This window comes from Oratosquilla oratoria, chromosome 18 (genome assembly GCF_046742065.1).
Source record: "Oratosquilla oratoria isolate Oo_2021 chromosome 18, ASM4674206v1, whole genome shotgun sequence".
Lineage (NCBI taxonomy): Eukaryota > Metazoa > Arthropoda > Malacostraca > Stomatopoda > Squillidae > Oratosquilla > Oratosquilla oratoria.
The window spans coordinates 32,260,243-32,392,020 of record NC_134794.1 but is presented as its reverse complement, the minus strand read 5'-3'; the positions used below and the strand labels follow the sequence as shown (position 1 = coordinate 32,392,020).

At 39.4% G+C, this 131,778-nt stretch overlaps 4 protein-coding genes across 11 annotated transcripts in view; 2 read left to right on the top strand and 2 right to left on the bottom strand.

Moving 5' to 3' along the window:
* The first annotated feature begins 13,685 nt into the window (after positions 1-13,685).
* Positions 13,686-28,702, top strand: LOC143035150 (oxaloacetate tautomerase FAHD1, mitochondrial-like). Of its 2 annotated transcripts, none has more exons than XM_076201778.1 (4): positions 13,686-13,844; positions 23,924-24,023; positions 26,571-26,843; positions 27,901-28,702. In XM_076201778.1, exons 1-4 carry the CDS (start codon positions 13,774-13,776, stop codon positions 28,117-28,119), a joined length of 663 nt encoding a protein of 220 aa, XP_076057893.1. In that variant the 5' UTR covers positions 13,686-13,773; the 3' UTR covers positions 28,120-28,702. The 2 variants fall into 2 exon arrangements, with proteins under 2 accessions (XP_076057893.1, XP_076057894.1); XM_076201779.1 differs by lacking the exon at positions 13,686-13,844 and adding an exon at positions 13,912-14,037.
* A 10,973-nt stretch (positions 28,703-39,675) lies between these two features.
* LOC143035148 (endoplasmic reticulum mannosyl-oligosaccharide 1,2-alpha-mannosidase-like) lies at positions 39,676-105,651 on the bottom strand. Of its 2 annotated transcripts, none has more exons than XM_076201774.1 (11): positions 105,401-105,651; positions 69,359-69,481; positions 68,092-68,351; positions 62,917-62,990; positions 61,741-61,920; positions 61,138-61,286; positions 58,997-59,185; positions 58,175-58,362; positions 56,482-56,773; positions 55,225-55,365; positions 39,676-46,545 (listed from the first exon to the last, which is right to left on the bottom strand). In XM_076201774.1, the coding sequence occupies exons 1-11, from the start codon at positions 105,500-105,502 to the stop codon at positions 46,327-46,329; spliced, it is 1,917 nt and encodes a 638-aa protein (XP_076057889.1). In that variant the 5' UTR covers positions 105,503-105,651; the 3' UTR covers positions 39,676-46,326. The 2 variants fall into 2 exon arrangements, with proteins under 2 accessions (XP_076057889.1, XP_076057890.1); XM_076201775.1 differs by lacking the exon at positions 105,401-105,651 and adding an exon at positions 72,911-72,979.
* Positions 105,535-117,724, top strand: Dcps (Decapping enzyme, scavenger). Of its 2 annotated transcripts, none has more exons than XM_076201777.1 (14): positions 105,535-105,668; positions 105,832-105,913; positions 106,084-106,265; positions 106,395-106,585; positions 106,715-106,819; positions 106,993-107,142; positions 108,173-108,278; positions 109,822-109,973; positions 110,648-110,768; positions 112,159-112,304; positions 112,886-113,110; positions 113,321-113,438; positions 116,973-117,110; positions 117,367-117,724. In XM_076201777.1, the coding sequence occupies exons 3-14, from the start codon at positions 106,124-106,126 to the stop codon at positions 117,390-117,392; spliced, it is 1,620 nt and encodes a 539-aa protein (XP_076057892.1). In that variant the 5' UTR covers positions 105,535-105,668; positions 105,832-105,913; positions 106,084-106,123; the 3' UTR covers positions 117,393-117,724. The 2 variants fall into 2 exon arrangements, with proteins under 2 accessions (XP_076057892.1, XP_076057891.1); XM_076201776.1 differs by having other exon boundaries at positions 105,579-105,709.
* Positions 117,725-130,004: 12,280 nt separating this feature from the next.
* Positions 130,005-131,778, bottom strand: part of LOC143035147 (calcium-binding mitochondrial carrier protein SCaMC-2-B-like) — a 194,337-nt gene continuing 192,563 nt past the window's right edge. For all 5 annotated transcript variants that reach the window (XM_076201769.1, XM_076201770.1, XM_076201773.1 and 2 more), the window contains one exon: positions 130,005-131,778. This exon is cut by the window's right edge and continues 4,646 nt beyond it. The gene's annotated coding sequence lies outside the window, so the exon portion shown is untranslated.

Here is a 131,778-nt window from a genome sequence, read left to right as displayed (position 1 = left end):
CCTTATATTGATATGCTAAAAATGTCCTTTAGCAATCAGATCACATATCAGATAGTAAATCCACAATATTTAAAATCTATTAAAAATATATTTAAATCAAATCAATCTGATTTAAATAAATCTATTTTTATATTTATTAAAAAGATAAAAAAAAAAAACATGGCCAACCCTGGTGTCCACTAACCTCATACAATAATACCTGTTAAGTCCGGCTAAAATTGGCATTTCAAAGCATAACAGTGCCTTAAAAATAGTTTCTTATTTCACTATAAAAGTTTATATTAACTTATACTGCATTGAATAAGTCAATAGTTGATATATTTGCCCTATATACAATGTTAGGTTTCTAGTTTTGATATATTTGCCCAATATAAAATGTTAGGTTACAAAGAAAGCAATGGCCTCCGCTAGCGGACCCAGGGATCTGGGTGCGCACGTCCTGTGTAATAGTAGTCCTTGATATATATATGTATATATATATATATATATATATATATATATATATATATATATATATATATATGTATATATATATATATATATGCATAAATATATATATACATGTGTGTGTGCGTGTGCGTGTGTGTGTGTGTGTGTGTGTATGTATATGTGTATGTAATATGTATGCGTCTATGTGTGTTTGTGTGTGCATATGTGTGGGTGTGATGGGCTAGTTTTTGTGAATGTATGTTACATGTGTTAATAAATACAAAGAGAAATATATATATACATATATATTTATTATGAACGTAAATATGATGGACATAAATAATCATGATATTTTTTAAAATCCTACTCACATTTTGCTTCTACTGTTGTTCCCTGTCAGGAAGCATAGCCTAGAATTCGTCTATATGTGAAATGAAAGCATTCTGCAGGATGGGATTCTGTCTATGTATATCATATTTACGTTACATATTGTAGATATAAGGTGATATTGTTTCATTGTTAATCCTGTTAACTTAGAGTTTTATATTTGAAAAAAGTCTATTGTAGTTTGTAAAGGTAGATTCCTTTACTATTTATGACATAAGTGAAAGAATAATATGAATTTTAATAAGTTATAATGAAACTATTAACAATAATGAATACACTATCATTGAATAGAGTAAATATTGTAGTACTAGTACTTTGTGAGTTGAGTTTGGAATTTTGATGTGCATTGTTTTGTATTCCAGACTTTTTAAATGTTTACAGAGGAGTCTGGATGATTTAAACTGTCTTGTTCCAGGTGTTATTGCAAAAAGCAAAAACATCACGCAGAGTTTTATTCACGGGGAAGTCATCTTGTAATCAAGAAATCTTTGGCATCCTCGAATGTTGCAAGGGTAGCATTCAAGAATGCGGAATATTCGCCTTCAGTATGCATAGTCATATGCGCTTTATGTACAGTAGACTGGCATTATGACGTGCTGTTGCTTGTTAGGTTCCAATACTGCACTCGAGCGAGTCGACGAATGGACCTGTTTTTTCAAACCAACAGAGATGTGTTTTGCACATAGGAAAATGTGTTGAATTTGCTTTATACTTAGAGATGCTGAAGTTGTTTTGTATCAAAGGAGGTGATAACTTGTTTTATAAAAGAGATCGTGTTTATCATCATCATCATAACCTCACTGATTGCAAATGATTGATTCATACAGTCAATGGTCGTTGTTTTAATATTACTATTATTTTTATCCATCGACGGAGGCCGAAGACGGTGAATCTTTTTATACAGTTGAAGGTAGGTGGTACCTGGTTTGCATATATCGTCGATCGTCGGTACTCGTGTTGTTTCCACACCAACGGAGATCGGAGTTGTCAAGCATATTTTATACAGTCATTGGTTGTTCGTTTATACCAAATATGTGGCAGGATAATCAATCAGTATACGGTAATATCCTGTCCGTATTCTTTTTCAATGACTGTCTACAGTGTTGGTGAGAAAATATTGATTTCCATATTGTAAAAGCTTGTTGAAGATTTGGCTGTGCCGTGTCTTGTTGAAGAAGTTAGATAAAGAAACTGTGTCTTTTGACGGGTCAGGACTTTGACCACGGCCGGAGGTGTGAATGTCAACGATGGAAATGTACCATAGCGGATAATGTGTGTTATGGCAGTGATGCCCCCATGATACATCATACTGCAAATGAATGCCATAGCTGTGTTGCAGCAAAATGGTGACTACTCCGCACAACAGATGGCGTTGTGGTCACATCACTTTCCGTTGTTTGTGCATACCTGAGACTGACGTCTGTACGGTCGCTTATCGAACCACAATGCCATTTTTTGTTTGTTTGGGGGTCGCGTTATGGTATTGCTCCAATGGGTAAGATGACGTCTCTGAATTGTTTGGTGTCAGCCAGAAGAAAATATATAGTCATCATAATGATAAGGGGGAAAACACGCGTGACATTTCCTACAAGTTGGCGTGGCTGGCGTCGTCCTATTTGTAAATGCATTCTGTAAATTACCGCATAGCAGCAGAAACACGAAAACAAGCATTCACATTTGCATACATTTATGCGCAGATGCATATATATGTGTTTTTATATACTGAAGAAACCTACAGACTCTGCATTCGTGATATTATGGATACTTTCTTCTTTCCAGATTTGGATTTCCGAGTAATTATACCTGGTCGTACCGTATCCAGTCTATCAGGGAGTACTAAATGCCGTAGATTGTTTTTCGCGTTTTGCGTACTATTAATTTAATGTGATAGGATGTAATATCGGTATAAATTGTACAAAAAGGTTGAGAGATTCAAAGGTTATGAAAACAGTAGTCATGATCTTATGAACATATAGTGGAAAGGATCTCAAAGAACGGCAAATACCTCTCGCTTAAGGTTAAAAAAGAGGATTTACTTTCTGTATTTATTTGTTTATTTATATATTTATTGATTATTTATTCCATTTTTCTTAATTTGTCTATTCATTTACTTTATTTACTTACTTTATTTTAAGAGGGTTTCATGTACTGTATGTGGAGATGCTTTAATGTTGAGATTTGACATCGTGTGTAACTCTACTTGTGACAAACGTATTCCAATGGTAAACTCAGCAGTGTACTGAAGAAAGTGGAAAGTGCCAGGGGTATCATAAATCAGAAACATCTGTGGTTTTCACTCAAATATGACCATATGAAGACATGTTGCCTAAATATATATTCATGTATATACATAAGTATATATATATATATATATATATATATATATATATATATATATATATATATATATACATTGTGTGTGTGTGCGTGTGTGTGTGTGCCAGGCTCATAACGAAAGGTGGTGCTGACACAAGTTTGATCGCTTTACTTCAGCTCCATTTCCTCCACCTCTTCATTCAAAGAAAACAAACAACTGATGACTACTCTCCTGCTCCTTCAGCCAGAATCACATTATCCATCATCATACAAGAAAGACAACAGTCCATAGATATCTATAAGAAAGCCCGAGGGAAGTTGCCAGCCATTGGTGGGCTACGTGTTTCCGATCAGTGAAAGTCAAGGCATCAATTTTTACTAACGAATACACAACTGAGAGTTTCTCTGGCATTTTTGCCCATTATTAATACCTTGAATTTCTTAGCATTAAAATTGGTTTTATACATCTGTACCCAATTGCAAATTCTGTGTAAATCATTTTGCTGCAATGTACATTCTTTTTCCCTTTCTACCCTCATGATTTTTGCATCGTTTATAGATAGATCAGTGCAATTTGTTTTTTATTTCATCATGTTTATATAAACGAAGAGCACTGTATATTATAAACATGCAATACAAACACTAGAAAGGTGTGTTAGCAAATGCTCGATTAGCCACCAAGGAAGATAAACTAACGAAGCAAAGCGCTTTTGTATATTAAATACACTGAAGCGGTCTGTTTCGTTAGTTTATCTTTCCTGGTGGTTACTCTCGCATTAAAAGTATGTACTGACCCTTGTAGTATTCCGTTAGTTACTCTCCTTCATCTGAGCATTCCTTTATTACTGTTCTCATATATCAGTCTTTCAGGAAGTCTTCATTCAAGTAGGCTTCCTTCAAGTCTGCCAATATGCTCCAATTTATACGAAGGTCGTTTGTGTGGTATCTTGCCAAAGGCTTTCTCTAGATCTAAGAAAACAAAGTCCACTCATTTTTCTCTTGTTGCATATCGAATACTCATCAAAGTGTAATAGATTTGAGAGAAATTACTCCATTCCTAATCCGAAATTGGTATCCACCAAAATATCTGTCTCTTCTAGAGTCCACCAGTCTTTCACAATCCTTTCGCACAATTTAACTGTCATGTTGGTCAGAGACACTGGACTGTTATTCAGGAGTAATTCCCTCTTACTTTACAGAATGGTACAACATTAGCCCTCCTCCAGTCGTGAAGCACTATTCCTTCTTCTGATGAACGCACAATTAGGCTGTGAATATTGTCCGCCAGTTGTCCTCTACTCTTTTTCGTATCCAGGTGGAGATCTCATGAGACACAGGGGCTTTCTTTGCATCTAGTGTCTCGAGTAGTACATACTTCACTTCCATGTTTGAACCCAACATTTCTTTTCCTTCTCCTTTATCATCCATAAATTCATTTTCAATACTGGAAACTGGAAACCTTTTGTTCATTATTTCAGCTGGTGTTGATGATTTTTTCCTAAAAAAAAATCTAGTTAGTTTAGTGATACGTTTCCTAAGTATCAGTTTACCCTTGACAATTCTGCGAAATAGTTTAGGTTGGTTTTTACATTTGTTGATAAGGTCTTTTTCGTGGTTTCTTCTCTTTTCAGATTCTCATGTCTTCATTTTTTCCTGTGTCATGTTTTTTCTTCTCCATCTTTTGCCATATTTCTTTCAACTTATTGCTGCCTCTCACCCTTTAATCAAGTTCTTATTCCATCAAAAAATAAATCCATACCCAGGTTGTACAAGTATAGGAAGCTTTTCCATTTCTGTTTCTCTTGTGAATTCCCTCCAATCTACTTGAAAAAAATCTTCGAATTTGTACAATTTATTTTCCGAGATTATATATAACGTACCTATACAATTCATCTCTTCATTGTGTACGTCCTATCAACTGAAATCCTAATATTCTGTTGTCACTTTTTTCAATGGGGCATACATTCTTTGAAAAAATAAGTTACATCGGGTCCTTTTGTAAACGATAAATTAAGTTTTGTTGGTGTGTTATCTCCCCTTGTTCATGTTGCATTAACCCACTGGGTCATTGCATTTTCCATCATCATATCTAAGAGTATTACCCCCATGAGTCTGCACCTGCACTAACTTTCCACTCCTCCCAAATTTACATTTTTACAATTAAAGTCATCTATCATGATGATATTGTTACATTGCTCAATCTTTTCCCGTAAGGGAATAGTTCAGTCTGGTAACATTTCATAACATTTCTGGATATTCAGCTTCGTCTCATGGTCTTGTCTTAAGGGAAACATATGCTACCTCGAAGCCTCAACTGTCTGTTCTCATAATCTTCAAATTTATAGCCTCAGCCAGAATCACATTATCAACTGTTATGCTATTCTTCATCGTTATCATCACACCACCTTTCCTATTTCCAAATTTGATGTCAACATTATTGTGTGTGTGTGTGTGTGTGTGTGTGTGTGTGTGTGTGTGTGTGTGTGTGATTCACCATGGTCTTGGATCATGTGCTGAAGTTCCAATCGACGCCGAATGCTTTCCTGGATGAGAGATCATTTAGTCCAATCTATGAATACTGAAACCTTACATCACATACCCATTCCCTTATACAAGGGGGCAGTAATGGCTCTTTGTATCAGTGGTGTGTGTGTGTGTGTGTGTGTATTGGGTGTAAGTATATATATATATACATGTATTTATATATGTATATATTTGTACATGTATAAACGCGTACATATATATGAATACATATATATAAAATTGTAATATATATATATATATATATATATATGCATGTATGTATATGTGTATGTATATACATATATATATATATATACATATATACAGTATACACACATATATATACAGTGTATGTACATATGTATGTATATATATATATGTAATATATATATATATATATATAATATATATGTGTGTGTGTGTGTGTGTGTGTGTGTGTGTGTGTGTGTGTGTGTGTGCGTGCGTGTGTGTGACACAATATATATTTAGGTATTTCTGTGGTCATGGTTATATATATATATATATATATATATATATATATATATATATATATATATATATATGTGCGCATATCTATGCATATCCATGAATGTATACTCATAATTATGTACATATGTATACATATGTATGTTTACAGTCACACACACATAGATATACATCCATTTGTACAGATAATTCATTGATATTTTGAGAAATATAAAAAGGCAACAGGGCTTTGAATAAAATTTCCCGTTTGCCTCCAAGATGCCTTGATGGTGGCCTCGTGAGGGCCGCCTGCTGACACGTGCGGCCTTTGTGCAAGTGTAGAAGAACCTACACGACCCTTGTGTGGCCCTCGTGCACATGTACACATGCACGAGTCTCGTGCACATGTACACATGCACGAGTTTCGTGCACATGTACACATGCACGAGTTTCGTGCACATGTACACATGCACGAGTTTCGTGCACATGTACACATGTACGAGTCTCGTGCACGCGTACATATGCATGACACTACTAAACACAACGTTGCTGCCGGCAACAAAACAAGAATTGTAAAAAATGTGTCTCTGGGTCTCTTTGGATTTTGCACCGTTGGGAGAATACGTCCTCTGCTGGAGGAGGGTGGCTGAAGAAGCACTACGGAAAAAATGGACCCTCCTTCACCTTAGGAGCTCGAACTTACCTACGAAATATATTTACATGAGACGAGGGTCTCTCCTGGCGCTGTGGCAGGAGCTCAATTTGCCTAATCAACATCACAGATTCCTTTCGCTTCCCGCGTTGTCTTGGTCCTGGTTTTGTCTGTCAAATCAACGCCCTGCTGGTGTCCCAGGACCAACCTTGTCCCAAATACACATTGTAAAATAAAAACATGTAAAGGATCTTTGGATTGCCAAATACATTTTTTTTTTTTTTTAAGTGGGTTCTGTAAGATATCACCCTAACGCAATGCACTGTATGGGTGTCAAACTATACCTTGTTCAGCTCGGACTAAATGTTCGTAGTTCTGGCTAAGCTGCCAAAGATACCTACGGCCATTTTTATTATTATTATTATTATTATTTCGCCACAGCTAACAAGGAGCGCCATTTTTTGGAAATGGGTTGCGCCATTTTGGGGAGGGAGGGAATAGGGGACAAGTTACGGGTTCTTTCTAGTAGATGGCTCTCGGAGGAGCACCAGCGTTCCTCTTGAGCGCCACGAAAACAGCTTCGACCTAGGGTCCTAGAGACAACAAACAGGAGCATACGCTGAAGCAGTGTCAGCGTTTACAGTACACGTTTCATTTCACACTATAACATACTACGCTCTGCTACATAATTTCATTACGTATACTTCACTCTAGCCATGATAACATAGCCCTCTCTCGAGCTATGTATTGCATGTGGGACTTAATTATTACCATTATACTGTGCAGGAACAAATGTCATGGACTATTTATATCAATGTAGGTGCTTTGTAGAGTAAAGGAGAAGACGACATCTATCATTCTTTTTATTATCACCTTAATAAACAAATTGCCGATTCGTGAGACCTACGCCATATTTCTTGTTTCCTTTCTTCCACTTCCACCTACGCTACTTCTTTGTGTACTCTTGTATGCTACCTCATAATTTCTTACTAGCTGGATGAGGTTGCTCCTGTCCTCGTATTTAATATTGAACAACATTGTGGAAATAATCCACATCCCACTAGTGCAATGTTACACAAAAGAAGAAATAATGGGAATGTCACCTCTGGTCCCTACGACCTCCTATAATCAATGCTGAACCTAAAATTCTGCCCTTCCTTTGAAGTTTCCCATATACAAGCGTCCATCACGCCAGCCTCTACAGTACAATGGCACTGCAACGTCAGAACAGCTGAGAAGGGAGGCGAGGTTTGGAAAAAAAATATTAGCTTCCAAGAAATGCCAAGAAAAATATTATGAAAATTATGATAACTAACAACAGTAATATAAATAACAGTGTTGATGATAATAATAATAATACATGTATATACCAAGGGCTTTTTCCCCTTTACAAGAGAGGTAACCAAAGTCAAAGGCATAAATCCACTCCCACCCATTTCATCCCCACATACTCCACCCCCATTCCCCACCCCTCCCTCCATCTTTTCTTGGCTTCTCCTGGATGACGGGTCATCCCTGCATCTCATCCACTGCCCTGGGTCAGAAGTAATGCAGCAAAGACACAGCACATCCACAGCAAGGCCGCTTCATTAATTCGGCGACCCCCCCTCTCCATCCCCTCGTGCAGAAAAAAAGAAGACTGGGAGAAATCCCTTCGGGCTGCGTCAAAATATTCAAACATACTATCTCACCCCCCCCCTCCACTCCCTTCCATGCATCACATCATCATTCATACACAACCATTCTCCACTCACCCCTATCCTCTTTCTCCTTCCTTCCTCATCAGACATCCCCCTCTTTCCCAATGCCCCTTTCATCCCTTCCATCTATCTCATCCTGGGTCGCCCCCTCATGTTCACTCCTTCAACCTCTGCCTTCCACACCTCTTTTACTGATCTTTCTTCCCTCATTGTTTCCATGTGTCCTGACTATCCCAATACTCTTTCATCTACCCTTATCTCCCAACTCCCTTTCCACCCCCACTCTTTTCCTCACCGCGTTTCTCACTCTTTCCAGCCTAGTAACACCTTCCATACTTCTCAGGCATCTCATCTCAAACACATAAACTCTTCCTCTCTTATGTTCCATGTTTCTGCCGCATACAGTGCTGTCAGCACAATCACCCCTTCATACAGTCTCCTCTTAACATCCATTCCCAAATTTCTCATAATAATAATAGTAATCATAGAAAACATCCATTCCCAAATTTCTCGTAATAATGATAGTAATAATAGTAATAGTAACAATAATAATAATGATAGTGATGGTAATAATAATTATGATAATACTAATGATAACCCAACAATTTTGATTATTCATAATGAAAATTATAAGAAATATTATCAGACATTATATTCTATACTCTCATACTTTGCATAACATTACTTATTTCATTAAAAAGTCATACAAGATGTTCTAGTAGAAATATTCGTAGAAAGTAAATTATAAAAAATAGAAAATTTCCAAAATGTCAAGTACTTGCTACAGGCCTGGACATTTTCGGAGTCAATGAAGATTTTAGAATAATATCTAAGAATTTGTCTGGGGTATTGGTTGTATGTTGTTGTGGCAAAGTAGCATGCAGTTGATACTTTAGGGTTTATATGGGGTACCCCTACGGACCAGAGCCATACATAATTTTGTCTGTGATAGAGGAGGACTCTGCTCACAGAGAAATTATGAAACTTTTATTATACTTCTACTGTCCCTCCGTTATGCTGTCCCCCAACCCTTTGTTGCTGTCCAGTACCATTTCTCTGAATTTCATTTCCTTGTTTCGCCTACCCTGTGGTGAGGGGAAAAGAATGCTGCCACCAAGTGGATAGTAAGAGGCGAGAAAAACGGGACGGGGATTGGGACTAGGCATCCTTCTCCCTGTAGCCCCACAGGGGACATTCCTAAAAAAAAAGTAAAGGCATAAGAGGGTCTGGGAGTTTTCCAGCCAGCACCCTAAGGTTTGGGTCTTTTAATGTGCGTGTATGTGGTACAGATGAGATTAAAAGGGAAGAGATAGGTAGTATGTTTGTGAGAAGAAAAGTGGATTTGGTGGCTTTGAGTGAAACTAAGTTGAGAGGGAAGGACGAGTGTGAGTTTGGGAGTGTAGTTGGGAGGTTCTAAGGAGTGAAGAGAGGGCGAGGGAGGGAAGGGGTGGCTATACTAGTAAGTGAAGAGATAGGTAAACGTGTAGTGGAGTGGAAGGAGGTTTCTTCAAGGATAATGTGGATGAAGGTGAAACTGGAAAAGGAGATGTGGGTTTTTGTAAGTGCATATGGCCCTGGTAGTGAGAAGAGTGTAGAAGAAAGGTAGGCTTTTTGGATAGATTTAAATGAGTGCATAGAGGGATTAGGGAGGGACAACAATTTAGTAGTAATGGGAGACCATAATGCTAGGGTAGGAAAAGAACCAATTGAAGGAGTGGTTGGGAAATGCGGAGTTCCAGGAAAGAATAGTAGTGGAGAGTTGATGGTGGAGATGTGTCTAGAAAGAGTTGATGATAGCAAATACAGAGTTTCGGAAGAGAGTTATGGGAGAGGGTGGTGGATGGAAGGGTGGTAGATAGAGCGCTAATGGACTATGTAGTGGTAGATAGGTGTATAATAGGAAGAGTTAAGGATGTACATGTGCTAAGGGGAAAGAGTGGGGCAATATCAGATCCTTTTTTGGTGGAAGGTAAGTTGAGAGTGGAGGATAGATGGAGAAAGAGGAAAGGAACAAAAGGTAGAGAGGTGCTTAGAGTGAACTCTTTAAATGAAGAGGAAAAGGAGCTGAGAGAGGAGTGGGAAGGAGTGAAGGATAGAGTAGTGCTAGGAGTGCAGGAGGAATGGGGTTGGTTCAAGGAGGGAGTCACAAAGTGTGCAAAGATGGTGTGTGGAACAAGAAGGATGGGAGGAAATAGAAGGAAGGGTAGTGAATGGTGGGATGAGGAAACAAAGAAGGTTGTAGAAGAGAAGAACCAAGCTTTCACAGATTGGCTACAAAATAGGACGAGGGAGTCATATGAGAGATACAAAGAAAAGAAAAGAGAAGTAAAGCACAATGTAAAGGAGGCAAAGAGGAGAGCAGATGTGAAATGGGATAAGAGTATGACAGAAAAGTTTGAAGGTAATAAAGAAATGTTTTAGAAAGAAATTGAGAGTGGAAGAGGAGGCGAATCAAGTAGAGAAGAAAAGGTAAAAGGTGCAGATGGAGAGATGATAATGGAAGAGAAGGCAGTAAGGGGAAGATGGGCAGAGTATTTTAGGGAGTTGCTAAATGTGAAGGAGGATAGGGAGGGAAAGATAGTTGCAGTGGGAAGTGCTAAGAAAATGAGAATGATGAGTGAGGAAAATGTAGGAGAAATAAGGAAGGATGAAGTGAAGGCAGTTGTTAAGATGATGAGAGCAGGTAAAGCACCTGGTCTGGATGGATGCCATGCAGAATGATTAAAAAAAATGAGGTACAGTGATGGTGGACTGGCTGGTGAGGTTATTTAATGTTTGCTGGAGAGAGGGTAGAGTGCCGGAGGACTGGAGGAGTGTCTGTATAGTTCCACTCTACAAGGGAAAGGGGGACAAGTGTGAGTGTAGTAGTCTCAGAGGGATTAGCTTGTTAAGTGTAGTTGGGAAGGCTTATGGGAGGATCTTGATTGAGAGGATTAGGAGAGGAACAGAGGGAGTAATTGGTGAGGAAGACTATGGATTTAGGACAGATAGAGGTTGCGTAGATCAGATTTTTGTGGTAAGACAGATATGTGAGAAAGCTATAGGAAAAGGTAAGGATATTTTTTGGGGTTTTATGAATCTGGAAAAGGCTTAAGACATGGTAGACAGAAAAGGCACTGTGGGAGGTTATGCAGATATACGGGATAGAAGGAAATCTTCTAGGAGCTTCAAGAGTTATTATGAGAGTAGTAGAGCATGTGTCAGGATTAGAAATGGAGAGAGTGAGTGGTTTGAGGTAAAGGTGGGACTTCGTCAGGGATGTGTTATGTCGCTCTGGCTGTTCAATCTATACATGGATGGGGTGGTGCGAGAGGTAAATGCAAGGGTGGTAGGTCAGGGATTGGAAACGTTTAAAGAAAATGGAGAAAAGTGGGAGGTGAGCCAGCTGTTGTTTGCTGACGACACTGCGCTTGTAGCAGGATCAGAGGAGGGACTGAGGAAGTTGGTGACAGAGTTTGGGAGAGTGTGTAAAAGAAGAAAGTTGAAGATAAATGTGGGTAAAAGTAAGGTGGTGAGATGTACAAGGGGTGAAAGTGGCAGCAGACTGGAAGTGAGCATTAAGGGAGAGCGATTGGAGGAAATAGGTAGTTTTAGATACTTGGGTGCGAATGTGGCAGGAAAGGGTGGAGTGGAGGTGAAGGTAGAATGTAGATTGAAAGATGCGAGTAAATGCCTTGGTGGATTAAAAAGTGTAATGAGGAATAGACATTTGGGAAAGGATGCTAAGAGGAGATTGTATGAACGAGTGATTGTGCCATCAGCACTGTATGGGGCAGAAACATGGAACATAAGAGAGGAAGAGAGAAGGAATTTGAATGTGTTTGAGATGAGATGTCTGAGAAGTATGATGGGGGTTACTAGGCTGGATAGAGTGAGAAATGAGGTGAGGATGAGAACGGGGGTGGTAAAGGAGTTGGGAGATAGGGTTGATGAAAGAGTATTTAGATGGTTTGGACACATGGAATGAATGGGTGTAGAAAGACTAGTAAAAGGTATGGAAGGCAGATGTGGAGGGAGTGAACATGAGGGGGCGACCTAGGATGAGATGGATGGACGGGGTGAAAGGGGCTCTGGCGAAGAGGGGAATGTCTGTTGAGGAAGGACGGGAGAGGACAGAAAACAGGGGTGACTGGAGAATGGTTGTATATGGATGTTGTGATGTATGAGGTGGAATGAGTGGAGGGATGGAGGGTGAGGTAGTATGTGTGAGAAAAAATTTGACGCAGCCCGAAGGGATTTCTCCCCGTCTTCTCCTTTTCTGCATGAGGGGACGGAGAGAGGGGGGGGGTCGCCGATTTAGTGAAGCGGCCTTGCTGTGGATGTGGTGTGTCTTGCGACACTGCCTCTGACCCAGGGCAGTGGACAAGATACAGGGATGACCCGTCATCCAGGAGGTGCCAAGATAAGAGGTAGGGAGGAGGGTGGAGGAGAGTGGAGTGTATTAGGGATGGAATGGGTGGGTATGGTCTTTATGCCTTTTGCTTTTTGGCTACCTCCCTTGTAAGGGGGAAAATGCCTTTGGTATATGTATGTATGTTTTTAGAAATTATCCATTCAAGAATCTAACATACAAAGGATTACAAAGGCGGAGCATGCCGACAGGAGACCTTTTGGCCCAAATCTAGGTCGGATGCGAAAAAAAAAGATCATAATGATAAAATAATAAATAAAAACTATAATAATGTAAATAACAAATAAAATACATAAACAAATGCATATAGTTAAATAATAAACAAACAGGTAATAGTAAATAATAATAAATTGACATATAACTAATGATAAATGAATATCAAACAGACAAATGATAACAAAACCCTATATACCTAGGCGCTAAAAACACCAACACAGACGTAGCTTAAATTGGCCTCCTTTCAAACTACGGGAGCGAGAGTGGACAAGGTGAACAAAAGTCACAGTGTGGGTGATCAAGTTTTAATTTATTTCCTTTGCCCACAAGTGCGTAATGCACGTTCAATTGTCGCATAAGTGCCATTTTATTTCATTTCATTTTATTGCATTGTTTTATTGTTCTTTATGTCACTTTGTTGTATTTTATGCTAACTAAAATAAAAAATTAGATATTACAAAAAGGCTTTTGTTTACGTTAAACATACATTAGTATATATGATAAAGTAATATGAATACATCATTATTGAGACTGTAAACTTGCTTCATTCAAAATAAAAACGCTAGATTTATATTTAGGTCTTTACATTTATCAGCTGATCGTTACCATCGGCAAAAGCCACTCTAAGTGGTATTGGAGCACCTTACTTTCGCATATTTTTTTAAAGAAGAAAAATGTCAGGACAGCAAATAAGTCGTTTTGTACAATGGGGAAGAAAAGTAGTAGCAGTTGGACGGAATTATAGGTAAGTCTTACCATCTGTTTTATCATTAAATTTTATTTTCTAAGTCGAGATAAGATTTCAACATCGTCCATTCCATATTAAGTACAACAAATTAGCAGTGGAGCTCACATATCACATCAGTTTGGAACTTAGTGGTGGAAGGGTATATTAATCTGATTAAAATGTTCTAGCAGTTACAAGGATGAATACACAAGTACGTTGTCTATGCGGGTCTCACTAATTACCGACCAAACCCGAACAAGGACGGATTTTGCTCAAATGCACAATTTTATATAAAAAAATTGACATTTGGTTGCAATATTTGGCCTATTTTCTTTAAAAATGTGTGATTTCCATGCATTTGAGCAAAAACCGTCCTTGGTCAGGTTTGGTTGGTTTTGGTCGGTAATTAGTGAGACTGGTCTATGCCTGATTATTGATTCTAGGAGTTTGTCATCTTTCTATAATATTTAATCGTGTTAGTTGTCTTATTTGACACTTGTCGTAAGTTCTGGCAGAATCACCACATCCAACTTGATAGTCCAACCCTTCTACACATTTTTTGCATCTTCGTATACTGCAGTTGGTGGTCAATTAAGCTGCTTGATACTGCACCCCTTGGGCTTGGATTGTGTGGAATAGGAGTCTCATCTGTTATGTTTTCCAGAAAATGGTCAAATTTCCTTTTGAGTACTTCTGTGCTGCATTTTGTTGTGTCCTTTATTTCTTTTAGCTGACAATTAAACAGCCTGAGACCAAAGTTATTGAAGTGTTCTGCCTCCATTATTTTTAGTTGTTGTGAGACAGAGAAGTGTTTTTATTTTGCATGTTCTGCCAAACCTGGGATGAGTCTGGCTCTTGATGACATCTTCATGTTGAGATGGATAGGGTACCACTCCTTCCAGGATCTTCCAGATGTATATGATGTAGTAACACTCTCATCTTCTTTGGAAGGAGTACAATCACAGTTTCTTTAGCCGGTCCCAGTAGCTTAGAGATTAGCATACCTTTCTGGTAAACACCCTCTGTACCTGTTCCAGCTCTTGGATGTTCTTTATTCTGTGAGGGCACCACAGCTGGCACCCATGCTCCATTTTTGAAACAACCAGAGACCTCCACAGAGGCAGAAGATGATCTTTATCTCTGGATAGGAAGGTGCAAAGAATACAGCGTGCTTGACTGTTTTTATGTTTTCTCCACATGCTCACTGAAAGTGGGTGTAAGGTCAACTTGGTCCATATACTCAACCAAGTTGGCCCACCATGTTAGGTTAGAGTAGATGAATTTATCATACTTTAATTCCTTTGACCTCTGCATCTATCAAAACAAAGATGACATCTCAAGCAGCCGATGGACTGAGTTGGCAATGGGTTGAGCTGGCCAGCAAGCATGAAAGTGCAGTCTTTGTTCAGCCATACTCCCAGATCTTTGAGGGATTACGTCTCTTCAGTGATATCTTCACCTGTTGTATAAATGTTTTCCTGCAGGATTTTGTCCTTTCCATACTGGATGAGTTCAAATTTATCACTGTTGAATGTCATGTTATTAGTTGATGCCCACTCCACCATCACTGTACCTCCCTTTATTAGACACTCCCCATGACGCCCATCCAACCCAGGTACCTTGCCTGCTGTCATCATTTTAATAACTGCTTTCACCTCATTTTTTCTTGTTTCTCCTCCATTTTCCTCATTCATCACTGTCATTTTATTAGCTCTTCCCACTGCACCTACCTTTCCTTCCCTGTCCTCCTTCACATTTAGCAGCTCCCTAAAATACTCTGCCCATCTTTATCTTACTGCTGTCTCTTCCATTATCATCTCTCCATCTGCACCTTTTACCTTTTCCTCTTTACTTGATTTGCCTCCTCTTCATCTCTTAATTTTATTCCAAAACATCTTTTTATTACTTTCAAAATTATCTGTCATACTCTTACCCCATTGCACATCTGCTGTCCTCTTTGTCTTCTTTATCTTATGCTTTACTTCTCTTTTCCTTGCACCTCTCATATGATTCTCTCATCCTATTTAGTAACCAATCTGTGAATACTCGTTTCTTCTCTTCAACAACCTTCTTTGCTTCTTCATCCCACCTCATCCCACCACTCACTACCCTTCCTTCTATATTTCCTCTCATTCTCCTTGTTCCACACACCATCTTTGCACACCTTGTGACTCCCTCCTTGAAACATCTCTATTCCTCTCAACTCCTAGTTCTACTCTATCCTTCACTCCCTCCCACTCTTCTCTCAGCTTCTTATAATTCTCCTATTTCTTTCTCATTTAAGCAGTTCACTCTAAGTACCTCCCTACCTTCTGTCCTTTTCCTCTTTCACCATCCATCCTCCATTCTCAACTTACTTTCCACCAAAAAATGATCTGATATTCTCCCCTTACATAGGGGGTAGCCAAAAAGAAAAAGGCATAGAAATCACTCCCACCCATTCCATTCCCTACATATTCCACTCCTCTCCACCCTCCTCCCTACCTCTTATTTTGGCACCTCCTGGATGATGGGTCATCCCTGCAACCTGTCCACTGCCCTGGGTCAGAAGCAGTGTCACAAGACACAGCACATCCACAGCAAGGCCGCATCATAAATTCGGCGACCCCCCTCTCTGTCCCCTCATGCAGAAAAGAAGACGGTGAGAAATCCCTTCGGGCTGTGTCAAATTTTTCTCATACATACTTCCTCACCCCCCATCCCCCACCCACTCCCCCTCATGCATCACAGCATCATCCATACACAACCCTTCTTCATTCACCCCTATCTTCTGTCCTCTCCCATCCTTTCTCAACAGACATTCCTCTCTTTTGTAATGCCCCTTTCACCCTATCCATCCATCTCATCCTAGGACGCCCCCTCATAATCACTTCTTCCACCTCTGCCTTCGACACCTCTTTTACTAATCTTTCTTTGCTCATTGTTTCCATGTGTCCAAACCATCCTAATACTCTTTCATCAACCCTATCTCCCAACTCCCTTTCCACCCCTGTTCTCCTCCTCACCTTCTCATTTCTCACTCTATCTAGCCTAGTAACCCCTATCATACTTCTCAGACATTTCATCTCAAACACATTCAAACTACTTCTCTCTTCCTCTCTTATGTTCCATGTTTCTGCCCCATACAGTGCTGTTGGCACAATCACTCCTTCATAAAACCTCCTCTTAGCATCCATTCCCAGATGTCTATTTCTCATTACACTTTTTAATCCACCAAGGCATTTACTCGCTTTTCTCAATCTACATTCCACCTCCACCCCCACTCCCTTTCCTGCCACATTTGCACCCAAGTATCTAAAACTATCCATTTCCTCCAGTCTCTCACCGTTAATGCTCACTTCCAGCCTGCTGTCACTCTCTCCCATTGTACATCTCATCACCTTACTTTTACCCTCATTTATCTTCAACTTCCTTCTTTCACACACCTTCTAAAATTCTGTCACTAACTTCTTCAATCCTTCCTCTGATCCAGCTACAAGCGCAGTTTCGTCAGCAAACAACAACTGGCCTATTTCCCACTTTTCTCCATTTTCTTTAACCATCTCCAACCCCTGACCCACTACCCTTGCATTCACCTCTTGCACCACCCCATCCATGTATAGATTGAACAGCCAGGGCGACATAACACATCCCAGACGAAGTCCCACCTTTACCTCAAACCACTCACTCTCTCCATTTCTAATCCTAACACAAGCTCTACTATACATACATACATACATACATATACCAAGGCTTTTTCCCCCTTACAAGGGAGGTAGCCAAAAAAGGAAAAGGCATAAAAACATTCCCACCCATTCCATCCCTGAATACACTCCACAGCCCTCCACCCTTCCTCTTATCTTAGCACCTCCTAGATGACGGGTCATCCCTGCACCTTGTCCACTGCCCTGGGTCAGAAGCAGTGTCGCAAGACACAGCACATCCACAGCAAGGCTGCTTCCATAAATTGGCGACCCCCCCCCTCTCCGTCGCCCCATATAAAGGAGAAGACGGAGAGAAATCCCATCAGGCTGCATCAAATTTTGCTCACAATCACTACCTCACCCCCCATCCCCCCGTCCATTCCACCTCCTCCATCACAACATCATCCATATACAACCATTCTCCATTCACCCCTGTCTTCTGTCCTTCCTCAACAGACATTCCCCTCTTCCCCAAAGCCCCCTTCACCCCATCCATCCACCTCATCCTAGGACGTCCCTTCATGTTCACTCCCTCCACATCTGCCTTCCATACCTCTTTTACTAGTCTTTTTTCACTCATTCTTTCCATGTGTCCAAACCATCTAAATACTCTTTCATCAACCCTATCTCCCAACTCCCTTTCCACTCCTGTTCTCCTCCTCACCTCCTCATTTCTCACTCTATCTAGCCTAGTAACCCCCATCATACTTCTCAGACACCTCATCTCAAACACATTTAAACTCCTTCTCTCTTCCTCTCTTATGTTCCATGTTTCTGCCCCATACAGTGCTGTTGGCACAATCACTCCTTCATATAGTCTCCTTTTAGCATCCATTCCCAAATGTCTATTCCTCATTACACATTTTAATCCACCAAGGCATTTACTCGCTTCTCTCAATCTACATTCTGCCTCCACCTTCACTCCACCTTTTCCTGCCACATTTGCACCCAAGTATCTAAAACGATCCACTTCCTCCAATTGCTCTCTCTTAATGCTCACTTCCAGACTACTGCCACTTTCACCCCTTGTACATCTCATCACCTTACTTTTACCCACATTTATCTTCAGCTTTCTTCTATCACACACTCATTCTTTCCATGTGTCCAAACCATCTAAATACTCTTTCATCAACCCTATCTCCCAACTCCCTTTCCACTCCTGTTCTCCTCCTCACCTCCTCATTTCTCACTCTATCTAGCCTAGTAACCCCCATCATACTTCTCAGACACCTCATCTCAAACACATTTAAACTCCTTCTCTCTTCCTCTCTTATGTTCCATGTTTCTGCCCCATACAGTGCTGTTGGCACAATCACTCCTTCATATAGTCTCCTTTTAGCATCCATTCCCAAATGTCTATTCCTCATTACACATTTTAATCCACCAAGGCATTTACTCGCTTCTCTCAATCTACATTCTGCCTCCACCTTCACTCCACCTTTTCCTGCCACATTTGCACCCAAGTATCTAAAACGATCCACTTCCTCCAATTGCTCTCTCTTAATGCTCACTTCCAGACTACTGCCACTTTCACCCCTTGTACATCTCATCACCTTACTTTTACCCACATTTATCTTCAGCTTTCTTCTATCACACACTCTCCCAAACTCTGTCACCAACTTCCTCAATCCCTCCTCCGATCCTGCCACAAGCGCAGTGTCGTCTGCAAACAACAGCTGGCTCACCTCCCACTTTTCTCCATTTTCTTTAACCATCTCCAATCCCTGACCCACTACCCTTGCATTTACTTCTCGCACTACCCCATCCATGTATAAGTTGAACAGCCAGGGCGACATAATGAATCCTTGACGAAGTCCCACCTTTACCTCGAACCACTCACTCTCTCCATTTTTAATCCTGACACAAACTCTACTACTCGCATAAAAACTCTTGACAGCTGCTAGAAGCTTTCCTCCTATCCCGTATATCCGCAAAACCTCCCACAGTGCCTTTCTGTCTACCCTGTCGTAAGCCTTTTCCAGATCCATAAAGGCCCAAAAAACATCCTTCCCCTTTCCTATAGCTTTCTCACATATCTGTCTTACCACAAAGATCTGATCTACACAACCTTTACCTGTCCTAAAACCACACTGTTCCTCACCAATTACTCCCTCTGTTCCTCTCCTAATCCTCTCAATCAAGATCCTCCCATAAGCCTTCCCAACTACACTTAACAAGCTAATCCCTCTGAAACTACTACATTCACACTTGTCCCCCTTTCCCTTGCAAAGTGGAACTATACAGGCACTCCTCCAGTCCTCCGGCACTCTACCCTCTCTCCAACAAACATTAAATAACCTCACCAGCCAGTCCACCATCACTGTACCTCCTTTTCTTAGACATTCTGTATGGCATCCATCCAGACCAGGTGCCTTACCTGCTTTCATCATCTTAACAGCTGCCTTCACTTCATCCCTCCTTATTTCTCCTACATTTTCCTCACTCATCACGGTCATTTTCTTATCATTTCCCAATGCAACTATCTTTCCCTCCCTATCCTCCTTCACATTTAGCAACTCCCTAAAATATTCTGCCCATCTTCCCCTTACTGCCTTGTCTTCCATTATCATCTCTCCATCTGCACCTTTTACCTTTTCTTCTCTACTTGATTCGCCTCCTCTTCCTCTCTTAATTTCTTTCCAAAACATCTTTTTATTGCTTTCAAATTTTCTGTCATACTCTTACCCCATTTCACATCTGCTCTCCTCTTTGCCTCCTTTACCTTTTGCTTTACTTCTCTTTTCTTTGTACCTCTCATATGACTCCCTCGTCCTATTTTGTAACCAATCTGTGAAAGCTTGCTTCTTCTTTTCTACAACCTTCTTTGTTTCCTCATTCCACCATTCACTACCCTTCCTTCTATTTCCTCCCGTCCTTCTTGTTCCACACACCACCTTTGCACACTTTGTGACTCCCTCCTTGAACCATCCCCATTCCTCCTCCACACCTAGCTCTACTCTATCCTTCACTCCCTCCCACTCCTCCTTCAGCTTCTTCTTGTACTCCTTCTCCTTTTCCTTTTCATTTAAAGAGTTCAATCTAAGCACCTCCCTACCTTTTGTCCCTTTCCTCTTTCTCCATCTATCCTCCACTCTCAATTTACCTTCCACCAAAAAATGATCTGATATTCCCCCACCCTCTCCCCTTAGCACATGTTCATCCTTAACTCTTCCTATCAGAATCCTATTTACCACTACATAATCCATTACCGCTCTATCTACCACCCTCTCCCTTGTGTACTTATGCTTGACTTTCTTCCAAAACACTGTATTTGCCATCATCAACTCTCTAGACACATTTCCACCATCAACTCTCCACTACGATTCTTTCCTGGAACTCCACATTTCCCAACCACTCCATCAATTGGATCATTTCCTACCCTAACATTAAGGTCTCCCAGTACTATTACATTGACACTTCTCCCTAAATCCTCTATGCACTCCAAAAAGCCTCCCTTTCTTCTACACTCTTCTCACTGCCAGGCCCATATGCACTTACAAAAACCCACATCTCCTTTCCCAGTTTCACCTTCATCCACATTATCCTTAAGGAAACCTCCTTCCAATCCACTACACGTTTACCTATCTCTTCACTTATTAGTATAGCCACCCCTTCCCTCCCTCGCCCTTTCTTCACTCCTGATAACCTCCCACTTACACTCCCAAACTTACACTCGCCCTTCCCTTTCAGCTTAGTTTCACTCAAAGCCAGATCCATCTTTCTTCTCACAAACATACTACCTATCTCTTCCCTTTTACTCTCATCTGTACCACATCCATGCACATTAAAAGACCCAAACCTTAGGGTGCTGGTCGGAAAACTCCCAGACCGTCTTATGCCTTTACTTTTATTTTTAGGAATGTCCCCTATGGGGCTACAAGGAGAAGGATGCCTAGTCCCAATCCCCGTCCCTTTCTTCTCGCCTCTTACGATCGAAGTGGGAATACTTGGTGGCAGTATTCTTTTCCCCCACCACAGGGAAGATCTTGTTAGTATTATGTACAATAGACCATGTCAACAGAAAAAAAAGAAATAATTAATTTGAAAAAGGAAAGAAAAAAACTCTTGACTGCTCTAAACAGATCTACACAACCCATACCTGTCTTAAACCACACTGTTCCTCACAAATTTCTCTCTCTGTTCCTCTCCTAATCCTCTCAATCAAGACCCTCCCATGAGCCTTCCCAACTACACTCAACAAGTTGATCCCTCAGAAACTACTACACTCACACTTGTCCCCCTTTCCCTTATAAAGAGGAACTATACATGCACTCCTCCAGTCCTCGCTTAAACAAACATTAAATAACCTCACCAACCAGTCCACCATAACTGTACCTCCTTTCTTCAGACATTCTGCATGGTATCCATCCAACCCAGGTGCCTTACCTGCTCTCATCATCTTAACAGCTGCTTTCACTTCATCCTTCCCTATTTCTCCTCCATTTTCCTCACTCATCACGGTCATTTTCTTAGCATTTCCCACTGCAACTATCTTTCCCTCCCTATCCTCCTTCACATTTAGCAACTCCCTAAAATATTCTGCCCATCTTCCCATTACTGCCTTCTCTTCCATTATCATCTCTCCATCTGCACCTTTTACCTTTTCTTCTCTACTTGATTCGCCTCCTCTTCCTCTCTTAATTTCTTTCCAAACATCTTTTTATTACTTTCAAAATTATCTGTCATACTATTACCCCATTTCACATCTGCTCTCCTCTTTGCTACCTTTATCTTATGCTTAACTTCCCCTCTCTTTACTTTGTACCTCTCATATGATTCCTTCGTCCTAATTTGTAGCCAATCTATGAATGCGTTTTTCTCTTCTACACCCTTCTTTGCTTCCTCATCCCACCACTCCCTACCCTTCCTTCTATTTCCTCTCACCCTACTTGTTCTGCATACCATCTTTGCACACTTTATGACTCCCTCCTTGAACCATCCCCATTCCTCTTCTCTCAGCTTCTTCTTATACTCATTTTCCTTTTCTTTCTCATTTAAGCAGTTTACTCTAAGTACCTCCCTACCTTCTGCCCTTTTCCTCTTTCTCCACCTATTTTCCACTCTCAATTTACCTTCCACCAGAAAATGATCTGATATTCCCCCACTCTCTCCCCTTAGAACATGTACATCCTTAACTTTTCCTACCATTCTCCTGGTCACCACTATATTGTCCATTAATGCTCTATCTGCCACCTTTCCATCCACTACCCTCTCTCATGTGTACTTATGCTTGACTTTCTTCCTAAACACTGAATTTGCTATCATCAACTCTCTTTCAAGACACATCACCATCAATTCTCCACTACAATTTTTACCTGGAACTCCATACTTCCCAATCACTCCATCTATTGGTTCATTTCCTACCCTAGCATTAAGGTCACCCAAAACAACTACATTGACATTTCTCCCTAATCCCTCTATGCACTCATTTATATCTACCCAAAAAGCCTCCCTTTCCTCTATGCTCTTCTCTCTACCGGGCCCATACGCACTTACAAAAACCCACATCTCCCTTCCCAGCTTCACCTTCATCCACAACAACCTTGATGAAACCTCCTTCCACTCCACTACATGCTTACTTATCTCTTCACTTACTAGTATAGCCACCCCTTCTCTCCCTTGTCCCCTCTTCACTCATGAGTACCTCCCAGCTACACTGCCAAACTCACACTTGCCCTTCCCTTTCATTTTAGTTTCACTCAAAACCAGCACATCCATCTTTCTTCTCGCAAACTTACTGCCTATCTCTTCACTTTTACTCTCATCTGTACCACATCCATGCACATTAAAAGACCCAAACCTTAGGGTACTGGTTGGAAAACTCCCAGACCCTCTTATGCCTTTACTTTTTTTAGGAATGTCCCCTTTGGGGCTACAGGTAGCAGGGCTCCTAATCCCATCCCCCGTCGCCTCTTACGACTCAAGTGGAAAGACTTGGTAGCGTTCTCTTCCCCCATCACAGGGTAGGCGAAAAAAGGAAATGAATATTCAGAGAAATGGTACAGGACAGTAACATGGGGTTGGGAGACAGCATAACGGAGGGACAGTCATAGTATAAAAGTGTCATAATTTCTCTATGAACAGAGTTTTCCTCTATCATAGACAAAATGATGTGTGGCTCTGGTCCATAGGGGCACCCCATATAGACCCTAAAGTATCAACTGCATGTTACTCTGCTACAATAACATGCAGTAGAATATGTACATTAAATATCAGCTTATGTTTTAAATAAAGAAAAATTATAAACCACCAATGCTTGAGGATTTTAGAGAATAAAATATTTACAATAAGTTTAGTTCCTACGGCCATGTATCTTTAATTGTATTTCATAAATGTTGGAGAAGTTATTTATTTAGTACTTAAAGGCTAGTACATTATGACTAATGAATAAAATCTTTTTCTTTGGGATTGTAGAGATCATTGTGCTGAGCTTGGCAATCCTGTTCCTACAAAACCACTACTCTTTATGAAGCCACCATCATCTTATCTTGAGGAAGGACATGGAGCAATAGTTGTAAGTCAGTTGCCATTTGTAAATGAAAGGTCTTTCATATTGAAAGGGAATTGACTGTCTGGAAAGGATTTGTATTAAAGCTTCATGTTGACACCACATTAACTAAGACATACTCCCTCATTATCACAGATCACATAATGTGATGACTGGAGTTTTACACTGATATAATCACATTGATATGAACAGACATACTGTATACTGTACATACATATCTCAACAAGTTTTATTTAATGTGGAGCATAACAGGATTCTTGGCTGTCCCCCACCATCAAACATTCTCTTGTTTAGGCTTTTTTCACAAGTTGTTATATCTGTGGAGGAGGATAGGGAAGGAAAGGTAGTTGCAGTGGGAAGCGCTAAGAAAATGACAGTGATGTATGAGGAGAATGTAGGAGAAATAAGAAGAGGTAAGGTGAAAGCAGTATAAAAATGATGAGAACTGGTAAAGTATCTGGGTTAGATGGGTGTCATGTGGAGTGTCAAAGGGAGGTACAGTGATTATCGAGTGGCTGATGAGGTTGTTTAATGTTTGTCTAAGGGAGGATAGAGTGCCGGAGGACTGGAAGAGTGCCTGTATAGTTCTGCTTTACAAGGGAAAAGGGGACAAGTGTGAGTATAGTAGTTTCAAAGGGATCAGTTTGTTGAGTGTAGTTGGGAAGGCTTATGAGAGGGTTTTGATCGAGATGATTAGAAGAGGAACAGAGGGAGTAATTGGTGAGGAACAGTGTGGGTTTAGGACAGGTAGGGGTTACATGGATCAGATTTTTGTGACAAGGCAGATACATGAGAAAGCTTTAGGAAAAGGTAAGGATGATTTTTGGGCCTTTGTGGATTTGGAAAAGGCTTACGACAGGGTAGACAGGAAGACACTGTGAGATGTATTGTAGATATGTGGGATAGGAGGAAAACTGCTAAGAGCAGAGAGAAGTAAAGCCTGTGTTAAAATTAGAAATGGAGAGAGTGAGTGGTTTGAAGTAAAGGTAGGACTATGCCAGGGATGTGTTATGTCACCATGGCTGTTCAATTTATACATAGATAGGGTAGTGTGAGAGGTAAATGGAAGGGTAATGGGCCGGGGATTGGAGATGGTTAAAGAAAATGGAGAAATATGGGAGATAAGCCATTTGTTGTTTGCTGATGACACTGCACTTGTAGCAGGATCAGAGGAGGGATTAAGGAAGTTGGTGATGGAGTTTGAGAAGGTGTGCAAAAGAAGGAAGTTGATAAATGTGGGTAAAAGTAAAGTGATGAGATGTACAGGGGGAGAGGATGGCAGCAAATTGGAAGTATTAAAGGAAAGAGACTGGAGGAATTGGATAGCTTTAGATACTTGGAGGCAAATGTGGCAGGAAAGGGAGGAATGGAGTTGGAGGTAGAATGAAAGGTTGAGAGAAGCATGTAAATGCCTTGTTGGATTAAAAAGTGTAATGAAAAATAGACATTTAGGAATGGATGCAAAGAGGAGATTGTATGAAGGAGTGATTGTGCTGACAGCACTGTATGGAGCAGAAACATGGGAAATAAGAGAGGAAGAGTTTAAATGTGTTTGAGATGAAAAAAGATAGTTATAGAAAAAACTTGAAAAGGAACAGTTTCCCACACAGAGCGATTAATACATGGAACAAATTAGACAACAAAACAGTATGTGCAAACACTATACAAGATTTTAAGATAAAACTTGATGCGGAGAGATACAAAGACGGGTCACCACGAGCATAGCTCCCCTCCCGTATATTACAACTAGGTAAATACCTGAGAAGTGTGGTAGGGGTTACTTGGCTAGATCGAGTGAGAAATGAGGATGGGATGAAAAGAGCAGGGGTGGAAAAGGAGTTGTGAGATAGAGGGGTTAGGGAGTATGTGTGAATGATATTTTGATGCAGCCCGAAGGGATTTCTCCCTGTCTTCTCTTTTTCTGCATGAGGGATGGAGAAGGGGGGTTTCTGATTAAATGAAGCGGCCTTGCTGTGTCTTGCTGCATTGCTTCTGAGTCCTGACCCAGGGCAGTGGGCGAGATGCAGGGATGACCGGTCATCCAGGAGGAGCCAAAAAAGAGGGAGGGAAGGATGGTGCATAGGATTGGAGTATGTGGGGATGAAATGGGTGGGAATGGTTTTATGCTTTTGATTTTGGCTACCTCCCTTGTAAGGGGGGGGGGAAAGCCCTTGGTATGTGTATGCAGTTATATCTGTATGAATTTTTCATCTGTTTTATTATCATTTTATTTATTTGTTGTATTCATTTCCCCCTTGTAAGGGAGAAAAATCCCTTGATATATGTATGTATATATATATATAATTTTTTTTTTTTTTTTTTTTTTTTTTTTTTTTTTTTTTTTTTTTTTTTTACAGTTTTCCCCATGGAGTCTCTTAAATTGTATCAATGTAATTGTAATGTATAGGAAAAGAGTTTTCATTAGTTTTTGTAACTCCATGACTTCCACATGTATAAATTCCAACCTAACAATATTGTTCACAGCCCATTTACTTCTTTTGTGTTTGTGTTTTAACTTTTATTTATTTTTATTATTATTTTTTTTTTTTCCAGATTCCTCTTGGATGTTCAGAACTACACCATGAAGTTGAATTAGGAGTTGTTATTGGAAGTAAATGCCAAGATATCAAGGAAGATGATGTTATGAAAAGTGTGGCTGGGTATGCACTCACACTGGATATGACTGCAAGAGACTTCCAGACTGAGGCAAAGAAGAAAGGCAACCCTTGGGCCATGGCCAAATGTTTTGATACAGCCCTTCCAGTTTCACGCTTTATAGAAAAGTCAGAAATTCAGGATCCTCATAATGTGAAATTGTGGTGCAAGGTATAGTTGGTATACATTCATTTCTGTAACAGTAATGTGTAAGTGAAAATAGGTGTATTTATATATGCACATTTTTTTATATTAACAATTGCCACTCCTTTTGTAATATACTGGAGATAGACTTATAAAACATACTGTGACAAAAGAGACTTCTCTTGTATCTATTCTGCCTTCAGCTGAACTGTTTGATCAACCCTGTCTTAGCTGTCTTAACACTCCAACTCTCTGCCTCACTTCCACATATTTTATTATCCATCCTTGTAACTCTCACTATACTTCTTAAACACTTCATCTCAAGCATGTTTCCAGTCTGCTTTCATTTAATTCCAAGTCTCAGCTCCTTACACTGTCATGGAAGGGTTTTATTGCAAATATATTCATGCATATACCAGTCTTTCATCATATGTACCTCCTCAATATGTAAATTAACACATATGTGATGACTATTTCTACTGAGTCCCCAATTATGTGTGAAAATTTTCTTGATGTAAGCTCAGTGTGGTGGAATGCTTCTCGTGCTTCATTCATTTCATACCAAACTCAGCTGAGTCAACTGGGACAGCCAGCCAATGATCATCCTTCCTGTCATATAACAAGTCAATATTGCACTGGCAGTCATAGTGATTGGTCAAGAATCTTAACTGCACTCATGTGTTATGTTGTCCTGCATTCTATCCTTACCAGACACCAACACAGAATCTCTTTATTAGGTGACTTTGTTCAGTGACCAGTTTTTTCAGTTAAAGTCAGGTATGAAATAGTCCAAATTATACATGGGTATATATGGTACAGTACTTTCCTTGTATTGTGTGGATGGACCCAGGAACTCAACCGTATTTTTTCCCTTAAAGTTAAATACTGTACACCAATTTTCTAGAACACATTTTTCATTCTTTTTGATAATCTGGTAAGCCTAAGGATGAATTAAACCAAATAAGCAGATATCTATTGTATGAGGTATATCCATGAATATTAATTTATATGTACAATATACAAATATGCATAAATATAAATTTGAATGTTCAGTCCTTCATCATTATTGTATGGAAATTAACAGGTGAATGATGAGCTTCGTCAGGACGGCACAACAGCAGACATGGTTTTCAACATTCCATACCTCATCTCACACATATCAAAGTACTTCACTCTCTGGCCAGGAGATTTGGTGTTGACTGGAACCCCAGCAGGGGTTGGACCTGTTAAGGATGGTGATGTCATAAGTGCTGGCTTGGGAGATTTACTTTCTATGAAATTTAAAGTTGGTGCTAAAATGTGACCAATTAGCAATAGTAGTACAGGTATGTAAGTTTTGCTTAGTTATTTGCAGTGTTCTTCAGTTCCTGTGATACCTTATAATGTTAATGGTCAACATAAAAAGACTGCAAATGGAATGATATATGGGATGTTAATATATTAGTGTATGTTCACCATTGTTGTTAAATAGTGTGTGGGTGGGAGGGGCTGTAAGATTTAGTTTAAAGAATACACAGGTATGTAGTATATAACAAAAATATGGTACTCACCCCATGTTTGTTCATTGATGTTCAGAATAAAAATTCTACACATTCAGAAATGGAAAAATGTATTCTGCTGTTGAAGGGGATTTGTGGTGCTAATGGAAGGTACTAATAGGGGTGTGGTGATTAATCAGCATTTTTTAGAATTGGCATCGTCATCAGCAAAATATTACCAATGCCAATGCTAAATCTGAAAAAATGCCAATTCTTGCCAATGCCGATGCCAATTAATCAGCACACCCCTAGCAGCTAAGGATGACTTAAAGATCAGTTTGAAATTATGATAGTACAAATTTGTAATTTGTTATAACCCAGTGTTTATAATAAAGTTGTACAAATTTATCTGAATGTAAATGACCCTATACAAGTTCCCACAACCTAAGGGGATGTTGTTCTTGTTGGAATTGCAAGTTTTTTTAATGGAAGAGTGGAAGGGGAGCCCTTATATAAGGAAACTGTGTGATTAAACCAGCTCTAGCTGTTGGATCCTGCTATGGAAGCATGGTCTTACTGTATTACCTTTAAAGACGTCAATATGCTAGAAATTGAATTTTTTGACATTTATGAAAACATGGAAAAATCACTTGAAATAAGCAAAATGTAATAGTGAAGTAAGAGTGTTGTGCAGCATAATTTTTTTTTTTTTTTTTTTAATATCTTGAGTAGGCAATGTCCCTTTACAAAGACTAGCTTTCTGTTTGACTTTTGCAATTAATACTTTTCATATTGACAGAATTTTAGAAGGGTACATCTATCAACATATACTGACAGATGTGAAGGCAAGAAATGCAAGGTAACAATTAATTGTGCTCAAGTGTTGCTGTTAACACATTTTTTCACCTTTGTGTGGATAGTAGAACTGTTTCTGTAATGCCCCAGTAAAAGACAATAAAAAATTTTGGATAAAGTAATGTAAATGTGAAAAATATCTCTAAATGCTGTACTTTAGCAGCTCATTATCATTGTAAAAGTATTTTTGTCACATTTATTGTTGTAACTTAGAAACTCATTTGTCTATATATATGATTTTTTGTTATACAATACTTATCCTTTTTTCAAAATTGTCATGTTGAATTATGTCTCAAAGGTAACACCATAGTTTTTAGCAATACAATAACACAAACTTTTTATAAAACTTGGGTATTCAGAAAGAAAAATCCAGTATGGTGTAACTTTTAAACATAGATTAAGTTAACAAGACAGAGTTGCAAGATGATTGAATGAAATATACAATCCCTTAGGTGTCCAGCATGCACACACATACACAGAAACTCAAAGAGGATAGTTATAGAAGAGATCTGAAGAAAAACCGTTTTTCACACAGAGTGTAGAGTGTTATATGAATTTCTTTGCAGATGATGCAAAGATACCAAAGAAGGTAAAAACAGAGGAAGACTGCAACTCCTTGCAACAAGACTTGGACAAGATCTGGAATTGGATCCAAAAGTGGGAAGTAAAATTCAATATAAAGAAATGTAGTATAATGGAGTTTGGAAAGAGTAAAAACAGAATATCAAAATATTACAAAATTGGTGAAGAAAAAGTGAAAAAAGTAAACTCAGAGAATGATCTTGGAGTGATGATTGGCAAGGACATGACACCAGATAAGCATATCAACAAAATATTCAGAGAAATCTACAATTTATTGAGATCAAAGTGGCGTTTGCCTATTTGGATAAAGAAATGATAAAGAAAATCCTAACTACACTAATAAGACCAAAACTCGAGTACGCAGCAGCACTTTGGACACCCAGTACCAAAAAGAACATAAAAAAAACTAGAAAGGTTACAAAGAGCAACAACCAAACTAGCACCAACTCTTTCCGAACTAACATATGAGCAAAGACTGTCCAAATTAGAACTACCAACTTTGGAACAGAGAAGAGAAAGAGGTGACCTGCTGACTATCTACAGAATAATGAAAGGAATGGAAGTTTTAAATAGGGATGACTTGTTAATATGGGACAACGGTAAAACGAGAGGACAAGAAAAGAAACTAAAAAAAGATAGTTACAGAAAAATTTTAAAAAGGAACAGCTTCCCACACAGAGTGATAGATACATGGAATAAATTAGACAACAAAACAGTGTGTACAAACACTATACAAGATAAAAAAAAAAAAACGATGCTGAGAGATACAAAGACAGGTCACCACAAGCATAGCTCTCTTCCTGTATAATACAACTAGGTAAATACTTAGAACAAACTGGATGAGACAATAGTGTGTGCAAAAACCATACATGAATTTAAGAGCAAACTAGACACTGCGAGATACAAAGGCGGGACACCACGAGCTTAGCTCCCCTTCCCCTAAGATACAACTAGGTAAATACATACATTTTAGCTACAGGACATCAGTTCACGACCTCTCCAGAGAACTCCTGCGGGACCTCCTATTGTGTCCGACCTATCTATGGTCATTCAGCTGAATGCGAAAGGACACCTGCAGCCACTATTGCCAACTGCAAGTCATTATACAACCAATATAATTTTCTGTGTTCCATGCTTGTATATATATATATATATGTATATGTATATATATATATATATATGTGTATATATATATATATATATATATATAATATATATATATATAATATATATATATATATATATATATATATATATAAAACCTGTGCATGAAAACCAAGTGTCCATACTCAGTTCATATATTGTACTTTATAGAAGTACTGTAGATTAAGCAGTAGATGGTAGAGAATACAATGTTCATAACATTTTTACTTGGCAACACCCACCATTTGAATTTATATATAAAATAGCACAATTGGCAACTGCCAGTGTTTTCCTCGTGTAATGATTTGAGATGTTGATCAGTCTAGACAGATTAAAGAAAACAAAATGCAAATATGTTCATTTCACCTCCAAACCTAATGTCTACAAACAAATCTACACAATCTTTATCAAAGCTTCTACATACATACGTACATATGCCAAGGCTTTTTCCCCCTTACAAGGGAGGTAGCCAAAAAGGAAAAGGCATAAAATCATTCCCACCCATTCCATCCCTGAATACACTCCACACCCCTCCACCCTCCCTCTTAGCACCTCCTGGATGACGGATCATCCCTGCACCTTGTCCACTGCCCTGGGTCAGAAGCAGTGTCGCAAGACACAGCACATCCACAGCAAGGCCGCTTCATTAAATCGGCGACCCCCCTCTCTGTCCCCCCATTGCATAAAAGGAGAAGACAGGGAGAAATCCCTTCTGGCTGCGTCAAATTTTGCTCACACATACTACCTCACCCCCCCCCATCCCCCCGCCCATTTCACCTCATGCATCACAACATCTTCCATATACAACCATTCTCCATTCACCCCTGTCTTCTGTCCTCTCCCGTCCTTCCTCAACAGACATTCCCCTCTTCCCCAAAGCCCCCTTCACCCCATCCATCCACCTTATCCTAGGACGTCCCTTCATGTTCACTCCCTCCACATCTGCCTTCCATACCTCTTTTACTAGTCTTTCTTCACTCATTCTTTCCATGTGTCCAAACCATCTAAATACTCTTTCATCAACCCTATCTCCCAACTCCCTTTCCACCCCTGTTCTCCTCCTCACCTCCACATTTCTCACTCTATCTAGCCTAGTAACCCCCATCATACTTCTCAAGACATCTCATCTCAAACACATTCAAACTCCTTCTCTCTTCCTCTCTTATGTTCCATGTTTCTGCCCCATACAGTGCTGTTGGCACAATCACTCCTTCATACAGTCTCCTCTTAGCATCCATTCCCAAATGTCTATTCCTCATTACACATTTTAATCAACCAAGGCATTTACTTGCTTCTCTCAATCTACATTCTACCTCCACCTTCACTCCACCTTTTCCTGCCACATTTGCACCCAAGTATCTAAAACTATCCACTTCCTCCAGTCGCTCTCCCTTAATGCTCACTTCCAGTCTACTGCCACTTTCACCCCTTGTACATCTCATCACCTTACTTTTACCCACATTTATCTTTAGCTTTCTTCTATCACATACTCTCCCAAACTCTGTCACCAACTTCCTCAATCCCTCCTCCGATCCTGCCACAAGTGCAGTGTCGTCCTCAAACAACAGCTGGCTCACCTCCCACTTTTCTCCATTTTCTTTAACCATCTCCAATCCCTGACCCACTACCCTTGCATTTACCTCTCGCACTACCCCATCCATGTATAAGTTGAACAGCCAGGGCAACATAATGCATCCTTGACGAAGTCCCACCTTTACTTCGAACCACTCACTCTCTCCATTTCTAATCCTGACACAAACTCTACTACTCTCATAAAAACTCTTGACAGCTCCCAGTAGCTTTCCTCCTATCCCATATATCTGCATAACCTCCCACAGTGCCTTTCTGTCTACCCTATCGTAAGCCTTTTCCAGATCCATAAAAGCCAAAAAAACATCCTTCCCCTTTCCTATAGCTTTCTCACATATCTGTCTTACCACAAAGATCTGATCTACACAACCTCTACCCATCCTAAATCCACACTGTTCCTCACCAATTACTCCCTCTGTTCCTCTCCTAATCCTCTCAATCAAGATTCTCAAATAAGCCTTCCCAACTACATTTAACAAGCTAATCCCTCTGAAACTACTACATTCACACTTGTCCCCTTTTCCCTTGTAAAGTGGAACTATACAGGCACTCCTCCAGTCCTCCGGCACTCTACCCTCTCTCCAGCAAACATTAAATAACCTCACCAGCCAGTCCACCATCACTGTACCTCCTTTTTTTAGACATTCTGTATGGCATCCATCCAGACCAGGTGCCTTACCTGCTTTCATCATCTTAACAGCTGCCTTCACTTCATCCCTCCTTATTTCTCCTACATTTTCCTCACTCATCACTCTCATTTTCTTGGCATTTCCCACTGCAACTATCTTTCCCTCCCTAACCTCCTTCACATTTAGCAACTCCCTAAAATATTCTGCCCATCTTCCCCTTACTGCCTTCTCTTCCATTATCATCTCTCCATCTACACCTTTTACTTTTTCTTCTCTACTTGATTCACCTCCTCTTCCTCTCTCAATTTCTTTCCAAAACATCTTTTTATTACTTTCAAATTTTCTGTCATACTCTTACCCCATTTCACATCTGCTCTCCTCTTTGCCTCCTTTACCTTTTGCTTTACTTCTCTTTTCTCTGTACCTCTCATATGACTCCCTCGTCCTATTTTGTAACCAATCTGTGAAAGCTTGCTTCTTCTTTTCTACAACCTTCTTTGTTTCCTCATTCCACCATTCACTACCCTTCCTTCTATTTCCTCCTGTCCTTCTTGTTCCACACACCACCTTTGCACACTTTGTGACTCCCTCCTTGAACCATCCCCATTCCTCCTCCACACCTAGCTCTACTCTATCCTTCACTCCCTCCCACTCCTCCTTCAGCTTCTTTTCGTACTCCTTCTCCTTTTCATTTTCATTCAAAGCGTTCACTCTAAGAACCTCCCTACCTTTTTGTCCCTTTCCTCTTTCTCCACTCTCAACTTACCTTCCACCAAAAAATGATCTGATGTTCCCCCACCCTCTCCCCTTAGCACATGTACATCCTTAACTCTTCCTATCATAATCCTATTTACCACTACATAATCCATTAATGCTCTATCTACCACCCTCTCCCATGTGTACTTATGCTTGACTTTCTTCCGAAACACTGTATTTGCTATCATCAACTCTCTTTCCAGACACATTTCCACCATCAACTCTCCACTACGATTCTTTCCTGGAACTCCACATTTCCCAACCACTCCATCAATTGGACCATTTCCTACCCTAGCATTAAGGTCTCCCAGTACTATTACATTGACATTTCTCCCTAAATCCTCTATGCACTCATTTAAATCTATCCAAAAGGCCTCCCTTTCTTCTACACACTTCTCACTGCCAGGCCCATATGCACTTACAAAGACCCACATCTCCTTTCCCAGTTTCACCTTCATCCACATTATCCTTGAGGAAACCTCCTTCCACTCCACTACACATTTACCCATCTCTTCAATTACTAGAATAGCCACCCCTTCCCTCCCTCGCCCTCTCTTCACTCCTGATAACCTTCCACTTACACTCCCAAACTTACACTCACCCTTCCCTTTCAACTTAGTTTCACTCAAAGCCAACACATCCATCTTTCTTCTAACAAACATAGTACCTATCTCTTCCCTTTTACTTTCATCTGTACCACATCCACGCACATTAAAAGATCCAAATCTTAGGGTGCTGGTCGGAAAACTCCCAGACCCTCTTATGCCTTTACTTTTTCTTTTAGGAATGTCCTCTGTGGGGCTACAAGGAGAAGAATGCCTAGTCCCAATCCCCGTCCTGTTTTTCTCGCCTCTTACGATCCAAATGGGAATACTTGGTGGCAGTATTCTTTTCCCCCACCACAGAAAAAGAATACTAAGAGAAATGGTACAGGACAGCAGCAAGGGGTTGGGGTACAGCATAACGGAGGGACAGTCGTAGTATAAAAGTGTCATAATTTCTCTATGAATAGAGTTTTCCTCTATCATAGACAAAATGATGTGTGTATCTGGTCCGTAGGGGCGCCCCATATAGACCCTAAAGTATGAACTGCATGCTACTTTGCCACAATAACAAGCAGCCATACCCCAGAATAAATAAATTCAACAGATCACATTTTTTGTGATATAAGAAAAATAAGACATATTTTTTCTTTTCATTTTTCAATAGATTTCCATAAAACTTGGCATATCATTTTTATGCTGTCTACCAATTACAAAAAAAAAAAAAAAAAAAAAAAATCTAGCTTAATTATTTTGATATATGTGTACCAATGTCCTTAACCCAGGCAGTGTGGTGGGGGATAGATATGATGCTTCATCTACATGGTCCTAACATGAAAAGGGTGATAAATAACTTTTGATGAGTGAGGAATGGGTGTGGGGTATGTAAATCAATGCATGCTTTACTTGGCCACTTCCTTTGTAACCACACCAATGCTATTGAGGACCGATTTGAGTGGGTCCACATTTTAGTTTAATTTTCCACAAAAAAAAAAATCATCTGTGAAGAACTAGAAATTTTGTGTAATCTAGGTTGGGGTCGAATTTGTTAGGGGTCAAGATAAGGATGGGGGGAAGTTTTTTTTTTTTTTTTTTTTTTTTCTAATAACCAGTGCTTCTGTCCTTAGGGACAATAGTGCCCCCAAAGAGGTGGAGTCTTAGAGATGTTAAAGTAGGGTTGCAGAATGTAAAGGTAGTAGAAGTTATTTTTACATACATATACCAAGGCTTTTTCCCCCTTACAAGAGAGGTAGCCAAAAGGAAAAGGCATAAAATCATTCCCACCCATTCCATCCCTGAATACACTCCACACCCCTCCAGCCTCTCTCTTATCTTAGCACCTCCTGGATGACGGGTCATCCCTGCACCTTGTCCACTGCCCTGGGTCAGAAGCAGTGTCGCAAGACACAGCACATCCACAGCAAGGCCGCTTCATTAAATCGGCAACCCCCCCCTCTCTGTCCCCCCATTGCATGAAAGGAGAAGACAAGGTGCAGGGATGACCCATCATCCAGGAGGTGCTAAGATAAGAGGGAGGGTAGAGGGGTGTGGAGTGTATTCAGGGATGGAATGGGTGGGAATGATTTTATGCCTTTTCCTTTTTGGCTACCTCCCTTGTAAGGGGGAAAAAGCCTTGGTATATGTATGTATGTATTTATTTTTTTTAATGGAGATTATTTTTCAGTAATTCTGAGTGAATTGTTCCATTTTATGTCACTAAAGTTAAAAAATATGACCTGCATAAACTTTGTATTCAATACTCCATAGGAATGAAAGTTTGAAAATGTAATGATTTACGACAGAGCTGCCAATGATTGAAGCTTAGTGATAATTTTGTTGCCGTAGCAGTGACATTCTATCTTGGGGTGCATCATTGGATCACACAAGTTTAATGTGTGCATGGTGGGAGTGGGGGATTGGGGTGCGGAATTTATTGTCCTGTATTAGGGTTGTCATTACAGGGCAGGAAAGGGCAACATGGGAAGAGGGGGGTTGGCGTTACGGTTGTATCTGGCAGGGCTGGTGCTCTCTCCCTTCACATATTAATTGAATTATTTCTTTGTATTGGCCACAATGGAGTGGCCTTGCTGAGAACATCTCCCCAGCCAAGTGAAGGTAGGATAGGTATCTGTAAGGCTCCTTTTCTTGCTCCGTACCTCTGTTGGGTGAGCAGAGGGGCTTCTAAAAAGGGTTACTCATATGAGCAGGCAGCTGCTAAATTATTTACTCCCGTGTACCAGTCCAGAGTTACCACTGAGCCTACACCTACCATATATGGGGTACAACTAGACATTCAGAGTTCACCTCCTGCCCCCAACAACACATACTGTCGTTGTGGAACTTTTATTGGATTAACTGATGGGAAGAACAAAGATGTTGATATATCATTAGGAAATGGTTACTTGGACTAATGATGCTGTCAGTTATTCAGTCGATATCATGCATGGGACTCTGAAAGTGCCTTGATTAAGCAAATAATACTCCACTCAACCAGTTTTGAGTTTCATTCTTCTCAAGAGTTGGTCTTATATTGACAAGTAGTGGCTTTGCCTCGTATCAGTGCAGTGATTGGCTGGTCTGGCTCCTCCCCCTCCATGTTGGTCTTGCTGTATGAAGGTTTTTACTACTGCTCTCTATGAGGTATTTCCCCACCAGTGGAACACTAGGTTACCTGATCAAGTTGGATGTAGAGTTATGCACTGAATATCCACCCCTCCTGGGGTGAATGTAGCTGGTTCCTTGGTTTTACATCACAATGTGATCTATCCTTGTGATGCATGTCAGGTGTATCCCAATGACCAGTTCTGGTGCCTGCAATACCCATATTACATCTCTGCACCTTTTGTTTATGTTGTGCATTGAATAAATGCCACCTTTATAAGTTTTCTAGTTCTCTTGTCCATGCCCTGGACCATTCCCAGTCAAGTATACGAGTTTCAAGGCTCATATGGATAACCGTCTCTTTGGATGTTCAGCTATATGAAAATTCATAACAGGCACAAGAGAAGAAGATAAGAGGCCTATGGCAGGAAGTGTGTAGCTACAGCTGTAGCCATCACCTTTGCCCATATGTGAAATCAGCACATTTCTGATTGAGCCACTAGTGCACAATACAGAAGACTTGGACAGAGAAGAGAAAGAGGTGACTTGTTGACCATCTACAGAATTATGAAAGACATGGAAGTCCTTGATAGAGAAGACTTACTAAATTGAGATGGAAGAAACACAAGAGGACATGGAAAGAAGCTTTAAAAAGACAATTATAGAAGAGACCTGAAAAAGAACAACTTTCCTCACAGAGTGGTGGATGTATGAAACACATTAGACGAAAGAACAGTGTGTGCAAAAACAATACAAGAATTTAAGAGCAAATTCGATATGGAGAGATAGAAAGACAGGACACCACAGCTTAGCTCCCCTTCCTGTAAAATAAACTAGGCAAAAAAAAATCTTACCTGAGAAATGGAACAAGAGCCTGCATAGGAACTTGCCAGAGATGATTTGTAAAGAAGGAAAAGGAAGAGTACAACTCTGTGCTGTCTCAACATTTGCTATGATCGACTGATTAATTGTAAAATAGATCAAACCCTTATGATGTTAGATCTGTTTCACTCAAAGTATATTATATGCTAATTCATATCTCTGGGACTTCGTCAGAGATGTGTTATGTCGCCCTGGCTGTTCAATCTTTACATGGATGGGGTGGTGCGAGAGGTGAATGCAAGGGTAGTGGGTCAGGGTTGGAGATGATTAAAGAAAATGGAGAAAAGTGGGAGGTGAGCCAGTTGTTGTTTGCTGACGACACTGCGCTTGTAGCAGGATCAGAGGAAGGATTGAGGAAGTTAGTGACAGAGTTTGAGAAAGTGTGTGAAAGAAGGAAGTTGAAGATAAATGTGGGTAAAAGTAAGGTGATGAGATGTACAAGGGGAGAGAGTGACAGCAGGCTGGAGGTGAGCATTAAGGGTGAAAGACTAGAGGAAGTGGATAGTTTTAGATACTTGGGTGTGAATGTGACAGGAAAGGGAGGAGTGGGGGTGGAGGTAGAATGTAGATTGAGAGAAGTAAGTAAATGCCTTGGTGGATTGAAAAATGTAATGAGAAATAGACATCTGGGAATGGATGCTAAGAGGAGGTTATATGAAGGAGTGATTGTGCCAACAGCATTGTACGGGGCAGAAACATGGGACATAAGAGAGGAAGAGAGAAGGAGTTTGAATGTGTTTGAGATGAAATGTCTGAGAAGTATGATAGGGGTTACTAGGCTAGATAGAGTGAGAAATGAGGAGGAGAACAGGGGTGGAAAGGGAGCTGGGAGATAGGGTTGAAAGGGTATTAGGATGGTTTGGACACGTGGAAAGAATGAGTGAAGAAAGATTAGTAAAAGAAGTGTGGAAGGAGTGAATATGAGGGGGCATCCTAGGATGAGATGGATGGATGGGGTGAAAGGGGCATTACAAAAGAGAGGAATGTCTGTAGAGGAAGGACGGGAGAGGACAGAAGATAGGGGTGAATGGAAAGGGGTTGTGTATAGATGATGCTGTGATGCATGAGGGGGGATGAGGAAGTATGTATGAGAAAAAGAAAATTGACGCAGCCCGAAGGGATTTCTCCCTGTCTTCTTTTTCTGCATGAGGGGACAGAGAGGGGGGTCACCGAATTTATGAGGCGGCCTTGCTGTGGATGTGCTGTGTCTTGCGACACTGCTTCTGACCCAGGGCAGTGGATAGGATGCAGGGATGACCTGTCATCCAGGAGGTGCCAAGATAAGAGGGAGGGAGGAGGGTGGAGGGGAGTGGAATATATAGGAAATGGAATGGGTGGGAGTGGTTTCTATGCCTTTTTCTTTTTGGCTACCCCCCATGTAGGGGGAAAAAGCCTTTGGTGTATGTATGTATGTATATCTCTGGTACATCTTTCAAATCAAATTGCCTTGTAAGTGAAAAATTCTAAAGTGAGTTTTGGGTAAATTGTAGAAGTAAATATTTTTGTAAAATGGCATTTAAATAACAGATGTAATTTTACCTTTCTAAAATTTTATTTTTCCTGCAGTTTTCATAATTTTTTTTAACCATCTGCATTTATTTTCTTGTCCAGACTTTACAAAGACCTTTATGTGAAGGTGGAAACCCTGTTTATTAACATATGTGGGTATATATACATGCACAATAAATACATATACAATGCCATGATATATTGAAACCCAATAAAAAGTGTGTATCTTTGTGCATTTTTGTTTGGCTACCTCCATACTGAAGAGAGCCAGGTATAAAATAAAGAAACAAAGGAAAATTGAAAAAAATTTAAATTCTCGTACATATGCACACATATACCATACATTTACCAATAATAGACAAAGTATACATATATAAATATATATGTTTTCATTTTTTTTCCAAAGTACAGTGTTTCCTCTCACAAGAGGGTGACCAAAAGTGATATAATGTTTTGACCTCATGAAGTCATTCACTGCTGAAATGCACATAACCAATACTACAATGCACAGTAACAAATATGTAAAACAGAATCTCTACAGAATGTAAAAGTTCTTTTCCTATTATAAAATGGAATGAGGAGGAGCAAACACCATACCTCCTTAGTTATGGTTGACTCCTCTGGTATTCACCAGAAATAGTGTATGCATGCATACACAATTGACCAATGCTAATTCTTCATTTCAGGTTGAATGTAGTTCATCCACATTACATTCACCAATGGACTATATACACACATATACACGTGTATTCATCATACATTCTGATATATACACATTGCCGCACATCCATATACTTGTATACCATATATCAAAACAGTTAAAAGCTCTGGGGAAAAACAGGCTTATAATGCCTAAGTATGCAAACATAAATAAGTGGTATTAGTATCATTTTGACCGTCAACCCCTAACAACACCTGACTTTTGGACGAAATTGACCTCACATAACCCCAGAAGTTTTGCTGACACATGCCAACAAGTAATTGAATTCTTTCTATCTTTACAAAAATTCAATTCAGAGCCTACAGTTCATCACTCATGAAGTTTCACTCAGTAGCAATTCAATTCATGTACTGAATAAAGGAGTAAAAGCTGCTCCCGTTTAACTGCACCAAGTTCACAGTCGGATCTTAAATTATCATACATTTACTGCTCATCTTAATATTTTTCCAGATGTAACTATGTAATAAGTTATAAATATGTGATTGTATTTCCACAATCTAAACTACTTATAATATATTAATTTTTATTTGGACTCTACAATATTCTTTAAGAGCCACTGCTGTAAACATTATGGACAATAACCACAGCTCAACCAACTGGCTACTTTGTCATAGATCTAATATCACAATGTGTGTGCAGATTTCTCCTGTAGAACCAGGAAAGCTGAACACCTATTTCTACACGAAGGAGACCTGTAGCTTCCTCACCTCTCCACCCTCTAACAATAACAATTGTGGATTCTGCTTAGAAAGAAACACTGGTAGATTTCAAGTCAATTTTTTTCCAACTGTTAAAGTTCCGTACCTGTGTTTCATTTGATCAAATCTAGTCTTGTTTTTATGATAATTTAGTGTTGAGGAAATCTAATACTTGATATATGAATAACACTTAGGATTAAAAAGCAAGCATGGCTTCTAGTCCTAATAAATTTCTGTAACCAGGTGCTTCTTGTATCCATGACTAAGCAGAGCCTTCAGTATCAACAGATATCTAAAATATAATGTGGCTACTAGATAACTGTTCTTTAACTTAAATTAAAGGTCTCAGGATGCAGAACAATATAAAAATTCTATTGAGTGAAAAAAGCTAGCAATTCCTTGAACTATACTTCCTGCTATCCCTTCACACATTCTTTATATTTTTATTTGCCAAGGCTACAATCCCTTTTCTTTCTAAGGGAGTGGCCAGGTCAAAGCACACATTCACACCTAAAGACCAAAACAAATGTTGATCATAACTTTCTACAACAAAATAAAGGCATCCTTCAAACAAGTTTAGTGTTCTTCCCTACATAAATAAATACTAGGAGTGGCATCGGAGATGACCAAATGGAGATATATACTTGTTTAAAAGAGTAAAACCTATCAACCTACTCTTTCTTTTCACAACAGATTACTTTTGGTCCTCGTTCATAAACCTAGTTGTATGTACCAATGGCCTTTCCCCCCTTTGCTAGGGGACAGTGTACGAGTCAAGTGATGCCTATGACTCCTCATTGAATTATATAAATTACTTTGCATCATCCTGAAATTTAATTGTACCCTGGCCTTTATGTTCTTATCCTCATTCCCACTGAGGTTCTCGAGAGATTAGAAAAATAAAAAATAACTAAATAAAGAATAGAAATAAAAATGTACTCATATATGACTCCATGTTCCCTGGGGAAGACATGGTCTCTACAAGGAACTTTTCAAGTACATGATGGTCATTGAGAACCAGGAACATGGTGATACACAAATTCATACAAAATTAAATAAATATTTCATACAATGATCGTGTGAACATTCATACAAAACATGTTGAAAAATGTTAAATAATCAGCAGACTTTACTCAGATTATCAAAGACAAATTGTCAATACATATGTGTTATGACCAACCAAAACAATATTCACCTCACCTAAACAAAACAAAACAAAATTAGATCATTATTCCAAACTAAACCTACAAAAATACATTTTTCCTAAATCCTATCAGAGAGACTGAAAATCTAATTCAGAAGCTTAGGCATCTCTAAAATTACAACCAAAGTTTGTCAAAGGCTCCACAACTCATTCCCTTTTTCAATTTCCTTATAACAAGAGGTTACTTAAATGCATATCTCTTTAGCAATACTGGACTTCTAATTCATTAAAAAATTGAAAAAAGTATACTAAACTTTTGCTGGGGATGTCTTGTACATTTTATTCTGCTGCTTGTGTCCAATTTACAGTAAAATGCCTCTTATCTGATGCTAAAATACAGGCTGACCCCAAAAATTCATGTTTAACAAGTCATGTTTTTTAATCGGTGATTGTGTGACAACTAAATACAATAACTAGAAACTATAGACAAGAAATTTTAACAGTTCTGTCTGTAGAGTCTGTTGGGTGTAGTTGGAAAGGTGTATGAGTGTGTGATGAGAAGATTAGGAGGAGAAGAGAGGAAATAATTAGGGACACAATGCTACATTAACACCATGAAAGTTATGATGCTTGTGATTGTCACTAGTGCAGTTAGTGTGCAAAGCAATGGTGACTAGGGGGAACATTCACTATTACAGTAAGAGTGGGTGGAGGGATTTTGTAAATGGATGAAATGATGACAGAACCTGATGGGATGTTCTCATCAGCTCCATATATTATTTTGAGTGGATGAGGACAGAGGAGGGCTACCATATGATGAAGTGGTGGAGATAAACTGTCTCTGGGTGTCGAGCCATGCTGTGGAAGCACTGTGAATTGTTACACTGCCCTTGACCTGAGTGGTGTGGTGGGAGGAAGGGATGGCCCTTCCTCCACAGAGTGCCAAGATGGCAGTGTGTGTAGGGTGTGTGTGTGCTATGACTTGTCCATCCCCCTTATAAGGACCTTTGGTGTGTATAAATAATGAAATGCAATTTTATATTTCTGAAAGATGAATCATATTAACAAATATGGCACTAGTGTTCATTAATTAAAATCCTTATTTCTCTGATGTGATGCCATGTGTACATTACAAATATTATAGTGTGTGTGATCATCACACACACTAGATAGAGTGAGAAATGAGGCTAGATAGAGTGAGAAATGAGGAGGTGAGGAGGAGAACATGGGTGGAAAGGGAATTGGGAGATAGGGTTGATGAAAGAGTATTGGGATGGTTTGGACACATGGAAAGAATGAGTGAAGAAAGATTAGTAAAAGAGGTGTGGAAGGCGGAGGTGGAAGGAGTGAATATGAGGGGGCGTCCTAGGAAGAGATGGATGGATGGGGTGAAAGGGGCTTTACAAAAGAGAGGAATGTCTGTAGAGGAAGGATGGGAGAGGACAGAAGATAGGGGTGAATGGAGAAGGGTTGTGTATAGATGTGGCTGTGATGCATGAGGGGGAGTGGGCAGGGGCTGGGGGGTAAGAAAGTATGTATGAGAACAAATTTGACGCAGCCTGAAGGGATTTCTCCCCGTCTTCTCCTTTCCTGCATGAGGGGACAGAGAGGGGGGGTCGCCGAATTTATGAAGCGGCCTTGCTGTGGATGTGCTGTTTTGCGACTGCTTCTGACCCAGGGCGGTGGACAGGATGCAGGGATAACCTGTCATCCAGGAGATGCCAAGATAGGAGGGTGGAGGGGAGTGGAATATATGGGAAATGAAATGGGTGGGAGTGATTTCTATGCCTTTTTCTTTTTGGCTACCCTCCATGTAAAGGGAAAGCCTTTGGTATATGTATGTATGTGATCATCACTGAGATGGAAAATGTATGAATCATGGGAGAAATATTCATTACTAAACACTAAATATGGGACAGATAATATAAAAAAACATTGGCATTATATTGATTTAATTTACATCCCATGTCATCGGACAATTTAATACTTGTGTGCACCTTGAAAGTTGTGTTGTATGTGGTCATCACTGGTGGAATTAGTATATAAATCTGTCACTAATTGGGTGAATATTCTTCATATAAATAACATAATGCAAGGCTAATATTCTCTGATGAAATTTATAGCCTGAATCCCTCTGATGATGCAATAACACATTTATGCAAATTATGCAGTTTGTTATCACTGCTGGTGGTGGGTATTGTGTATCAGTGGTGAATTTAGCAAATATTCATTATTATAAAATGTTATTTTATACTTATATACAGTACTATCGGGTGTTTTCTTCTTTATGGGAAATTACACACTATCTTTGATAGAGGAAATGTTAGACAAATTTGGCAACAAAATTGCTTGTTTCACAAATCTGTATATTTCGGTAATTTGGACAATGTAGGAAACCAATTAACATGAAGTTTTTGCCTCAGCCTATGAATGAAATGATGAAAGAACTATAATATTCTTAAAAATAATACTAAACTATAAAATGCTGTAAAAAGTATGAAACTGGACTCCCTTTAAAATATAATTTTGAACTGTGCATCAAATTAAATTGTTCTGGTTGATAAAGTACACCTAATTACCACTACATACAACAGTTCCACCCTCCTAAGTTAATTGTACCACAATCAATCTTTCCACCAATTTCAATCTCATAGACTGTACTAACAATGTTTCCACCATGTTACTCAAAAGTTTTAAGTGTATGAGTGTGGGTAAAATCATGAAACTTTGATTTGTGAATATGAAGATTTGATAATAATTTGACATTAAAAAGTGATGGGAGATATGAATATATTTTGTCAAGACAGTGTGTGGAAGGTCTATCTATATACCAAATATTTCTTCCCCCTTACAAGAGAGGTAGCCAGCTAAGGCATGAACCCACCCCAACCCTTCTCACTCCCATCTGTCTCCTTTTCATTTTAGTTCCTCACGGATGAAAGGTCATCCCTGTTTCCCACCCACTGGCCAGGTCAGAAGCAAAGCAGCAAGACACAGTACATCCACTACTTCATTTACTTGGTGACCTCTCCTCATCCCATCATGTGAAAATAGATGATACGAGGAAGAATCCCTTTGGGCCACATCAATTTATTGTCCATTTACAACCATTCACTCTCCACTCATAGCTATCCTTTGCCTTCTCCCTACCCTGCTCAATAGACATTTCCTTTTACTCCATCCTATACAATGTCATAGGCACAATCACCCCTTCATATAAGTTTCTCTTTGGATCTATCCCCAGATACCTATTTCTTACAACACTTTTTATCTCCAAGTCATTTACTTGCTTCCCTCACTCTACAGTTTACCTCCACCTCCATTACCAGCTACACATGACACCTAAATACTTAAAAACTATCTGCTTCCTTTAACCTCTCTCCTTTAAAACTTACCTCTAACTTACTGCCATTCTCTCCCCTTGTACATCTCATCACTTTGCTTTTACACACATTTACTCTCAATTTCCTCTCATATGAACTGTATATCCCACTATCAGAGAGAGGAATGCTGTATAAAGATATGTATATTATGATCACTTTGTACAACATTCTTTTCTCCAATTGGGGATCTACAGTTCATCTTAACAATGTGTTAGAAAAATTAACTTATTTGCTTCTAAACACATACCTTCTCAAACTATCACTAACTTCTTTAGACCCTCCTCTGACCCACCCAGAAGCACAATGTCATCAGCAAACAACTGGTTCACTTTACACTTCCCTCCACTCTCTCTAACCATCTCCAATCCTCTGCCTATAACTTTCACATTTACCTCCCCTAACACCCCATCCATGTACACGTGTGTAAGGTAAGAATACTTTTTAAAATTATATTGTTTTATGCTATCATTTGTTTTATATAAAACATAATCTATACATCAGGAGGGGGCTACAATGTACATACATATTTTGCACCTTGTCATTTATTGGCAAGTATTTATCATTATTATATGAATTCTTAAAGTGTAATGACCAGATAACTAAAAATACCATGTAATCATGATGTGTAAACCCTTAAAATGTCAGATAACAGGCACTTTACTGTACTAAGTTGTTGAGCAAAATTCTCTGCAAAGAATTGAAATTCCTTGCACATAAGTATTAAATTCTTGATAGAATTTGTGTAATGAATATGTAAATCAACTGATGATAAAAAATATTTTTTCACACAAAAATGAACAGAATCTGAGTGTGATGCCCATATTAATAGCATTAACACTAATGTGCAAAATATAGCAATACTTGGAAAAGCAATACTCCTTACCAGAATAGGAAAAAATTATGTAGAACTTATGCAAAGCATTCTTGCTTAGCCTAATCTTTATCAAATCTTTTACTCTTTCATGTGTGAATAGTGTTTTGGCCAAACCAATCACTTTTAATGGTCATATATTGGGAAAAGATGTGCTTCGGAATTAAAAACCCATTTGTCTAAGCTGTACGTTTTTTGATCATCTGAGAAAAGGAGGTAGAAATACTTGAGAGTTTCCCCAAGGAAGAAGGACTCCATCTTGTCCCTGGGTTTGACATCAACTACACTGCGAACATTGCCAATTGATGTGTAGCCATGTTCTGTCTTGCAGTATTTCTCGATACCCTGTCAAAGAAAAGCATACAGATCATATATTAATTAATCAAAATAATGAGACATCTATCTATATACCAAAAAGCTTCTTTCCCCTTACAAAGGAGGTAGACAGCAAAGGCATGTACCCACCCCCACCCATCAATTATTTCCCTTTTATCTTAGCTCCTTGTAGATGCAGAGTCATCCCTGTTCCCTGCCCACTGCCCAGGTAGAAGCAATGGGCAATAAGACACATACTGATATAAAAAAGTCTATATAATAAACACTTGTGCAATAGAAAACTGTAATGTTATAACACATTTGTAAATGTACACTTTAAACCTCTTCAGCAGAAGAGGACTACAGATAGTAGTCGAAATATAGTTTTCCTGTACTTCTGATATTATTTCTCTGATAGTGGGTTTAAAGTGTGTCTTGTCCAATAGATTGTTGTTGTTGTTGTCGTTCCCTAGACTGTCTGTCCGTGCAGTCCCGTCTCCCCAAGGAATGCCATAGCCGAAACTGGGTTTTCCCACAAATCCTTTATAGAGCGTATGTTATGTTGTTTGCGTGCATGATTGTGTATAGTGCAGTCTTCCATTATGTGTTGTATGGTATGGGGTGAAGTGTTACATCCTGGGCAGCTGTTCACAATGCGGTCATCCAGCCTCTTCTGGTAGCTTAGAAGTGCTGGGTGGTGACCACACCGCAGTCTGGCCAAGTGGACTCTGTCCTTTCGTGGGAGAGAGGATTCAGAAGGGTGGATATCAGGGGGTCTGGCATGCAGCAGTGTGTTGTCTTTCAGTGTGTTAATGGAGCGGTGAGTGATATGATTATGAATATGTTTCCGGAGGCTGGTATTTGGTGGTTGTGGAGGAAGAGAAGAGAGTATCTGTGCGTGATAAAGGTCTTTGGGTGTTGTTTTAATGTTTCTTGGTGTGTGTGGGTGTTCTGCTATGTAGTGTAGCGGGTGTAATGTGTTTGTGGTGGCTGCGGCAAGTGTTTGTGTGCTTCTCATGTCGAGGTGGTCCTTGACTTTGAGGACTTTTGTTTCATCGTGTAAATGGTCTGTAGGTGTTGTATTTGTGCAGCCTGTAATTGTTTTTAGGGCTTTGTTTTGTATGATTTGAAGGGTGTTGTGGTGTGTCTCACTGAGATTAGGAGCCCATGCAGGACTCGCATAATTCAACACTGAGCGTATGCATTGTTTGTATATTGTTATATTAGTTTCTTTGTTTTGTCCAAATGTTGTTCCAGTGATTGACTTAAGTGCGTTAAGTCTGGGTGTGCATTTGTTTTTTATGTTTGTGATGTGTTGTTTGAAAGACATGGATGTATCGTATGTTACACCAAGAATTTTCGGTGTGTTTGTGTGTGGTATTAGAGTGTTGTTGATGTAGAGATGAGGTATGTATTTGTGTTCTTTTGTCCAGTTGGTGAGAAGTGTTGCTGTAGATTTGGTTGGAGCTATTTTGAGTCTGTTTGTGATGAACCATGTGTTGAGTGTATCAAGGTATGGCTGTCCAATAGATGGACAGGGTGATGGGAGTATTGGATGCAAAAGTAATGTGTCATGCAAGGAACTGAGAATTCAAAAGATAGAGGTACATACATATATATATACAGGTAGTCGTCGACTTACGACCTATGCGACTTACGACTGATCGACTTTACGACCACGAGATAGTGCAATAATATTTAACATTTAATAGAGTAATAGAATTGCAATGTTATGCCTGGCAGTGCAGTACAATTACTTTGCACGCCGCGAGACGCGAGTACGATAGTTTTGGCAGGTTACCGGCAGCGTCAGCTTCCCTCTCATTCAGGAGCATGTGGTGTTTCTGACTTCATTCATGACAAGGATTATATCTTTGAATTTTTTGTGCTTCAAACCCCCATGAAGATGTCTAAAAGAAAATTATCTTTCGATATTTCCAAGCCTGCCAAGAAACAAAGAAAGGTTATTGATCTTGACACGAAAATGAAAGTGATAAAACATTATGAAAGAGGGAAGAAAGTTAATGTGATAGCACGTGAACTTCAGTTATCACATTCTACAGTGTCGATAATGTTAAAAGACAAAGAGAGGATCTCAATTTTGCCTTGGATTTTATATTTTAATATGTTTTGCAATTAATAAAATGTAACAGTAAAACTTTTTTATGCCTAGTCTGTTGTCGATAACAATATGTTCGGTACAGCATATTATATTTCAAATTTTTATGTTTTGCAATATTTTCGGTATAGTACGTAAACGAAACGAATGTTTTGAAATATATTTTTCCTGATTTTGCCTTGCATTATGTATTTTTATGTTTTGCAATTAATAAAACGTAACAGTAAACTTTGTTTAAGCCTAGTCTGTTGTCGATAACAATATTTTCGGTACAGTACGTAAACGAAAAGAATTTCAATGTGTTTTGAAATCATTTTTTTCCTAATTTTGCCTTGCATTTAGTATTTTTAATGTTTTGCAATTAATAACATGTAAACTATACAGTACAATGATTTTAATTTAACCAACAAAAAGTATTTGTAGGTCAAAGATAACAGGACTTTATTCAGTATGCGTAGGCCTAGGCTACGTTTCCTAACGACAATTATAAAAAGAATAATGAATATTAAACAACGTAGCTCAAAGATGGTAAGATTTCATTAAGTATGCATACGTTTCCTAAAGAAAGTCTGATGATAGAATAATAAAAATGTTAAAAAATACAGTATTCAATATCATAGGTCAGAGATGATAGGATTTTATTCAGTATGCTTAGGCCTAGGTTACGTTTCCCAAAGAAAATCAGATAAAATTATAAAAAAGGTTTAAAAAATACTATACAACATAGTTCAATGCTAAGATTATTTCAGTATGCTATATATAATATAGAATATACATGTATACAGTAACAAAAATAATATTTAAAGGGTAGTATATACTGTATATATATAAAGTCCGACTTGCGTCCAGATCGACTTACGACCTGTCTGTTGGAACCGAACTCGGTCGTAAATCGACGACTACCTGTATACCTAAGGATTTTTCCCCCTTACATGGGGGGTAGCCAAAAAGAAAAAGGCATAGAAACCACTCCCACCCATTCCATTCCCTACATATTCCACTCCCCTCCACCCTCCCTCTTATCTTGGCACCTCCTGGATGATGGGTCATCCCTGCATCCTGTCCACTGCCCTGGGTCAGAAGCAGTGTTGCAAGACACAGCACATCCACAGCAAGGCCACTTCATAAATTCAGCGACCCCCCCTCTCTCCATCCCCTCATGCAGAAAAGGAGAAGACGGGGAGAAATCCCTTCGGGCTGCATCAAATTTTTTCTCATACATACTTCCTAGTAACCCCTATCATACTTCTCAGACATTTCATCTCAAACACATTCAAACTCTTTCTCTCTTCCTCTCTTATGTTCCATGTTTCTGCCCCATACAGTGCTGTTGGCACAATCACTCCTTCATATAACCTCCTCTTAGCATCCATTCCCAGATGTCTCTTTCTCATTACACTTTTTAATCCACCAAGGCATTTACTCACTTCTCTCAATCTACATTCTACCTCCACCCCCACTCCTCCCTTTCCTGCCACATTAGTGCCCAAGTATCTAAAACCATCCACTTCCTCCAGTCTCTCTCCCTTAATGCTCACTTCCAGCCTGCTGTCACTCTCTCCCCTTGTACATCTCATCACCTTACTCTTGCCCACATTTATCTTCAGCTGCCTTCTTTTGCACACCTCCTCAAACTCTGTCACTAACTTCCTCAATCCCTCCTCTGATCCTGCTACAAGCGCAGTGTCGTCAGCAAACAACAACTGGCTTATTTCCCACTTTTCTCCATTTTCTTTAACCATCTCCAACCCCTGACCCACTACCCTTGCATTCACCTCTTGCACCACCCCATCCATGTATAGATTGAACAGCCAGGGCGACATAACACATCCCTGACAAGTCCCACCTTTACCTCAAACCATTCACTCTCTCCATTTTTAATCCTAACACAACCTCTACTACTCCCATAAAAACTCTTGACTGCTCTTAACAGCTTTCCTCCTATCCCATATATCTGCAGTGCCTCCCACAGTGCCTTTCTGTCTACCCTGTCGTAAGCCTTTTCCAGATCCATAAAAGCCCAAAAAACATCCTTACCTTTTCCTATGGCTTTCTCACATATCTGTCTTACCACAAAAATCTGATCTACACAACCCCTACCTGTCCTAAAACCACACTGTTCCTCACCAATTACACCCTCTGTTCCTCTCCTAATACTCTCAATCAAGACCATCCCATAAGCCTTCCCAACTACACTCAACAAGATAGAGGTGAAGTGAGAAGATATGTGAATAGCTGAAGAAATTAATTCTTGTTACTTTATACACCTTACTACAAAGATGCCCTTAACAAACAAATCTATTCAGTTACAGGGGCTCGAGACAAAATGGGGCCACAACAAACAAAGACCTCATTTTGACCTAAATCTATTCTCCAAGCTCAATAAAATTCTCTACCATTACCGAGTTTCTTTTCACCCAATCAGTTATCACCCACAAAACAGAAGAACTAGCCATGGGACTGAAAGATTATCATCCTTTTTATTCTCATCACACACAACCATTTCCTTCCTTCCCACATGTGAAGATCTCATCACTTTCCTGACCACCATTTCTTATGGCTTCGTTGAAGATAAATGTGGGTAAAAGTAAGGTGATGAGATGTACAAGGGGTGAAAATGGCAGCAGATTGGAAGTGAGCATTAAGGGAGAGCGACTGGAGGTACTTGGGTGTGAATGTGGCAGGAAAGGGAGGTGTGGAGGTGGAGGTAGAATCTAGATTGAGAGAAGCGAGTAAATGCCTTGGAGGATTAAAAAGTGTAATGAGGAGTAGACATTTGGGAATGGATGCTAAGAGGAGACTGTATGAAGGAGTGATTGTGCCAACAGCACTGTATGGGGCAGAAACATGGAACATAAGAGAGGAAGAGAGGAGTTTGAATGTGTTTGAGATGAGGTGTCTGAAAAGTATGATGGGGGTTACTAGGCTGGATAGAGTGAGAAATGAGGAGGTGAGGAGGAGAACGGGGGTAGTACGGTAGTTGGGAGATAGAGTGAATGAAAGAGTATTGGGATGGTTTGGACACATGGAAAGAATGAGTGAAGAAATACTAGTAAAAGAGGTGTGGAAGGCAGATGTGGAGGGAGTGAACATGAGGGGGCAACCTAGGATGAGATGGATGGATGGGGTGAAGGGGGCTTTGGAGAAGAGGGGAATGTCTGTTGAGGAAGGATGGGAGAGGACAGAAGACAGGGGTGATTGGAAAATAGTTGTATATGGATGATGTTGTGATGCATGAGGTGGAATGGGTGGGGGGATGGGGGGTAAGGTAGTATGTGTGAAAAAAATTTCTGCATGGTGGGATGGAGAGGGGGGTCAGCCATTTAATGAAGTTGCCTTGCTGTGGATGTGGTGTGTCTTGCAACACTGCTTCTAACCCAGGGCAGTGGACAAGATGCAGGGATGACCCGTCATCCAGGAGGTGCCAAGATAAGAGGGAGGGTAGAGGGTGGAGGGGAGTGGAGTGTATTAGGGATGGAATGGGTGGGAATGGTTTTTACACCTTTGTTTTTTGGCTACCTCCCTTGTAAGGGAGAAAGAGCCTTTGGTATATGTATATGTATGTACCAACCTTTTTTCCAGGTGCCTTTGCTCTTGCTCCCAGTAATGTCAATTCATGCATCCTCCAAGGATATTTACTCCTGTCCATTCTCACAGTATGACTACACCATTTCAAGCTGACCTGTTCTAGGCTTTCTCCCCCAATCCCATGGCTTTACCACACTTAAGTGATTTAGCTTTTTCATCACTCAATCAGCCCACTGGTCAAGCAGATTAGAGCATCACTACTTGCAGTGTAGGTTGAGGTGACAGCAGTTTGAATGCTGCCTCCAGTGAGTTGGACCAAGGGTATGGTTTATTAAATTCCACACAACAAAGTCCTCTATAAGGAAAGTTTGCAACATTAAAACTAGAGTAGAACTATGAGTGGATGAGGAATGGGGATGTTTCAAGGTGTAAAAAGATGGTGTGTGGAACAAGAAGGATGGGAGGAAATAGAAGGAAAGATATTGAGTGTTGGGATGATGAAGCAAAGAAGGTTGTAGAAGAGAAGAGACGAGCATTCACAGATTGCTTGCAAAATAGGATGAGAGAATCATATAAGAGGTACAAAGAAAAGAGAAGTAAAGCATAAGATAAAGGAGGCAAAAAGGAGAGCACATGTGAAATGGAGTATGACAGAAAAGTTTGAAAGTAATAAAAAAGATGTTTTGGAAGTAAATCAAGAGAGGAAGGCGAATCAAGTAGAGAAGGTAAAAGGTGCAGATGGAGAGATGATAATGGAAGAGATGGCAGTAAGAGGAAGATGGGCAGAGTATTTTAGGGAGTTGTTAAATGTGACGGAAGATGGGGAGAGAAAGGTAGTTGCAGTGGGAAGCACTACAAAAATGACAATGAATGAGGAAAAGGGAGAAGAAATAAGGAAAAATGAAGAAAAAACAGTATCAAAATGATAAGAGCAGGTAAGGCAAGGTTAGATGGGTGTCTAAAAAAGGAAGTACAATGATGGTGGACTGACTGTTGAGGTTGTTTTATGCTTGTCTAAAAGAGAGTAGAGTGCTGGAGGACTGGAGAAGTGCCTATATAGTTCTGCTTTACAAGGGAAATTGGGACAAGTGTGAGTGTAGTAGTTTCAGAGGGATCAGTTTGTTGAGTGTAGTTGGGAAGCCTTATGGGTGGGTTTTGATTAAGCAGATAGAAGAACCACGAAAGGACAGAGTCCACTTGGCCAGACTGCGGTGCGGTCACCACCCAGCACTTCTAAGCTACCAGAAGAGGCTGGATGACCGCATTGTGAACAGCTGCCCAGGATGTAACACTTCACCCCATACCATACAACACATAATGGAAGACTACATTATACACAATCATGCACGCAAACAACACAACATACACTCTATAAAGGATTTGTGGGAAAACCCAGTTTCGGCTATGACATTCCTTGGGGAGACGGGACTGCTCGGACAGACAGTCTAAGGAACGACAACAACAACAACAACAACAACAGAGGAAGTCATTGGTAAGGAATAGTGTGAGTTTAGGACAGGTAGAGGTTGCGTGGATCAGATTTTTGTGGTAAGGCAGATATGTGAGAAAGCTTTAGGAAAAGGTAAGGATGTTTTTTGGCCTTTATGGATTTGTAAATGGCTTATGATAGGGTAGACAGGAAAGCACTGTAGGAGGTATTGCAGATATATGGGATAGGAGGAAAGCTGTTAAGAGCAGTCAGGATTTTTTATGAGAGTAGTAGAGCCTGTGTTGGAATTGGAAATGGAGAGAGCAAGTGGTTTGAGGTAAAGGTGGGGCTTTCCCAGGTATGTGTCATGTCATCATGGCTGTTCAATTTACATATGTGTGGGGTGGTGTGATGGTTAAAGAATATGGGGGAAAATGGGAGATAAGCCAGTTGTTGTTTGCTGATGACACTGCACTTGTAGCAGGATCTGAGGAGGGATTAAGGAAGTTGGTGACAGAGTTTGGGAAGGTGTGAGAAAGAGGGAAGTTGAAGATAAATGTGGGTAAAAGTAAGATGATGAGATGTATAAGGGGAGAGGATGGCTGCAAACCATAAGTGAGTATTAAGGAAGAGACTGGAGGATGTGAATAGCTAATACTTGGGGGTGAATGTGGCAGGAAAATGAGTGGATGAACAATGTTGATTGAGAGAAGCAAGTAAATGCCTTGGTGGATTAAAAAGTGTAATGAGAAATAGACATTTGGGAATATATGCTAAGAGGTGATTGTGCTGACAGCACTGTATGGGACAGAAACATAGAACATAAGCGAGGAAGAGTTTTATTGTGTTTGGGATGAAATGCCTGAGAATTATGGGAGGGGTGACTAGTCTGGATAGAGTGAGAAACAGGGAGGTGAGGAGGAGAGTGGGGGTGGAAAAGGAGTTGAGAGGTTGATGAAAGAATATTGGGAAGGTGTGGACACAGAAAGAATGAGTGAAGAATGATTAGTAAAAGATGTGTGGAAAGCAGATGTGGAGGGAATGAACTTGAGGGGATGACCAAGGATGAAATGGATGGATGGGGTGAAAAAGATGTTGAGCAAGGAAGGGAGGAGGCAGATATGGATGATTGAAAAATGTGTATGGATGATACTGTTATGCAAGGAAGGGAGGGATCGAGGTAGGGGTTGCTTATGTGTGAATAACATTTTGAAACAACCTGAATAGATTTCTCCCTGTCTTCTCCTTTTCTGCATGAGGGGAAGGAGAGGGGGTTCACCAATTAAATGAAGTGGCCTTGCTGTGGATTTACTGTGTCTTGCTGCATTGCATTTGGCCCAGAACAGTTGGCGGCTACAGGGATGAACCATCATCCATAAGGAGCCGAGATGGAAAGGGTGGTGGAGGGGAGTGAAATGAGTGGGAATAGGTATGCTACCTCTCTTATAAGGGGGGGAAAAGCTCTTGATATATATATATGTATATATATATACATACATACATATATATATATATATATATATATATATATATATATATATATATATATATATATATATATATATATATATATATATATATATATATATATATAGCCTCAATACAACAGACAGTGAAGGAAATTCCTACATACCTGGAAAATCTCCCACCCCCAGTCTTGATAAATCTTGTTACCAGTAAAATGATACATATACCATAATGACTCTATGGTCTCTGGTCTTAGCAAGTAATGAGCATCGTTGCTTTTCACAAACAAGTCTTCAGTGCTGGTTGGCTGTCAAAAGAAAAAGAATAATTGGTGGCAATTAGTAGAGGAATAAAGTGAGGCCATATTTCATTCAAATACCATGCAGCATAAGAAACACCATATGAGGACAAACAGTTTATCAGTAAATACTTTGTCCTCACATGGTGTTTCCTGTTGCATCTATTGGCAGAAGCCATTTTCAAACAAATTATCAAGCTGTCCATATTATGAAATGCCACAGTCTACCCCTTCTTATGAACTTCCTCATGGGCTATCATTACAATGGAAAATATATCTTATAAGAAAGGGACATAAGAAGGTGCACATGTTCCATTCTCATCATAGCTAATGCTAGCCTACCATATATACTTACAAAAAGTGCCACATAAGGATGAAGTCTTTTTTGGTACAGCATTTCACTTGTTCAAGTAAATGAGCAAAATGTACCATTAAAATTTTATCCTCACATAGTGCTTTTCCTGACTTACTTGTCAGCACTTGCCTTCCCCTTTCATATAAACTTATGTATAAGTCAAGCTATGAAGACCAAAATTTTAAGCAAAAAATTAAGGGTCAACCTATTTACAGGTAACAGTTTCTTTAGGTTGAAACCTGCATAACTAGAAGGGCTAGGAACAACTTTTAGATCCTGACATGAAAAATATTTACATGTTACTGCCAGTAAACATAGAGTTCACTGCACTTCTAAAAGCACAGAGCCACAAGAGAGACTACAGTACACAAACAACATGTAGGTAATTTTAAGTGATTGGTGTCTGGAACAGAACTGAGTTGGATTAAGTGGGCTTCTAACCAGTGATCTTCTGCTCAGTAACCCATTATTCTACCAACTGGATAAACAAGTAGCAACACACAATCATCAAGAATATTTGTTGATTCTGATACAAAAAGAAGAAAACAGGAGAGAGCTTGTTGAATTCTAATATCCAATTGAGACTTTCTCCATGCCATAACTGTTCAGTTCTGTAATGATCTATGATTCTCATTTCTATTTTCTAATTTATTCTAAGTATGCTACTAAGTCCTCTATGAGGGGCACCATCTTAGCCTTCCAATAGGGGGAGTTTGTGATGTTAAACCATATCATGGTTTACAAAGATAAAATGCAGTAATAATTCTTACCAAGGTATTGAAATATGTTATTTCTGGGGCTAGATGAGTGGGTTGCTGCAACCAAGTTTGTACACAAGTATGGAGCAGATCCTTTGCTATGTCTAGGTGATGCTTGGGCATTCCAAAGTGGACACCCAAAATCAGAGTGCCAGGAAGGTAACACGTTAACTCGTCCATCTTGTTGACAAAATTTTTACCCCCACCATGAAGCTCACCAAAGAAGAGAAGTTTGTTGGGTTCTGAGTGTCTTGCAAGGAGGTGCTCCATGCCTGATACACTTTCGTTAAAATCATCCCGAAGCCTGTATATTGAGAAAATAAAAAAGACTTTAGTTACAATTGAGATTATTAATAGCAAGTGAGTTTCATTAGAATCTTGGTGAAACTTGAGGCAGCAATCGATAAATTAACCTCTTCAATACATGTCAAATATTCACACACGCATGTTAGGTTGCCTGATGTATGATGATGCACCACAATACATACATATACCAAGGGCTTTTTTCCCCCTTACAAGGGAGGTAGCCAAAGTCAAAGGCATAAATCCACTCCCACCCATTTCATCCCCATTCACCACCACTCCCTCCCTCGATTCTTGGCCTCTCCTGGATGGTGGGTCATCCCTGCATCTTGCCCACTGCCCTGGGTCAGAAGCAATGTAGCAGGACAAAGCACATACAGAGCAAGACCACTTCATTTAATCAGTGACCCCCTCCCCTCTCCATCCTCTCATGCAGAAAAAGAGAAGACAGGGACAAATCCCCTTAGGCTGCATCAGATAATCATTCACATATACTTCCTAATCCCCCCATCACCCCCAACTCCCATGCATCACAGCATCATCTATACACAACAATTCTCCACTCACCCCTATCTTTTGTCTTCTCCCTTCCTTCCTCAACAGACATCCCCCTCTCTCCCAATGTCCCTTTTACCCCATCCAAGTATCTAAAGCCATCCACTTCCTCCAGTCTCTCTCCCTTAATACTCACTACCAATTTGCTGTCATCCTCTCCCCTTGCACATCTCATCACCTCACTTTTACTCACACTTATTTTCAACTTCCTTCTTCCGCAAACCTTCCCAAACTCCGTCACTAACTTCCCTAATCCCTCCTCTGATCCTGCTATGAACACAGTGTTGTGGGCAAATAACAACTAGCTTATCTTCCATTTTTCTCAGTTTTTTTTAACCATCTCCATTACCCTTGCACTTACCTCTCGTACCACCCCATCCATGTGTAAACACTTTTTTCTTTTGCATGATATAGGAGAACTATTCAGGAATCTATTGATCAATCCACTGTTCCAGGTCTTTCTTATGGAAGACTTGCAGCTCCCACTGAACAGGCTAACAAGTCACTTATGGAAGAGAATTCTGGAATAATTGTTGCCTTGAGCTTCTCTGACTGGAAACCCACAGCCAACAATAGTCCTTGAGCCCATCCACAGATTTCTCTGGGTAGAACCTTTTGACTGTTGTCTGCAATGTATTGGTGTGGGACTATTTCTATATCACTGGATAAAATTAGAATGAAAGGGGGAGCAGCTCCTAGGTGTCAGCTCTCCTCCTGATGGAAGTGGAGAGTTGGCAGGTTTTGAAACTTTGCAGCTCCACTGTCCATCTTGCAAGACTACCACATCAAGCAATTACCTATCATTGGTCCTAGAATTAAGGAATAGAAAACGGAACGAAAGACTTACATATCTCGAGTTCTTCCAGTCTGAACCCATTGTTTCAGCAGGTACTCGTAATATGAATCTCCTCGTGCCCCTAGAGTAACAGTGGCATGAGGTCTCCACTGCCCAGATGCAGCGTTAATAAAAATCGGAACTAATCCTTCAGTTTTTGGTAGTTTGTGAATATGTTGAGTCACAAAATCAGCTTTCTCCTGAAAAAAGGGAAGAAGAAAACAGAGTATTAAATGGTTGACTTGACTGAAAACAATTATGTGTATTTTGAAATATATATGTTTTTGTGTATTTTCAGTCCCTGCTTTGAGGAAGCATGGAGTGGACATATGCTTTGACTCAGCCATCCCCTTATATGATGGAAAGGGCCTTTGATATATGTACACTTTGAGGCCACAGTACAAATTTACATACAGTTGAACCTCAGTTCTCGACCACAGTCCATTCTAGAAAACTGTTCCAGCCCTGATTTGGTCGATGACCAAAACAAGTTTAATAATCTGCTGGATACAACTTTATCAGGGTGATATTTCCCCACAAAACTTTGAATTTTGTCCCATTTTTCATTTTTTCTCCTTTTGGGTTGGTTGAAAATCAATATTTTGGTCAATCACTAGAGAACATTCTCAATTTTTTTTTGTCAAAAACATATTTGTTCTTCTTTTGAGACATCCCCTTCACACACTCCTACAGTGATATTTTTTTAGTATTTCACAGCATAATAAATCATATATTGCACTCATACAGAATGAAGACAACAAAGTCTGTCATTTATAGGAAAGTGGACAAAACATATGACTACAGATAATATAATTGTTCTTTAACATACTCTACCTCATATATTGGGTTTTCTGTTATTCTAGACAAATCCCGAAGTTCTAACTGTATTGTAGTGACTTCTGAAGTTGAGGAATCAGGTCCCCATTTTGGTTTGGAAGCACGGCGAGTCATGAGATTGACATCTGAATAGGGGATACCTGAGGGGCTGTCAAAGCAGGGCAGGAGGCGATCTCCCAAATCAACCTGAAAACAATATTCATATTCTACAATTCTTTTGTAAAACAAAAAAAAAAAGCTACAATATATCAAAATATCATATCTCTGTAGTCATGTCTTGAACATGTACATATATACATACATATACCAAGGGCTTCTCCCCCTTACAAGGGAGGTAGCCAAAGGTAATTCACTCCCACCCATTTCATCCACACATACTCCACTCACATTCACCACTTCTCCTTCCCTCCTTTATTGGCTCCTTCTGGATGAGGGGTCATCCCTGCATCTCACCAACCACCCTGGGTCAGAAGCAATGTAGCATGACACAGCACATCCAAAGCAAGGCTGCTTCATTTAATTGGCGACCCCCTATCTCCATCCCCTCATGCAGAAAAAGAGAAGACGGGGAGAAATCCCTTCGGGCTGCATCAAAACATCATTCACATACACTCCCCCCCTCTCCCACCATTCTCCACTCACCCCTATTTTTGTCTTCTCCCTTCCTTCCTCAATAGACTTTCCCCTCTTTCACAATGCCCCATTTACCCCATCCATCCATCTCATCCTTGGTCAGCCCCTCATTTTCACTCCTTCCACACCTTTTTTTACTAATCTTTCTTCACTCATTCTTTCCATGTGTCTAAACCATCCCAATATTTTTTCATCAACCGTATCTCCCAACTCTCTTTCCACCCCCACTCTCCTCCTTACCTCCTCATTTCTCACTCTATCCAGCCCACATTTATACTCTTTGTCTCTAATGTTCCATGTCTCTGCCCCATACAGTGCCGTCAGCACAATCATTCCTTCACATAATCTCCTCTTAGCATCCATTCCCATATCTCTATTCCTCATTAAACTTTTAATCCCTCAAGGCATTTACTTGCTTCTCACAATCTACATTCTACCACCACCTCCACTCCTCCCTTTCCCACCACATTTGCACCCAAGTATCTAAAGCTATCCACTTCCTCCAGTCTCTCTCTCCTAATACTTACTTCCAATTTGCTGCCATCCTCTCCCCTTTACTTTTATTCATATATATCTTCAACTTCTTTCTTTCACAAAACTCCCCAAACTCCATCACTAACTTCCTTAATCCCTCCTCTGATCCTGCTACAAGCAGTGTTGTCAGCAAACAACAACTGGCTTATCTCCCATTTTTCTCAATTTTCTTTAACCATCTCCAATCCCTGCCTATTACCCTTGTGTTTACCTCTCACACCACCCTATCCATATATAAATTGAACAGCTAAGGTGACATAACATACCTGGAACCTTTACCTCAAACCACACTTTCTCTCCATTTCTAGTTGTAAAAACTCTTGACTGCTCTTAACAGCTTTCCTTATATCCCATAAATCTGTAACACCTCCCACAGTACCTTCCTGTCTAACATGTCATAAGACTCATAGGCCTTTTCCTAAAGCATTCTCACATATCTGCCTTACCTCAAAAGTTTGATCCACACAACCTCTACCTGTCCTAAATCCACACTGTTCCTTACCAATTACTCCCTCTATTCCTCTCAATCAAAACCCTCCCATAAGCCTTCCCAACTACACTCAACAAACTAATCCCTCTGAAACTATTACTCACTTTGTTCCCTTTTCCCTTGTAAAGCAGAACTATACATGCACTCTTCCAGTCCTCCAGCACTCTACCCTCTTTCAGACAAACATTAAACAACCTCTCCAGCCAGTCCATCACTGTACCTCCCTTTTTTAGACACTCCATATGACACCCATCTAACCTAGGTGTCTTACCTGCTCTCATCATTTTAACAACGGCTTTCACTTCATTTTTCTTTATTTCTCCTCCATTTTCCTCATTCATCACTGTCATTTTCTTAGCACTTCCCACTGCAACTAGCTTTACAATGTACAATGAACATATACAATGACAAAATAACATTCACTTATTTCACTGAATCCTAATTAACTATTCTAATGATGTAAAAACACATAAGAGCTTACTGCTTTCTCAAGGAACAATTTGTCTTTGGATAAATGGTATGTTGACAACAGACCACCTAGCACCCGTATAGTTGTCTCAAACAGGTTAACCTCCTGGTTGAGATTAAGGGTGAACTCTGTTGCAACCCATTCTCTTGCTTGGTTGAACTCTGTAAGAAAAAATAAAGTTTATTAGCCTTTTCCATCACCTCATACTCAAAGAGAAAAAAATATACAATATAAAAATAAAATAATAAAGTACATCAATAAACCAGTTGCTGTTTCAAGTTTTGCTGAATGGAAACCCATAGCTCCATAGCGGCTGGGAGATCAGGTGCCAGCCTTATGGGGTGCACCTTCAAATGTGACAATGCAAGATCAGAACTGACAACTGGGAATGCTGAGATGGGACTCTACAAAGATAGTTCTTATCCTGTAGGACATCATCTACTTGTGTGAAAGTACATACATATACCAAAGGCTTTTTCCCACTACACAGCTTGTGTGAAAGTAAACTTGATAAAAATTAATACATATGATCTTGCAGTCCTGAATATGAACATGACACTTTCTGTTACTGATATAGCAAAAGAATCAAGAATCATCCAAATGAAGTTACATCACCTTCTTTCAAGTCCATGATCCAAAGTGTATCTAAAGCATCGATAAGAGTCAGCCCAAGGTGCAGCCACTCGTTCCTCCCACCTGACACTGGTTTTAGATGGTCACTCCCCCAGGCATACTTCTTGTAGCCCTGCCACGCATGCTGCATTGCTGCTACCACTGCCTCTTGCTTAGTGTTCCCTGAAAACAGAACATCTATGAATTGAGACAAACCAGGAGCAAAATATACCTACATGATTGCAAGTTTATATATTTACATGTGTAACCATTATCAAAAAATCCTGAACTTCCTTCAATATCTTTAAGAGTAAATTATGTATAGATGAACCTTGTTTTCTTTCTACTAATCCCATTAAAAATTGTATTTCACTTTAAATGGGTCTGCTGGGGTACTTCATAACTTTGACATTTCTGAAGATATATATATATATATATATATATATATTATGCACTGGTGTATACATACAATGAAAGTCTTGACCGAGTTAAAGCACATATCCATCCTACACTACTCCAAAAATCCCATTTGTTGTCCCTCTCATCTTAGCTCCTTGTGAATGAAGGCTCATCCCTGTCCCCCTTAACACTGTTGAAGTGCTGCATCTTTGCACTGTCTCTGACTCAAGAACTGTAGTAGGGATATGTGATGACCCTTTGTCTAGTTAGAATTAAGATAGGAGGGCCAACAAAAGGGTTTTTGGATGTGTGTGGGACGGGTGCATGGTGAATATATGCTTTGATTCAGCTATCCCCCTTATATGAAGGATAGGGCCTTTTGGTATGTGGGTAAGTATGTCCTCTGAACCAGGGTATCAACTACATGGTGACACTGTCAATACTTTAGGGACTGTTCTTGGGGTGGATATGGACCAGTCTCACATAATTCATCTATGTTAGAAGTAAAGTCTTTATTCAAAAAGGAACAATGATACTTGTAATACTCCAGCAGTCTCTATGTCAAGGAAAGTAAATACACTCCCAATTTGTTCAAATAAACAGAGTGGAAAAAAAAAAAAAAAAATCATTCTCATTTTCTTAAAGTCCTTACGGGATAAACTGCTTCATTATACAAAATATCAATTTACAAGTGTTTAAAGGTATGCCCTTTAGTATATAGGGATTTCCTATACAGGAATCATCACTGTATGAGAACTAAGACATTAAAATGTTCCTCACGCCTGATTCTGGGTCCTGGTGGTGGAGCAATTTGGTGGGCCAGGTCATCTTTATCAGCCTCATCAGCCTGGACACTGTAAGCACAATTTATTTGTCATTCCATGCACTGGAATATTTCATTCACAATGACTAAAATTTCTACACATCAATAGAGGTCTAACTTGGTTAGAAAAAATAAATGAATAAACAAATAAATAAAGCTTATAGGAGGATACACAGTAGCCAAATTAATCACACAAGTTTAATTGTTCGGAGATTCAATACGATGCTACAGGAAATAAAATCCATCTTGAGCATAGCATGTATGTACACATGCTTTGCTCAAGTTTCTAGCATATGATATGAATTAAACACTGGTGTGTGGGTGATCATTTTAGATGACACTGGTGTAATATAAGCACATCTGCTCAAAAAGGTTCTGGCTTACAACCCACTTTCAGAGAAAATTAAACTCAGAAGTGAAATGATCCTTATATTTTAACCACTAACTGTGGTCCTCTTTAACTACAGAGGAAGGTTAGAGCACAAAGAATATATACAGACATGAGATGATACAAAAAAGAGAGACTCAAGTGTGCCCTTGGTAAGGTGGGGAGCTTGATTGAGAGCTAGTAAGGTCAGGTCCTGCTGCCATGGGAAGTAATTTGTTTACTGCCAATGTGGTTTATACTACGACTGTCCCTCCGTTATGCTGTCCCCCAACCCCTTGTTGCGGTCGTGTACCATTTCTCTGAGTATTCATTTTCTGTTCTCGCCGACCCTGTGGTGGAGGAAGAGAATGCTACCACCAAGTCTTTCCACTTGAGTCCTTGAGTCGTAAAAGGCGACAAAAAATGGGATGGGTATGGGATTAGGAGTCCTACTACCTGTAGCCCCAAAAGGGGACATTCCTAAAAGGAAAAGAAAAGGCATAAGAGGGTCTCGGAGTTTTACAACCAGTGCCCTAAGGTTCGGGTCTTTTAATGTGCGTGGATGTGGTACAGATGAGAGTAAAAGGGAAGAGATAGGCAGTATGTTTGTGAGAAGAAAGATGGATGTGCTGGCTTTGAGTGAAACTAAAATGAAAGGAAAGGGCAACTGTGAGTTTGGCAGTGTAGCTGGGAGGTACTCAGGAGTGAAGAGGGGACGAGGGAGAGAAGGGGTGGCTATATTAGTAAGTGAAGAGATAAGTAAGTGGGTAGTGGAGTGGAGGGAGGTTTCATCAAGGTTGATGTGGATGAAGGTGAAGCTGGGAAGGGAGATATGGGCTTTTGTAAGTGCGTATGGACCTGGTAGTGAGAAGAGTGTAGAGGAAAGGGAGGCTTTTTGGGTAGATATAAATGAGTACATAGAGGGATTAGGGAGAAATGTCAATGTAGTTGTATTGGGAGACCTTAATGTTAGGGTAGGAAACAAACCAATAGACAGAGTGATTGGGAAGTATGGAGTTCCAGGTAAAAATCGTAGTGAAGAAATGATGGTGGAGATGTGTCTTGAAAGAGAGTTGATGATAGCAAATACAGTGTTTAAGAAGAAAGTCAAGCATAAGTACACATGGGAGAGGGTGGTGGATGGAAGGGTGGCAGATAGAGCATTAATGGACTATATAGTGGTGGCCAGGAGTATGGTAGGAAGAGTTAAAGATGTACATGTTCTAAGGGGAGAGAGTGGGGGAATATCAGATCATTTTCTGGTGGAAGGTAAAATGAGAGTGGAGAATAGGTGGAGAAAGAGGAAAAGGGCAGAAGGTAGGGAGGTACTTAGAGTGAACTGCTTAAATGAGGAAAAAAAGGAGAATGAGTATAAGAAGAAACTGAAAGAGGAGTGGGAGGGAGTAAAGGATAGAGTAGAACTAGGAGTGGAGGAGGAATGGGGATGGTTCAAGGAGGGAGTCATAAGGTGTGGAACACGGAGGGCAGGAGGAAAAAGAAGGAAGGGTAGTGAGTGGTGGGATGAGGAAGCAAAGAAATGTGTAGAAGAGAAGAAGCAGGCATTCATAGATTGGCTGCAAATTAGGACGAGGGAATCGTATGAGAGGTACAAAGTAAAGAGAAGGGAAGCTAAGCATAAGATAAAGGAAGCAAAGAGGAGAGCAGATGTGAAATGGGGTAAGAGTATGACAGAAAATTTTGAAAGCAATAAAAAGATGTTTTGGAAGGAAATTAAAAGAGAAAAAGGAGGCGAATCAAGTAGAGAAGAAAAGGTAAAAGGTGCAGATGGAGAGATGATAATGGAAGAGAAGGCAGTGAGAGGAAGGTGGGCAGAGTATTTTAGGGAGTTGCTAAATGTGAAGGAGGATAGGGAGGGAAAGGTAGTTGCAGTGGGAAGCGCTAAGAAAATGAGAGTGATGAGTGAGGAAAATGGAGGAGAAATAGGGAAGGATGAAGTGAAAGCAGCTGTTAAGACAATGAGATCAGGTAAGGCACTTGGTCTAGATGGATACCATGCAGAATGTCTGAAAAAAGAAGGTACAGTGATGGTGGACTGGCTGGTGAGGTTGTTTGATGTTTGTTTGAGAGGGGGTAGAGTGCCGGAGGACTGGAGGAGTGCCTGTATAGTTCCGCTTTACAAGGGAAAGGGGGACAAGTGTGAGTGTAGTAGTTTCAGAGGGATTAGCTTGTTGAGTGTAGTTGGGAAGGCTTATGGGAGGGTCTTGATTGAGAGTATTAGGAGAGGAACAGAGGGAGTCATTGGTGAGGAACAGTGTGGGTTTAGGAAAGGTAGGGGTTGTGGAGATCAGATCTTTGTGGTAAGACAGATATGTGAGAAAGCTATAGGAAAAGGTAAGGATATTTTGGGGGCTTTTATGGATCTGGAAAAGGCTTATGACAGGGTAGACAGGAAGGCACTGTGGGAGGTACTGCAGATATATGGGATAGGAGGAAAGCTGTTAAGAGCAGTCAAGAATTTTTAAGAGAGTAGTAGAGTTTGTGTTAGGATTAGAAATGGAGAGAGTGAATGGTTTGAGGTAAAGTTGGGACTTTGTCAGGGATGTGTTATGTCGCCCTGGCTGTTCAATCTTTACATGGATGGGGTGGTGCGAGAGGTGAATGCAAGGGTAGTGGGTCAGGGGTTGGAGATGATTAAAGAAAATGGAGAAAAGTGGGAAATAAGCCAGTTGTTGTTTGCTGACGACACTGCGCTTGTAGCAGGATCAGAGGAGGGATTGAGGAAGTTAGTGACAGAGTTTGAGAAGGTGTGTGAAAGAAGGAAGCTGAACATATATGTGGGTAAAAGTAAGGTGATGAGATGTACAAGGGGAGAGAGTGATAGCAGGCTGGAAGTGAGCATTAAGGGTGAAAGACTGGAGGAAGTGGATAGTTTTAGATATTTGGGTGCAAATGTGGCAGGAAAGGGAGGAGTGGGGGTGGAGGTAGAATGTAGATTGAGAGAAGTGAGTAAATGCCTTGGTGGATTGAAAAGTGTAATGAGAAATAGACATCTGGGAATGGATGCTAAGAGGAGGTTATATGAAGGAGTGATTGTGCCAACAGCACTGTATGGGGCAGAAACATGGAACATGAGAGAGGAAGAGAGAAGGAGTTTGAATGTGTTTGAGATGAAATGTCTGAGAAGTATGATAGGGGTTACTAGGCTAGATAGAGTGAGAAATGAGGAGGTGAGGAGGAGAACAGGGGTGGAAAGGGAACTGGGAGATAGGGTTGATGAAAGAGTATTAGGATGGTTTGGACACATGGAAAGAATGAGTGAAGAAATATTAGTAAAAGAAGTGTGGAAGGCAGAGGTGGAAGGAGTGAATATGAGGGGGTGTCCTAGGATGAGATGGATGGATGGGGTGAAAGGGGCATTACAAAAGAGAGTAATGTCTGTGGAGGAAGGACGGGAGACGACAGAAGAAAGGGGTGAATGGAGAGGGGTTGTGCATACATGATGCTGTGATGCATGAGGGGGAGTGGGTGGGGGATGGGGGGTGAGGAAGTATGTATGAAAAAAAAAAAAAAAAAAAAAAAAAAAATTACGCAGCCCGAAGGGATTTCTCCCCGTCTTCACCTTTTCTGCATAAGGGGACGGAGAGGGGGGATCGCCGAATTTATGAAGCGGCCTTGCTGTGGATTGTGGATGTGCTGTGTCTTGTGACACTGCTTCTGACCCAGGGCAGTGGACAGGATGCAGGGATGACTTGTCATCCAGGAGGTGCCAAGATAAGAGGGAGGGAGGAGAGTGGAGGGGAGTGGAATATATAGGAAATGGAATGGGTGGGAGTGGTTTCTATGCCTTTTTCTTTTTGGCTACCCCCCCATGTAGGGGGAAGAAGCCTTTGGTATATGTATGATGTATGTATGGTTATACAATCTGGAGGCCACTGTCCTTTTTAGGTGCTGAAGTTAGGGTATTGTTTAATTAAGGATGATTCTATTATTTTTCTTCTAAAATTACAGTGCAATTTGTAAACAATGGCTGCAATGTCCCAGACCATGCAATGGTCCTTCGTGCTGGTGTGAAGGAAAACTGCAGGATTTTCTTGGCTGTATCTGATAGAGTTTCTATGTTATTTCATTCTAGTAGAAAGATCTCTACCTGTCTGTCCTCAACTGACCTTTTCACAATCTCTGCACAGTACCTTGTACAAGCCAGGGCTATTATCCGCTTCTGTTCAGTGGTGAACATTTACTACCCATTTGAAAAGACTATTGGGATAATTGAAAGTAACAGTGATTTGATCTTTGGAAAGTAGTTTAGTAACTGAATGGATAGAAAAGTTGTAAGGTAATTTGATATTTTTGTATTCCAACCGAACTGGGAAACTGTTTTGGAAGTATTGTAATAGTTACTTTTGGCTTTGCTTAAGGCTTTTGGTTTTTGTCTCTTTTTTTGTATCATCTCACATCTGTATATATTCTTTGTGCTCAAGCCTTCCTCTGTACTTATCCTCTGAAGAGGACCACAGTTAGTGATCAAAATATAAGGATTACTTCACTTCTGAGTTTAATTTTCTCTGAAAGTGGGTTATAAATTTGAATTTTACTTACGTGCTACCACATCACATTACTCCAAGAAGGTTCTGAGTTCCATTCCTGGACACTACCAGCTTTCAAAATCATTATCTCAACCACAAATGTGGCAGAGTGAGGATCCACCAATGTAAATGCAATTAGGAAAATATTCTGACTGGTAATGTATATGGGATGGGAGTACATAATTTGAGAAAACTTAGATACATATACACCCTCTTACCTATTATCTATTTGAACTTTCTTTATTTGGTTCACTTCCTCATCCTTCAAAGCAGACATCCCTCCTCCTCTTCCCTCTTCTTCTCCTCCTCCTTCTTCTCCTGCTGCTGGTGCTACTGGTGCTACTGCTTCTCCTCCCCCTCCTCCTCCTTCTCCCCCTCCTCCTCCTCCTCCTTCATCGCCATTCCCAATTCCTCCTGCCGCTGGGGGTTCTTCTACAACTCCTCCCACTTTTTCATTTGATTTTTCACTATGAGGAACCTGAAAGAGAATAAAAGGACTTTAATACCCAGTAATGTACCATAAATTGCTTATACTCATCAAAAGACAATAATCAGTCTTAGACAATAAATGAAGGCAATGGCATAGAATGTCACTCTTCTATAAGAGGTGGAGACATCCATCTTCCAGCAACAAAGCTTCTATCTTTCCTTGCCTAAACTTGGGGGTGCACCTCTTGGGTAAATTATGAGATCTGTGGTTCTGGCTAGCGGCTGTCACTGGCTTTATAGATGCTACTGGGTTCCTAAATGGGGGACCCTCAATAATAATAATGACAACTGTTGCCTCAAGTTTCATAGACTAGAAACTGAAGCCCTAAAGTGGCTGACGATGGTCCTCAAGTTCTCTCATTGATCTCCCAAAAAATATGTTGGATTGTTGTCCGTGTTGTTCTGTGTGAAACTGATTTTGTTTCACCAGTTTACAGTAATAGGAGAGGAAGAGCAGTTACTGGCTGTCAGTTCTCTTTTATGTGGGGGGAAAAAAAATGTAAAGATGATAGAAAGAGATTTTAGGCCTGATTCTGAAGACAGGAGGCAAGGAGATGATTTTCTTTGACATCCATCTTGCAGGATAACCACTTGCAGATACCCAATATTGATCCCATCCAGGAAACCTTTAGCTACAGCCAAAGCCATAATGTATACACAGTTTACCAAGATAAGTTGCAAATGCTAATCAATGAAAAGAAATTTTGTAGTTACATGAAAACCACATCTGATAAAGTCTTGTCAGCATAATATCTAGCACTAAACATTGAATGAGGATTCAGAACATAAGGCAGAGAGAGAGATGGAGAAAGAAAGAAAGAGAGAGAGAGAGAGAGGTAGGGAGAGAGAGAGAGAGAGAGAGAGAGAGAGAGAGAGAGAGAGAGAGAGAGAGAGAGAGAGAGAGAGAGAGAGAGAGAGAGAGAGAGAGAAACATATATATATATATATACATATGGAGGGGGGTACTCCTGTCTATGGGTCTAAAAGGTGTCTTACTGGTAAAGTGGCAGAGACGGTGCTGTGAATAGGATTGGCGTAGAAATAGACAAGTGCTACAATGATGGCGAGGCCCACCATGGAGAGGATACCCCGCTGCAGGCGTGACAGCTGGTTCCAACGCTGTAAAACAAAGATGACAAGATTAAAGAACACTGTTATGAAACAGATATGTCTGTGTGCTTATTTACTTAATTATGATATACAGAAAAGGAGCTCTAGTTGTTGGGTCCCATTTCTTTTCCTCTATCACATCTGGTTTTAAATTAATTTGTGGTTTTAGCTTGTGTGTTTATGTATTTACCAAATACAGTAGTACAGTAAAAGAGCTACACTTGTGGGATCTTACCTCTTTTTCTTCACTTGCCTCTTTTTGACTTAGCTTACAGTTTAAGTTGGTTTACATCATCCAAGCAATTCCAGGAGTAGATGAACATGTATGGAAAACTGCTTCAGTTTGTTCCAATATCCTTGCAATGCTCTCTAACAGAAATCTTCTGTCAGTTTTATCTATTTCCTTTAATAACTTGAACACTAATAACCTAGTTTTCTTCTTTCTTTTAGTGATGGCAAGTCCATTGGGTTTAATCTCTCTTTGTATGTTTATCTACAAGGCTGGGAACCAACTAGGTTGCTGCTCTCTGTATACTCTCAGTCTTGTTTATGCCATTTACTTTGTGCTGAGACCACATTAATTAATCAATTAAACCTTTCTCTTGCAGAAGACCAGCTCCCAGGTAAGTGGCAACAGCTACCAGATTGGCCCACGAGTCACTCAAAGAAAATATATTCAACTGTTATCTGGATAATGCCAGGGTCTGAACTTTTCAAAAGGCCAACAGCTGGGTTAGCGAATGCCAAAATTACTGAGTATTCAGGTACATATAAGGGTTATGCCAGCAATGATGGTACATACAGTTGTTGACAAAGGCAGGGCATCTTACCTTCCAACCTTTAACTTTAGTATTACATGCTTGTTTCTCAAATACTAAGCATCAATTCAATTCAATCTATGTAAATGACCTCACTGCAATTTGAATCATTGGGGCTATGATCTCACTGCAATTTGAATCAAGGGGCTATGATGTTCCTTCTCGTCATTACAGACTTTAAAATGATCAAACTGATATTGACCTGTAGCTTCCCAACACTATCTCAGCTGCCAAGCATTTACATATACTTTTTCACTGAATCCAGGTATATCACAGACAATACTAAACCCATTTTGACAGTTTGCAAAATGACCAACCCTACTGGAATTTGAACTAAAGGCTACAACAACACTGTACAGAACCATCCCAATGTCATTTTAACCTGCCAAGGATGTGCTTATATGTCAGCCTTTCTTAACATTTTCCAACCCTAGCACACCTGTAGTCAGGTCTAGGCAGTCTAGCACCCCCTAACTCTGGCTCACAAGGAGACTTTTGGAGGAGAAATACATTTCACCTTAAAAAAATAATATGATTGGTGCATAGTTAACATCTGCAAGAACAAAATAAGTGAATATACTGGATCTCGGGAACATGTCAGTTTCATACAGATTTCAATGCCACACAAACTCTTACCAAACTGGTGTAGGATCGAACAAGCAACATCATTTCATTCACGTGTAAAAACATGATGCAGCATTGGAGAGATACTTTCCAATGGACTTGGCAGTGCACTAAAATTCCTTTTATCCGATATTGGTGGGACATACCCTAGATCGGATGTTTGGAAAAGTCAGATGTTTGGACAATTTTAGTTACGTTGGTACAATAATGCATAATAAACACAGCAGAGTTGAGGAAGAAATAACCACCATAGGCCAAACGTAAACAAACACTGAACTGCCCGCGAAAATAACAGACGACCTGAACTACACGAATCGGTAGTGGCGATAGCAATAACTAAACAATCACTCGATAGTCGGATGTTTGGACAAATTCAACTTGTATCCTACTTGGGACACTGAAGAAAAAAGTAGGATGTTGGACTAGTCGGATGTTCGAAGGTCGGATAAAAGGAGTTTTGTTGTATAAATATAACTTGAAGATAATCCAAAACTCAAAGATGCAGGGGCCGTATTGTACAATAAGACTACTACTGAACAACTAACTATACCATATAACAGCACAACTACCAGCAGCGGAGCGCGGGCCCTGTTCCACGTCTCACGTTACACACGTACCCGTACCGAGCGTGTAACAAAGCTGATCGCACCTTGTTAGGAAGTGATATTTACCGCCATGTAATCAGCACTTCCCAGCACCCCCTATAATGTATTTCATCACCCCAGGTTAAGAAACGTTGATTATAGACGAATCTAGCTAATCACAAAGGTTAGGAAAATGAAGATGCCACGAATAAAGTGTGGAGACGGTGGTAGTGCCTCAGCTGAGGAAGATGAGTGCTACAATTGGTTAGGCCACATGTACAGGGTGGGAGAGGAGGGCGGACGGCGGAGAGGGCGTTGGAAATGGATACTTAAAAATGTCATAAATGTGTCGGCGACGACAGAATATATACTTGACAACATTCAATTATCCCTAAAGTTTCTACTGTCTTAACCGTCATAAAAAAGGCCAATTCCATTCTGCTGTTGAAACTGGTCTTCTGCGGGCCGCAGATTAATTCATAAGAATTTACTACTTTAATCCCTTCCACACCACTTTCATAAGTTTCTCGCGTGTCATATTTTGAATGATAATCAGTATTACCAGTAATTACCATTTACCAGTCTCTTAATGCTTTGCCTGCAACCTTGATTAATTTTCGGTCTTATCAGGCCATGAGGTAAATACCATGTTTGCAAGTGTTAATATTATGAAATTAGCTAACCGATTTGTTTTCAATGCGAGTTCCGCGTCATATTTAAGTAATCAAAGCCTTACAGATATCACTTCTGAGGGCGAAGACCCTAGTTTCCTTCGTGTATGCATTATTCTGGGCTACATGTTGACCATGCCAAATTTGGCAAAGATCCATTCAGAAATGGAAGTGTTGCCTGAATACCAAATTCAATATTTCCTTAAATTATCCCTGATCCCGGGCTTGGGTTTTCTTTATCCATGCATTATTCCGGTGTGCACGTGGACAGCCATGCCATATTTGGAGAAAGTCCGTTGATCCCGGCAACATCTCCTGAGCAAGCGGTAATCGGTGGCAAGGTCGACAGCGAATTCACCATTGTCATTTCGTTTCGCAACATCAACCGATTACATGGATATTGTGAGGGTATACATAACAGTGCGGTGTAACATGGATACGTTAAAGGACCTCACGAAAGTGTTTGCATTCCGTGTGGTGCATATCAATGCATTGACTGTTCTTAACAAGAACACCGAGTGATATCGATTGCACATATAGGCGCATCTTTCAATTCTCCACTAAAATTGAGCATTTTGAAAAAAAAAATGTAATTAGCAGTTGACGATTCTTTCATGTACATGATAAATCTAGAAACGTCATCAAATAACGTTTCTTTTGATAATTTTGAGATTGCTGCTCTGGATCTTAATGGATGGTGACAATGTTACACGTTGCATCGCGTACGGAGGGAATTCGTACCTTTCGTCAGTTTTCCTTCGCTGGGAGGTTAAGTGGAGAGCGGGAAGTGAGGGGGGCTTCCATGGTCGTTAATGGTTCCTTGTTGATCCTACCTAGAGGTGAGTTGTTGCTATTACTATATAAGGCCGAGACGCCGTTCTCGTTTAGACAAGTGTTTACATTTAACGTGTCTGAAGGGGCTCAGAGTAAGAAGAGAATTTATTCTTCTGGACAAGGACGACGCAACCCGAAGAGGTTTTCGTACGTGCTCCGTTAAAAAAAATAATAGTGATAATAAATAAATTAAATAATGTATACATAAACAAATAAAATATAATAATAATAATAATAATAATAATAATAATAATAATAATAGAAACAATAATAATAACAGTAATAATAGTAATAATAATAGTATAATAGTACCGTAATAACATTAATAATAGTAATAATAATAATAATAATAATAATAATAATGAGTGACTGTGGAGGACTGTTACCCGTACGAAGCTGTGGAGGTAAAGAAGCTGTGGCTGTCGAGGACTGCTGAAGAAGAAACGACGCCTTACTGCCTTGTCTTAAATCCCAGCTAAGACCGAGTAGTGTAGCATGTGATGACTCTTTACCATTGATGTACTGAGACGGGAGAAGCGTTTAATGGATTCTCATGTGTTTGTAGTAGGTGTATATTTTGGCTCGACCTTTGCTGTGTGTGTGTGTGTGTGTGTGTGTGTGTGTGTGTGTGTGTATGATTCACCACGGTCTTGGGCCACGTGTTGGACTCGTGATCGACAGCTATTACTCTCCCGGATAGGAGCTCAGAACTCATCTATGGATAATGCTATGATCTTACACACACGCATTTCCTTACCACCAGAGTTGGAGTACCTGCTCACACTGCAGCAATACTCAAATGTTCGGGCCTGGGCAGGACTCGATCTCGGATCTCGGATCGAGAACGGTACCATTGTACTGCCGGGCCATGTGTGTATATGTGAATATTTAGTCGTCATCAAGGACTTCCAAACTTTTGGCAGTGGGACGGGACGACAGCGCCGACGGCAACGAACGAAGACAAAGGACTTCAGCGGATCTGACGAAAGCCTTAGCAACAAACGCAAACGAAACGAGAGACAATAAGATTAAACGAACGCGCCCAAGCACGCACTCAGCAAGACGACGCCAGGATCTCATCGGTGCCGCAGATGACGACGAGCTGCGTTGCTGGCGACGTTCGTGACACACTGCCGGGGAAGTGTGCAACGTCACTGAGGTCCACGCCTCCTCCTCCTCCTCCTCCTCTTGGAGAATGTGGAGAGCCCACCCCCGGAGGGTCATTAAATGAGGAGGAGGAAGAAGAAGAGGATCACGAAGAGGAGGAGAAGGCGGAGGAGGAGGAGGGGAGGAGCAGGAGAAATATAAGAATGGAGAAGCCTGCAAGATACCATAACGCCTACACTAGGCAATTCCTTGTCTCTTACCACATGCCAAGTCTATCCAAAAAGTTATCTAATTTTCTCTTAAGCCAACCCATTGTTTCAGCGCTCACTATTACATGGTCACTAAGTCTATTCTACTCGTTAACCACTCTGCTTGTAAACCAGGTCTTTCCCATTTACTTCTTAAACCTAAATTTATCCAATTTAGATACATTACTAAGAGAGAGAACGAAGGGCAGGAAAAATGGCCGGGAAATGCAACTAAATTTAGATTAAAGATGAACAGAATTGTTAAGCATGGCTCTCCATTATCCTAATCGTGATTATTTGTTAATATATTACACGGATTAGATATTGCAGAATCACTGTGCTACCTGGCCTCGTTCTATTTTGTTTACTGTGACACGGGGATTGACATATCAGGCTTTTCCAGCATATTCAAATTATATTGATATAACATTGTTTTGATACACACCAGCAATGGCCTGTTTATAAAACTGAATCGCTGAGGATGTTTAGACAACACGTACGGTAAGCAAATCCTACAGGGGAAAAGGAATTTTCACTGTTCAGTGAAAACTTCCGTCTTCAATGTAATTCAAAACACATGATGATGGTGGTGGTCATGATGAGGAGAATGATGATGATGATGATGATTATGGCGGTGGTGATGGCGTGAAGATTAATAATGATGATGCTGGTCGTGGTAATGACGACTACCATTGATGATGATGATGATGATGATGGTGATTATGATAGCTACAGCAATTTTTTGTCTCGAGTTCACCTGATTACAAACCCGCAACCCCATAGCGCCCAGCAACGGTCACCTGACCCTCCCATGGAAACGTTATGTGTTGTATTAGTGTGAGGTGGTGTCACCGGCTGAAAGTAGCAGACGGGTAGCAGTCGCCGGTTGTCAACTCTCCTTATATGATATTGAGCTCGTTCCGAAACCGTGTGTGTGTGGGTGGGGGGGGGAGGATTTTTCTCTCTGATGTCCGTCTCACAGGACCACCACTTGCAGGAACCCATCATTAACCCCGAGGGAAATATATATATATATATATATATATATATATATATATATATATATATATATATATATATATATATATATATATATATATCAACCACAATGTACTTTAATTCTAAGCCATATGGGCGCATGCGCTTAGCTTATATCTCTCTTGATGGTGTATTGGTTTAAGTCACTCGGCACTGGTAACGTTCTCGCCGCAAAGATTCGAGTCCTCGGGCGTACCACGTTACAATTTCTGCATGCGCCTATATGGCTTAGAATTTTAGAATTAAAGTGCATTGTGGTTGATAAAAATGTATCTCTAATCACTTGGACCCATTCAGTGCTGTACATATATATATATTATATATATATATATATATATATATATATATATATATATTATATATATATACATACATGTATATATACATATATATATATATATATATATATATAAACATACATAGACCAAGGGTTTTCTTCCCCCTCACAAGGGAGGTAGCCAAAAAACAAAGGCACAGAAACCCCTTCCACCCATTCCATCCCCTACACACTCCACTCCCCTCCACCCTCTTATCTTGGCACCTCACCTTAGTTACAAAAAGAATCAACATCGTGTAGCACCCTTTCCAACATACATGTCTAAATATCACCCCCTCCCCTCCTTTTACGATGTCCAACTCAAAATGAGAATTATGAGAAATTGAACCTGATTTAATCTGTGACGTTCACAAGTGTCCTATTCTGTGGATTACATAATCTGTTAGAATTAAATTTTGTTGAAAGGTCAATATTGCAAATTTAGTGGTCTCAATTTCCCCCCCACTAAATCCCTAACCACACACACACCCACACCCATACACACTCTCCAAATTAACATGCGAACAAAGATTGTCTAAATTGGAACTACCAACTCTGGGACAAAGAAGAGAAAGATGAGATCTACTATTTACAGAATCATGAAAGGAATGGAAATCCTAGATAGAGATTATTTATTAAAATGGGACAACGGAAAAACAAGAGGACATGAAAAGAAACTCAAAAAGGATAATTATAGAAGAGATCTGAAAAAGAATAGTTTCTCACACAGAGTGGTAGATGCCTGGAACAAATTGGATGAGGCAACAGTGTGTGCAAAAACTATACAAACATTTAAGTGCAAAATAGATGCTGAAAGATACAAAGACGGGTCACTACGAGCATAGCTCCCTTCCCGTATAATAGAACTTGGTAAATACACACACACATTTTGCGATACCCGACAAAAAATCTGGGCGTCCATGAACACCTGCTGGATGAAGAAACCGATAAAAGCAGTTCCAACACACGTGTGTTCATGTTTGCATATCCGTGTCATGTTCTATCTGACTAAACGAACTATTACTAATAATGACGGATCCTCGCTGGCCGAGCGGCTTAGAGCGTCGCTACTTGCAGCGGAGGTCGAGTAGGGCCAAGGGCATGGTTCATTTAATTCCACACTACCAAGTCCTCTGTGAGGGAAACCGTCCTAGCCTCCCGATTGGTGGTGTGTCATATTACTGAGTAAGTCTGCCTGACGTTTTTTCATAATGTAATTATACTATAATTATACAATATTCATTTCTCGGTACTGAGGGGGCAAACTCCCCCTAAATCGTACGAGAAGATGGAATTATTCACTATGAGGTTCTTCACAATTTCGGAATCGTTACGCTAATTCAACCTGACCTACTTTGAAACACTTTCAAAAAGTCATAACGGCACGTGAAATGTATGAACAACAACAACAACAACAACAACGTCAAGATGCCGGAAAAATAAAGAAATTAATTAATAAATAAAATCACAATTACGACACTTGATGTGCAATGGAAAGCCAACTACGTTATCACACAATCTGTCAATTTGTTTTAACATCCTTTCAGGACTGATCTTCAACATAAGTTTTTAAATATTTGGTTAGCGAGTCCTGCGAGCACCAATTTGCGTAATTCGAACCTGCTGTTTTTATCTCCACTCCTTGTCGCTGATAACGACACCCTTTATCACGACTGTAATAAACATTCTTGCAACTTATCAGTCCTTGTGGCGAGACAAAGACTTTCCCGCACGGAAATCACACCGAGAATTGACGACATCGGTTTATGTCGACTTTCGACTATTCATAATCGTTTATAACTTTTTTATACAATGACTTTATAATCGTTTCAGCCTTTGTGGACAAACAGGCGACGTGTATTTCCTCCTTCATACAGAAAGCAGTAATGGAACTTGGTAGACTCTTAACTCCTCTTGTCAGCGCCTCTTCCAAAATAAACACTGACATTCGTTTTCTCTTGTCTAGACTGTGACCTTTTGGATTATAACGCAGTTTCTGCTGAAGTTGTATTCTCTCTCTCTCTCTCTCTCTCTCTCTCTCTCTCACACACACACACGAAAAATAGTTACCCCAAATGCAAAGTGCGATTAGGTTTGATCATCACACGGCCCCGGCGTCATGCTCCATCTCCACCGAATTCACCGTCTCGTCAATCCCTTTACATATTTCAAAAGTCACTAAGTGCCCTAACAATGTCTCATCTTGGCAGCACACCTTTAGCCCAGACACCCGTGGGGGCCTGCCCTGCCTTGAAGGAGTTTTCTGTCTAGGATAGCTCATCAACATAAGTGCAAACTGAAATGCAGGCAACACAACACGGATTAAAGGTAGACTTCCTGTTGCTCAACTGAAGTGCAGTTTGAGCTTCCCTCTCACTTGAAATGCTGAGGTAGTACATCTAGAATCATTTCAAATGAGAAATTAAAAATGTACTTTACCTGAGCAACAGGATGTCTGCCTTTCATCTGTGCTGCGTTGCCACATACTATTCTCTCTTTTGGGAACTTCTTACAAAAAGGAGTAATGCAAGCAAGGTCATCATATTAAGACAGCCGAGCAAGACTCGTAGTAAATAATCTAAACTGGACAAACTTAGGTTCAAGAAGAAAATAGGCAAGAACTGGTTTACCAACTGAGTGGTTAATGAATGGAATGGACTTAAAGTGACCATATAGAGAGCGCTGAAACTATCGGTTGTTTTAAGAAAAGATTAGATAAATTTAAGGACAAAAATGACGGGTAGTAATGGACGTGGAACTGCCTAGTGTAGGCCCTATGGTCTCTTTCTGTCTCCTCCATTCTACCGACACGTAACCAACGCACTTCACACTCTATTCTCTCTGTTGGAAACTTCTAAAATTCTGAGAAAAATCTAACACCCGGGACGGATACCTGAAGCACTCTTTAGTCCTCTACTACCTTTTGAAAAGACGTGGTCGGTCATTCAAATTAATGAAAACTTCCGAATATGACATTCCGCTCAGTCTTTTTTTTTTATCATATTGTCTGTTTATCTTAAAAGTGTATTTTTCTTTGCGACCAGTATTTTTTTTATTTTAAATATTTCTTTTTGATAAAGCTTTTCAATACTTGCCATGTGTCAGACTTTTTCAGATGTATCATTCCACCAGGTGTATATGTGATTTTAAGTCTCTTATATGTAGGCACATCACACGTTTCATGTCCCATGCATATCAGAAACTCTCACGATAAAGTCCAGTACCCTTTCAAGGTCACCCTGTACACATTCTGTTCAATCACGACCTACCATCGCACATTCACAAATCGATACAACTCGGAGAAATCACAAACACAATCGACGTTCAGTCTGTCAGAGATGGAGATAGATAGACAGAGAATAAATAAATGGTCAGCGTCAATACAATGTCTCAGGTTTCCCCATCTTTCATCACAAATATCTTTTCACGACCGTCTGTGATAAGAAAAGTTTACTTTTAAGTAACAGCAACACATACAGTAAAAGCTCTGTACAAAGCAGAAACATTCTGTGTACGCAATCCACCATTCAGTTGGGTCCAAGAAGTTGATGGTTCCTTGCGCTGGATCCGTCAGGATTTCAGTCTTGAGCACATTTACAAATCCTACGAGGAAGCCTACGATTGCACTAAATCGTGTTCAACTCGCACAACGTACAATGATTATCGCCACCAGAGAACCAACTCGTCCTCTCTTTTCCGGTGAGGATCCACCTGACCACAACCACACTGGGCTTCGTTACTCGTCACCCTATCCAACAGTACAACATGCGTACGATGCGGTACATAAGGCCTATGAGCACACTAGCTGCTCACAGAACCCAATGTCTCTTTCAAACTTTCTTCGCTGAAGCTGACGTAAGCATTGGTGCTCTCGAAGCAAAGGCCAGTTCGGTGACGTCATCTGGATGACTGAATTCCAGCGTCATCATCATCATCAATTGGGGGCATCTGCCTGGGAGCTCGTTGCTCCACTCACACATCGGCGTCAGTCCCCTTCATGGTCTCTCCGAGGAAGCTCCCATGCAGGCACCCTTCTCACTCCAAACAACTCGACAGGTTCGACCAACATGCCCCAATGTTAGCCATGTGTATAAGCTTAACAATGGACTTCCCTGGAGAAGCATCCTAATGAGAGACCTTTTGGTCTTTAACAAGGCTGAACACAGAAAATGAAAAAAGTAAAACACACAAACTGAAAAAACAGACACAACTGACAAACCCTGGTGTATACTGCTTTGGTACTTCAAACAATCTTAAAATTGTTTAATGTCCCCTTGTCCCCACGGATTCTTTGGTAAAAATGTTTCCATATACTAATCTAAGTATAGTAAGTATCTAGTGTTAAAATATTTTCGATGCTATTGTAAATTGACTCTAGTTCTTTCTTTAAAAAAAGTCTTATGAAGTTCCTACGACTCTTCTTCATATCGGTATCAGTTTCGTAGCTCATCATGATCTACAAAGACTGCATCACTCCCCAAGGGGCAGGCGGGTCCTGCAGCGGATCAGAAAGACACATCAACCCCGACCAGTAATATATATATATATATATATATATATATATATATATGTGTGTGTGTGTGTGTGTGTGTGTGTTGACTATATTATGACAAATAAGACTGAAGGTGGAGGAAGCAGACGAGGAGTAATGGGAGAATATTAATGCTTTAACAGAACTAAAACAGGTATAATAGGTTTCTTCCTCTGAGCATTTCGTATATGCAGTAAAGAATTTCTATATCTTGAATTACAACATATCACAGAGATTTTCATCAAACTCAAATATCCAAAAGGTATCTTATGTAGATTGAAAAAGAAAGCCAAAGAAATAAACATAAATAAAAATAAAAATTATAATAGATGATGATGAAACCCGATACATTACAGTACCAAACTCTAATATCAATTCACACCTAGACACTTTTCTCCTAAAAGCGGGCATTAAAATAGGTAACAAAATAGGACATTTGGTCACACGTAACTAATGAAAACAGCATTGTAAAATCCCATGTAAAAGATGTCCCTCTTCATATTTTGGTGAATCTGGTCATGGACTTAATAAACGGATAAATGAACATAAAAATGACGTAAAAGCCCCCAGATCATCTAACTCTATAGTAATGCATGTGGATAAGCATGGCCACCAGACTGGAACAACACAACCATATTAAATAAAAGATCATCCAAGAAACTAAGGAAGACAATTGAGGCAGCATACATTAACACTATAACAACATTAACCATAGAGAAGGCTTTGTATGTCTAGCAAAAGCCACGAGCTTATTAATAATAAAATAATACACAAATAAAATAACAAGCTCTCCGAAGCGTCCCATGAGATGACCCGTCTGCGTATAAAATCCCCTGTTATGTTTGAGTTGTTAGCTTTGTGATCAAGAACCTGCGGGTCGAAACGTTAAAGCATTAAAATTCTCCCATTACTCCTCGTCTGCTTCCTCCACCTTCAGTCTTATATATATATATATATATATATATATATGTATATATATATATATATATATTTATATGTATATATATATATATATATATTCAGGTCACCACTGAGACTTCGGAGAACTCGTTAAGATCCCAAATCGTGTGGGCAGATGTCCTTACTCAAATACGCGGTATAAATGTACTGATTTAAGGCACGTGACAGTATTATTACAGCACACACACGTATACACATGTGGCCCCCTCTCTTTTCCATATACCTACACACACACACACACTACCCGTGGCGCAGTGGTAGAGTTCCCGGCTGTCACTACGACGGTCCTGGTTCAAATCCTGTCCATGGCTGAAATAATTTCAGAACCGATGCGATGCGGGTCGTTATTCCAACTCTCGTGGGCGGGAAGTTGGGTGTGTTAGGTCACAGTATTACCCATAGATCGGTCATATATGAACTCTTCCGAGAGGGAAATATCTGTCGATCACGAGTCCAACACGTGATCCAAGACCATGGTGAACCACACATATATACATATGCACATACATACATGAAATTCTTCCAAACCTTATTTATCATTTGGGTCCAATTTTTCCAGTCTTCATATCTACATTCAAATTCAATTAATATAATATCCATGCGACAGAGAAGAGAAGGCCTTCACTTCACACCAGAGTCTCAGAACGTGATAGACTTTACTTAAATATTCATCCATAACATATTCATTCGTGTGCATGTATCGGACGCTGCTTTTTTTGTATACTGACGGATCAATGTGAATATTGAATTCAACACGTACATACCGGCTTGATAACCACAGTATTGGCAATACATACATACATATATATATATATATATATATATATATATATATATATATATATATATATATATATACACACACACACACACACACGTAACGAGAGAAAACGTCGACTTCGTAATGGTCAACTTTTTCTTCGTTTTTTCCCTGCAATTTCTGGAGTACTGGAGGTTCATAAAACTATTTCCCTCTAGATAATAATAACTGAGATAATGATGACAATTGATGATTAAGTTCAAAGTCGCGAACTCCCCGCATCCGGAGGCTAGGACGGTGCCCCTTACAGAGGACTTTATAGATTGGAATTTAATTATCCATGCCCTTGGTCCTACTCGCTGGCGGCAGGGTTCGAACTGCCGTCACCTGACCTCCGCCGCAAGTAGCGACGCTCTAATCCGCTCGGCTCGGCCAGCGAGCAATAATGATAATAACAACAAAATATTTATTTGAACTTCCAGTCGTATATATGTATCTCAATCTACCAAAAGCCATGATAGCACATATTTGTACATCATTTGTTGTAATTTCCAACTTACCGCACACAACAATTATGCGACAAATAACCGTTTACGACTACTTTGAATTCTGGGTAACATAATCAGACAAATCGTTATTTTGGTGATCTCGCACGACAACCCCAGTCGCTATGACGCCGCGTTCTGATTGTCGTCAGGCGATTTTATTCAGCTGAGAGCAAGACTCTCATGCGCGAGGACTCTGATCCATCCCGACTCTTCCAGACGACAAGGTCCTTCTTTCTTCGTGGTTTGCGGGATTCGCACCCGCCCGGTCCTCAACCCTCCAGATGATTTGGAATGGGACATACATGATGAACGCAGGAGACTGTATCCACGGTGCGTCACTCTTACAGTCACGATACATGGAGGAAACGGGTTTTTATCTCAAACAATTTTTTTTCTTTTGTGTGCGTGTGTGCGTGGGAGTGCGGGGGAGTTGCATGACACCGAGTGGACCTGCTGTGTCAATCAATAGCAGGGAGGTGGGGTCAGGTCATCCCAGGTCGAAGTGACAGTTGCATGAAGCCCCACTCACACCAAGCTTACGACCTGTTTTCGATCACCTTCGATCGAAAATCAAGCGATCGGTCGGCGACACAAAACCTATGCAAGGAATTGAAATAGAAAAAGTTAATGCGGTTGATAATATGAAAATCTATGTACTGGGGTATTCGGTGTGTGTTGTAATATACCTATCTATCGATCCATCTTATTACCGACTACCAGCGACTTCCAAAGACTACCTGCAACTGGCCGGCGACCACCTGGTCGTCGGTGGTCGGAAACAGGTCGTAAGCTTGGTATTTACCTAGTTGTATTTTACGGAAAGGGGAGCTATGCTCGTGGTATCCCGCCTTTGTATCTCGCAGTGTCAATTTTGCTTTTAAACTCATGACTGGTGTGTGAAAATAAGTCAACCAGTAATGCTAATCAATAATAGCCTCTTACTATCAGTCCTCAGAACACGGCACTTGTTCTACTCGGATAATGACACTAGTACAATGCTGAAAATATTTATCTATTTTTCCGGTATATTTTCGAAGGACTTCTTCGTTTAGAATTATCGAGAGACTTCCGAATTTTAGATTCCCGGGATAAAGCTTCTGCAGATTCAACCGCGATGACAAGAAAACCTGGATTCCAGGTTAGAGGACCTCGATTAGTTAACCCCCTTAGGTAAGACGGCAGTCCCCCCGTCACCTGTGCCTTACGTGCACGGAGAGCGTAGTCAATAGTGGCTGTTGAGAATCGAAGTTTGATTCCCGAGGTCACGTTTGACGATAGGATAAAAAAAAAATGCAACCGAACACACTAACTAATCGAAAGGGATTAACGGGTTTATGCGTTAACGATGCTACATCCATGAGCCTATAATGACTTCCGACAAGACCGTGGGGGAAGGTGTGTGTGTGTGTGTGTGTGTGTGTGTGTGTGTGTGTGTGTGTGTGTGTGTGTATGTATGTGTGTTTACTTCATTGCATTCACTTAACTGTAGTATACAGGAAGGGAGCAGGCTCGTTTGCTTCCGCTTCCTACTCGCCAATTAACCATACCTAACCTCAAATTCATGTATAGATCGAACTTAATCTATTTCCTTGATTTCCAATTAACAAATTCAATTGCGCACGTGTGTGTGACAGGGGGAGAGATAGAGAGAGAGGGGAGAGGAGAGAGAGAGAGGGAGAGAGGAGAGAGAGAGAGAGGGAGAGAGGAGAGAGAGAGAGAGAGGGAGAGAGAGAAGAGAGAGAAAGAGAGGGAGAGAGGGAGGGTGGTGGAGAAAGTGCCGCGGTCTATAGCCGAGAGTGGGGGTGGGAGGGGTCGCCCACGGGCAGAGGGCCGTCCCGATCGACGGAGACCCTGGCCCTGGAGCCTCCTTGCACACAACTTTCCTTGGGATTCCGCCACACAATTCCATTCACTCGAGGAAGGGGGCGGTGACGTCATGGGCGGGGCTCGTAAGCTGAGACAGCAACTAGGCATTTGTTACACATCAACATGTCGACCGTGTGAGCATTAGATGGCAAGTCTCTCTCTCTCTCTCTCCCTGGAAATAGTCAATATTGTGACAGAAATCAGTACGTATTCCGTGAGCGGCTTGGGCTCTTCCATTCCTCATATCCTCTGTGGCTCGTCTGGTCTGGGCCAAGCACCGTGACCACAAAGTCACCGGCTCAGTCCCCGTCGGCTTCAAGTGGCCCGCTCATGCATAGGCTCCCCGACCAGCCAGGGCACAGGTGACGATTTCGAATATTGGCGAGTGCCTTGGCCAATGTTGGGCAAAGGTCGTTCTCTATTATGAGGAATATATCTTCGAACTCTTATTATACGGAAGGAAAATGTCTTCCGAATATTTTAAAGTATATTATCAGGAACCTTGTACATTTGGGAATCGTTCGTTCCGAATGTTGGGTGCTCGTGTATTCATAGTTATCCAATGAAGAGAACTAACGGGGTAGGGGGTTTAAGATATAAACCCCATCATTACTGCCTTCACTTTTCGGATGGCATTATTCCATAACAAAAGGTAATTGCCACCAGCAATCACTGACTAAAACTCCAATACTCCGTTCCCATTAGAAAAAAGTCACGCCATGCCTGGTGTGGTTATGGGTATAATCATCAGCTTATCGTCTCAATGGAATAGAGGGAAGGGGGGGGGGAGCTCAATGCCCGATTTACGATCTATGGCGAAAATGTTGCAACAACCGAGGCTCACAATGGGGAAGAGCGCAATGTGCGCGCGCGCGCGCACACACACACACATTATATATATATATATATATATATATATATATATATATATTGGAAAACTGTAAACACCAGACTCAATTGAGGGGTTTATTTGCCCGACGTTTCGATTCCCGTCCAGGAATCGTCTTCAGGAGGTATAATGGTACAAGATTGTGAACTCAATTATAAATCGTCAAAGTGGTAAACCTGGGAAAGGGTCACACTCTCAGTCACATGTACAAAGCTAACCTCTTTCCATTATTAAATAAAATTGAAATTAAATATTAGTACAAAAAATTACAAATAAAAATAAAACAAGCTACATGGCTGTAAAAATAAAACAAGTGTAGCAAAAGAATACGTGACACTAACGTAAAGACACCAGAACATTGGACAAAGACGCAAATGGAGGTGGACCAAATGTCCGCAATTAAGTGTCAAGAACAAACGACTTGTTTTATTTTTATTTGTAATTTCTTTGTACCAATATTTCATTTTAATTGTATTGTATTTAATAATGTAAAGAGGTTAGTTTTGTATATGTGACTGAGAGTTTTAACCTTTCCCAGGTTTACCACTTTGACGATTTATAATTGAGTTCACTATGTTGTTCCATTATACCCCCTGAAAACAATTTACAGTTTTCCAATATGGATCCCAGACTCCAAATCTTCACGTACATACATACATATATATATATATATATATATATAGTTTCTGCAACCGGGATTTATTGATAATGGGTGATTTCAATTTTACTGACATTGATTGGATGACCCTTGAACATGGCCATATAGGTAGTCGCTTGATTGATTTTCTTGGTGACAATTACTTAATTCAGCATGTAAAAGAGCCCACAAGATATGGAAACTTACTCGATTTATTGATCACTAGCCGCGAAAGCATGGCAACTGATGTAGAAGTCGGTGAATCTGTTGCAAATAGCGATCACAACTTAGTCAGATTCAAACTCCTAAACAATTTTAGAATAGATACTTGTGCTTCTAAAATACCCGATTTCAGTAAAGCTCAGTTCATAGAACTACGTCAGGAGCTTCAGCTTACAGATTGGGAGGAAAAATTAAATGAAAGGCCTGTAGATCAGATGTGGGAGATATTTCAAAATACGCTCACTAAGATGATTCAAACTTACATTCCTTTTAAGGACAGACGTCCCCCAAATCAGGCTCGCCCAAAGTGGCTCGACAAAGAAACTGAAAAAAGTATTGCTAAAAAGAGACAGGCTTATAAGAAATATAAGTGCTCGGGTGCATCTAATGACTATGAAAGTTATGTATCAATACAGAGAGATTTAAAAAAGACAATAAGAAAAAGAAAACGACAATACGAAATGAACATCGCTGAGAAATCCAAAGAGAATCCCAAAGAATTCTATAGTTACATTAGAGATAAAAAGGTTGTTAGGAATCACATTGGTCCACTATTATCTGCTGACGGTCAACTTGAATATTCAAATGAAGGAATGTGTAATCTCTTAAACAATTATTTTAGCTCGGTATTCGTAAACGAAACACCTCAAAGTGAATTCCAAACTGAAACCTGTGAAAAGTCTGGGGTAAACTTACTCACTACGGTAAATATAACAAAAGAAACAATTAAAAGGTGTATAGACAAACTCAAAGTTAATAAAACACCAGGGCCGGACGGTTGGCATCCAAGAATCTTAAAGGAAATGAAAAATGAGATTGTTGTTCCATTAGAAATTATTTTCAAGAAATCCATCATATCCGGAGATGTCCCAAGAGAATGGAAGCTAGCTAACGTTACTCCCATATTCAAAAAAGGTGACAAAAAGAAACCAAATAACTATAGGCCTATTAGTTTGACTTCGATCGTAGGAAAAATAATGGAAACTATCATCAGAGATGCTATCGAATATCATTTAGAAAGTAACCGTTTGATAAATGATAGCCAACATGGTTTCAGACGGAAACGTTCTTGCGTGACTAACTTACTCGAATTCTACAACACAGTTGTCTCGAATTATGACAAAAGAAACAATATAGATTTAATATATCTAGACTTTGCAAAAGCTTTTGATACCGTCCCACACGAAAGACTACTTACTAAATTAGCTTTGCATGGAATAAGTGGTAGCCTATTAGGTTGGACTAGTAATTGGTTGAAAGGTCGAAAACAGAGAGTTGTTTTAAATGGAAAAACTTCTGGATGGAAAAGTGTTGCAAGTGGAGTTCCTCAGGGTTCCGTTCTTGGGCCACTTCTATTCATAGTATATATAAATGATATAGACCATGGACTAAAATCTACTGTTTCCAAATTTGCTGATGATACAAAACTGTGCGGAGTGGCAAATGATCACTCAAACCAATTAGATATTCAAGAAGATTTAGATCAATTACAGCAATGGTCTGAAAAGTGGCTAATGAAATTTAACACAAGTAAATGCAAGGTAATGCACATAGGTAAAAATAACAGCAAGTACGATTACAAGTTATTTGGAAATTCGTTAACAAAAGTGGATAGTGAAAAAGATCTCGGCGTAATTATCAGTAACGACCTCAAATCATCCAAGCAGTGTATTTCAGCCTCTGAGAAAGCAAATAAGATTCTGGGATTGATTGCGCGATCTTTTGATTTCAAAAGTCCATCACTCATTAACAAGCTATATAAATCGTTAGTTCGTCCACATTTGGAATATGCTGTTTCCGTATGGTCACCGAATCTCATTAAAGACATTGACAGACTGGAAAAAGTACAACGGCGAGCCACAAAACTGATTCCAAATATCAAAAATAAATCATACGAAAATCGACTTAAGCACATGAATCTGTTTTCCCTAAAAAAGCGTAGACTCAGAGGTGACTTGATACAGGTCTTTAAGATTTTAAAGGGAATTGACAACATCAAAAGTGACCAAATTTTCACATTGAATGAGAATCAGACAAGAAACAATGGTCTCAAACTGTCCGGAAATAGATTCAATTTGGAAGTAGGTAGAAACAACTTTGCCAACCGTGTAGTTAATGAATGGAATAAACTTCCTGCACAGGTAGTGCAATGTAGTTCAGTTCGAAGCTTTAAGAATCATTTAGATAAATACCTAAGTAAGATGCTGTAATTATTATAATTTATGTTATATTATTTGTTTTTGTTTTGTTATAATTTGTCTGTCTGATTTTCATTTATTATTAGTTATATGTCAATTTATTATCATTTACTATTTACCTGTTTGTTTGTTATTCAACTATACCAATGCATTTATTTATGTATTTTAATTGTTATTTACATTGTTATAGTTTTAATTTATTATTAATATGATTTTTTTTTTTTTTTTTTTTTTTTGCATCCGACCTAGATATGGATCAAAAGGTCTCCTGTCGGCATGCTTTGCCTTTGTAATCCTTTGTAATCCTTTGTAATATATATATATATATATATATATATATATATATATATATATATGTTGAAGTACGTAGGACAGAATGAGTGGAAGGGTGGTGAGGTGAACACCAGGAACCGTTGGAGTTTTTATTTCTAACGTTTCGTCCTGAAAGGACTTCCTCAGAGTGTACACAAACAAATAATTGACATTTTATATACCCACAGCTTAACCCGTTAGTGTTCCACCTTGACAACTTTGGCCACCTACCAGATTGGGAAAGAACAGAGGTGCTGCATAAAGGTCTAACAAAACAGAGAAGAAAAGTAATTGAGGCAGCCTATATCAATTTACATCCATGTAGCAACCACCATGATGGATTTGTAAAGTTGGCGAGAGTAACGGCCAGCTTGGTTATTCGTGATGCCAAACGGGGGTGCATGAGGAGCGAAGACGAACGGGGAGGAACGGGTTAAGCTGTGGGTATATAAACTGTCAATTATTTGTTTGTGTACACTCTGAGGAAGTCCTTTCAGGACGAAACGTTAGAAATAAAAACTCCAACGGTTCCTGGTGTTTACCTCACCACCCTTCCACTCATATATACATATATATATATATATATATATATATATATATATACATATATACTCTTATATATACACATATATATACATATATATATATACATACACACACACACACACACATATATATATATATATACATATATATATACACACACACATATATATACATATATATATACATATATATATATATGTGTGTGTGTGTGTGTGTGTGTGTTTGTGTGTGTGTGCGCACAAGATATTGACATTACTATAATTACATTATTCAATAGGTTAAGTTCGTAATAAGCAATTATAAGTTAATTGCAGGTGGGCTGAACACTTGCCCCAACCTATAGTGTGTCCTGATGCATGGGGGAGGGTTAAAACAGCTCCAAGCTTTGCGACTCGTATTTCTGAGTGAAAATAATATGTATCCCTGATATCACACATTTGTGGGCTCTGGACCAAGCTCATCAGTGGCCCCCAAATTCATACGTTTATTTATAATCATATCTAATAGATTATGGCTACTTATTACTGGAAACAAAATGCTTATTGCACTTTAATACAAGGTCTGCTTAATTTAACTTTTTTTGTGTGTGTTTTTCTTACCATTATTGCGTGACAAACAAGTTTCAGTGAACCCCCCCAAGGTCAATGGCGTATTAGTACATCAAACACTGATCCACATTTCCGCAGACCGACCCCGGTCGCCATATTGGCCAAGTAGACGTATTTGACACTCAGTCATAACCAGCATTTCTATCCTTTGAGGTCATATCTCACCGAAGAGACGGAGGCATACAAGTTACAAGGAGATATTTAAGGAAGGTTGTTTTAAGAACAGGTTAGACAATTTTATGGATGGGGATGACAGGTGGTAATGGACATGGAACTGTCTAGTGCAGGCCTTATGGTCTCTTGCAGTCTCCTTCATTCTTATGTTCTTATATAGTAGATGGGAATAAAAGAATACTGAGGGACTCTGGTCCGCGGGGGTGCCTTTCAAGTCCCTATAATCCAGGGATGTCAAACTCAAGATTTTTTTCTCAGTTCGAGTTACTATAATTGTGACAGCTGAGGAATGTATTACTTATCTGTTGAGACGAGCCGTTATAGCATTTACCTTTTATTCAAAACGACATTGAATTCATTTCACATCATAACCAGCAGCAAAATAAGTTGTAAACTTCAGTCTTGCCACTAATATCTAGTTACTCAGTCTAGTGCACTTGTGTCGTAATCGGAAGCGTGCTGGTCTTGTGGGTTCGAATCCCACACGCCTCTCCGATTCCCAGTAGTGACAGTTACAACCCCAACAGTCCTTTAAGAGCATAATAGAGGAAAGGTGCCGGCGTCGGCCGCAGCTACTCAGCGCCTCCTGACGTAGGCTCCTCGCCTTTTTCCTTCATTTTTTTTATGGTCCTCGAGTCCACAACCAAGTGGATGGCTGGCCCTCGAAGGAGTTCCGTTCTGGAACTCCTTGTTGCAAGTGGCACTGGTTCCTGGCACTATGACTAAGGACGACCTAGGGTCAGTTACGAGTAACACGACCGCCTCTACCACTCTCTCTCTCTCTCTCTCTTTTTTTTTTTAAGAGGTGGAGGCTGTCACATGAGGTTTTCTCCCTACCATCTCTCTCTCTCTCTCTCTTTTACGTGCGTGTCCCATTCCCAGTCTCTCGTATGTTCTATTTTTATCCAACGGTGGCGTGGCCTTTCCCATCCAGACACCTGCGCCATTCCCATGCCACCTGTTCCGCTTAGTTGGTAATGATAATAATAATACTATAACTCCATAAAATAATAATCATCATACATACATACATATGCCAAAGACGTTCTCCCCCTAACAAAGGAGGTAGCCACAAAACAATGGCATGAAAACCACTCCAACCCATTCCATCCCCACATACTCCACTCCCATCCACCCTCTTCCCTCCCTCTTTCCTTGGCTCCTCCTGGATGACCGGTCATCCCTGCATCTCGCCCACTGCTCTGGGTCAAAAGCAGTGTCACAAGACACAGCACGTCCAAAGCAAGGCCGCTTCATTAAACAGGCGACCCCCCCAACTCTCCGTCCCCTCATGCAGAAAAGAAGACGGGGAGAAATCCCTCCAGGCTGCGTCAATTGATTTCTCACACATACTCCCTCACCCCCCACTCCCCTTCATGCATCACAGTATCATCTATACACAACCATTCTCCGTTCACCCCTATCTTCTGTCCTCTCCCGTCCTTCCTCAACAGACATTCCTCTCTCTCCCAATGCCCCTTTTACCCCCATCCATCCATCTCATCCTACGTCGCCCCCTCATGTTCACTCCTTCCACCTCTGCTTTCCACACCTCTTTTACTCATTTTTCTTCATTCTCTCCATGTGTCCAAACCATCCCAATACTCTTTCCTCAACCCAATCTCCCAACTCCCTTTCGCTTCTCCTGCTAGTTTATTATTCAACTATACTTATGCATTTATTTTATCATTATCTATATTATATTACAATTTCTATGTATCTATCTATTTATATATATATTGCATCCGACCTTGTCAAGGACCAAAGGGTCTCGTGTCGGCATGCTCCTTCTTTGTAACAAGAGTGGGGACAGCATAACGGAAGGACAGTCGCAGTATAATAAAGTATCATTTCTCTGTGAATAGAAGTTTCCTCTACTACAAAATCATGTATGGTTCTGGTCCGTAGGTGCGCCCCATATAAACCCTAAAGTATCAGGTGCATGCTACTTGGCAGCTTTTAACCCCACAATAACATGAAGACAATACCCCAGACGGGGTATTGTGGTTTAATGATAATAAATAATAATAATGACAATATTAAATTCTAATATCAATAATAATAACAACAGCAACAATAATAATAATAATGGTTACAAAAAATAATAATGATAACGATAATGGTTACAACAAATACAACAACAACAATAATGGTAATAATAATAATAATAATAATAATAATAATAATAATAATTACAGCTCCGAATATACCTCGTGTTTACTGTCGCAAGAATGGTATACTGTATATGACCAGGTTCCCCACCTCTCTTTAAAGTAAAAAATGAACATCAGAGAAACTATCAGGAACCTTGGGGAGCGCGGTGGCCAAGCGGGTGAGAACGGGTCTAGAGGCGACCAGCCAGAGGTTCGAAACCCCCAAGAATCAACGCGTAACGTCAGTAAGGGTACTCAGTCTTTAATTCCCAGAGCTCCAATTACGTTGTTCATGCCAAGCTACATGTAAGTATGCACATATGTATGCGTGTGTCTGTATATGTGTGCATGTACAATATGTATGTGCATCTGTATATATGTATACGTGCGTATGAATACATGTATGTATGTATGTATGTAAAGGTCAGCCCAAGAATAACAACTAAACATGGCATCCCACCCAAGACGATAATAATATCAAGGTAATATTCGGACCGTGCATACACTTTTACATATCACGTCACTTTAAGACTTAAATTTTAAGTCAATAAATTGGAGATGAACCGGTACACTATGCCACGTCACGGCACCCAATCCCACAAGTTTGCGCATGCGCAGTCCGCTGCTTCAAAACATTTCACATTTTCATATATTTTCGTTTTTCCTCCCAACGAAATTGTTGGCAAATGTGCATCTTTTGTCGGGGTCGAATGATAACTAGTGATCGAACGAAAAATACTGATGGAGCCTTTTCAAAGATGCCAGACAACTCCATGTTACCATGTGCGTCCTAAGTGAAAGTGAGTGAATGGGGGATTCGTCACCATGGTCTTGGATCACGTGTTAGACTAGTGAGCGACAGCTGTTTCCCTCCCGGAAGAGAGCTCAGAGCTCATATATGATCCATCTATGGGTAATGCTGTGACCTCACACGCGCACACACACACAACTCCCTGCCCAAGAGAACTGGAGTAACGACTTGCAGCACAGCGATACTGACATTATTTCAGCCCTGGGCCGGATTTGAACCCGGACCGCCGTAGTGGCGGCCGGGAATTCTACCAGTGTGTGTGTGCGTGTGTATTTACCTAGTTGTATTATACGGGAAGGGAGCTGTGCTCGTGCCCGTCTTTGTTTCTCTCAGCATCAAGTTTTTATTAAAACCTTGAAGTGTTTGCACACACTGTTTCTTTGTCTAATTTGTTCCAAGTATCTATCACTCTGTGTGGGAAGCTATTTTATTCAGATCTCTTCTGTAATTATCTTTTTTTATTTTCTTTTCGTGTCCTCTTGTTTTTCCATTGTCCCATTTCAATAAGTCATTCTTATCTAAGATTTCCATTCCCTTCATAATTCTATAGATAGTAAGTCTCCTCTTTCCCTTCTTTGTTCCAGAGTTGGCAATTCTTATTTGGACAGTCTTTGTTCATATGTCATTTTGGAAAGAGTTGGTGCCAGTTTTGTTGTTGCTCTTTGTATTCTTTCTAACTTCTTTATATTCTTTTTGATACTGGGTGTCCATAGTGTTGCTGCGTACTCGAGTTTTGGTGTGTGTGTATTTACCTAGTTGTATTTACCTAGTTGTATTTTACGGGAAGGGGAGCTATGCTCGTGAGGTCCCGTCTTCATATCTCATTTTATCTAAACTATTTTTAAATTCATGTATTGTTTTTGCACACACCACTTTCTCATCTAACTTGTTCCAACTGTCTATTGCTCTGTGAGGAAAGCTGTTCTTTTTCAAATCTCTTCTATAGTTGTCTTTTTTTTCCCCCACTTTCCGTGTCCTCTTGTATTTCTGTCATCCCATTTTATCAGATTCTCTCTATCAGTAATTTCTATGCCTTTCATGATTCTGTAAATAGCTATCAAATCTCCTCTCTCTCTTCTTTTGCTCTAGTGTCTGTAGTTTAAGTTTTTGTAGTCTCTCTTCATATGATAGTTTTGAGAGTGTTGGTGCCAGTTTAGTAATTGCTCTTTGTATTCTTTCAAGTTTTTTTATACATTTTTTTGTACTTGGTGACCTATATCGTTGCTGCATATTCCAATCTTGGTCTTATCAGGGTGACTAGGATTTTCCTCACCATTTCTTCATCCAGGTATGTAAATGCCACTTTGATTGTTCTTATTAAAATTATAAGTTTCTCCAAAAATCTTATTTATATGTTTTCTCAGGTGACATATTATTCATAACAATGACTCCCAGGTCCCTCTCATTTTCTACTCTTTTTATTCCTTCTTCTCCCAAATTATATGATCCTGTTATTCTGTTTTTGCTTTTTCCAAATTCCATTATACTACACTTTTTTGTATTGAACTCCATCTCCCACTTCCTACTCCATTCTTGTACTTTATTTAGATCTCTCTGTAGTGATTCACAATCTTCTTCAGTTTTCACTCTTTTCATTTTTTTTGCATCATGTGCAAAGATGCAAATATAGCTTTAAATTCCTTAATCCTTATCATTTATATATTTAGCAAACATTATTGGGGCCAGAACTGTTCCCTGCGGGACACCGCTTATTACTTCATTCCATTTTGAGTGCTGATCTCTTATCACTACTCGCATTTTTCTTTCTTGCAAAAAGTCTTCCATCCAATTTAGCAATTTACCTTGTATTTCCTCCTTCATATTCTAATTTCTTAAGCAACTTTCTTATGTGGTACTTTGTCAAAAGCTTTTTTTAGGTCTAGAAATGCACAATCAGCCCCATCCCTCACTTTCTTGTATTATATCTAGTAGCCTTGAATAGAAACATATTAAATTGGTGACGCATGATCGTCCTTGTCTGAATCCAAATTGCCTTGGATTTAGTACGTTGTTTTTTTTCCAAGTATTTTACCCATCTACTTTTGATAATTCTTTCACATATTTTTGCTATTGTACTTGTTAGAGAGACTGGTCTATAGTTGGTAGGTTCTTTATTTCCTCCTTTATATATAGGTACTATATTTGCTTTTTTCCAATCTTCTGGAACTTTTCCTTCCTTCTTTTAAGGAACTGCTTATTATGCTATGTATTTTGTCTGCCAGTTTCATTCCTACATTCTTTCAGAATCCAGTTTGCTATTTCATCTGGCCCATGCGATTTTCTGACATCAAAATTACCCAAGTGTGTCAATATTTCATTCTTCGTTACTTCTATTTCTTCCATAGGGGGGACTTTTTCCTTCCACTCAATCTCTTCAGGTTGTATATTTTCCCTTGTAAACACTGATTTAAAATGTTTGTTCATAATTTCTGCCATTTCCATTTCCTCAGTGTATTCAAATCACCATTGTCTTATTTTCTCCAAGTCTTGTTTGTTTTTCAGTTTATTGTTTACAAATCTGTAGAATAGTTTTGGTTGATCTTTACACTTTTCTATAACATCTTTTTCATATTTTCTTTTTTCCTCTCTGCACTTTTGTACATATTCATTTCTATAACCAGTATATATTTTCCATTTTTCAGGTCTTCTGTCTTTTTTCCATCCGGTCCAGGCTTTGTCTCTTTTGTCTTTTAACTCCCTACAACTTTTGTTGTACCAGCATTTTACATATTCTTTTTCTTGTTTTTTGTCTTGGGGACATACTTTTTCCACTCCTTCTTTGTAAATTTTTGTCAAAATATTCCATTTCTCTTCCATGATGTTTCTTCTTTGTATATTTCTTCCCAGTTTTCTTGTTGGAAGAATTCTCTTATTTTATCAAAGTTTGTTTTTTCATACATCATTCTTCCTTTTCTATATTGTTCATTTCTTTTCATATATTTTTCTTCATTAAGTTCCAGTTAAATCAATATGTGGTCACTTTTACCTATTGGTGTTTTATATTCAATCTTGTCCACTATTCTAGGTTCAGATTTAATTATTAAGTCTAGCCTCGATGGTTCTTCTTCATTTCTATACCTAGTGTTCTGTATCCATTATGTCATTGAATGGTCAGTAATCATCTCAAGTAGAGCATTTCCCCATGAGTCATCACCACTCTTTACTGTCATTTCTTCCCAGCAGATTTCTTTGCAATTAAAGTCGCCCATCATAACTATTCTTCCTCCGTCTTCCATTATTTTAGTTAATGCTATCTTTGTGTCCTCTAACATACTTTTATGTTCATTCTCCTCCCATGAGGCTGTTTTCGGAGGCACATAGTTTATCACAAATTTTCTGCTCTTCTTATCTCGGTCTTCCACTTCTATCATAATCATCTCTACTGTATTCTTTCCATATATGACACCTTTTCACGTTTATATCCTTCTTTGTCAGGAACATAACTCCACCCCCTTGTTTTTTTCTCTCTGTTTCTAATCCAATAATTGTATGTATCATGTCCTACACTGTTGGGTGGTAGTGGGCCTTTTAATTTTGTTTCTACAATTCCCATTATGTCCGGTTCTTTTTCTTTCAAATAATCATTCAGTTCATTCAATCCTGTTATCAATCCATCTATATTTGTGTAAGACACTCGTAGTTTTTCTGCCACTTCCATTGTGTTCTCTGTTTCCCTTATGTTTTTCTTTAGTATGTCGAACTGCTTTATTTTTCATATTCACTACTCTCCAATAGAATTTCTCTTTTTCTGACTCTGTTCTGTTCTCGTTTTTTTTCCTTAGCTTCAATTCTTTTCTGCTTTTCTGCCTCTCTTTCCTCCTTATTCATTTCTCTTTTTATCCATACCTTTTTATATTGATCATTTGTTGCTAGTTTCCCTGTCTTGGATAGAATTTTCTCTGCCGTTGTTTGTGACCTGAATTTAATCTTAATTGGTCTGGTCTTATCTGTACTATATTTTCCGAGTCTGAATTTTTCCTCAATTTCCTTTATAATTTCTGGTTCATCTTCCTGGACTAATTTTAATAAACTGCTTACCCTTTCATTTTCCTCCTTGATTCTTGCGGTTCTATCTGGGTTATGTTTCTCTTCCATTCCTAATATAATTATACATTTCTTTTTGTCAGCTAATTCTCTTACTATATTCTCCTTCTGTCTCATCACTTTAATAACTGAGTCTTCCATTATGTTCTTTCAATTGCTGTTTGACTATGTCAGTGAATGAAACCTTATTCCCTTCTTGAGTTATTCTCCAATTTTTAGCTTCTGTAGCTATTTTCTCACTGTTTTCATTACTATTCTTCTTCAATTTCTCATTCTCCTCCTTTACATTTCCTAACTGTCTTTTTAGGTCCTCTACTTCTTCAGTTAAGTTTCTGTTAGCCTTCTCTAGTTGTTCCAATCTTTCAATTCTTTGGAGAATGGAGCCTACATTACCTAACTTACGTTCCAAGTCCTCGATCACCTTATCAACTCTCTCCTCTAGTCTTATCAGTCTGGGGGGGGTTGTGTCCCCCCCACCCTCTTTAAATCCCTGGAACATATTCTCGTCACTTTCTACTGTATTTCTCCTCTCTATACTTCTAATCTTTACATTTTTATTTGCCATTTCGTCATCCGGTGGTCGTTTCATGTTGACCTTCCGCCCGTCTGCCTGGGCCAAGTCCTCCACATCCTCATTACCTTCCATTTCCCCAGTAATCCCTCCCCCTCTCCTCTTTCCTTACTTTCCCACTACCTCACGAGCAATTCCCCCCCCCTGCAAATACAAAAAGGCACTTCTCTTTGCGTTGGTATCCTCAATCTGCACTTTTCTTCAGAGCGTTCGTCAAGCCGTCCGTTCGTTGAAAGTGTGTGTGTGTGTGTGTGTGTGTGTGTGTGTGTGTGTGTGTGTGTGGAGGTAGGTCCCGCCCAGTCCCCAGGAAAATGTTGGTTTGTACAATTAGGTAAAAAGAAAAATGCTTGTGACGGTTGTGTGGTGTTGGATTTAACTCCTGAAGTGTCTTCTACGGGAAGGATAGTCACCCCATTAGCAGGCCCGAACCTTCTCCATAGAGTCCTAGCGTTTCCCCAACCTGGGGTGCTGAAATAAATTATAGGGGGGTGCTGGGAAGTGATGCACACATAAATCACACTGATATATGTATCGCTGATTACCCAGTTGTGCATATTTGACTTTTCCCATGCTATTTTATGGTGCTCTTACTTCTGCAATATTGCCAATTTGTTTCAGTTCTTAGGAATCAAAAGAAAATAAATCATCCTTCTATTAACAAGATGGGGGTGCTGGACTGTTTAGACATGACAACAGGGGGTGATATAGTTGGAAAATGTTGGGAAACGATGCCTTAGACCAGCGTTTCTCAACCAGGGTAAGGTTCCACAAAAGGTCTCTAAGGGTTCCGCGAGAACAAGTGAGATAAGCTAATGCACTTTTGATTTTTGATTTAATTTCCTATACGTAATATAATTAAACACGCACGACATATTCTTGGTTATTGTAATAATGTAATATAGACATCATCCTATCTAACCTATTATTACGATGAAAATAATTTTTTTTTCCCCGCAGGGGTCCCTTGAGACATGCAATTTATCTTAAAGATTACGCACGGGTAAAAAGGTTGAGAAACGCTACCTTAGACAAATGCCACGAGCGAGTGTAACATTGAGGAAACTTTTGCCTTGCCAGCCCTCAGCATCCAAGGGCCGCACAAGCCTTCTTGTTCTTGTCAACTGCTCCGCTACATCAATGAGTGAAGTGGCTGAGCATCTAGTTCTTAAAATAGGCCTCATGTTTAATGGGTTTATTTTGAAGTGTTTTGAAGTATTTTGAAGTGTGTGTGTGTGTGTGTATGTTTGTGCGTGTGTACGTGTGTGTGGTTCGTCGTGGTCTTAGATCACGTGTTGGACTCGTGATCGACAGCTCTTGCCTTTCCTTCAGAGAACTGAAAAACTCGTATATAGACCTATTGCCAATACAGTGACCTCTCTTTCTCTCTCTCACACACGCATCAAACCAACCCCACTAAAAAACAGGGGGTGGGGAGACAACGGTTTAGTGTATTGTTCCACCTGGGGCTATATCGTCTAAGTTATTCCAAATACCTATGCCTTTGTCTGGAAAACTGTATTTCTTCACATCCTTTAGACATTTCGTCTTTCTCAGTTTGTTCTCATGACTTCCTGAAGCCCTTCAACACCTCTAATCAGGAAATATCTTTTGTCAATGTTGGTTATCCCCTTTGTTATCGACCTGAGTATTGTATTCAAGTCACCTCTTTCTCTTCTATCTTTCAATATTGGTTGGTCCTCTCTCCCCATAAAGCGCATCTGCATGGCCATGAGCCAGTCTAGTTGGTGCCCTTTGTATTCTCTCAACCTTGCTTACATCCTTCAACAGAGAACCTCCAAGCGGTTCCAATGAACTGCATTGAAGGCCCCCGGCCTGAACAGGTTCTGTAACGATCGTGACCCCTTCCGAGGTTTCTCTGGTGCACACACAGAAGGTCGTCTGTCACCACGGAAGACAATACGTGTGAACCGTGTGCACAAAACAAGTCGCATGGCATTTTCCTCTCTCCACTTTTTTTTTAGAAGGGAAGGGAAGATCAGTGAATAATGAGTTTGGTTTACCTATATTATTCCCATCATGTTTCGTTACATCTTACTTACTGCATAAATAATATGCATTCAAAACTAAAGGACTGCAGAGACAGACCTACAAACCAGTCACGCAGCATTTTTTTTTTTTTTTTTTTTGTGATTGGAGACGAGCCTCACCAAGAAAAAATAAATCCTCATCACTTTTAAATTAAAACCCTCAATAAACACCTCCTTCACATAGGCTCCAACTCTTCGGTGTGGTTATCTCCCTTAGTACAGAAGCACCGTTAATGCCGAGGAAATATTCATATCTCGTTATCTGGCCGTGCTTCCAACTTCCGCCCAGTCAGGACTGCATTGCAACGGCCTCCTATCTCCATGAATAACACACGACTCGACGCCCACGAAGTGCTAAAGAAGTACACCGCCGGCAAGTAACTTTTTTTTCTCTCACTCTTTACAACAAAGAGTTAAACTGAAAGAGAATAATCACAAACAATAACAAATTTTGGGGCTAATGATGGGATGGAAAAAACGTATATGGGTGTCTGAACGTGTATTTTACGTCATTGTCTCCTTAAGCCTCATTGGAAGTCGTGCAGTACATACCGCATCCCATCTATTCTTCAGTAGTTCCAACCTTAACTTCCCCGTGTGCCCACGTGAGCACACTTCTGACAGAGCTGTGCAGCTGGCATGGTTTTCTTTATACCACGTGCTTTTCCGTGTTTGCTGGCTTCATTGTTTACACTTGTTTCCTTTTGCTGCTTTGAATTTTTACTAGATTTTCTCTTCTTAAACTGTTTTAGGTTTTGTGTCTTATTTCCAATGGCGATTTATTCTTTCATCTATTGTTCTATTTGAAAACTGCCAAACGCCAGTCTTCATCACTTTCGAAGACATGTTGTCTACAGGAGTATTGTGTTAGTTTATACATTAAGAATTCACTTTGGTTCCTATCATGATTCCCCCCCAAAATATCCATAAGTCGATATAAGGTTGCATCCCGAGACACACTGCTTTAGCCGGACTTCATATATGGTACGATTTCTTTCTATCATGTACTTACTATGGGTTCACGAGGGACTCTTCAAGTTGATAAAACATATCCATAACTGAGCAATGTAGCCAACACACAGAATATATATATACATACATATATATATATATATATATATATATATATATATATATATATATATATATATATATATATATATATATATATATATATACATATAATTGTGCAATGTGGCCAACACATAATATATTGAAAAAATGAAAAGAAAGAAAAAAAAGGAAACTTGTTTTAGCATGCTGCCACAAAAATATTTCTCATACACTTCATCCAAAAATCGACCAGTCTCTTCCTCTCCACTTTCCTTAGAGCTACTGTATCCAAGTCTCTGATTCATAATCATTGTGAGTACAATCTCCATATAACCTTTTCTTTGCATTCACTCACAAATACAAATTTTTCGTAACACTTTTCATTCAACCTAGACATTTACTTCCTTTACTCTATCATTCTTCTCCACATCCACATCCTCCATGTCTCTGTATGGGATGTTGAATGCAAAGTTTTATGCCACCAAAATTTTGGAAACTTTAGAGACACACAGCATTCTTTTGTGGTTGGTGACTAATCTCCATTTAAAAAAGATTGTTGACCAGTTGCAATTTCTACTATACTTCATTTCTCCAATCCTTCTTCAATCTTACTTTCACCATCTCCATGACTACACCTCTTTGATATACTTTCTCAAGTACAAAAAAAAAAAAAAGTTTTTATGGTAAAAAAAATACTAAATATACTCCTCCATTCATTGTTATATGTAAATTGAGATAATTAGAACTCTACTTCTATATGTCTTTTACCTTTCACACACACATTCAAATTACCACCATAATCATTAATCATATATTTCATCACCATCCAGCACTTTTAACAATACCAACATAAAAGAGGTCCACAAAATCAAACTGTTCTAGATTCAACTATCACATAGAAACATCAAACACTTCATTACACAGCCCCACTGTAGCCATATCCAGACAAAAACAATGTTTCTTCACTGAGTGACACATGGGAGAATCCCATTGCTGTTACCAGTTACTTGGGAACTGTGGGTTTCCTGTGAGAGATCTAGGGGCAAACTGATTGCTCATATTCACTCATAACTTTTCTTTCATATACTCATTCAAACTCAGTCACCATCTGCAGTCTTTCCTCAGAATAAACCACAAATACAGTACCAAATAAAAACTGGTTCATTTCCCCTGTCCTTCCATTCTTACCCACCAATTCCACACTTCTGTTAAACACTCCTTGCAGCATATCATTTCACAACATGGGCACTATAAGTTGATCAGCAATTTCTTTAATTTGCTTTTCTGCCTCCTTTAGAACAATAATATGAGCAACAGTTTCAGATGATATCTGTTTCACCATGCCCATAGTAAGGCTACAATCATGACAAGAAAAAAAAAGAAAAAAAAAAAGGGAAATAAATATGGAGATCTGGAGGAAGCACTCACATAACTAGTCACTATCCCAGGCAAGTAAGAACTGAGTGTTGGTTAGCTGCCACCAGTGAGAAGCAGGGTATTGCCCAAACTTATGAGAAAATTCGAACACCCCAACAATATCAGTATTCTTTTTTTTTGACAGACATTTATTACACCCTGGGTCCCCAAGCCCAAACTTTTGTCAAGTACTGTATACATTATCTCACAAAATGAGCACATTCACCAACAACTGCTTCTTTTAAAAACATGGAGCACATGGTGGCATTTGTGGGGATTTCCTTCCTCCTTCAGTCTCTACTACTTTCTCTTTTGGGCATGCGATAGCCCCACCACCTGAGAAGAGGAGGAGGATTTTAACTCTGGAGAAGAGGCAGAAATTCTAGAGAAGAATCAACAAGAAAGATGGTTAATGGTGACAGTTCATAGAATTGTAGTGCTCTGGCCATACTTTGCATGAGCATCTTCTTGGACCACAGTGAGAAACTGTTGAGCACCTGAATTTGTGAGATGATGATGCTTTTTTGCCTAGTGGTCTTTCCAAAATTTGTTCATTGCCTGAACTATCAGTCCTACTGCCAGTTCTAAACTACTACAGGAAAGTGTGTTTAACAAGAGTAGTGTATTACATTAAGTTGTATTACATTTCTGTACAATACCTGTTATATGTGGTGTGTATGTCATTGAAGTACTGTAACACCAAATATTTTTGTTTGATGTATGTGGGTTGCATTTGGTTCAAATAAGGTTTGATTCAACGATGTTTGTGGTTGTTGGTGTTGATTAACTCCTGGGACAAAAATGACTAAGCCCCACAGGGACCAGGTCACACCTACAGTTTCTATCTCAGATAGAAACTGAGATAGATATCTCAGATCTTATTCTCATTACCATTGGGAGGTCACTGGGATGAGGCCTTTTTTGAACTCCCACTGTGTAACTAAAACTCAGAGGAGCCACATAAAGTCTTCAGAACCAAGGTTCTGAGGGAATGAAACCTTTTGCTTCTGCAAGCAGGTACTGAAGACTCACATAAATGTTACCATATATAATTAGGGCTATGCTCCAGTGAACCCTATTCCTGTAAAAGAACCTGAAGATTTCAAAGAGAGTGGCAGAAACAATTGGCAAGTTCTTAAGGATTTTCTGGAATGTGTGATCTCCTTGCCCTTCTTATCAAACACTTAAGGTGTCTATATTCCTACATTCACATCAAATTATTCTTATTTGAACAAAATGAATTAATTTTTGGGTTGTGCACACCTATGTGATTTAGCATTAGAAAATTAAATGCCAATTTTGTAAATTATAATACATGAACGTCGTGTGCGATTTTCTTGGCAGAAATTAAAAAAAAATTTCGAGCAAATCTACTAACGAACGAAGCCGCTAGGATACGGTCCAGACTCCCATGTTGTCGTCTGTCTAGTCCAATCACTGTCAGTTAGACAATGGCTTTCACGTTGTGGACCGGGTGTTCTCCAACCCCAGGTGACGTTAATAAGCTATGTTACAAAGACAATAGGGCTTCCTAAGAGAACACGGGGTTCTGCCCTTGTCTGTTAATTGCCCGAGGTACAAAAATAATCAGGCCGTCAGCATCCGTGACGAAGACGACGATCCGTATGATTTTTAGAATTTAAGGTACCGAATTACTAAATATAGGTTTGTTCGGTTAGGTTTGAATAGACAAATTTATTATCCTTTCATTTCTTCGACCTCGGCATCTATCAAAACAAACCTGGCTTATCATTCAAACGCCGCGACTTCGTTCGTTACGAGATCGGTTTTAGCAACTTTTTGTTATTGATTTCCGCCAAGAAAATCGCATATTACTTTGATGTATTATAATTTACAATATTTATAATTAATTTTCTATTGCTATATCACGCTGGTGTGCACAACTAAAATTTTACCCATTTTGTGTCAATCTTGTTCTTTGGAAATATAAATTTCTTTGGAAAAAATAACAATATTGATAATAAAATAAAAACTTTATATGCAGGAAAATAAAATCCGTAAGCAAAAATGGTGGCTCACCAAAAAATGTTGTAATTTTTCTTGCACAGTAAACATTCACAATGGAAACATTATGGAGAACATCCCAATTATTTCATCTGAAATTTTTGTTCTGTTCCACACAGATCTCATTGCAGACATGTGTTAGATTTATTCAACTCTCAGCGTCATGGTTTCCCAACTCCCTATTATGGTGGACATCACTGGTGTTGTACACTTGTGTTATATTTTAATATAAGCAAGTAAAGTAATCACTATGGTTAAACTCACAATGCTGATTTCAAACTACATTCATAGCCACAACCACTCCAATATATCTAAAAATTCTTGTGCGCTTAGTGCAACCTTATCAAATTGAGTTAACAAATAATGGTGAGGTACAAAGGCTGTCTCATCCCCCATAGGGCAGGCTAGTGGTCCTGCAGTAAGCCATTATGACTGAAATAATAATTATTCTCATTTCTGAGGGAGTGTGTGTGAGAAAAATTTGACACAGACTGAAGGGATTTCTCCCCATCTTCTCCTTTTCTGCATGTAGGGACGGAGAGGGGGGATCACTGATTTAATGAAGCAGCCTTGCTGTGGATGTACCGTGTCTTGCAACACTGGTTCTGACCCAGGGCAGTGGACAGGATGCAAGGTTCGCCCGTCATCCAGGTGCCAAGATAAAAGGGAGGGAAGAGGGTGGACAGGAGTGGAGTGTGATAGGGATGGAATGGTTGGGAGTGTTTTTTATGCCTTTGTTTTTTGGCTTCCTCTCTTATAAGGGGAAAAAAAGATTTTGGTATATGTATGTATGTAAATTAAGAAAATATCACCATCCCTATGGAGATGATAAACCATATTACCAAATTTGTTTTTGCTGCAACATTATTTTAAATGTTCGCAATGACTAATTGTCATTTTCAAAATTATCTTTCTCTAAAGTTGTTTGGGCAAAATATTGGGGTTTTCTTCTTTGAAAGATTTCTGGTGGAGAAGGAAGTCATGTTTGTATACAGGACTTCCAGGATTTCTGTGCTTGTTTGATTTTTTTTTTCTCTTTTATTTATCTTACAAATTACATCCTTGCTTGTTTGATTGGTGTGGTGGTTTTGTGTGCTGGGTCGCGGCGTTCCGTCTTGACATATGCACGACTGCATTAACGGATCACCTACCAGGTAAGTTAAGTAGGTAAGTTGCATCACCATCACATCTACACGTCGTGTTCATCATCCCGTTCCTCACACTTACACTCCATGATCTTCTCAAAACTTTCAATTTTGTTAACATGAGCCATTTTCGAAAAACAAATTGAATGACCTATTTTACAAACCACTTACCCTTCTCCAGCTACGCGTTGGTTGCACAGGAGTTTGCTGAAGAGCAGGCAGCGCAAGTGTAACATAATCCCGGGTCTCTTCTCTCATTGTGCTGTACTGCATCGTGCAAAAGTGGTCCGGGTGAAGTCTTAATACTGAACTTGTAACAATGTGTGCGCTGGTTTATCTACACTACTCAGATCCCATGTGCCTCCCTATTGAGCACTGTACGGGCAAGAGACACATCTGCTGACAAGTGTACACGACCCCTGACAGTACTGTAGTGAGGGTATGAAAACACGATATACAAAACAAATCACAAAATTTCTGGTATGCTTTTAAACATAATACAATCATATTTTGTATATAAGTATACTTAAAAGTAATCTAGGACTATTTAGGATATCTTATGTAGTCGTACACGTTAAGGTTCATTCGTCTATACTTCTCAGCTGTTGTTGTGTTTTGCTTCCCCGTCAATTGGACGTCCAGAATTCCAAGTTTACAATATCTGTTATCTTCTCCAGTTACAAGGCGAGTATAAACACAAAGTAGATAGCTGAATTTATGTTTACAATAGTAAGTATCGTGTAAACTTTCTGATACTCAGGAGGACAAATAAATCTCCAACAAATGAGAGGTTGCTATGGTCGGCTTAGGTCAAACTGAATCAGGACATGCATAACTCGGTTTCTTTATTGCAGTGATATTTGAATATACGTTTTTGATGAGCATTTAGAATTAATGAGCTTCATAGTTATGGCAGAAGAAACTGTATACACCTCCACCTCTTTAAATGAGGCTCAAAACTGGTTCGAGTTGTACAAGAACGAAACCTTGTCTAAATGGAGAGTGTTTAGAAGCACCAAATCATTTGGGTGCACAGGTAAGTGAGCGAACGTGAACAATTATTTTGGCAAAGACGTTACTTAGGGTGAGGAAGACAATAGGAAAGCTATATAGAAAGTAATATATGAATGGAGATTAGACACGCTCAAGTTGATGTCCCTCTCAGGTTTAAGAGCAGATAATGTCATGAAAACAAAGAAGATCTTATGGTCAGTCAAAGCCAAACAAGGAATTGGATGGAGTTTTGATGGTGTTCCAAGAATTCTTGTGGGCAAGAGGCAATGGATGTGTCATCTTGGACCAGACTTATGTCAGAAGAAAAAGGAGCGCTACAAGAGACAGAAAGAAGAACGCAAGGTGCGACCCTATAAAGCTCTGATTGTGTACTGTTACTTATTGTTTTATAGAATTTTGATATAGAGATAGATACTTATTCTTAGTAGAAGTTATGATGAGGATCATTTCTGTCTGTCATGACTCTTCCAGGCCTTAGGATTTGCTTGTGGAAAGAATCGGAATCGAAAATCCAAGAAAGTTGGCTGTCCAGCAATGGTTTATTTAACACACTTAATAAGATTCCCAGAGTATAAGGTGACTATTACACTAAATAGATATGGCTATTGTATTAGCCTTTTTTATGGTGGCTTTTTTAGTCATTCAAGTATTAATTCTTTATTTTTATTCAAATATACATTTATATACTATCATAGGATCCCTTTCCAAGTATTTAGAGGCTCTGCCTCTTTGAATTTCCTGACTTTCAGGTTACTGTCAACCGAATACGAGCAAGGAAGGCAGCTTCCAAAAGATTAAAGGATGACATTATGGCCGGGAAAGCAATTGCCGCTGAGCACCAGTTTCTTCTTAAACTCCCTGACCCCAGCTGTCATGAAGGGCATCCAACATGTGTAGTGGTAAGGATGATCTTGTACATGCCCAGTATTTCTTAACCAGAGCAGTTAATTTGCAAGCTTTGTGTACCTGTAGCGCAGACTTTATTACATTATATGAGAGAGGGTTTTTTTCAGTCACCTATTAACTTCATTCTTATTTGTTTGTGGTTTTTTGTTTAGAGTGAAATTACTATATGTTATGATATGACTATATATTGCCTGCCTTCATTGTCCTGATCCAGTACCAGACCTAAGTCCACCCTAGCTGTGAATGTGATTTGATATTTTATTGTTTTATTTGTATACAATATAGGATACAGCCATTTTATCCAAACTTTGCAATCTGACCTTAGATTACTTTGTGTTAAGATAGTTTTTTGATTGGCAGAGGGCAAGATAAACAAATGGGTGCACATATGATGGTTGAGGGTTCTTCAAGGCCAGATACTCATGAAATATCTGCTCTCATGTTTTTCTGCCCGCATGCATGCTGTGCTTGTCAGCCTACTTGCCTGTATGTCAGTCTTCACATTGTAGGATAAACCAGGTTACTTCATTTTAGTTCCTTATATTCTGCCTTATCAGGCTTGCATAAATTTTTGCTGTTGTGGGGTCTTCAAGGGGTGCACCAGTTTCTTATAAAACTTCATTTGTTTGTATGGAAGTTCGTAATCCCTGCGAAAGCTAAGGGATTAATTTTACCATGAATATTTCAAGCTAGTTGATAACATCTGCAGTGCTGGGTTTATCTTTACAGTATTACTGATAACTAAATAGATATAATCTCTTTTATTCATTGTGACTTCGGAAAAAATACAAAGCTTTATATTTTGTTATGCAGGTTTTAAGAAAAATTGGAATTTGGTGAATTGAAAATAGCCGTAATCAGACAGTCACTTGCATGAAATCCACAGCTCTGAGAAATCACACCATGGTCTCCGTGTTAGCTCATGGGTCTCTCAAGGCAAAATACATTTGGAGTACTTGAGTACAATCACATTTGCTGAATTATAACTATGTTGTACAACTTCTTTGTTTTTCTCTGTTTCAGATGGCAGAACCAGGTGGAGAGCCAGTTCAACCTGTACAGAAAGTGCAGAAAGTAGAACCTGAAATATATTGGCCTGACCCAAATATAGGCACTACCTCACACCAAGGTAAGACACAAGAGCACAGATGCATTGTTTTGGTTAATTAATTTTGTACTATATTTAGTTTTGTGTGCTCACCAGGGATCTTTTTGTGCCCCCTGTGGTGGGGAAAAAAATCTGCCATCCTCTTTCCCATGCATGTCATAAAAGGTGGTTAAATGGGATGAACTCATGGGACTAGGGATCCTGCACACTGTATGTGTCTGTTTGTGAGAAGGAAGATGGGCATGTTAGTTTTAAGTGAAACTCAAATTGAAGTAGGGAAGTAAGTTTGAATTTGGTGTGGAGGGGAGGGTGTTGGGAGTGATGAGTGGGCAAGGAAGGGAAGTGATGAGATAGGAAAGTGTGTGATAGAATTGAGGGAAATGTCTTTGAGGATAATGTGGCAAAGTTAGAATTGGGATGGGATATATGGTATTTTGTAAATGCATATAGTCCTTGTAGTAACAAAAGGGAGGGCCATTGGATTATTTTAAATGAGCATAGAGAGAATTTTGGTAGGTATGTAAATGTAGTGGGAGTGGAGTATGTGGGGATGAAATAGATGGAAGTGGATTATGCCTTTTAATTTGACTACCTCCCTTGTAAGGGGGAAAAAGCCATTTGTATATGTATGTATATAAATGTAGTGGTGTTGGAAGTTCTCTCGTAGAATAGGAGATGAGTCAATAGATGGAGTAGTAGAGAGGTTTGGGATATTAGGTAGTGGAGAAGTGATGTTAGAGATGTGATTAGAAAGGAAGTTGGTAATAGAAAAACCCATGTTTATGAAAAGGGTTAAGCATAGCTATATGTGGGAAAAGGTGGTTGAGAAGCCATCAGTTTTACTCAAAAGGGAGAATTGGAACCATTTTGGACATTCATTATTTCAGTTTTTGCTTGTCTTGGGAGGGATATTTAAGTTGGGCTGATGTGTGGAAGAATTGGTAAGTTAGTATACACGTCAATCAGTCCACTGCCTTAAATCTCTCATGCAGAGACCCATTGTTCCTAATATTATAGATGTAAAGAAAATGAATGAGCTTATACTTATTATATAATAAGTTGCATGCACATAGTTTTAGTGAACAAGTATTTAAAGAAGGCCATAATTTTGTAGTAGAAGTATCTATTTGGTGAATAGAAACTGATAGAAAATTTGGTGTTTTTTTTTTAAAAACAAAAGATGAATTCCAGTTCTTGTTACTGAGGATTTGGAGTCATGCAATTGTCTTTCCATAGGGATTTTTGTGACATACCATTATGAAAGCAAGAATCTTAGATTCTTTAGTAAACAGTCTCTTCAAAGACTAGTTATGATTTTTTATTTAAAATTTCCCTGGGTGTGTCCAATATTTTTGTGGTTTTGTATCTATTTATTTTTCTATTTATTTGTTATGTACTACTATTGTATTAACTAAAGGTTTGAAACATTGGTAAGATGTGACAGTATTTCTAGTGGTTTTATATTTAATCATTTGTCATGCACCAGTATTGTATTAACTCGAGAATTGAAACATTGGTAAGATGTGACTGATTGCATAATTTTTTTCACATGTTACCTGGAAAGAATTGTGTCCAGCAGCCCCCATTCCAGTACAGTTCACATCTTTTGAAAACTTTGAAATTGTACAAATCTTGGATTCCAATGAAGAAAGGAAGAGCATTGCTGTGGAAGGCAGGTTCAGGGATCAAGAAGGACGTGCTGTAGTTTTGATGCAGGTTGGTCATTATCCATCTCTCTGTCTATATACTAAGGGCACATTCCCCCTTTTAAAAGAGGTAACTGGCCAAGGCCATTCTCATCCATAGTTTCCCTCTCACCTTAGCTCTTTGTTCATCCCCGTCATACCTTGTATTCCAAATTACTATACTAATATATTTTGTTCATTGACTCATTTATTCACTTTGATTAGGACAGTCAATTCTTTAAAGATGATTTGTTTTATAATGCTTACTTCCAATAATTCAGTATCCATAACATTAAACAAAGTTTGCCTTTATACTGAATTGAAGTGGGGAGTATAATCCTTCTGAAAACAGAGACCTGACTAAAAATATTTGTTTTTAATCAGCTTTAAGGTATTATAACTCCAAGGAATTTGATAGTCATCACTTCATATAATTTGTAGAACTCACTGGCTTACAAAAAAATTGTGTATAGCTGCAAGTGTGTGAACAAAAATATAATAACATTATGTGTTTAGGGTAAAATTTTGAGTAATACTGGTATTCCTTCTTTTAATGTAAGTTTATGAAGCAGCACATGGAGTGTATATTTTCTTTTGGCATGAGGCAGAATGGGCATGCCACAATTCTTTCTACTGTAGGATCACAAGAAGTTACATTGGACAAGGGATATTGCAGATAATGTCTCTATTTTAATTTTATTTCAGAAACAAGGCTTTCGAAATGACCAGCTTGCTGAAGTGTTCTCTCCAGCTGCCCAGTTGAAGCCGATATTTCAGAATGATATCTATTCTAATCAAACTGCCTTGCTTCCACCTCATCTTAATGGTAAGGCCAAAATCATTTTCTCCATGTTACTGTACATCTAAGGTCTAGAACTGGGGTGGGAGGGGAGCTGTCAGATAGGGTGTATGAAAAGAAATTTGGTCTGATATCAATTGCATACATACATATACCAAATGCTTTTTCCCCCTTACTTGGGAGGTAGTCAAAAGACAAAGGCATAGAAACCACTCCCACCTATTCCATTCCCTACATACTCCACTCTTATCTTGGCACCTCCTGGATGACAGGTCATCCCTGCATTTTGTCCAATGCCCTGGATCAGAAGCAGTGTCGCAAGACAAAGCACATCCACAGCAAGACAGCTTCATTAATTCGGTGACCCCCCCCCCCCTCTCTGTCCCCTCATGCAGAAAAGGAGAAGACGTGGAGAAATCCCTTCGGGCTGCATCAATTTATTTCTCATACATACTCCCTCACCCCCCCCCATCCCCCACCCATTCCCCCTAATGCATCACAGCATCATCCATACACAACCCTTCTCCATTCACCCTTATCTTCTGTCTTCTCCCATCTTTCTTCAACAGACATTCCCCTCTTTCCCAGTTCCCCTTTTACCCCATCCATCCATCTCATCCTAGGTCGCCCACTCATGTTCACTCCTTCCACCTCTGCCTTCCACTCCTCTTTTACTAATCTTTCATCACTCATTGTTTCCATGTGTCCAAACAAAGGATTACAAAGGCGGAGCATGCCAACAGGAGACCTTTTGGTCCATATCTAGGTCCATCCCAATAATCTTTCATCAACCCTATTTCCCAACTCCCTTTCCACCCCTGTTCTCCTCCTCACCTCCTCATTTCTCACTCTGTCTAGCCTAGTAACCCCTATCATACTTCTCAGGCATTTCATCTCAAACACATTCAAACTCCTCTCTTCCTCTCTCATGTTCCATGTTTGTGCCCCATACAGTGCTGTTGGCACAATCATTCCTTACAATCTCCTCTTAACATCCATTCCCAAATGTCTATTTCTCATTACACTATTTGATTCCCCAAGGCATTTACTCGCTTCTCTCAATCTACATTCTACCTCCACCCCCACTCCTCCCATTCCTGCCACATTCGCATCCAAGTATCTAAAACTATCCACTTCCTCCAGTCTCTCTCCCTTAATACTCACTTCCAGTCTGCTGCCACTTTCTCCCCTTGTACATCTCATCACCTTACTTTTAACCACATTTATCTTCAATTTCCTTCTTTTGCACACCTTCCCAAACTCTCACTAACTTCCTCAATCTCTCTTCTGATCGTGCTACAAGCACATTGTCATCAGCAAACAACAACTGGCTTATCTCCCATTTTTGAGTTTGTTAGTTTACCACCAGGATTACAGATGCTGATGCATGTTAAATGATTGTTGTCAATAATTTCAGAGTTGAAGGTGACCACAATATATCCTGCAGAAGAAAAACACATACTGCGCTATCAAAAAGAGCACGTCTCCTTTGTCACAGAAACTCCAGATCTTTACAATAATGTCATTCGACCATATGTGGATTCAGCATCCTTCAGCAATCAGGTTTACAATTTTACTTTTCTTTGTTCCTAATGGATTTGCTGATTAGGAAAATTTGCATAAATGGTCTCGTCTCAAAATTTGTGTCTAATCACAATTGTTATTTTAAAGTATTGCCTCTGAGGAAGAAATTATTATTTCTACAAGAGAAATGTAATTACTTATATGTGAATATTGATACAAAACTTATTGCAAAATATCCAGTCACTTGATTGAGGAATTATTTGTATGTCTAGAACCAGTGCTAGTTTTACTTGGTATGCTTTTCCAGTGGATTTATAACATTTTCTACTAGAGAAATGTAATTACTTAGCTTATGTGAATGTTGATACAAAACCTATTGCAAAATACCCAGTCACTTGATTGAGGAATTATTTGTATGTCTAGAACCAGTGTTAAATGATATTTTGCTTGATATGCTTTTCCAGTAGATTTATAACATTTTCTACTAGAGAAATGTAATTACTTCACTTATGTGGATATTGATAGAAAACCTATTGCAAAATACCCAGTCACTTGATTGAGGAATTATTTGTATGTCTAGAACCAGTGCTAAATGGTCTTTACTTGGTATGTTTTTCCAGTGGATTTATAACATTTTGGAGCATAAGAAAGAAGCAGAAAGAATTGTGTTTGAGGACCCCAATCCAGAGCATGGCTTCATCCTCCTGCCAGACCTAAAGTGGACAGGAAAGGGTCTGGAGGATCTCTACTTGCAGGCCATTGTACATCCTAGAAACATTCGAAGTATCAGGGATCTGCGGGGACATCATCTACCGTTACTGAGAAATATTAGAGATAATGGCACGGTAAGCTTTCTTTGAAATTTATTGGGCCAGTTTTAAGATTGTATAAAAGGAACTAATGCTAAGATTGTAGAAATGTTTATGTTTTGAGTATTTTTTTTTCTGTCTTCTGTCTTGTTAGTGTGGAAATTTCATGATTGTATTATAAGAGTAATTCTTAATCATATGCATTGTAAGCACATTAATGACAAGTGGTTCTTGTTTACATGGCAGAGAGCTGTGATATACAAGTATGGCATACCAGCTCATAAGCTTCGAGTTTATTTCCATTATCAGCCCAGTTTTTACCATCTCCATGTCCACTTCTCTGCACTTACCTTCGAAGCACCAGGTAAGTCTAAGGAATTTTAGGATTTGATACCTTTATGCCTTCAAACCTATGTGTCTTCAAACTTCTCAGCACAGTTGCAAGGAGGAAGGAGAAATGAATGGCAAAATTAAAAGTTTAGGGAGATAATTGATGATGATATGATTTAACGTCACACGCTCCTCCCTATCGGGAGGCTAGGATGGTGCCCCTCATAGAGGGCTTTGTAGTGTGGAATTTAATGAACCACTCCCTTGGTTCAACTTCACTGATGGCAGGATTCAAACCGCCCTCGCCTCAACCTTCATCGCAAGTAACGACGCCCTAACCCGCTCAGCCAGCGAGCTTCCTAGATAATAGTTAAAATAAAAAAAATAAAAGGGGGAAAAAAATTGCAAAAGATACAGTTGAATTGGAAATAGGAGGACATGAGGTGGTACAAGCAAATTGTTAAAGGGATGACAAGTAGGGTGAGGCAGAGTTAAAGGAGGTTCTGGCTTGAATGACAAGTAGGGTGAGGCAGAGTTAAAGGAGGTTCTGGCTTGAAACAAACAGGTTAGAAAAATTGTGGGGATAGGGTAAACACCATTTGAGGACAAAGCTTCTTATATATATGTACTTAATAAAGGCTTTGTCATCAGATGACATTGTTACTTGTGGCGAAGGTTGAAATAATGATGATTCAAACCCTGCTAGGGGCGAATTGGACCAAGGGCATGATTCATTAAATTCCATGCTACAAAGTCCACTGTAAGGAGCACCATCCTAGCCTTCTGATAGGGGGAGTTTGTGATGTTAAACCAAATCATAAATAACAGCTAATTGGCATCTACAAACACTTTAGAGAGGATCTTTTAGATATGACATGAAAAATGGGTATTTTGAAAGTCTGCTAAATAATGCCAAGCTGGAGGTGAAAATAGGGTAGCAAAAGTAGTGTGGAAGACAGGTGGATGGAGTGAACTTGAGGGGAACACTGAGAATGTGATGGATGGATGTGGCAAAGGGGGCCATGAGTATAAGGAGAATGTCTGTCGATCAGAGAAGGAAGAGTATGAGTGGAAAGTGGTTGTAAATTGACAAAAAATTATGCAACCTAAAGGGATTTGTTCCTGTCTGCTCTGTATTTTCTTGATTGGATGAAGGGTGAGGGTTGCTGTGTAATGAAATGGGGGTGGTTAAACCAGCTTTGGCTGTTGAGTCCTGTTGTAGATGTGCTGTCTCTTACTGCATTGCTTCTGACCTGAGCAATGGGTAGGGGACAGGGATGATCCTTCATCCACAAGGAGCTAAGATAAAAGGGACAACAAAGTGTTAAATGGGTGTGAGACAGGTGAAGGGTGGGTGTATGCCATGACTGGGCCATCCCTTCATTAGGGGGAAAGGGCCTTTTGGTATATGTCTGTATAAGTATATTCAGACATTTGCAAAACCTCCCACCTGCATCACACAGTACATCCATATAAAAATACATTCATATTCAGATCACAAAACAAACCTATATTTATACATATTCATACATACATACATATACCAAGGCTTTTTCCCCCTTACAAGGGAGGTAGCCAAAAAGGAAAAGGCATAAAATCATTCCCACCCATTCCATCCCTGAATACACTCCACACCCCTCCACCCTCTCTCTTATCTTAGCACCTCCTGGATGACGGGTCATCCCTGCACCTTGTCCACTGCCCTGGGTCAGAAGCAGTGTTGCAAGACGCAGCACATCCACAGCCAGGCTGCTTCATTAAATTGGCGACTCCCCCTCTCTGTCCCCCCCATGCATAAAAGGAGAGGACGGGGAGAAATCCCTTCGGGCTGCGTCAAATTTTGCTCACACATACTACCTCACCCCCCATCCTCCTGCCCATTCCACCTCATGCATCACATCATCATCCATATACAACCATTCTCCATTCAGCCCTGTCTTCTGTCCTCTCCCGTCCTTCCTCAACAGACATTCCCCTCTTCCTCAAAGCCCCCCTTACCCCATCCATCCACCTCATCCTAGGACATCCCCTCATGTTCACTCCCTCCACATCTGCCTTCCATACCTCTTTTACTAGTCTTTCTTCACTCATTCTTTCCATGTGTCCAAACCATCCTAATACTCTTTCATCCATCACCCAACTCCCTTTCCACCCCTGTTCTCCTCCTCACCTCCTCATTTCTCACACTATCTAGCCTAGTAACCCCATCATACTTCTCAGACACCTCATCTCAAAACACATTCAAACTCCTTCTCTCTTCCTCTCTTATGTTCCATGTTTCTGCCCCCATACAGTGCTGTTGGCACAATCACTCCTTCATACAGTCTCCTCTTAGCATCCATTCTCAAATGTCTATTCCTCATTACACTTTTTAATCCACCAAGGCATTTACTCACATCTCTCAATCTACATTCTACCTCCACCTTCACTCCACCTTTTCCTACATATTCATAATAGGAAATGTGTGAGGGTCAAGAATGGAGAGGATGAATGGTATGAGGTGAATGTGGGACTGCATCAGTTGTTTGATGTCACCATGTTTGTTCAATGTGTATATGGTTGGGAGGGTAAAGGGAAGTAAATGCAAGAGTTTCAGACAGATGCTTGAAATTGATGGGAGGAAATGGAAGGACATGGGAAGTAAACTGGTTGTTATTAGCTTATGACACTGCACTTGTGGTTGATTCTCAGGAGAGACTGAAGCAATTGATGAGTTTGGAAGGACAAATGAGAGAATGTTACACGTGAATGTTGGGAAAGGTCAAGTGATGATGTACAAGAAGTGATGATGGTGACAGGTTGAATGTGAAGGAGAAATGTAAAAGGCTTGAGGAGAGAATAGTTTTCAAGTGTTTAGGGTTGCAGGCAGTAGATGGAGGAGTGGATATGGAGGTGAATTATACAATAAAAGAAGTAAGTAAATGTCTGAATGGAATGAAAAATGTTATGTGGATGTCTTCTGAAACCAGTGATATCAGCTTGACCCTACTGACTGGGCACTAGCATTGAAACATGACACTGGTCTACTACACGTCTGATGTCTGCTTTTGCAGAGTGGTGTTGGGAAGCTATAGAAACACCTAGCACTTATCAGAACCAGTCAAGGCCTTCACTTAATTCAAGATTGCTACCCACTTCCATGCAAATGAGAAAAAGTGTACATTGACCCAATATTGTAGATTGAATGTAGCAGTAAATAGAGTAAAGGCTGCTTCATGAGTATCTGGAGCTTTAGAAAGGGGTTGCTGGGGTGTCAGTTGAAGGAGAGGGTATGGTGGAGATCTTAGTGGGAACCATAACACTATTTAAAAGTAAAAGGTAGAGGCAGCAAGTAACTCATTGGAACAAGGTAAAATGGAAAAGGACGGAGTTGTGTGTGTGTGTGTGTGTGTGTGTGCCTGTGTGATATTAGAAGTGTGGCCTGTCTTCATGTGTGGGGCTTGCAACACTGCCCACTTGCTGTGGGTGTATGATATACCATCAGGTAGATTTACCATATTTCTGTATACTGTCTAAGGAAGTATGAAACTAATCTTAGGATCTCTGTTTTTTTTTTTTTTTTTTCCAGGTATATTATGTGGAAAAGCACATTTACTAACTGATGTTATCAGTAACCTGGAGATAACTCCTGATTATTATGAAAGAGCCGTCATGCAGTTCACCATCAGAGACAATCATCCTCTCAAGACCAAGTTAGATGATATAGGTAAGATGATTTTTATGATATTCAAAAAGATTAATTGTTAGGGTGTTTATATCTTGCAGGATACCAGCAACTGTTTTCCCGTCTTCAAATATTTGGTATTTCTGTATACTTGAGTTGCTTTTGCTATTAGCATATTCCACTTATAAACTCATTTGCTTGGGAATAGATGTGGGACAAGTACTTGCAATGTGGTTGATAATATTCTGATCTATACTCCCCCCCTTCTCCCTCTCTCTCAAAATTTCTTCCTTTCCAGGTTATTTTGGAGGTGGTGTAGCATAAAAGATCTAGGTTGTCTGTTGACATTACCTGTACATTTATGGACCTAATGTGTAATCACAATTACACCATATAGTTGGGCTGTGCTATGTACAGACTTTAATTCTCATTTAAACCAATGAGCTGCTATCAGTATGTATGTGTGGCTTTTTACAAACTACTTTACAGCAGACATGTACAGTCACATGGAGGTACATTCAAGGAAGTAATTTTTTATTGTAATTTTTATTTCATGATGTACTTAAATCTAAATCAAAGACATAAGCTTTAGAGGACAATGTCTTGACCATTTTTTACCCATTTGTAGCAGGAATAGAAATAAAAAAGGAGAGATGCGATGCAACTAATTTTACCTAGAACAAAATTACAAATTTCACTGACTAGAAAATCACTGTTCCACTACAGCAACAACAGAAGTGCTCCATGCTAGACAGGTAAAGATGGTTTTGAGTTATCACTGTCCAAAGTTTAACCAAATGAGGCAGTGAAAGAAAATATATTTCTAAGGCACTAGCATTTTCACCATGGAGAGCACCTCAAAAGTAATAATTACAGATATTTTTGTTGGGATGGTTTGGACACATGGAAAGAATGAGTGAAGAAAGACTAGTAATAGAGGTGTGAACATGAGGGGTCGATCTAGGATGAGATGGATGGGTGGGAAAGAGGGGAATGTCTGTTCAGGAAGGATGAGAAAGGACAGAAGACAGGAGTGAATGGAAAATGGTTGTATATGGATGAGGCTGTGATGCATGAGGTGGAATGGGTGGGGGATGGGGGGTAAGGGAGTATGTGTGAGAAATAATTTGATGCTGCCCGAAGGGATTTCTCCCCGTCTTCTCCTTTTCTGCATGAGGGGATGGAGAGTGGGGGTCGCCGATTTAATGAAGTTGCCTTGCTGTGGATGGGCTGTGTCTTGTGACCCAGGGCAGTGAGCAAGATGCAGGGATGACCCATCATCCAGGAGGTGCCAAGATAAGAGGGTGGAGTGTGAAAGGGATGGAATGGGTGGGAGTGGTTTTTATGCCTTTGTTTTTTGGCTACCTCCCATATAAGGGGGGGAAAAAGCCTTTTGTGTATGTATATGTATGTATTTTTGTTGTATGAACTATAATTTACCAGCACTACCCTTGTGGACTGTCTCATGCCACTGTCACATAAAATGTTTCATATGTTGGTTTCGTGAGGAGTAAAGCTTAGGGTGGGAAATGGAGAGAACAAGTGGTTTGAGGTGAAGGTGGGACAGCACGAGGGTTGTGTAATGCCATCATAGTTGTTCAACAGGTACATAGATAGGGTGGTATGAGAGATAAATGCGAGGGTGAAGAGTGGTGTTTGGAGATAGTAAGTGAAATTGGAAGGAATTGGGAAATAAATCAATTGTTGTTTGTAGATGACACTGTGTTTGTGGCTGGTATAGAGGAAGGTCTGAGGCATCTAATGGTAGATTTTGGGAGGGTATGTGAAAGGAGGAAGGTGAATGTGAATGTAGTTAAAAGTAAGGTGACAAGATGTACAATGAGAGAGGGTAGCCGGGAGTTTGAGTAAGTCATAAAGAAAAGAAGCTGAAGGAAGTAAAGAGCTTTAAGTAGCAGGGAATGTAGTGTGGGTGGAGCTAGATTATAGAGCAAGAGAAGTAAATATCTTGGGAATGAAAAGTGACATGAGAAATAGATATCTGTGGGTGAATGCATGAGGGGACGGGGGGGGGGGGGTCACCGATTTAAAGAAGCGGCCTTGATGTGGATATGCTGTGTCTTGTGACACTGTTTTCTGACCCAGGGCAGTGGGCGAGATGCAGGGATGACCCGTCATCCAGGAGGTGCCAAGATAAGAGGGTGGAAGGGAGTGGAGTGTGATAGGGATGGAATGGGTGGGAGTGGTTTCTATGCCTTTGTTTTTTGGCTACCTCCCTTATAAGGGGAAAAAAAGCCTTTGGTGTATGTATGAATGCAAAGAAAAGACTGTATGAAGGGGTAATTATACCCATGATACTGTATGGGTCAGAGACTTAGAATTTATGGGATGCAGAAAGGAGGTGTCCAAATGTGTTTGAGATGAAGTGAAAGAAACACATGGTAGTTGGTTGTTGTTGTTGTCGTTCCCTAGACTGTCTGTCCGAGCAGTCCCGTCTCCCCAAGGAAGGCCACAGCCGAAACTGGGTTTTCCCACAAATCCTTTATAGAGTGTATGTTGTGTTGCTTGCGTGCATGATTGTGTATAATGCAGTCTTCCATTATGTGTTGTATGGTATGGGGTGAAGTGTTACATCCTGGGCAGCTGTCCACAACACGGTCGTCCAGCCTCTTCTGGTCATGGTAGTTGGTTGTATATGTCTGTGTAGTATGCTTTTCATTTATTTATTCTTTTATATGACCAAGAATGAGATGGATGGATGGGGTGAAAGGGGCTTTGAGCAAAAGGGTTATGTCTGTTGAGCAAGGAACAGAGAAGGCAGGAGATGGGGTGAGTGGAGAATGGTTGAATATAGATGATACTGTGATGCAAAGATGGGTGTGGGGGGGGAGTGGAGTAGGGAGTGGTTGTGTGTGAATGATATTTTAATACAGACTGAAGGGATCTTTCCCCATATCTATTTTCTGCTTGAGGGAAAATTGCCAATTAAGTGAAGTGGCCTTGCCGTGGATGACACTTACTGCATTGCTTCTGACCCAGGACAGTAGGTGGGAGACAGGGACGACTCCTCATCCACAAGGATCTAAGATGAGAGGACAAGGGTAGTGGATGGGAGTGGGCATGTGCCTTTTGCCTTGGCTACTTCCCTTGTAAGAGAGAAAAAGCCCTTGGTATATAGAGACCGAAGCAATTAAGATAGAAGTCCTGCAGGTTGTGTTGTGCAAGTTTTATGTAACAAGAAGTTTGTAAATCTGTTTTACATACATACATATACCAAAGGCTTTTTCCCCCTTACAAGGGAGGTAGCCAAAAAACAAAGGCATAAAAACCACTCCCACCCATTCCATTCCTAACATACTCCACTCCCCTCCACCCTCTTCCTTCCCTCTTATCTTGGCACCTCCTGGATGACGGGTAATCCCTGCATCTTGCCCACTGCCCTGGGTCTGAAGCAGTGTCGCAAGACACAGCACATCCACAGCAAGGCCATTTCATTAAATCGCTGACCCCCTTTCTCTATCCCCTCATGCAGAAAAGGTGAGGATGGGGAGAAATCCCTTCAGGCTGTGTCTGTCTTAAATCTTAATAATGAATCTTGGTATTGCTTGACCTTGTGCTGACTGATTATACTGTCAATCTCAGTTGCTTCCTCACACTCGGTATCAACTTCTAAATGGAAGTCAGCCCACAATTACGACTGGGAAGTTGGTGAGGTAGCAGTTGGTTTTCCTTCAGCCTGTTGGTGAATCCCACTTCAAAATCTTTCCTCCCACTTCTTAGGCAGAAGATGAGACAGAGGGCTGTAAGACCTCAAAATGGGATTCTTTGTTGGTAGGTATAACCTCATCCCATTTTATATTCAAGTCTGTTTTGTATAGCAGCAATGGTACAATCACTTCATACCTTTACTCATGCACAGTTGAGTAGTATACTCATGCTGTCCATTATATCTGTTGATCAAACAGCCTTGAATTCATTCGTGGTTTTCTGAATGGACTACTCCATTTTAGGCCATTCTTAAAGTTGATAAATCTGCATGAAAAGTTTCTTTGTATCTCAAAAAGAGAAGTTCCCAGTCAATTTTATCTATTCCTTTCATTAACTCAAAAGACTTTATTCATCAGTATACTTGTCTAGGGTGGGTGTGCACTTTCAGTAAACCATTCTCCTTACAAAGAGGAAAAATGCCTTTTTGTGTGTGTGTATTTACCTAGACGAAGTGAGGAGGAGAACGGGGGTGGTAAGGGAGTTGGGAGATAGGGTGGATGAAAGAGTATTAGGATGGTTTGGACACATGGAAAGAATGAGTGAAGAAAGACTAATAATTGAGGTATGGAAGGCAGATGTGGAAGGAGTGAACATGAGGGGGCAATCTAGGATGAGATGGATGGATGGGGTAAAAGTGGCTTTGGGGAAGAGGGGAATGTCTGTTGAGGAAGGATGGGAGAGGATAGAAGATGGGTGAATGGAGAATGGTTGTATATGGATGATGATGTGGAATGGGTGGGGGGTGGGGAGTGAGGTAGTATGTGTGAGAAACATTTTGACGCAGCCCGAAGGGATTTCTCCCCATCTTCTCCTTTTCTGCATGGGGGGATGGAGACAGGGGGTCACTGATTTAATGAATTGCTGGGGATGTGCTGTGTCTTGCAACATTGCTTCTGACCCAGGGCACTGGACAAGATGCAGGGATGACCCGTCATCCAGGAGGTGCCATGATGAGAGGGAGGGTAGAGGGTGGAGGGGAGTGGAGTGTATTGGGAATGGAATGCGTGGGAATGGTTTTTATGCCTTTGTTTTTTGGCTACCTCCCTTGTAAGGGGGAAAAAGCCTTGGTATATGTATGTATTTACCTAATTGTAATATACAGGAAAGGAGCAATGCTCATTGGATCATGTCTAATTTAACATACCTAGACTCTTATTTATCCACAGTTCCAACTTATATCATTGATTTATAATTATATCAGCAAAGGTTGAGGGTATGGCAGTTCAAATCCTGCCCCTGGCTTAGTTGAACCAAGGGCATGGTTCATTAAATTCCATGCTACATAGTCTCTGTGAGGGGCACCATCCTAGCCTTCCAATAGGGAGGAGTTTGCAATGTTAAACTATATCATATTTAGATTTGAACTTGTGTATTTTTTGAGCTTGGGCTATATCACCTAAGCTGTGTGTGTGTGTATTTACCTAGTTTTACCTAGTTGTATTTTGCGGGAGAAGAGCTATGCTTGTAGTGACCTGCAGTTGTGTGTGTGTATGTGTGTATTTACCTAGTTGTATTGTATGGGAAGGGGAGCTATGCTCGTGGTGACCCATTTTTGTATCTCACAAGATCAAGTTTGTTCTTAAATTCTTGTATTGTGTTTCCACACACTATTTCTTCATCCAATTTGTTCCATATATCTATCACTCTGTGTGGGAAGCTGGTCTTTTTCAGGTCTCTTCTTTAGTTATTCTTTTTGAGTTTCATTGCATGTCCTCTTGTTTTTCCTCTGTCCCGCTTTAATAAGTCCTTTCTATCAAGGCATTCTTTTCCTTTCATAATTCTGTAGATGGTTAGTAGGTCCCCTCATTCTCTTCTTTGTTCTAGGGTTGGCAATTCCAGTTCGACCAGTCTTTGTTCTTATATCAAGTTTACAAGTGTTGGGACCAACTTTGTTGTTGCTCTTTGTATTCTTTCTAATTTTCTTATATTCTTTTTTGTACTGGGTGACCATATCAGCGCTGCATATTCCAGTTTTGGCCTTATCAGTGTTTGTAATATTTTCTTGATCATTTCCTTATCCACCTTTATTGATCTCAACATATTGTATGTTTCTCTGACTATTTTATTTATGTTTATCTGGCAACATGTCTTTGGTGATGATTACTCCTAGGTCCCTTTCAGAATTTACTTTCTTTACTTCTTTTCCATCAATTTTATACTGTCCTGTTATTCTCTTCTTTCCTTTTTCCAAATTCAATTATAATGCACTTCTTGATGTTGAATTCTACATCCCATCTCTTGCTCCACTCTGAGACTTTGCTCAGATCCCTCTGCAATGAGTCACAGTCTATTTCGGAGTTTATTCTCTTTAATAATTTTGCATCATCCACAAAGCAGTTCATGTAACTTTCAATGCCTTCGTCCATGTCACTTACATATATAGCAAACATTATCGGAGCTAGTACTGATCCCAGTGGGACGCCACTACTCATTTCTTCCCATTTTGAATATTTGTCTCTGAGCACCACCCATTTTTCTTCCATGTAGGAAGTCCTCCATCCAATTCAATAGTTTTCCATGTATGCCTCCTATTGTTCCCAGTTTATATAGTGTGTGTGTGTGTATTTACCTAGTTGTATTACACTGGAAGGGAGCTAATCTTGTAGTGACCCGTCTTTGTATCTTTCAGCATCAATTTTTTTCTTAAAATCTTGAATAGTATTTGCACACACTGTTTCTTTATCTAAGTTATTCCATATATCCAGCACTCTGCGTGGGATGCTAATCTTTTTCTGATCTTTTCTATAGTTATCCTTTTTGAGTTTCTTTTCATGACCTCTTGTTTTTCCATTGTAATTTTTTAGTAAATCATTCCTGTCAAGGATTTCCATTCCTTTCATGGTTCTAAATATAGTCAGTAGATCACCTCTTTCTCTTCTCTGCTCTAGTATTGGTAGTTCCAATTTCGATCATCTTTGTTCATATGTTAAATTGGAAAGAGCTGGTGCCAACTTTGTTGTTGCTCTCTTTATTCTTTCTAGTTTTCTTATATTCTTTTTAGTACTGGGTGTCCATGGTTTCGCTGCATATTCCAGCTTTGGTCTAATTAATGTAACTAATATTTTTTTTAATAATTTCTTCATCCAAGTAGTCAAATGCCACTTTCATTGACCTTAATAGGTTGTAGGTTTCACCGACTGTTTTGTTTATATGTTTATCCGCTGTCATGTCTTTGCTGACTAATACTCCAAGGTCCTTTCGGAGTGCACTCTTTTTATTTCTTCTTTGCCAATTTTGTAGTTTTTTTAAATTCTGTTTTTGCTTTTTCTAAAATCCATTATGCTACACTTCTTGATATTGAAGTTCACTTCCCACTTTCGAGTCCATTTCCAGATTTTGTCCAGGTCTGATTGTAATGAATCAGTCCTCTTCTGTTCTCACTTTCTTTAATATTTTTGTGTCATCTGTGAAGAAATTCATATAACATTCAACTCCTTCATCCATGTCATTTATGTATATGGCAAACATGATTGGAGACAGCACTGACCCTTGTGGAACACCACTTATTTATGTGTGTGTGTGTGTGTGTATATTTACCTAGTATCTTATGGGAAGGGGAGCTATGCTTGTGGTGTCCTGTCTTTGTATCTTGCAGTGTCTAGTTTGCTCTTAAATTAGTGTATGGTTTTTGCTCACACTATTTTTTTTTCCTGTTTGTGTAGAAAACTTTTTTTCAGGTCTCTTCTATAACTTTCCTTTTTGAATTTTTATGTCCTCTTCTGTTTCTTGCCCCAACTTAGCATCCTCTCTATCAAGGACTTCTATGCCTTTCATGATTCTGTATTTACGTAGTTGTATTTTATGGGAAGGGGAGCTATGCTTGTGGTGTCCCGTCTTCATATCTCATTTTATCTAAACTATTTTTAAATTCATGTATTTTTTTTTTACACACCACTTTCTCATCTAACTTGTTCCAAATGTCTATTACTCTGTGAGGAAAGCTGTTCTTTTTCATATCTCTTCTATAGCTGTCTTTCTTAATTTTCTTTCCGTGTCCTCTTGTATTTCTATCATTCCATTTTATTAGATCCTCTCTATCAATAATTTCTATGCCTTTCATGATTCTGTAAATAGTTATCAAATCTCCTCTCTCTCTTCTTTGCTCTAGTGTCTGTAACTCAAGTTTTGCTAGTCTCTCTTCATATGATAGTTTTGAGAGTGTTGGTGCCAATTTTGTAATTGCTCTTTGTATTCTTTCAAGTTTTGTTATACATTTTTTTGTACTTGGTGACCACATCGTTGCTGCATATTCCAATCTTGGTCTTATCAAAGTGATTAGTATTTTCTTCACCATTTCTTCATCCAGGTATGTAAATGCCACTTTGATTGTTCTTATTAAATTATAAGTTTCTCCAAAAATCTTATTTATATGTTTCTCAGGTGACATATTATTCATAATAATGACTCCCAGGTCCTTCTCATTTTCAACTCTTTTTATTCCTTCTTCTCCCAATTTATATGATCCTATTATTCTTTTTTTGGTTTTTCCAAATTCCATTATACTACACTTCTTTGTATTGAACTCCATCTCCCACTTCCTACTCCATTCCCATACTTTATTGAGATCACTGTAGTGACTCACAATCTTCTTCCGTGTTTACTTTTTTTTAATAGTTTTGCATCATCTGCAAAGAAGCTCATATAACTTTCAATTTCTTCACCCATATCATTAACATATATAGCAAACATTATTGGGGCCAGAACTGTTCCTTGTAGAACACCACTTATTACTTCATCCCAATTAGAGTGTTTGTCTCTTATCACTACTTTCATTTTTCTTTCTTGCAAAAAGTCTTCCATCCATTTAAGCAGTTTCTAATTTCTAAAGCAACTTCTTATGTGGTACTTTGTCAAAAGCTTTTTTTAGGTCTAGAAATGCACAATCAGCCCATCCATCTCTTTCTTGTATTATATCTATTAGCCTTGAATAGAAACATATTAAATTGATGATGCATGATCGTCCTTGTCTGAATCCAAATAGCCTTGGATTTAGCATGTTGTTGTTTTTTTCTAAATACTTTACCCATCTACTTTTGACAATTCTTTCACAAATTTTTGCTATTGTACTTGTTAGAGAGACTGGTCTAGTTGGTAGGGTCTTCTTTATTTCCCCCTTTATATATAGGTACTATATTTGCTTTTTTCCAATCTTTTGGAACTTTTCCTTCTTTCAAGGAACTGTTTATTATGCTATGTATTTTGTCTGCCAGTTCATTCCTGCATTCTTTCAAAATCCAGTTTGCTATTTCATCTGGTCCATGCAATTTTCTGACATCAAGATTACTCAAGTGTTTCATTATTTCATTCTTTGTTACTTCTATTTCTTTCATAGGGGGGACTTTCTCTTTCCATTCAATCTCTCCAGGTTGTATGTTCTCCCTTGTAAACACTTATTTAAAATGCTTGTTCATAATTTCTGCCATTTCTATTTCCTCTGTGTATTCAACTCTTCCTTGTCTTAATTTCTCTAAATCTTGTTTGTTTTTCAGTTTGTTGTTTACAAATCTGTAAAATAGTTTTGGTTGATGTTTACATTTTTCAATGACATCTTTTTCATATTTTCTCTTTTTCTCTCTGCACACTTGTACATATTCATTTCTGTAACAAGTATATTTTTTTCCATTTTTCAGGTCTTTTGTATTTCTTCCATTTGGTCCAAGCTTTATCCCTTTTGTCTTTTAACTCCCTACAACTTTTGTTGTACCAGCAGTTTACATATTCTTTTTCTTGTTTTTGTCTTGGGACATATTTTTCCACTCCTTTTTTATAAATTTTTGTCAAAATATTCCATTTCTCTTCCACTGTTGTTTCTTCTTTGTATTTTCTTTCCCAGTTTTCTTTTTGAAAGAATCCTCTTGTATAATCAAAATTTGTTTTTTCATACATCATTCTTCCTTTTCTATATTGTTCATTTCTTTTCATCTATTTTTCCTCGTTTAGTTCCAGTTCAATCAATATAAGGTCACTTTTACTTATTGGTGTCTTATATTCAATCTTTTCCACTATTTTAGGTTCAGATGTGATTAGTAGGTCTAGTCTCGATGGTTCTTCATTTCTATACCTAGTGTTCTCTTGTATCCATTGTGTCATTGTATGGTCAATAATCATCTCGAGTAGAACATTTCCCCATGAGTCGTCTCCACCCTTTACTGTCATCTCTTCCCAGCAGACTTCTTTGCAATTAAAGTCGCCCATCCTAACTATTCTTCCTCCATCTTCCATTATCTTATTTAATGTTATCCTTGTGTCTTCTAACATACTTTTATGTTCACTTTCTTCCCACGAGGCTGTTTTTGGAGGTACATGATTTATCACAAACTTTCTGCTCTTCTTATCTCTGTCTTCCACTTCGATCATAATCATCTCTACTGTATTCTTTCCATATGTGACACTCCTCACGTTTATATCTTTTTTAGTCAGGAACGTAACTCCACCCCCTTGTTTTGTCTCTGTTTCTAATCCAGTAATTATATGCATCATGTCCTACACTGTTGGGTGGTAGTGGACCTTTTAATTTTGTCTCTACAATTCCCATTATGTCCGGTTCTTTTTCCTTCAGATAATCATTCAGTTCATTCAATCCTGTTATTAATCCATCTATATTTGTGTAAGACACTTAATTTTCTGTTACTTCCATTGTATTTTCTGTTTCTCTTTTGTTTTTCTCTGGTATGGCCCATCTCCTCACTTTCATATTCACTATTCTCCAATAGAATTCCTCTTTTTCTGACTCTGTTCTGTTCTCGTTTTTTTCCTTAGCTTATTGTCTTTTCATTTTTTCCTCCTCTCTATTCATTTCTCTTTTTATCCATACCTTTTTATATTGTTCAGTGTTTGTTAGCTTCCCTGTTTATGCTAAGATATTCTCTGCTGTCATTTGTGACCTGAATTTAATATTAATGGGTCTGGTCTTATCTGTACTATATTTTCCGAGACTATACATCTCTTCAATTTGTTTCATGATTTCAGGTTCATTTTCCTGAACTAATTCTAGCAAACTGCTTACTTTTTCTTTTTCCTCTTTGATTCTTGTGGTTCTATTTAGATTATACTTCTCTTCCATTCCTAATATAACTATACATTTCTTTTTATTTGCTAAGTCTCTTACTATATTCTCCTTCTGTCTCATCACTTTAATAACTGAGTCTTCAGTTTCTTTTATTTGCTGTTTTATTATGTCAGTAAATGCAACTTAACTGTTCTCTTGGATTTTTTCCAACCCTGTGCTTCTTTTGCTATGGACTCTTTATTTTCTTTATTATTCCTCTTTAATTTCTCATTCTCATCTTTTACTTCTTTTAACTGTCTTTTTAATTCTTCTATTTCTTTTAGTTAGGTTTTTGTCCACCTTCTCTAATTCTTCCAATTTTTCAACTCTCTGCGCAATCTTTGTTATTTTGCCAAACCTGCTCTCCCAATGTTCGGTCATTTACTCAAGTTTTTCCTCTAGTCTTGCTAATCGGGGGAGGTTGGTGCCCCCCCCCCCCTCATTAAATTCCTGGAAATTATTATCCTCACCTTCCATTGTGCTGCTCTTATCTATATTTCTAATATTTACATTTTTGTTAATCCCCTCTTCACCAAAATCATCATTTGTCCTTCGCTTGTTTACAAGCCTCCTGGACCAAGTCCTCCCCTTCCTCATTTCATTCCATTTCCCTCAGTAATCCCTCCCCTTCTCCTTTTTTTTTATCACCTTCCCACTACACCACGAGCTTTCCCCTTCCCTGTAAATACAATAAGGTACTTCCTTGACGTTGAGATCCACGAAAATTTCACTTTTTCTTTGGAACTCCAATCTTCGCCATCCATCCAACAAATGTGTGTGTATTAGCCTAGTTGTATTATACAGGAAGGGAGCTATGCTCATAGTGACCCATCTTTGTATCTCTCAGCATCTAGTTTATTCTTAAATTATTGTATGGTTATTGCACATACTATTTTTTCGTCCAACTTGCTCCAGATATCTATAACTGTGTGGAAAACTATTCTTTTTCAGTTCTCTTCTAAAACTACCCTTTTTGAGTGTCTTTGTGTCCTTTTGTTTTTCTTTTGTCCCAATTTAATCTTCTCTATCAAGGACTTCCATACCTTTCATGATTCTGGAAATAGCTAGTTGATCTTCTCTTTCTCTTCTTTGTTCCAGGGTTGTTAGTTCCAGTTTGGACAATCTTTGTTAGCAAGTCAATTTTGAAAGTGCTGGTACCATCTTTGTCATTGCTCTTTGTGCGTGTGTTGGTTTCATTAAAAAAAATAAGTAGAATTGCAAGGATAAAACAAGTGGTACTGATTCAAGAATAATTTATTTTCGTTAACATTAATTACAGCAGCAGTAATGTGTCAACACTTTACATTAATATCAAGAAGAGAAAAATATGAGACTATGTACACAAGATTAAAGTTATCACCCAATCTGTTTGAAAATAGCACATCACCTTTAAGTACAAAGTCCAGTCTAGCTGCCCATGGAGGATGGATGAGAGAAAAAAAAAAAAAAAAAAAAAAAATAATAATAATAATAATAATAATAAAAAAGGGGGACATACTGGACTTCATGTAAACTAAAATATTTTACATTTGGCTGACATGAAAATACAGTGACACGTACAAATGTATGCACAACTTATTTTGGAAAGTACACTATTGCAAAATTACATATGAAGAGCACAAAGTATTGGGGAAAAATCCTGAAGAAAATGAATACTGTCTGTAATAGAAAATTCACAATACTAAAGTATTTGTAGTGGCCATGCTGTGTGCACCCAAACTTTACCCTCTCTATGTATACATACATACATACTCTATATATATATATGTATATAGTGTGTATGTAACAAAAAGAAAAGGTATGTACAGAATGTTACTGAAAGAACTGAATACTGTCACTATTGTATTCCTGAAATTGTGATAGTCATGCTCTCGATACACAAAGCTTGAGACAAGGAGTTATAAACTAAGGAAATCACCAAGGAAGTCGATTATGAAGCTGAAATTCTGGCTCTAATGTGTGTTATAACCAGAAAAGTGTGAACAATGTTAACGAAGCCATTGCAACAACATATTCAACAGATATGCCTAAAAGCTGGGTACTTGTTAGCTCGAAGATGTATTGGTATGTGTGGAACAAAATTTGGAACAAAAGACAATGGTTGAGGAAGGCCGTCTGGCAGGTAAAGGATAAAAAGTGTGGTGCACAGGAAAAAAAAAAAATTTTATATGAAAGGTTTACCATGGAAAGTGTGCACATGATTACATTTCCTGTTCAAATTTGTATGAGTACTGGAGGAAATAAAGTTAGTGTACTGAGGACAACTAGGATTTCCCTAAAGGGTGACATTGCAAGACTACACAAACATTATAAAATAGGACATCAGAGATTATATCTGATGATATGGGAAAAATTACTAGTATATTTGGACAAGTTTAATGGTTTGAAACATTTTAGTAATATGAAAGATTGATGACTGGCATGCCAAGGAAAGACCAGGTTTTACAAAACTGTGTGGCACAAAGAGGAAAAGCGGGAAAGGAATGCGAGAAAACACACATCAAGTACAATTTTTCATATATACTTTGTCTGTGTACTCACTCAGAATACATGCATTTGTATGTATATATGCTATATATAAAATAGCATCTCGGTGCATTCATTCACTATTTGCACAATGGGAAATTTTCACAGGTCACCTCACAATTAACAAGACAAAGATATTACTTTGATATTCAAATTAATTTTATTCCTTCATTAGACTAGTGTAACAAATTTGATTATCACAATTTTTCTTACAATTCTGTAATACCTAGTTCATACAATTTTGGTTGAATCAACCAATAGCCACAGTACAAACTAAAATCATACATGAAACCTAAGCAAAAGGACTGTCCTTGTATACAAATATGCACATTCTTTAAATTTCATGAAATTACATCATAAATCACAACAGTTTGCTGTCCTGGATGTACATTAACATAGTTTGGGCACTGCTTCAGTAATGTGATGTGCTACTGCATCCAGGTATCCAGCTATACAACACCTGCTTGTGCTATGCCATGCATATATGCAACTCGTTCAATTGAAAAACTCACTGTCAGAAATCCAAACTTGGGATCTTGAAGAGGAAGATCCCGGTTTGGCTTAACATATTTTCAAAGATTGCATTAAATGACATCAGTTGCTAATGGTCCACTTTTAACCTATATTTAATCAATATTCACTTGTATCCTGAAAAATTTCCAAAAGTTTTTTTGTTTTTTTTGTCTGAAAAAGATCTATTGATATTACAACTCTTATTTTGGCTGAATAGCAAGCAAATAACCCTACCAAACACTAAAGATTAATTCAACAAAACTGAGCCCGATCTGAATTTTCAATACATTTCCCATGAATTTGTATGAATAGTGATCTGAATGACCTATCACTATGAAGGGCACAAGTAGTTAAAGACATCTTAAATTGTCAAATGCAAAAGCCTTAAAATGTACAACTTGGCTGTTATGCAAAAGTTTAAAAACAAGGACCTATTTTTTCATTGCAATTTCTTTTATCTTTCCAAAAGTATAACAATCTCTACACAATTCAGTATCTAATTTCCATCCTCCTTTTGAATTTTTGATTGGGTATAAAAAATTATAAAAATAAATGCAATGACTCGTATTTGCTTCCCGACAGCTATGAAAAAGGAACTTATGCAAAGTGGTTTGCTGTGGCCAAACGTATCCCCTTTGCCTTATGTGGTGTTGGGTTCCCACAAAGCTCCACATTTTTCAGGCAAGTGCAAAACTAACACATGACGATACAATTGTGGCCATTACCCACAAGCCAAGGCAGCTAGACATGAGAACATCCCCATTCCTTCACTTCTATCACATTCATCTCTTTCATTCTTTCCAGCTTAAACAATATGAAAATGAAAGTATATAAATCCATACAATGACTATGCTATTGGATAGAACTAGCACAAAACCAAGCAAAGCAAAATTAACA

Bases quoted from the DNA above. Each gene is read 5' to 3' on its own strand.
- Dcps (XM_076201777.1), top strand. From the start codon at position 106,124: ATGAGCTTCATAGTTATGGCAGAAGAAACTGTATACACCTCCACCTCT. The intron at 106,586-106,714 runs GTGCGACCCTAT...TGACTCTTCCAG, and splicing joins GACAGAAAGAAGAACGCAAG to GCCTTAGGATTTGCTTGTGG. The intron at 117,111-117,366 runs GTAAGATGATTT...CTTCCTTTCCAG, and splicing joins GACCAAGTTAGATGATATAG to GTTATTTTGGAGGTGGTGTA.
- LOC143035150 (XM_076201778.1), top strand. From the start codon at position 13,774: ATGTCAGGACAGCAAATAAGTCGTTTTGTACAATGGGGAAGAAAAGTA. The intron at 13,845-23,923 runs GTAAGTCTTACC...TTGGGATTGTAG, and splicing joins GCAGTTGGACGGAATTATAG to AGATCATTGTGCTGAGCTTG. The intron at 24,024-26,570 runs GTAAGTCAGTTG...TTTTTTTTCCAG, and splicing joins AAGGACATGGAGCAATAGTT to ATTCCTCTTGGATGTTCAGA.
- LOC143035148 (XM_076201774.1), bottom strand. From the start codon at position 105,502: ATGCAGTACAGCACAATGAGAGAAGAGACCCGGGATTATGTTACACTT. The intron at 68,352-69,358 runs GTAAGACACCTT...ATTCTCTTTCAG, and splicing joins CCGTCTCTGCCACTTTACCA to GTTCCTCATAGTGAAAAATC. The intron at 55,366-56,481 runs GTAAGAATTATT...TTCTTTTGACAG, and splicing joins TAACATATTTCAATACCTTG to CCAACCAGCACTGAAGACTT.